Source organism: Microcaecilia unicolor, chromosome 4 (assembly GCF_901765095.1).
Source record: "Microcaecilia unicolor chromosome 4, aMicUni1.1, whole genome shotgun sequence".
In the NCBI taxonomy this organism is placed as follows: Eukaryota; Metazoa; Chordata; class Amphibia; order Gymnophiona; family Siphonopidae; genus Microcaecilia; species Microcaecilia unicolor.
In genome coordinates this window covers 160,418,142-160,540,037 of record NC_044034.1, presented here as the reverse complement: position 1 = coordinate 160,540,037, position 121,896 = coordinate 160,418,142, and the positions used below count along the sequence as shown (strand labels likewise).

The following is a 121,896-nucleotide window of genomic DNA, read 5'->3' as shown; positions in this document are numbered from 1 at the left end:
ACACCATGGAGCGATACAAAGGCATTATAATGTCCTCATTTTTTGTTTTCCATTCCTTTCCTAATAATACCTAACATTCTGTTTGCTTTCTTAGCTGCCGAAGCACACTGAGCAGAAGGTTTCAACGTAACAACACCACCTAGATCCACTACTCACCTTTCCCTCATCCGAGCGAATTCCATTAACCACCACCTTTTGGTGTCTGTCCGTCAACCAGTGCCTAATCCAGTTCACCACTTTGGGTCCTATCTTCAGCCCATCCAGTTTATTTAAGAGCCTCCTGTGGGGAACCGTGTCAAAAGCTTTACTGAAATCTAAGTAGATTACGTCTATAGCTTGTCCCTGATTCAATTCTCCAGTCACCCAATCAAAGAACTCAGAGATTCGTTTGGCACGATTTCCCTTTGGTAAAACCATGTTGTCTTGGATCTTGCAACTTATTTGCTTCCAGGAAATTCACTATCCTTTACTTCAGCATCGCTTCCATTACTTTTCCAATAACCGATGTGAGGCTTACCAGCCTGTAGTTTCCAGCTTCTTCCCTATCACCACTTTTGTGAAGAGGGACCACATCCGCCATTCTCCAGTCCCTCAGAACCTCTCCCGTCTGCAAGGATTTATTACATCTTTAAGAGGACCCGCCAGAACCTCTCTGAGCTCCCTCAGTATCCTGGGGTGGATCCCGTCCGGTCCCATGGCTTTGTCCACCTTTAGATTTTCAAGTTGTTTATACACACTCTCTTCCGTGAATGGTGCTATATCCACTCCATTCTCATTTGTACATTTGCCAGTCAATCGCGGTCCTTCTCCAGGATTTTCTTCTGTGAAAACAGAACAAAAGTATCTATTTAGGAGTGGCCTAGTGGTTAGGGTGGTGGACTTTGGTGCTGGGGAACTGAGTTCGATTCCCACTTCAGGCACAGACAGCTCCTTGTGACTCTGGGCAAGTCATTTAACCCTCCATTGCCCCAGGTACAAATAAGTACCTGTATACAATATGTAAGCCGCATTGAGCCTGCCATGAGTGGGAAAGCGCGGGGTACAAATGTAATAAAAATAAAATTATCTACATAGTGGTTCGCAGTATCTCATAATTCCCTTTTTAGTCATTCTCCTTTCACTAATATACCTGAAAAAAGTTTTGGCACCCCTCCTTACATTTCTAGCCATTTGTTCTTGCGCTTTCGCCAGACGTACCTCTCTCTTGGCTTCTTTCCGTTTTATTCGGTATTCCTCCCCGTGTTCCTGTTCTTGAGTTTTTCTGTATTTCTGGAACGCCAACTCTTTAGCCTTTATTTTCTCAGCCATTTGGAGAACCATATCGGTTTCCTTTTTCTCTTGGTTTTACTTACTTTCCTTACATAAAGGTTTGTGGCCCTATTTATAGCTTCTTTCAGCCTGGACCAGTGCCCTTCCACTTCTTGTAAGTCCTCCCAGCCCATCAGCTCCTTCCTTAGGTATTTCCCCACTTTACTAAAGTCAGCATGCTTGAAATCCAGGACTTTGATTTTTGAGTGGCCGCCCTCCACTTCAGCCGTCATATCAAACCAAACCGTTTGATGGTCACTGCTGCCCAGGTGGGCACCCACTTGGACATTTGACACGCTATCCCCATTTGTGAGCACCAGATCCAGCGTCACTCCCTCCCTCGTGGGTTCCATCACCATTTGTCTGAGCAGAGCACTTTGGAAAGCATCCACGATCTCTCTACTTCTTTCTGATTCCGCAGATGGAACCTTCCAATCTACATCTGGCAGATTGAAATCTCCCAGCAACAGCACCTCTCTCTTGTTTCCCAACTTTTGAATATCTGCGATCAGGTCTTTATCTAATTCTTCCAATTGTGTTGGAGGTCTGTAGACAACACCCACATGGACAGAGGTTCTATCATCTCTTTTTAAGGTGATCCATATCACTTCTTCCTTTCCCCAGGTCCCTGTCATTTCGGTTGCTGTGATATCATTTCTCACATATAGAGCTACTCCTCTACCTTTACGACCCTCTCTATCCTTCCTAAATAGATTATAGCCTGGTATGTTTGCATCCCATTCATGGGAACCATTGAGCCACGTCTCCAAGATTGCAACAACGTCTAAGTCTGCTTCCAACATCAGGGCTTGAAGGTCATGAACTTTATTTAGACTGTGAGCATTTGTGGCCATCGCTTTCCATCTACATTTCCTGGTATGTGCTTCAACATTTGTGATTTGGAGGTGTCTTTTCTCTTTGGGTACCTTATCCTTTTGTTCCAACTTCATTGCTTTCTCGTCTGCCTCAATTCTATTTTCAGGATCATCACAGTGCTGTAATGGAGCAAAAGAATTCTGTAGGTAATTTATAAATATGTTAAAAAGCAGCAGTCCCAGCACAGACCCCTGGGGAACCCCACTAACTACCCTTCTCCATTGAGAATACTGACCATTTAACCCTACTCTCTGTTTTCTTTTAACCAGTTTTTAATCCACAATAGGACACTACCTCCTATCCCATGCCTCTCCAGTTTCCTCTGAAGTCTTTCATGTGGTAATTTGTCAAACGCCTTCTGAAAATCCTGATACACAATATCAACCGGCTCACCTTTATCCACATTTGTTCACCCCTTCAAAGAAATGTAATAGTTTGGTGAGGCAAGATTTCCCTTCACTTAATCCATGTTGACTTTGTCTCATTAATCCATGCTTTTGAATATGCTCTGTAATTTTGTTCTTTACAATAGTCTCTACCATTTTGCCTGGCACTGACGTAAGACTCACCGGTCTATAATTTTCCAGATCTCTTCTAGGACCTTAAAAAAAAAAAATCAGTGTTACATTGGCCACCCTCCAATCTTCCAGTACCATGCTCGATTTTAAGGATAAATTAGGTATTACTAACAATAGTTCCGCAAGTTCATGTTTCAGTTCTATCAATACTCTGGGATGAATACCATCTGGTCCAGGAGATTTGCTACTCTTCAATTTGCCAAATTGCCCCATTACATCCTCTGGGTCTATAGAGATTTCATTCAGTTTCTCCGACTCGTCAGCTTTGAATACCATTTTTGGCACTGGTATCTCTCCCAAATCTTCCTCGGTGAAGACTGAAGCAAAGAATTCATTTAATCTCTCTGCTACAGCTTTGTCTTCCCCGATCGCCCCTTTTACCCCTTGGTCATCTAGCGGTCCAACCGCTTCCTACTTTCAATATACCTAAAAAAAGTTTTACTATATGTTTTTGTCTCCAATGCAATCTTTTTTTTTCAAAGGCAGAAAGAAAAGCAAGGAGAGCCCCATAACCCACTCCCAAGTCCTGACATAGCTTTCTGCATTGGCCTAGCAGCACCCCTCTCCCCCTTTGTATGTTTGCGCCAGCCTCTGCATCATTTTAGCAAATGGTGGTGCCTGACCCCCAGGGAATTTCGACCCGCTTTTTTTTTCATAAGGCCTTTGAGTTCATGGTTAAGACTTTTTTTTTTAATTTACAATTCCTGTAGGTAGGCAGAACAGCTGAATGCTTTTTTTTCTTCTCCCTCTCCTTTCAAAATGTTATAATCCATTTCATCCTCATGAGCTCCTGCTATTTATTGTGAATTGCCTAGATGGCTCATCTATAGGGCGGTATAATCAAACATGAATTTAACTGATTTGGCTGTAACCTGTGTCTTTCTGCATTGAGCCCTCAGTGCTGAGTTGAAAGTTCTCCCTCAGACCCAACCAAGCCAGGAGTTGGATTTTGTACCGCAATCAAAATATGAACGCGCTGCACCCCTAAGAGAAAAAAAACATTGGCTCCCACTTAGGGAACCTATTACGTTCAAGGTTTGCACCCTGATTCATAAAATTATTTATGGAGATGCCCCGGTCTACATATCAGACCTTATTGACTTACCACCTAGGAACACTAAACGATCTTCACCCACATTCCTAAATCTTCACTTCCCCAGCTGCAAAGGACTAAAATATAAATTAACACATGCATCCAGTTTTTCCTACATGGAACGAAGCTTTGGAATGCATTACCACTTGATGTGAAAAAATGAGCGACCTTTATCAATTTTCGGAAATCACTGAAGACCTATCTCTTCAACAGAACATACCACAACGATCCATTATTTAAACTTTAGTACATTACTGCGTTAACTGTCATTTCATTTATGATCTCAATATACCTAATGCTTTATCCCAATATGTTATTCATGTTCTTAGGTAATTATTAACTGTATCTTTACTCTGCTATGGCAATGCCAGGGTGGAATATTGCAGCCACATTGAGCCTGCAAATAGGTGGGAAAATGTGGGATACAAATGCAACAAATAAATCAGTTTATTCAGCATCTGTCAACCATGTTCTGGAGGTAAACCTAATTTGTTTTCAGGGATGTATGTAATGAATATGCAAGAGACAGATTTGCATAAAGTGACTTGAATAGTCACCAGTTAGGTGTGCCTTCAGAACAAGGTTAGAAACACTAACTCCCCCCCCCCCCCCCCCCATTTACAGGGGTGGGGAGTTAATTTTCCTAACTGCTGCTGATGAGAGACATTTACTGTTGTATTCTCAGTACTATATTCTCAAAACAGTCCAAAGTGTCACTGTGGTGATGACATTTTTACTTCCTAGATTTCTACTAAAATAAAACAATCACATCGGCCACAGAACAGTATGGTCTCTGGTAGGCAGTGAAAATCTGAAAGTAAGTATAGTTTCACTTTCAAAACATATTTACATTTTTATTTAAAGGCACATGGGTGAGTAATAAGATTCATGGTTGGAGGGGGAAAAGAATGTGAATGAAACCAATCCCCCAACTTGAGACTATGAAAAAAAATATATATATAGTCTCAAGTTGGGGGATTGGTTTCCTTCTTTTTCCCCCTCCAACCATGAATCTTATTACTCATCCATGTGCCTTTAAATAAAATTGTAAATATGTAAGTGGCCGATGTGATTGTTTTATTTTAGTGGAAACCTAGGAAGTAGTACCCGCAGCCTAACCAACTTTCACTGAACTTCGTTGTATAATAACAGCACACATGAATGCTCTATACATCACAATTCCCCCTAATTAAAAGTAGTAGTGTGCATAGACATAAACAGAAAATTTTCTACGTGTTTTTTAAAACTAATATGTATACCACCCTAAAACTTGAAGACTGACATAGTCGCTTATAATCAACTGTTATGCATTGTGTTATAAAAAGCAACTGCTAAAGGTCATACACAGCATCAAAATCAGCAGGATGAACCACTTTATCTTTTTTTTCTAATGGTAAGTAGTTTATTTTTTTAGTTGCTACATACTGATCTTTTGTATGTTTTTTTTTTTTTAATCTTTTGTTACCCAGCCTTGAATGCTTTTGAGAAGATTTGGTGGGATATATGACTTGTAACAGTATTTTACCTCTCCCTTGTGGGTTTTTTTCTTGTTTGAACTGGAGGAGGGCAAGGTATTAGCACTTCACTATGGATCAGTAATTTGCTATATAACCCAACATGAACTAGGAGAAAATTCACAAACCCAGACCACTGCATAATGCACACCTTTCATAAGGATACAGTGATCTTAATGATCTCTACAAGCAGAGTACTGCCCCAGTACTGGGCTGTTTCTTTGACACGTCTCCCTCGTCCTGCTTGCCTTTTATGAACCCTGTATTCTCATATGCAGTGTAAATAGAAGCCACAAAGTAGTTGCAGAAATAAATAAAACCAATGATGACCAAAATACAATTAAAAAAAATAAATGTTGTGTGGATAAACAAAATAATCTCATGAAGCTGTCAATGATGCAATAAAAAAACAGACATTCAAATAAAAATTACAAAATGAATTTATTCCAAAAAAATCCAAAAAAGCACATGAGAACATTTACAAGTCAACAAGAAAGTAAAAAATGTGTTCTGTACTGCATTAGAAAGGTTCTTTTAAGCTGGTCATATATTTTTTTCTTTCATAGCAGTCACTGCTCTACCTTATTTGAAAAAAAGGAGACAGTGCCTAGAGACAATACAGGTCATGCTACTATGTGTGCCCTGCACCTAAACACAAGGGATCAATAACACCAAAGAATATGCTGGCTCCAAAGGCTTGGTAGGGTAGGTCAGTAATTTCACTAAAATGGTCCTAATTTTCTAATGATCAGGACAATAAAAATCACATGCACAGACCTCCTTTACAGAGAGCCCTTTCATATCATTCCTTGGTATCCTATTCCATACTATTTCTGTAAGTGCAGTGACAATGCAGGTTCTGAATGGGAGGCAGCAAGTACATAGACACTGTCGCTGCACAGTAAAGGTTTTTTGTGCAGTAACAGTAGGGGAAGATGCAATAACGCTCCCAAGTTACTGCACAAGCTTTGCAGTTATTGCACGTTAACTGCAAAACATTACTGCACTTTTGTAAAAGGGCCCCCGAGGTAGTAAGTGCATCTGTACTATCTACATTGGTGGCAGCATGCAGTAAATGGAAAGCATGGTCCATGCTTATTCTCCACCGTATTCCAGTAGTTAGCGCATGAATTAACATGTGCTGTCACTCCACGACAGTACCTGCTTACCGCACTTAGGGGCTCTTTTACAGAGCAGCAGTAAGCCCAACGCGGGCTTACCGCTCACTATTCCAGGATAACCGCCGGAAATGGTTAGCACGGTGGTAACTGGGTAGTGCACCCTTACCGCAACTTCAGTAGTGGCAGTAAGGGCTCCCCGCCACATGGTCACACAGTTAGTTTTCTTACCACATGGCCATTTTGTTTTTGGAGCTTTTTACCCGGGCCCTTTTCCCCGCAGCTTGGTAAAAGGGCCTCCTAGTGTTCAACGAGGTAAAACAATGTCACATCCCCACAGAAACTATTAAACAGGGAAGGAACATCAAGCAACTTGTGCTGCAGTATAATGAGCCTGGAAAACAGTGATCTGAACATTTCTTGCCAAACCCTAATGCTACAGCCTCCTAAGTAAGCCCATGCCCTTATTGCTCTAGTGCTACTCCTGTGCTCAGCGGGTACTGTTCTTCAGCAGAGGTCAAATTTAAACAGTGGCACCCAGAAAAACATTAGCCAGAACGCTGGGAGGATCCAAGGAACACCTCATGACAACAGTAGAAAAGAAACACACTATGAAAACAAAAAAACTGAGGAGGAACTGGGGATGGCCATTTCTAGGTATGCTAGGACAGGACCACAGGAAATCCAGGTGAGACACATTCAATGACTGCCAGCATGAACGGGAACTAGCAAGATAGCATGAAGGTTTATACCTTTTTTCTGTCTGAACCATTAAACTAAGGGAAAAATAAAATTATAACTTACATTCTACAGAGGGGTCTCGAGGAGGTAGTGCAGTGGTAATAAAAACTGACAGGCACTACTAGTAGCAAGATGATTCCATAATTTAAACAAATATGTATTGCTATGAAAAAAATAGTCATAGTAGCAGATATAATTTATTCGTCAGATTGTAAGATAATCTGCAAGGGGAAAGATGCAGAGCAGTCTGTATTTACTTTCAGTAACCCCACACCTGTGCTGCTACTCATACAGCCATGTATGTGCTCTTAAAAAACAATCTGTGTTGATTCCTGTATCAATTCTATTTCATCTGCATTGGACAGTTTTGCTTTGTCTGTAAAACGTTAAAATATCTAACATGGGCCACAGGAGATGGGGTTGCTTCTACAGCTTTAACAGCCCTTGGAAGCCAGTAATTCATTTAACTGTCCTATTTCTTTTAAAACATCTCACCTTTTCTATATATGCTGTCACTACAGCTACACACACATGAAACATTATTTTGAAAATTCTTATTAAACATATGTTTCTAAAGACTGCTGTTTGAAAGGCACAAGCTATGCCTTATAATTACTGATTTTAACAAACATGGGACAGCATCCATGTTGGCTACAATTACATCTCTCTTCTGAGAGACCATGTCGAATAGTCTTCGAGAAGATCCCATGCCAGCCTTTGGTATGTGACGAATCCATTGTCACACCAAAGTAGCCTGCCTGGGATCCAGAGTTATTAAATGGGAAAGTCCTGTTGGCATGTAAACAAATCTCTGAATTTCTCTTGCAGGAAAACCCACACCATCTTTAAAATATGGCATCTTAATAGCTTTCACGGGTTGGGGGCAGACCTCTCAGTCCGACTGCTTTACAATGTGAACTGCAATCCATCGAGGAAGAAAAAAAAAGGGGGGGGGGGGTCAAATTGTAGCAAAATCTTCCTAAAACATTTATTAAAATTAAACCTTTCCTGCCACGGTTCCTTTTATCAATAGGACATAAAACACATGACACTGTAAGTTTTTCATAAACCTTTACAAAATGCTAAGTTCTTTACAGAATGACCTGAGAAGAAAACAATGCAAAATAAATTTGTGGCGAAAAAGAAAATAATTAAAATAAACCTATCACAGTATTCATATAGCAGTGGCGCTGGGTACAAACCAAATGTGCAACCAGGATTTAAACTTGTGGGTTCAAACAGGTATAGAAAAAAAAAGTGAAATCTACAATAATCTGAATTTGAGGAAACACTACTGAACCTCAGCAAAGTCACGAGCACAAAAAGAGAGACTTCATGCTGAATGGAGGAACATGTCATCCAATAATCTGAGTCAGATTCCAGATACTGTAGAAGCAATCACCTGAAGCATACTTGACCTTTCCTGCTGATTTCCTTGACTGACAAATCCATTCAGGATTGCCTGATCTTGTGGTGACTGAAGAATGACAATCAACCGTACCCGTTTCTTGTTGTAGAATTCCCACAGCAAATCCAGTCACTCTTCATGCTTAGATTTTTTTTCCCACAAAATATCATGTGTGTAGCAGCAGAATAGACAAACTGCACAAAAAAACGAGCTGAAAGCTTGTGCCCTGCATTACAAATCAGTGATTCTGTCTCCTATTCTGAACTTTAAAGTTGTAAATTTTCTGAATTCATTTGCTTGGAAACCTACAACTCTTACTGCCCTGACCAGCAATCTCCATAAACTAATTAAACATTATTGGCAAATAAAAAAAAAGGTGTAACCTTTCTCTGTGTATTTTAGCAGCCTTGGGAAGGATATAGAGATTGTTAAGCTGTTAATCAGTTTCCCCCTGCACAAATCTGTAGCTTGCTCATTAGGTACTTTTCATACCCAGAATAGAAAGGAATGGTGTAACTGCAACTGGAACACTTGAAAGTGTGGCATAAGTAATTCTCTGGAACAGTATCAGTCTGCTTCATCTGAAAACATATGCTTCATCTGAAAACATATCCTGCCAGATCCAATTCAGCCACAAGTGCCAAATAAGCACAATGCATTTTGAACGCTATACAGAACTCCAGCTGTACAGCCTTCCGCAAAAGCAGCAGCTTCTCTCGTTCACAGATCAAGTTTGGAGTACCCAGCAACCAATCAGAAAGCAGTGGCAGCTTGTGTTCACCAATCATATAGATGCATACATAGCTGCTGCTTTTTATTTGGTTGTTACTTAGCTCCTAAATTTAGCTTCAATTTTGCATAAAAGAGTGCAGAACTATAGAAAGCATTCTACACACTTCCTCAGTGTTTTTCTTCGGATTTAAACATATGGACAGCTAACACAGACTTTTTAACTCCAGTATTTAAATTACTGTCACATCTTCTAAGAAAATACAACACAGAGATCTGTCACCACCAGGCTATAGGCTCCTCAGGTCACAGTAGGCAGCTGATCATTTAAAGAGACTGTCCATAGTACAGGCGAGTTGCAGAACAATATGGAGCATATACTGAAAGGCCTATGAAGTTCAATACCTGCTTCTAAACAAGTGATGTTATACACTGAAATCTGTTTATCTGAGGAGAAATCCTATGCCACTGCCAAAACTTATCCCCATAATCCTTATTGACAACTGCGAGCATTCAAAAATACGTATAGTTGGGCATGGACAGGCTTCTAGTCCAATAGAAAAAAGTGGATCATACATACGAAGGTACAAAGAACATATTTTGTTGCTGCAAGTCTTTAGCCAAAGGCAGTCCTTGGAAGGTGTACGCCAGGTATATCTCAAAGAAATGATTTTTTCCACACATTCTGCAGCCTAAAACAGCACTGGAGGGCCGATTCTGCTTCTTCAATAGGTCCGTCCCCGACTTCGGTTTCCTCGATTTCCCCAGCCTCTGCTACGACCCCCCCGGAAGCCACCTCTCTGCTCTAAGAAAATGCATAACACAAAAAGGATTTAGCTGGAACATTTATGAAGAAGTCCTCTCACTTTTCTCATTGGTTCCTAAGGTAATTCCCTTCTTGTAGCAATTATATTTTTCAGCTAGTACAGACTAGCTGGTAAAGGGCTACTAAAACAGACATGTTATGAGAATCAGGTGCTCAACATTCAGACTTTCTATCTATTTACTTATTTATGGCATATATATCCCACATTAAACATGAATTAAGTTGAAACCGAGCATTTAAAATCTTATTTTTTTTCCTGTGCCTATATCAAAAGAAAAAAAAGATGGCATGTGGGAACTTGCTCCTTTTGTTTTGTGCATTGCAGTGATATAGTATAAAATGCCCAGTTGGGTATATATGCTAATCTCAACTTTGTTAAATGTTTCAGACATATCAATCTAATTGCTCCCATGATATAACTGAATTCTATTGTTCTGTCTCACTGTATTTTCAAATGTAAGCTACACTGAATCAGAATTTGCTTGGGATAATGCATGATATAAACGTTAAAAAAGTCCCTTATTTCTAATAATCTTTTTGCTATTGTTTTCAATAGAGTTTGCTATTGTTTTGGGTGAACCAGTGTGGCATCAATTTCCGTCTACTGGCTTCAGCTCATATAACAGGCTAGATAGGGTCACCCTGTCTCCTGTTTTATCTAACCACCTTGGTAAAAAGGGTGGAAGGTGGGTGGGTGCAGGGAAAAATGATTGGTAAGGGGGACATACATGGAGGAGTGGGGAAGGGAAAAGTGGAAATAAAGCACATGGGATACAAGGGGACGGAGAGGAGGGGACACATGCTGCTCATGGATATGTGTATCTTAATTTTGTATTTAAAGCACGGAAGAAAATGTATTTACATTACTTTTACTGCTTATAGAATCTGGTTTTCTTGGGAGGGGGTCAAGGTGACTGTGGCACAGAAAGGGCAAGGCAGGCCGTGGGCTGGGATGGAGGAAATTACTTGAGGTGGGGATGGGTTTGATTTCTGTCCCCGTGCAACTCTCTAGCTCGAACCCAGAAAGAGACAGAGAGCTGACCAGAATTTTTTGTTAGGTGCCATTAAATTCTTTGGGGATGGGTGGGAACAGGATAAATTCTTGCAGGAATGGGTAAGAGTCCAGCAGGGTGACAGGTTAGATTACTGTCCCTGTGCAATTCTCTAGTACACACCAGCTTCAATTTAACAGAAAACATGTGATAAAAAAAAAAATAACATACATCCAGTACAAGAGAGTTTAACTTTCTATCAAGGCAGTACTACAAAAGTCAATTCAGAAGTCATTTTGTCATTCCATCTCTAAAAAGATATAGTGGAACAGGTTAGGGCTCTTCAGGTTGAAGAAGAAACGACCAAGATGAGATGTGATACATCATATAAAAATCGTTAATGGGGTGGAACAAATAAATAGGGAAAGTACAGTTATGCCTTATCCAATAAGTCATTCAAGTCACTGTCAAACCAGTGAGAATATACCCTCCCTCCATCAGGGGGAGACAGCAAATTTATGCTCCATCCACTGTATTTCCTGTTAGTATTTGCTCTGTCAGTTGCAGGGAAAGTGGCTGGTACAGCAGGTTAAAAAAAAAAAAAAAAAGAGAGCTGAAGGCTCAGATAGCCTAAGGCTTCACTGATGAGCAGGCCCGAGTGCCTTAGGAGGCTGTTTGCCTGTGCTCCCGTTGCATGGAATTAGCACCTTCCCTCAGTCTCAGGGTCTAGAATTTCTTCCAAGGACTTTGTAACTGGAGTAGTTTGGCAGTAAAAAGTAATTAAAAATAAACCCCACCATTAAGATCCCATTCCTTACTGGTCTGGCACAGAAAAAGAGGAATAGCTCCTTACAATTTTAAACAGTACTGAAATTAGGGGGCACTCCATAAAACTAATAGGTAACATTTAAAACAAATCAAAGAAAGTATTTTTTCCCTCAACATTCAAATAAGCAGTGGAATGTGTTGTTCAAAGATGTGGACAAGGCAATTTAAAAAGGGGGTTAAGACAAGTTCCTGGAGATGATGTTTACAAATCATTATTAGTCACTAGCCACTGTTTACCGTCTGACTGCGAACAACAAAACATGGATTTGCTCTGTTGAATTCTGCTGGGTACTTATGACCTGGATTGGCCACTTTCAGACACAAGATACTGGGATTGATCTTTGGTCTGACCCCATATGGTGCATCTTACCATAAGAAAAGTTACTTAGATTGCTGCTGTATTTGCCGCTAGGAGGGTTGTAAATTTGCCTGGCATCCCTCTTTGGTCCTGGAATTGGTTTCTTCGGTGGTGAACTAGAAGTTGTGTCTTCACTTGTTCTCTTTTGCCTGTCATGAAACAAAATATTATTCTTCATTTAAATAGCTTCACACCCTGAAGGATAAGATGAATACAAGTAGGACATATGATGCGCATTACATATTCAAAGTATACAAGCGAAAAAGTAATAAAATACACAAGGCCGGCATCATCGCTAAGTGGACTAGGGCAGCAGGCATGGGGGAGGGGGGAGTGGCAGCAAAGTGCCAGCACAGCTAACACAAGATGACAACAAAGCAGTACTTTTGCAATAGTGGTCCTTTGAGTACACTTCTGCATCCCCCACTGCCCCTCGAAATGGGAAGAATGCATTGGAGGTGGCGGGACCTGGAATGCCCTAAGCACACACTGTTTAAAGACTTGCAACTGTGCTGTTTATAAGGTACAGATGTGGCCGAGTTGGTTTGGGTCACTTGCCAGAGAATGTAGTAAAAGCAGTTAGCGGGGTTTAAAAAACGTTTGGGCAGCTTCCTAAAAGTCCATACGCCATTATTAAAATGGACTTGGGGAAAATCCACTGCTTATTTCTAGGATAAGCAGCACAAAATGCATTGTACTGTTTTGAGATCGTGCCAGGTACTTGTGACCTGGATTGGCCGCTGTTGGAAATAGGATGCTGGGCTTGATGGACTTCAGTCTGTCTCAGTATGGCGATACTTATGTACTTATGGCAGCAGCAGTGGGGGAAGGGAAGTGCGGGGGACATACTGGGTGGAGAGCTGCTAGACTACCAGGCAGGAGGTGGCTGGATCTTGTGGCACCTGGTGGGGGGGGGGGGGGGGCACAGCTGAAGGTTCATCTAGGGCACAAAATACCCATGTATTGGCACGGAAGGTACTACTGATTAACTTAAATACATGCATACATACAGCAGAGTTCCATAGGCCATCTTACCCTGCCTCAGCCTTCTGCACAGGTTTCCAGGACAGCGTTACTGTGCTCTTGTATGAGGGAGGGATATGAAATAGATCCTATGATGGAAAGTGAATGAAATGAATATAAACAGGTGGATACTAGCATTGCAACTTGCCACCTACCTTCTAGGCACCTGTTCTCAAACTCGTACTAAGGGACCACCAACCAGCTGGATTTTCAGGATATCAACAACAATATTCATATGAGGGATTTTTATGCATACTACCTCCATTATATACAAATGTCTCACATGTACATTCGTTAGGGATATTCTGAAAACCTGACTGGCTAGTAGTCCCTCAGGATAGGTTTGAGTACCACTGCTCTAGAGCCTTTCAATAAAAGCTTCTGGATATACCAATATGTGTACAGTAGCAGTATGTTTTCCCATGCACTGTACTACAGTTTATAAGAAAAGAAAAGCATTTTACTCCCTGAAGATTTATGGTACTAAGCAGATTCTGTCTCACTTGCCCTATTCCTGGCTAACCTATGACCCAAGACACAGTGAACTGCTGCTTGATCAGCCCCATGTTTGAAATGTCTGTATGCAAATGCCAGAAGCCATGAAACCATGTGACAGTCTGCTTTTCGCTTTGCTGCACCACAACTCTGTAGCGCACTCATAATTATTTACGTGCAGAATCATCTCATGCCAAAAAAGGACTAATAGCATTTTATTTCACCACAGTGATTGGAGATACATTGGAAGCAGTGACCTAATCTGTTCACGATCCTCTTCTTCTCCTGCTAACCTTCTGCAGCATATTATTCTTTTGTGAGTCTTTTCTCCTTTGTGGTGAAAGGTTGTTTGTTTTTTTCTTCCTAATTTCATACATCCCTGCTTGTGTCCTTCTCCTTCGTGACTATTTTGTTGTGGGCAATTAATGTTGGAAATTAGTGCTCCTGAATGACTTTTCTGATGTGTAAGTACCTTTTTCCACATGATACCTGATTTATATGCTGTGCAATAATGGCACAACCTTATAAACTGGCTTTCTTGCTCTACCTTTAAAAATAAACCCCCCCAAAACCCTTATTACAGCTTACATTCCCGCTACATGCGGGGCGGTATTTTCTCTTCAGCCCCAAACTGGAATCATAATAAATGTTACTGAAAGTGCCCGAAACAGAAATCAACTTTCTGAGCGATGATACACAGGTTCCAGTCAGTGTCTGAGAACTGGGAAACTCACTGCAGTAATAAAGTCACTGGCTGATCAATCAGTCTTCCCTTTGCCCTCTGGGAGCACAAAGAAAAGAATCAGATGAACCAGGCAGACAGGGTTCGTTAAGGTTTCTCATACCTGCTCTGATCAAATATTTTTCTACCTTGGATAGAACAAATAAGATTATGATACTGATGCCATAACAACAACAAAAAGATAATTACTGTACCTTGATTAAGACATTGATGTTATTGGTTATTTTCAAGGCAACAACTTTAATTTTGTTCTGCAAAAATAACAAAACAAGTTCACATGTTTCTCTTCTTTGTTATCATTATAGTCTACAAGTGGTACATCAATCCTTCCTTACTGCCTGAGCCCTCTCAGCAGTCTTCATTACACAGGACTTCCCTAATTTCAGGTTCCAAATTTTCCCAGGTCACCCTGCCTTGCTACTGTAGGGTTATTCTCTTCAATTTGTTTTGCTTCAACCATCAGCTCCACTACAGCTAGCCCAAGTCCACCTCTGGGTCCTCTCTCACACAGGCCCCCAACTTGGGGGAAACAAATCTGAGACTGGAACATTTTTTTCTACATCTTTTCAGAGGTCAGGTCTCTTTCCCCTCACAGTCTTCTCCCTAGCTCTCCAACCATCTACAGACTGTAGGTGCTTATGCACTGCAATGTAACCTTCAGAGCAAAGACAGATTTTTTCAGGCACGGAAGGACCCTTTTACAAAGCGGCGGTAAGTCTACTGTGGACACCAATCTGGAGCTACTGCGGGCCCAACGTGAGTGCCAGCTGCAGTTCCACCCTCAGTGCACGGCATTTCCGGTGCTAGCAGAAATATTCGAAAAATATTTCCGTAGGCGTTAACCTGGCAGTAATCGGGCAGCGCCACGCACTACCTGATTTCCATTGGGTTAGCACGGGAGCCCTTACTGCCATCTCAATGGGTGGAGGTAAGTGCTTCCTCCCCGCAGTAAGTGAAATCTTACTGCATGTCCATTTCTTTTTTTTGGCCTTTTTTACCCGCTGTGTTAAAAAGGGCCTCAGCGCGCTGCAAAAACAGCCCCTGCTACTAGAACAGGGCCCCTTTTACCACAGCTTGGTAAAAGGACCCCTCAATCTGCTCTTGGTTGATTATCGTGATGTGCCTTCTATCTCAGTTATTTTATTTATTTATTTTTATTAAAACAGGATATCCTGCCCCTTCACAAACAGCAACTGATGGCTTACAATAATAATCAATTACCAATAAATTAGTGTGCACAATAAAATAACACAATTGTTTAAAAAATAAAAAAGAAGATCAAAGTTCATGCCTGATGCCTCTTCTCCAAAATGGAAATGCACAGCAGTGGATAAAAAGTGCCTCATTGCACACATTCCTGTAAAATATTACTGAACTTGCTGAATTACTGACTAGAGACTTAAGGGTCCTTTTACTAAAGCTTAGCACGCGCTAAATGCTAAAAAAATCCATACGCATAGAATAGGCTTCTTAGCACTTAGGGGCAGATTCTATATATGGTGCATTAAAAAAAAAATCGGCACTGATTTAAGCACATTCTATAAGCGGTGCCTAGATTTAGGCGTGGTATATAGAATACACTTAGTTGATATCGCAGCACCTAAAACTATGCACATCCATTTACACCAACGAAAACATGGCTTAAATCCCAGTGCATAGATTTACGCACACTAGACCATATTCTATAACTACGCATGTAAATTTCACGCCCATGAAATTCCCATTTCACCACCCAAAACCATGTGCCTTTGTGCCTGCGAATGTTAGAAGTTCGGCGCACTTTGTTACAGAATACACTTAGTGAGTTGTGCACATAAATTCTAATTAGTGGCAATTAGTGCTCATTAGCGCCAGTTTACATGTGTAATTTGATTGATTTACCTCCTAGAAATTCATTGGCGTCATCTCGAACTTATCTAAATCTGCACTATCCTTCCTGCAAGAATCTAAAATACAAGACAATCTACGCTTCTTCCTTTTCGTTCATCAGCCCGCGAACCTGGAATGCTTTGCCAAGATTCCTGAAAGAGACACCGGATCATCAAACATTTAAAACATTACTAAAAACTTATTTGTTTAGTAAAGCCTACCCCGAAGTCCACAATGCTCTTTAACCCCTTTTTTTCCGTTTTGTTTGTTTACCCGCTTTTTACCTTCTGTCAACTTCCCTTTTGTTGCTCCTGTATTCCCATCCGTATTCTCTTTTTAGCTACTTCTGTATTTAAATTTGTCAATTTTTTTTACTGGAATACTTTTATCCTGTTGTATTATGTAATTTTCTAGTAACTTTTTTAGCCACATTGAGCCCGCATAAGCTGGGAAAATGTGGGATACAAGTGAACCAAATAAATTATTGCTTGTTAAGTGCTGTTAGCACTCATTAGCTTAAGTTATGTGTGTTGTTATAGAATCTGCATGGATTTTGGCGTGGATCTCTAGGCACGCTATATAGAATCTAGGGGTTAGTGTGTATTAAGCTTTAGTAAAAGGGCTCAATAGAAAATTATTCATCTTTTCCCATTACAAAAAGCATCTCTGGTACAAATTCTAACTGCACCCATCGATAGGTGAGTCTGCAAGTTATTTACAATCCCTGGGCTCAAACTCGCACAGTAAACTCTCTGGGGTATATATTTGGACGATAAATACTTGATTCACATTCAAGTGCATATTAAATACACAATGGGGTTCATTTTCAAAACGGAAAAATGTCCAAAAACGGCACAAAGCGACAGATGGATTTTTTCATCTTGAAAAAATGTCCAAATCGCTATTTTGAAAATGTTCTTCTGTGCAGTTCATCAGTCTCAAGGAGATCTGTTTTTGGACAGGACTAGGGTGGACTTACAATTTGGACATTTGTAACAATGTCCAAGGCAAAAAATATGACTTTTTGGCTAAATCTGTTTCAATAACAACTCAGTGCCAAAAAGGTTCCCAAACTGACCAGATGACTACTGGAGGGATAAAGGCATTACACCACCCCCCCCCCTTTAATCCCCCAGTGGTTACTGACTGACTCTCTCTCACTCCCCTAGGAGGTGAAAGGGACAGTACATACCAGGCTCTATGACAGCTGCAAATATAATGGCCATTCCTCTTAGAGCAGCAAGTGGCCTGAAGTAGCCTAGTGGTTGGTGCAATGGACTGTACAGAAAGGGACCCAGGCCCATATCCCACTCTAAATGGTACACTTGTGTCAGTGCCCCAAAAACACAAAAAAAACCTATTGAACCCATATATAGGTGACACCTGCAGCCATAAGGGCCATCGTAGTGGTGTATAGTTGGGTACAGTACAATTCTTTGGTATTTCTGGAGGGCTCACTATACAATGTAAGAAGGTTATGATGTGATGTGTACCTGGGACCTTACGTGAAGTTCACTGCAGTGCCCCCTAGGCTGCCCCACTGGGATGTTTGTGTGGCCAATCTAGTAAGACTGCTGGCCCCCAGACATTCCACTGACTTTTTTTTTGTGCAGTTTTCACTTGACCTTTTTTTATTTGAAAATGGCCCTTAACGAAAGGAGCACTCAGCACAAAAAAACATTTAAAATAGATGTTTTTCTAGTTCGAAATGACCATATCTGGCACTGGATTTTTGATCATATCAAAAATGCCTCTCAGTGTGTTTGAAGCAGATGGAAAATCTCAGGAAGTGGACTATATGGGCCTAGTCTGAATTTTTAGCTACCCAAAAGACACTATGAGGCATATTTTCAAAGCACTTAGCCTCCCAAAGTTCCATAGAAACCTATGGAACTTAGCCTCCCAAAGTGCTTTGAAAATATGCCTCTATATCTACTATAATAAAACGCACCTCCAATGTTCTGAAGCTGACTCCGTGGCTTCATTGAAGGGTTCGTAACGGTGTCACATCTCTCTCTGCCCCGCCCTCGCGTCAAAACGTCATGGCGTCGAGGGCGGGGAATCTGAAGGCAGGACTGGTGAGGGAACGAAATCGAAGGCTGCAGACGGACAGGCTACAGAAGTCATACGTTATGATGTCGAGGGCGGGTAAGCAGAAAGCAGAAGGACTGAGGGAATGAAATCGAAGGATGGAGACAGCCAGGGCTTAACCCCACCACTTCGACGGACCTAATCAGGGGACACATGACAATCGCAGGGTGGCTGTAGGGGGGGGGACAGAGGACAATCGCTGGATGGCTCGAGGGGGGGACAGCGGAGAGAGGAGAATCGCTGGGTGGCTGGAGGGGGGGCAGGGGAGACAGGAGAATCACTGGATGGCTGAAGGGGGACAGGGGAGAGAGCATAATCGCTGGGTGGCTGAAGGGGGGGGCAGGGGACAGAGGAGAATCGCTGGATGGCTCGAGGGGGCAGCGGAGAGAGGAGAATCGCTGGGTGGCTGCAGGGGACAGAGGAGAATCACACACTCTCTCTCACACACTCGCACCCAATCTCACTCTCTCTCTCACATACACACTCGCATGGTGCTGCCAACCACGCAGAGGGGGGGAGGGGCAGGGGTTCCTGAGACCAGAGGGGAGGGGAACGCAGAGGGGGGGAGGGGCAGGGGGTCCTGAGACCAGAGGGGAGGGGAACGCAGGGGGGGGGGGGGAGGGGGTCCTGAGACCTGACAGGGGGAGAGGGGATCCTGAGACCACAGGGGAGGGGGTCCCCACACCACAGATGGAGGGGGGGAGGTAGCTCTGTCACACACACACACTCTATCTCACAGTCAGTATCTTTCTCTCTCTCACTCTCACAGAGTCTCTCACACTATATCACATCCACTCTCTCTGTGTCACAGAGTCACTCTCACATACTCTCTCGGTCTCACAGAGAGTCTGTGTATCGCATACATACTCTCTCACACTCTGTCTCACACACACTCTCTCTCACACACAGTGTATCTGTGTGAAACACACTCTCTCTCTCACACTCACTGTCTCACATATGCACTCGCACACTCTCTCATTCTGACACACACACTCTCTCACAGACACACTCGCACCCAGACTCACTCTCTCTGTCACACACACAAGACACTCGCATATTCACTCTCTCTCTCACACACACTCTCTGAAACATACACACTCTGAGGAAAACCTTGCTAGCGCCCGTTTCATTTGTGTCAGAAACGGGCCTTTTTTACTAGTAAATGTATATTTGAATCTGAATCGGGTTCCACGTCATTAATTCTACACATTATTTGGTGCAGTTAATGTGCCCTACAACTGATCTGCAGTTGAATAAAAACAGGGCTTACCAGAGATCTGCATCTGAAACCCATTTAGGTCACAAGTACCTGGCAGAAATCCAAATAGTAGAAACATTCCATTCTACCAATCCCAGGGCAAGCTATGGCTTTCCCATATCTGTCTAAATACAAGACTATAGACTTTTCTTCCAGGAACTTGCCCAAACCTATTTTAAACCCACATACGCTAACTGTTCAAGTACAATTTGCATATCCTTCCACATATTTGATACCATGGGAAAAATGGATGTGATTGTATAGTTTATTTTTTCTATGAATTGTTGTCCGAGTATGTTATAATTATGTATGTATCTTTTACTATTATGTATGTTCCTTTGTTCCTCGCCCTGGATAAGGGCAGGTTATAAATAATAAATCTTAATCTAAAAACACTCCTAATAAACAATGTGCGGAGTGGTCACAGGGACACTAACCGAGCTGACAAAATGGAATTTTAAACTCTTTGAATCAAAGCCCTTATTATCTCCGTGGCTCTCAGGAAGCCACATATTTCCTTCAGGTTGTTCTATAACAACGGATAGTCCTGTTGCTTTATACTATAGCTTTCCTGCTCCACCACAAACCTAAACTTAATGTCGACAACTTTTAAATTCCCATTTTAGTTATGCTTGAACTGTCACCACACAGTCAAACTGGGGAGGTCCTAGAAACCATTTAGTCCACCTCTTGCCTCCAGACAGGAGTTACTGAAGCTAAAACCTGACTATGCAGATGAACCGTCTGAAGAACTTTAAAAAGACAAACAAACAAAAAAAAAAAAAAAAAACTTTTTAGCTGGAAGTATCTGTGTTTCATGCACTGATGCATACAAACAAATGCACACAATTTCTATATCAATGTAAACGAAAGAGTCGCACTTACCTCTTCTGTCTTCAAGGCTTCACCAGTTTTGCCTTGGAGAGCCAGTCGAAGCTGTCGGATATAAACCTGTAACCCTCGTGCAAAATACTGTAACCTAAAAACCCAAATACGGACAAGTTACTGATAGCAGACTGTTCGAGAGACACTAAGAAACATTATACAACTCTATGCAAGACAATCAACCAGCGAGAACATCTTAAATGGTTGCTGTTAGTCCACGTGGATATGCAGAAATAAGAGCTTTCACATGGTGTATGTAGGCAGCCTAATATTTAAACAACCCTGTACTATTTAATCCCAGCATAACTGTGCAGTTTCTTCACAGATATGATGGGGAGGAACGCTAATTACAGATATACTAACTTAGTCCAAAGAAACATATATGAGGCAATTCTACAAACTGGCGCCTAGAGGTATACACCACTTACGTGCATCATAGGCATTTGGGAATTCAAATGGCAGATGAAATTTATTTATTACATTTGTATCCCACATTTTCCCACCTATTTGCGGGCTCAGTGTGGCTTGTGGCAATGTGGACAAATGCAAAGTGATGCACATTGGGAAGAATCATCAAATCAAAGTCACTTAATGCTAAGATCCACCTTAGGAGTCAGGCGTCAACGTGGACAATATGCTGAAATCTTCTGACCAGTATGTGGTGGCAGCCAAAAAAGCAACAGAATGCTAGGAATTATTAGAAGACTAGTAAAAAAGGCCCATTTCTGAGAGAAATGAAACAGGCACTAGCAAGGTTTTCCTTGGAGTGTGTATGTTTGACAGAGTGTGTTTGACAGTGACTGTGTGTGAGAGAGAGTGAATGTGGGAGAGTGTGTGTGTGTGTGTGACAGAGAGTAAGACTGTCTCCTCTGTCCCCTGCCCCCCCTGTAGCCACCCAGCGATTCTCCTCTCTCCCCTGCAGCCACCCAGAGATTCTCCTCTCTCCCCTGCCCCACTCTCCAGCCACCCACCGATTCTCCTCTCTCCCCTGCCCCCTCTCCAGCCACCCAGCGATTCTCTCTCCCTTGCCCCCTTCTCCAGCCACCCAGCGATTCTCTCTCCCCTGCCCCCCTCTCCAGCCACCCAGCGATTCTCCTCTCTCCCCTGCCCCCCCTCCAGCCACCCAGTGATTCTCCTCTCTCCGCTGCCCCCTCCAGCCACCCACCGAGTCTCCTCTCTCCCTGCCCCCTCTCCAGCCACCCACCGATTCTCCTCTCTCCCCTGCCCCCCCCTCCAGCCACCCACCGATTCTCCTCTCTCCCCTGCCCCCCTCCAGCCACCCAGCGATTCCCCTCTCCCCTGCCCCCCTCTCCAGCCACCCAGCGATTCTCCTCTCTCCTGCCCCCCCTCTCCAGCCACCCAGCGATTCTCCTCTCTCCCCTGCCCCCCTCCAGCCACCCACCGATTCTCCTCTACCCTACCCCCCTCCAGCCACCCACCGATTCTCCTCTCCCCTGCCCCCCCCTCTCCAGCCACCCGATTCTCCTCTCTCCACTGCCCCCCCTCTCCAGCCACCCAGCGAGTCTCCTCTCTCTCCTGCCCCCCTCCAGCCACTTTGCGATTCTCCTCTCTCCCCTGTCCCCCTCCAGCCACCCAGTGATTCTCCTCTCTCCCCTGGCCCCCCCCTCCAGCCACCCAGCGATTGTCCTCTGTCCCCTGCCCCCCCTCCAGGCACCCAGCGATTGTCCTCTGTCCCCTGCCCCCCCTGTAGCCACCCAGCGATTCTCCTCTCTCCCCTGCCCCCCTCCAGCCACCCAGTGATTCTCCTCTCTCCCCTGGCCCCCCCCCCTCCAGCCACCCAGCGATTGTCCTCTGTCCCCTGCCCCCCCCCTCCAGGCACCCAGCGATTGTCCTCTGTCCCCTGCCCCCCCTGTAGCCACCCAGCGATTCACCTCTCTCCCCCCTCCAGTCACCCACCGATTCTCTGTCGCTCATTTGAAAGCCCTGCCCATCTGTAGCCTTCCCTTGCGATTACTAAATCCCAAAAAATAAATACGTGTGACTGTCTGTCTGTCCGTCCCTCGCTCCCTCCCCTGCCATGCTTCCTATGTCTGTTTATCTCTCACCTGCCATGTTGTGCTCTGGTGCAGTGTCGGTCTCTTTGCCCTTCTTTATCCTTTCGTGCGAGTTCCGAGGGTATTTAAAGGAAGAGGCAGGGTTTCGCGTCTGGAGCTCGGCTGCCCCTGAAACCACGCCCTTTGTGGGAGGAGTTTGCTCGGTACAGAGGAGCGCGTTTCCCAGACCCTGCAGTTAAGTTCCAGGAAGGTGTCAGATCAGATTGATTGACAACCTCCTTTTGGGCTCGAGCGCCCGTGTCCTTCTTTATCCTTCTGTGCGAGGTCCGAGGGTATTTAACTGACGAGGCGGGGTTTCGCGCCTGGAGCTCGGCTGCCCCTGAAACCCCGCCCTTTGGGGGAGGAGTTTGCTCGGTACAGAGGAGCGCGTTCCCCAGACCCCACAGTGAAGTTCGAGGAAGGTGTCAGGTCAGATTGATTGACAATCTCCTTTTGGGCTTGAGCACCCGACGCAGAAATGAAAATTCCTCGGTGCAAGTTGATTGGCCTGGAGTTTACATCCTGTGGCAGCAATGACGGTCCGGGCAGGCAGGTTGGGCATTGATTGGTTCCTCGTTCTGTGACGTTATGGGATAGTGAGAGCCAATGAAACGCTGAACTACAGACTTACGAACCCTACAGTGCCACAGTGCCACGAAGTCAGCTTCAGAACGTTGGAGGTGCTTTTTATTATAGTAGATATAGCAGAATTAGAAAAGGTTCAAAGAAGGGCGACCAAAATGGTTAAGGAGATGGAACTCCTCTCATATGAGGAAAGGCTAAAGAGATTAGGGCTCTACAGCTTGAAAAAGAGACCGTTGCAGGGAGATATGATAGAGGTTTACAAAATCCTGAGTGGTGCAGAACAGGGAAACATAAATCGATTTTTTACTCTTTAAAAAGTACAAAGACTAGAGGACACTCAAGGAAGTTTCACTCAGGGGTCCTTTTAGCATGTGCTAAACGTTAGAGATGCCCATATAGTTCTATAGGCGTCTCTAGCATTTAGCTCATGCTAATCATTAGCATGCGCTAAAACTGCTAGTGTGCCTTTGACCCACTCAACTAGTAAGTTCTAGAACTCATTGCCAAAGGATGTGGTATCAGTGTATCTGGGTTTAAAAATAGGTTTGGACAAATTTCTGGAGGAAAAGTCCATAGTCTGCTTTGAGATAGACATGGGGAAAGCCACTGCTTGTCCCTGGGGTCAGAATCTTGCTACCATTTGGGATTCTGTCAGGTACTTGGACCTCAATTGGCCACTGCTGGAAGCAGGATACTGGGTCAGATGGACCACTGGTCGAACCCAGTACGGCTATTCTTATGTTCATTAATTGACAGTTTGGCATCTATGTGCGCTGGACGCTATTTTACAAAGGTAGCACTAAGTGCCACAGTACTTAGATGCAAGGGAGACGGGCCATGGGTGTCTAACCTCAGCCCTCGCCCAGTTGGATATTCAGGATTTCCCCAATGAATATGTATAAACCACACTGTCAGTTATACTTTACTTGAAAACTCTTCAATAATATCTCATGGCTGCAGGATGGTGGAAATTCACCTTCCACCACAACCCCCCCTGCAGCCATGAGATATGTTTAATCACTAATTGTAGGACCCGACTCCTGATGATGCTGTTATAGCGAAACGCAGACTGTGTAGAGTCTGGGGCCTATCAAAGGATTGGAAGCGGAGTTAGCACAAGAGCTGAGGACTCAAAGGATTGATTTGGTTTCTGTTTCGAATATCCAGGACCGAGGAGGAGCAGCAGTTGCTGCAGCATGGACATTTGAAAGAAGCAGCTTGCAGGGCAAAACTTTGACTGACTAAAGGGTGAAGTGCAGCAATTGCTACTGCATGGACTTTTAAAACAAGCAGCTTGCTGGCGGCATGGACTTTTAAAAGAAGCAGCTTGCTGAGTTCATGGATATTTTGAGCAGTCAGTTGGAATGTGTATTAGTGAGTCTGCTCTATTAGTGCTGTAAATCAAGTATGGGTATGAGTGTGTATGAGGATGCAGGGAGTAATAATATACTGATTTAGCATGGTTTGTAAGCAATAAATAAATTATTGAAGAGTTTTCAAGTATAACTGACAGTGTGGTTTATACTATTAGTACATTTAGACAGTTATTTAACAAATATAGCCCATTGCATTGTTAACAATGAATATGTATAAGATCTATTTGCATACAATGGAGGCACTACCTGCAAATAGATCTCATGCATAGTCATTGGGGAAATCCTGAAAATTCGACTGGGTTGTGGCTCTCGAGGACAGAGGTTGGACACCCCTGCTATAAGTTATGTGCCTCACTTGGTGCATCAATTTATGTCTGCTATTGACATGGTGTAAGATGGTGCGTCGTAGAATGGATGTGAAAATGCTGACTTACTAGTATTCAATAATAAAATCTCGGTGCCAAAATGCCGTTATAGAATTGGTGCCAAGCACATGGCGTTGAGAGGCCAATTTATAGAACTACCCTAGTAGCCTGTAACTTGTTTGATGACCCATATTTCAATACATATCACAGAACATTTTTTTTTTAAGGAAACACAAAAAACATACATTCTTATATCATAGGCTTCCAGAAAATCGATCTTACTGAACAACTGTGGCGTAGCTATGGGGCGGGGGGGGGGGGGGGGGGGGGGGGCTATGGGGGCCTAGCCCCCCCCCCCCCCAAAATGGCTCTAGGGGTCCCAACCCCCACCAACTAAAGAGTTTGTCCCACACTAGTCTCACATTGCCTGGCGCCCTGTCCTGTTTTCAGTCGTTGTGCACGCTTGTTATCATGAAACTGAGCAGAGGAGGTGAGCCAAAATGTGCCTCCCCTACCTTGGGCTCTGGCCCCCCCTCCCGTTGTTGCCCTGCTGAACAGTTAGTTACAATCTTAATTCCTACTAAAGTACCAGTGCTCAAAATTGCATTTTCTGTCTGTTAAAATCCACGTTTCACTCATAATCTCAGTGTATGCCTCCCGTGAAGGCAGCTCCCGACAGGAACAACAGCTGAAACAATGCCAGAGAAGTGATTTTCCCATGAACTGTTTCTGAAACTGACAGTGCTGAAGACTTTGTATCATGAGTGTGTATGACTCTCCCTTTCAAGCACGCACCTGATTTTGAAGTCTTTTAATTTCTCCGCATTTAGTCTATCTGTCAGGAAGTCGGGAAGTTTCCGACCCAGCTGGTGGAAGCTGAAAAGCAGACACTCCACGTAACTGAACTGCAGCTTGGGCTCTTCGTTACCTGCATTTTCCCCATTTTCTGCTTCTTCTGGAGGAAGTGGCATGTACTCCTGCAGACCACAAATGAGAAAATGTTTGCAAGGACTACTCAGGGTGAAAAAAAGTAATCATTCAAGTAACAAAATTTATAAGTGCTAAGGTTAGAAATCTGTTTTTACACAAAACAGCAAATCCTAAATCCTTACCAGTAACTTGTCAAACAGTTTCTTTAAGTTAGACTCAAGTTTCTCCATGTCACCACAATAGGAGCTCATCTCTGCAAGCAATTTCAACACCTGTACAAGAAAAGTTGGCTCAGAAGTTATGAAAAGCAATCAGATCTATCAATTTAATCTATGACACAGTGCTAAATACCACCTCACAAGAATAAAGAGAGTTGGAATATTTAAAAAAATAATCCAAACAAAAACTTTACAAAAATTGTAAACGTTCACGGTGGTTAGCTTAGTGGGGTTTAAAAAAGGTTTAGACGGCTTCCTAAAGGAAAAGTACATAGATCATTATTAAAATGGACTTGGGGAAAATCCACTGCTTATCTCTGGGATAAGCAGCATAAAATGTTTTGTACTTTTTTGGGATCTTGCCAGGTATTTGTGACCTGGATTGGCCACTGTTGGAAACAGGATGCTAGGCTCGATGGACCTTTGGTCTGTCCCAGTATGGCAATACTTATGTAGTTATGCAATACTTATGAAGTTATGTACTATAAGATAAATCACTGTATATTTTATTTAAAGAGAGTGCTAACAAAGTACAAACACTGTAAAAGTAATACTAAGGTTATATACAGAAAGCACTACCTATAACAAATAGCAGCTGGTATTCAGTCCACCTCAGACATGGAGCTGTCACATAAGTTAACAGGAGTCGAGGACTGTTCCAGAATTTGAAAAAGCATGGGAAAAGCATGTGGTATCACTTAGGAAAAGGAAGAGTTAGGGGTTACAGAGGATGGGCCCTTATCTGCCGTCATGTTTCCATGTGAATAAACACTACTTTTCAGTTTATAATGCAGATACTCTACATGGTTCTCCACTCTAACCAAACAGAGTATCTGCATTTTAAACTGAAGAGTTTATTCAAATGGTGGGGGGATTTTTGTAGGGATGCATGTCTGGATGGTTGGGGAAGGGATATCCTGTTGTTCAGCAATGATGTTATTCTGTTTCATGTACAGAACATGAAAATGTATCCATGTAAGACAAGGAACATCCAACAGCTATAACTGGTAAAAGACATGGGAGTAATATTGCTTTGTACGTTCACTGCTTCTTAAAACCAAACCAATAAAATAAAAGTGCAGATACTCTATGCACCTTGAAATATCTGGTTGAGGTAAAGAGAGATCCAAAATGTAACATCAGATTTTTCAAAAGGCAAATGAGGTGAGCCTCCAACTTTAGAGCAGCAACTTCTCTTACCTCTAACTGAATATCGATGCTTTCTGCTGGGCTGGTCAGGGAACTCAGGTTGGGAAGCACATGCTCGCAAAAGTAAGTCACAAACTTTGTGGAGTGAACGTTTTTCTGTACAACCCAGAAAGAACATAAAATGCAAACTTGTGGGAAATAAAGGTTAGAAAGATGTTCACATTAGAGAGAAGGGAAAGACTGATGAACAACTCTTTCCAAACTTAATCAACTGCTCAAAAGGTGACACAGTCCTTAACAGATCATAAGGTTACTCAAAATGTATTAAGTTACATTTCTGCACAAAAATCTTTGCCTTGCAGTGAACATTTTATGCATAGCAAACTTCACATGCAATAATTATTTCTTTACATTTTAAACCACCCCAACCTTTTTTCTTTCAGACTCAGAGCTTTCTAAGTGGTGTCCTAATCTGGCTTACTCAGAAAGCAGACATGATTCAAATACCCCAGTGGGTGAACAATGCAACGGTCTCCCTTAAAAAGGGAAAACATTTCAATCTGAAAATGATTTTTATGTATAATTTGGGGCTTTGAGCTCCCTTGACCTGTTCCAACTCCCTAGAGAACATATTATAGAACAAAATGCTCCCACAAGAGTTCCAGTGAGTTCACAGAACCCAAATGAAAATCTTGTAATCTATTGAGAATATAACATAGGAAATATTGCTACCCTTTAGCATTACACTTTCTGGGAAGGCATATTAACCATGGAGTCACCGATTATTGTAAAACAGTTATTGTGTTTAGAGTAATTGTATATGTGCCCTGGTGAACATGAAACCTAACTAGGGTCATGGACTAGAGCTACCTTGATCTGTAATAGTACACAGTCCATATATGCAATGAATTTAAAAATGAATGCAATCGGTCTGTGGTAATTATGCTTGGCAGTTACAGTGAAATACCTACAGAGAAGAATGGCACTGCCTGTCGCATGCATTGCAAGAGCCTATCCACCGAATCTGGATCTGATGGGTTGAACATCTGCTGAAGGCCAGCTTGATCCGACACCAGTTCCACCAGCTGCTGTCTCCCACTCACTGTCTGCAAGCTCTTCAGTGCAGACAAAATCTTCATGAACAGAACAAACTCCTCACCTGTCACGTCATAAAGGACCTATAAACAAAGATGAAACCTCATAGATGCAACTGAAAATCAGTTTAGTTTATTTACGCTCAAGAGAAAAGGAGTTGACTGTATACAAAACTAGGATAACTCATCTAGAAGATAAAATTATCAATATTACCAGCAGGTAAAGTTAAGTGCCTATATTTATTGACTCATAAGACTCATTTTCTTCCTCAGAGTTTTGAGGCCCAACCCATCCACCATTGTGTGCCAAAGGTTCATATGCCAAGTATCCTGCCACTGACAACTCCAGTTTATGCCAATTATGACCTAAAGAATGTTGATACACCAGGAAAAATTAATTCTTACCTGATAATTTTCTTTCCATTAGTCCCAACAGATCAATCTAGAGATTTGTGGTTGTGTCCCTTTACCAGCAGGTGGAGATAGAGAGAACCTCCGAGGTTTGCTATATGTGGACCTGTGCAGCCAAGTAAACCTCAGTATGAATGATACCAAAGCAGTGGAATGGAAACAATAGAAAACTGTCCTGACATTGTCAGACCAAATGCCCAAAATACTTCAACCACTTCCAAATTTATTTGCTTTTATTATTTAATCAATGAAGGAACATTCAGAACGAAACCCAAAACAACTAACCAACCGAAACAAAACCGCATACAGTAAATCCAGGGGGGGCTTCTGGATTGATCTGTTGGGACTAATGGAAAGAAAATTATCAGGTAAGAATTAATTTTTCCTTCCATAGCGTCCCACAGATCAATCCAGAGACTTGTGGGATATACCCAAGTAGGGCGGCACACCCCCAACCCGACAGAAATCACCGACGAGCCAAACACTGCATCCTGCCGAGCTGCCACATCCACCCGATAATGACAAGTGAAAGTATGGACCGGTCCATGTAGCGGCTCTGCAGTTATCTTCCAGAGAAACCAAATGGGACTCTGCATAGGAGGAAGACTGATCTCGAGTAGAATGAGCACGAATTTGCGCAGGGGCTTGCTTGCCCAATGCCAAGTAGGCCGAAGTGATGGCCTCCCGCACCCAACGGGCTATGGTGGCCTTGGAAGCCATATGACCCTTCTTATTGCCTCCAAAAAGGACGAAGGGATGGTTAGAAAGACGAAATTCATTCGTCATCTCCAAATACCTGAGAAGAGCCCGTCTCACGTTGAGGCTGCGAAGAGCCCGGAATTGCTTGGGGTAATCTTCCCGGCGAAAAGTCAGAAAATGCAGAGACTGCCCCAAATGGAAACAAGAAACCACCTTGGGCAAAAACGAAGGAACTGTCCTAATCAATACCCCCACCCCCATAAAACGCAGGAAGGGGTCTCTGCAAGAAAGAGCCAGCAATTCTGAAATTCTCCGAGCCGAAGTAATGGCTACTAGGAAAATCGCCTTCAAGATAAAATCCTTAACCGTAATCCCTGATAAGGGTTCGAAAGGAGGACGCTGAAGCGCTTTGAGAACTAGACTAAGGTTCCAGGGTGGCAGAACTGGCACGTGCGGAGGACGCAACCGATTTATGCCCCTCAAAAAACGAACCACATCCAGGTGGGAGGCGATCGACGCCCCTGAAGTGGGCTCTAAAGCATGCCAGAGCTGCCACCTGCACCATAGGAGAACTCGAGAGTGATTTCTGTACACATCCTGAAGAATCACGAGGATAACCAATACCGAAGCTGCTGACAATCCCGAACTCGCACACCACAAATCGAAGGTACGCCACACCCTAGCATAAGCTACCTAGGTGGATCTTTCCTGAGCGTGAAGCATCGTAGCGATAACCGCGTCCGGATACCCTTTCAAGGGCCAGGCCTTAAGGAGGAGGGATCCTCCATCATGACTGGTCCCTGCAGCAAGAGATCGTCCTGCTCCTGGAGCCGGAGAAGATAATCAAACTGGAGCCTGACCATATTCGCGTACCAGGGACATCTGGGCCAATCCGGGGCCACCAGGATCACTCACTGGCAATGCAAGTCAGTAACCTGCCCACCATAGGCCAGGGGGGAAGGGCATAGAGCAGGCCCCCTGGGCCAAGGTTGTAGAAGAGCATTGATGCCTTCAGAGCCCAGCTCTCTTCCCCTGCTGAAGAAACAGGGAAACTTCGCATTGAATGCAGTGGCCATTACGTCCATTACCTTCCCCCAACGGGCAGCTATCTGATCGAAGGCCAGAGGGGAGAGTGTCCACTCCCCCGGCTCCAACTGGTGGCAACTGAGAAAGTCCGCTTGCACATTCTGTGACCCCACTATATGAGCCGCCGTCAAGAGAGAGAGATCAGTCTCTGCCCAACGGCAGATCAGGGCCACCTCGCGCGCTAGTGGTGCACTCCTTGTGCCCCCCCCCCCCCCGACGGTTCACGTAGGCGACCGCCGTCGCATTGTCCGAGAGAACTCGAACTGGGCAACCACGGAGAAGACTACTACTACTACTACTATTTAGCATTTCTATAGCGCTACAAGGCATACGCAGCGCTGCACAAACATAGAAGAAAGACAGTCCCTGCTCAAAGAGCTTACAATCTAATAGACAAAAAAATAAATAAAGTAAGCAAATCAAATCAATTAATGTGAACGGGAAGGAAGAGAGGAGGGTAGGTGGAGGCGAGTGGTTACAAGTGGTTACGAGTCAAAAGCAATGTTAAAGAGGTGGGCTTTCAGTCTAGATTTAAAGGTGGCCAAGGATGGGGCAAGACGTAGGGGCTCAGGAAGTTTATTCCAGGCGTAGGGTGCAGCGAGACAGAAGGCGCGAAGTCTGGAGTTGGCAGTAGTGGAGAAGGGAACAGATAAGAAGGATTTATCCATGGAGCGGAGTGCACGGGAAGGGGTGTAGGGAAGGACGAGTGTGGAGAGATACTGGGGAGCAGCACAGTGAGTACATTTATAGGTTAGTAGAAGAAGTTTGAACAGGATGCGAAAACGGATAGGGAGCCAGTGAAGGGTCTTGAGGAGAGGGGTAGTATGAGTAAAGCGACCCTGGCGGAAGATGAGACGGGCAGCAGAGTTTTGAACCGACTGGAGAGGGGAGAGGTGACTAAGTGGGAGGCCAGCAAAAAGCAGATTGCAGTAGTCCAAACGAGAGGTGACAAGGGTGTGGATGAGGGTTTTGGTAGAGTGCTCGGAAAGAAAGGGGCGGATTTTACGGATGTTGTAAAGAAAGAAACGACAGGTCTTGGCAATCTTGGCAAGAAGAGACACAAACTCCCAAAGGGCCAGATGAATCACCCGCAACTCCAAGTGGTTGATGGACCAAGACGCCTCCGTCGAGGTCCAAATGCCCTGGGCCGTCTGTTGGAGGCAATGAGCCCCCCAACCAGACAGCAACGCATCCGTGGTCACGACCTTCCGTTCCTGGGTTTGCAGAGGAATGCCCGACACCAGATTCTTTTGAATGAACCACCAGTGCATGATTGTGTGCAGACGGGTCGAACATGGCACCCGAACCTCGTAATCCTCCGAGAGAGGAGACCAACAGTTCAGAGGGTGCCACTGCAGGGGGCGAATATGAGCTCTGGCTCACTTTATGACGTCCAAGGTGGAAGCCATGGAACCCAGAACTTGTACATAGTCCCAAGCCTGCGGGTTCGGAGTTTGGAACAGAGCTCGCAACTGACCCTGCAACCGCTGTGCTCGAGCTGAAGAGAAACTATCCCTGTTCGGGTATTGAAGCACACTCCCAAGTATTCCAGCGTCTGGGAGGGCGTAAGGCTGCACTTTGGGAAGTTGATCACCCAACCATGCGATTGAAGGAACCCGACCACTCTGTCGGCTGCCCGTCGACTCTCCTTGAAAGAAGACACCCGCACAAGCCAGTCGTCTAGATAAGGATGGATTTGAATCCCTTCCTTTCTAAGATAGGCCGCCACTACGACAAGGACCTTGGAAAAAGTCCGAGGTGCTGTGGCTAGGCCGAAGGGCATTGCTTTGAATTGAAAATGACGGTCGAACACTGCAAAACGAAGAAAACGCCTGTGGGGAGGCCAAATTGGAATGTGTAAATAGGCCTCTTTGAGATCGAGAGACGTCAAAAACTCCCCTGGCTGTACCGCTGCGATCACCGAGCGGAGGGTTTCAATGCGGAAATGCTGAACCTGTAAGGACCTGTTGACACACTTGAGATCTAGGATGGGTCACCAAGAACCGCCCTTTTTTGGCACCACAAAATAAATGGAGTATCGGCCGCACCCTCTTTCTGCTGGGGGTACAGGCTGAATGGCTCCCAGTTGTTGTAAGTTGAGGAGGGTGTGACGAACTGCCCGCACCTTGGTGGGAAATTTGCAAGGAGATTCCAGAAATGAGTCTACTATCGGACAAGCCAATTCCAACTTGTAGCCGTCTCTGATAACCTCCAAGACCCATCCGTCGGATGTTACCCTGGTCCACTCCACCAGGAATAGGGAAAGCCTGCCCCCAATAACCGGCTGCAGATGGACCAGGGCCCCATCATTGGGTGGACCTGGCTGCGGGCTGGTTTCTGTTACCAGAAAGGAAGGCCCGCCTGTCACCTCGAAAGGGCTGAGGTCACTGAGAAGACCTTGCTCTCTGAAAAGAGGCCCCGTGACCTAGACGGTAACGACATGTATCCCTAAACGTAGGTCTAGGTCCCGCCGTCCGCACAAATTTGGACCTGTCCTCCGGGAGGCGCTAGCCCTTAGAGTCTTCAAAGTCCTTCACAATCTGTTCTAGGTCTGTCCCAAACAAAAGCTTTCCCCAAAAAGGAAGCCTTGCAAGCCGTGACTTAGAGGTCACGTCTGCAGCCCGATGTTGCAAACACAGCCAGTGACGTGCAGTGACCGCTATGGAAACCTCCCTCGCTGAAGCCCTCAAAAAATCATAAAGAAGATCCACAAGGAAGGCTAAACCGGACTCTAAGGTCGGCAAAACAGCCACGAGGTCCTCCGGAGAGGAGGCTTTCTGTACCCACGATAAGCATGCCTGCACCGCATAGGAGCTACAAACTGAAGCTTGAAGGGAAAGGGCCGCTACTTCAAAGGACAGCTTAAGCAAGACTCCAACTGAGGGTCCTTGAGCGCCGTGCCACCCTCCACAGGGAGAGTGGTTTTCTTAGTGACCGCTGTGATTAATGAATCCACCGTATGAACTTTCAGTAAGTCTAAGTCAGCAGCAGGCAGCACGTAAAGACACGGCATAGCTCTAGCAACCTTAAGCCCACTGCGCCGAAATAAGGATTTTCATGGCCTCATGCACATGAAAGGAACAAGGTGGGCATTTGGTGCCAGACATAATAGAGGGCACTGGACCTGTTCCCCCTGACGATTCAGGGGGTGAAATGGCCAAAACCTCAAAAGGCCTAATAATCAGGGAGGGAAGCTCTTCCCTGCAAAAAAGGCGGGCAGCTGTCGGGTCATCCCCCTCCTCAGAAGGCAGGGTGACTTCATCTGCCAAATCCAATGATTCTGAGGGAGAGCCTGGAGACAATGCCGGGCCACCTGTGTCAGATAGCTCCTCAGGATCCAAAATCTCCACCCAGGGACGTTTTGGCAGGAAAGACTGAGAGGCTGCAGCAACCGAAGTTTGCTGAGGAAGAGACGGGGCTGCCTGAAGAGAAGTTCCTGACTTCTTCAGAAGAAAGGCATCATGCATTAATAAAACAAAATCTGGGGAAAAAGGAACTGAAAGGGACTCCCCTGCTCCCTCTTGTGCCACAGAAGCGCGCTGTGCCTCCTGTCTGTCAACCACCACCACGTGCGGAGCTGGTCGTGCCTCAGAGGAAAAAATGGCGCCCGCTGCACTAACTGCCCCGAAAAACTGCCAAAACTATCCCCTGCGCTTCCGACTCACCGGACACCTAAGGGGAACCCCCCCCCAGTCACGCTGAACACCCGCTGTGGGCTGACGGTGGCACGACTCACACTCCCCCGACGCTGCTCTCCGGCCCCCAGACAGGGAGCAGCGCTTAGCCGCCTCAGAAGGCACTGACATGCTCCACAAATGTCTGCCCCTCAAACAGACTCAGCAGCCCCTCTAGGTCCTCTGTATGATTAAAAAAAAACAAAGTCTCTTAAAGAGACGCTTACCTTTTTTTTTTTTTACTCAGGAGAGAAAGGCAACACCTGATTAGGTCCACAGCCCCAGGCGATGGAGGAAAGGTAGGGGGAGACTGGGAGGGACCTGGTACCACCAAGTGTACACCAGAAGCTACAAACAGCCACTCAACCCCTGACTGTGCTAAACTAGGCCCAAAGGACACCAGTAGCCAGATCAAACCAGAGCTGCACAGAGATGTTCCTCCACCTGCTAGACAGAGAATACTGAGGTTTACTTGGCTGCATAGGTCCACATATAGCAAACCTCGGAGGTTCTCTCTATCTCCACTTGCTGGTAGAGGGACACAACCACAAGTCTTTGGATTGATCTGTGGGACACTATGGAATTATACTTTACATCATCTACTTGATCAAACACATACACCTTTGCCTGGCTTGGCAAATTCACACCCTTGACAACTACAGGCCTGGGTACTCAAAGAACTTTGCAGTTCATCTCCATCTGCATCTAGAAAAGCCTCAGACCTTCCAATTCCAGACCCATCATACAAACAGCTTACTACATCTTACCCTGGGAAACATCCATATCTAGCATTGGAAGTGAAAAGACTGCAGGTCAACTGGATAAGAAATGCACAAATCTCACCTTCTTTGACTCGCTGAGTATGAAGTCCTCCACTTCTTTTGTGAGCACATCCTCTGGCAAGGTTCGGAGTTTTGTAGACAGGAATTTAATGGCTCGTTCTCTGACAATATCCTCTCCTTGCAGAATCTGACTAAACAAGCCTCCCAATGTTCCTAAATATTTAGATAGATTCCATTAGACTGGCAACCCATACGACAGTGTTTGACAGTGAGCAATTCATTTGGTATGAATAATTCAATCCACATTCCATATGAAGAGTATTTATGGTATGTGTTTTATCACAAGACACATAGCACCATAAATAAGTGTGTAAACACTTGCTGCAGAGAAACCCAACTACACTGTCCTGCTCATGGCATGGAAACGCATGTAAAGTTGCATTTAGCTGCAGAATATAAAAGTCCAAAAATATAATACTTAAAATTGCTCAGAATACAGGAAGTGATGCCATGGATGGTCAAGGCGAGTGCTACAGCCCAACCAAGACAGCAATTTATTCCTCAAGATTTCAGACTGGTTGTCCCTTTGCATAAGTATAAAACAGATAATTGCAGTTATCCTGGTAGTTTTTTTGTTTAAAAGGCTTCTGTCTTCAGGCAAAATGACGGTTTACCAAGACTCTCTTCAAAAACCATGGTCTAATCTGATCTCAAAGGTAAAATATAGCAACTAGTTTTAAGATTATATTTTTGAATATATGATAAGCTATAATTAAAGAGAAACAATCTTTACCTTTAGCATCCATCTTGAATATACTCAGTAGAGCATTGTTCACCAAGTTAAATTCCGCAGAATCGTCTGCAAGGAACATAACACATGGTTAGTAACCATCAGAGTAAAAGCAAAGCTACAGAATTAGAATCCATATTTCCTAACAAAATGCTTGGAATAAAGATTTGGTTGATTATATCTCTTGTCCTTCTGTTATTCTGTGGAAGAGCCCTGCTACCTACACTACTCCTTTTGCTGGCTAACAAAATAGTTAAATTGTATTGAAAGAAAAAAAATCACTGCCTTTACAGTAAAACAAGAGTAGCTTCATTTAGAAACATGAGTGCAGCAATGCAATATATGGCAAAAAAAAAAGACACATTAGGCCGAATCCATTATTTGGCTGCAATATAATACAAGACAGTCTAAGGGGCTCATTTTCATAGCACTTAGGGGGTCTTTTACTAAGCTGCAGTAGTGTTTTTAGTTCGCAGTAGACATCAGCAGGCGGTAAATGCTACTGTGGCATAGTCAAAGACCACCTTAGACTTATAAAGTTCCACTGGTTACTATGTAACTTTGTAAGTCTAGGTGCTTTGAAAATATGGCTCCACGTGACTTATCCTATCAGTCTTGGGTATATGGTGCAGGAAATACTTTTCAGCTCCACAGAGTGGAGGAAGCTGCTGCAAGAGTAATGCCAAGTGTATAATCTTAGATGAAACATCTCTCCAACCTCATCAGCCAGGGAATATCGCTTTTGGCAGTGCTATAACTAAGCACCAATGTTATAAGGGGGGTTGGGGAAAAAAGCCACAGCAGGAACCAGCAGCAATCCCAATACTGCAGAGAATTAAAAAGAGCTGGATTTATGATTTTGGAATGGGTATTTGGTACCTTCACAGTATGGCACCCTAGGCACATGCCTATGTTGTCAATACCTAAAACTTGGCCCTGCAAGTAAAGGAGGCACCTGAAAATACTTTTTTTTTTAAAAAGCAGTGAGAATAGTTGAGATGACTTTCAACAATTAAATCCATTTGAAAAAAAAAAACCCCAACCCATGTAGGTTAGCCAAGTTTTACATTATACAGCTAATAAGACTGCTGCCTAGAGTAAAGAAAAGTAAGCAAGATGATGAATCAACAACCAGTCTTTTCTTGTGTATCTTCCCCTACATAAGGATATGCACTAGTTGTATGAGCCCTCAAACGATATACACACAGACCATGTTTTGCACACTGATGCAAAACTGCCAATACATTAAGAATCTCAGATTTTAAAATTCTCTACTTAAAATCCAAACAATAAGTCGGAGGACTGTGGAGGACGGTTTAAAGATTTCATACTTGAAGCATTCCGTGAGTTAAGGTACTATGTGCTGTCACAGTATTCTTGTGGTGATACGGAGGGGTGAACATGCAGGTTTGCCAGTTGGGAGGAGGGATTTCAACCATGTATTTTAGTTCCAATAGAAATAACTAATACTGTTAGTTCATTTCAATCTCATAAGTGGACTTTAATTCTACTGAATGTTTGCTCTGTTAGGAATAAAATTGTTCTTATTACAGACAAGATATGCTCACTTTGCACCACTAAATCTTGGTTACTGGATAACATAGTAAGTGATGGCAGATAAAGACCTGAGTGGTCCATCTCAGTGGCGTACCGAGGGTGGGGCGGTGGGGGTGGACTGCCCCGGGTGCAGCTCGTGAGGGGGTGCTGCCATGGATGTCCCTCCCCCCCCCCCCCCCGACTGGTGCGGTGCTGCATCGGTGTCCTTCCCCCCGTCCCCGACTAGTGCGGTATCACTCTTCCCCTTCTCACTCCACATTCGCCCCACTCTGCAAGTCTTTAAACTTCAAGGCTTCTGTCAGCAGCATCAGCAATGTAAGCGCAGCCTTCGGCCAGCCCCGGAAGCCTTCTCTGGACAGCATCCCGCCTACGCGGGAAGCTATATAGAGGGTGCTTCCGGGGCAGGCAGAAGGCAGCGCTTACATTACTGATGCTGCTGACAGAAGCCTCGAAGTTTAAAGACGTGCAGGAGCAGAGCGGGCATGGAGTGAGGAGGGGAGAGCGATACCGGACTAGTCCGTGGGGAGGGGGGAAGCGATGTCAGCCAGCCAGATCAAAGGGAAAGGGGGGGGGGGTGAGAGGAGGATGTGATGCCACATCTAAGGGGAAGAGGGGGTGGAGACTGCGATGCCAGACCTAAGGGGAAAGGGTGGTGGAGAAAGGAAGGAAAGCAATGGCAGGGGAATGGGAAAAGGGGGATGAAGAAAGGAGTGAGAGTGATGCTAGTCTAGATCTAAGGGAAGCAAGAAGGGGAGGGAAGAGAAAGGTGGGATGCACGAGGGTAAGGACACTGTGAAAAAGCTGGATCAGGGGAGGGGGAGAACAAGATGCAGTACTATGAAGCAGGGGAGAGAGATACTGGCCCTGAGTTTGGAGTGCAGGAGAGAGGGAGAAAGAAGGGTGAAGAACATGGGAAGGGATGGGGACACAGAGCAAATGCTGAACATGGGGGAATAGGGACAGAGACACAAGAGGGGAGGTTATGGATAGGAGAGAGAGGGAGTAAGAGGGAATGACAGTGAACATGGAGAGAAAAACAGACAGGAAATAAGCAGAAGATGGATATGGATGGGGAACAGAGAGTGGAGAGAGAAAGATGGCGAGAAAGGGAGATGCTGGAATGCATCATATAAAAAGGAGAGAGGGAGGCAAATGCTGGATAGAAGGGAAAGAAAAGGCAGGCAGTGGATGGAAAGAACAGAGAAAGCTGGCAGACACCATATGGAAAGGGGGAGAGGGCAGACAGTGGATGGAAGGGGCAGAGAAAGCAGACACTGGATGAAAGGGAGAGAGAAAGAGAGCAGATGCTGGATGGAAGGGAGAGAGTGAAGAGAAGACGAGGAAAGCAGAAACCTGAGACGACAAAGGTAGAAAAAAAGATTGATTTATTTGCTTTAGAATAAAGTAGTACTGTGGTTATTATTATTATTTATTGCATTTGTATCCCACATTTTCCCACCTTTTTGTGGTGATACATAGAAAATAAAAATAAGGTGATCTTTGGTTAGACTAATTTTAATACATTTTTGACTAACTTTCAGAGACCAAAACCTCCATCCTTAGGTCAGGACAGGACCGTACCAGCAGTATACTGTATTGACCTGAGGCAGGAGGTTTTGGCCTCTGAAAGCTAATTGAAAAATGTATTAGTCCAATAAAATGGTATTATCTTATTTTCTATTTTTTGTTTTATTTCTATTTGTTAATTTGTAAAGTGGTGATTGGTATTTGTCAGTTTTTCAAATTTATGTCTTCTATCTTTATATTTTGCACAGTACTAGGGGACATGCATCACTGTTTCTATGGTGTTGCACTGTATGCGGGATCTGGCCTCTTGGGGGTTCAGTTTAATTTTAGTTTGTGGTTACTTATTCTATACTTGGTGAGGATGTATGAGGATGTATGAGGTGTTCTGCATTTGTGAAAAAGACATGGTTTTCTATTGGCAGGATCATTTTTACTAATGTCTTGGTTAGTTTTACAATGGGTGTATTGATGTTCTAGTGCTCAGTGCAGTGTTTAAGATGCTGCCTTTCCTAGGTACACCCTTGTTGTGTGACTCATAGATTATTACTAAAAATAATATTTTCATATAGAAGAGGAGGTATTAAAAAATGATCGGCCCCGGGTGTCAAATACGCTAGGTACGCCACCGATTCATCTAGTCTGCCCAACATCGCATTCATTATCAATTCAAGATTTAAATCAACAATGAATGTGACATAATTTACTTGATCGTGGTCTTTTTTTTGGTGTTTCTGGGACATAGACCATAGATGTCCGCCCAGCTCTGTCCTTATGTTCCAACTACTGGAGCTGGCATCAAAGCCCACTCCAGTCTATCAAAATCCGTCTTGTCACTTGCGGGACAAAGACCGTAAAAGTCTAACTGGCACTTCCCTCACGTTCCAAACCACTGGGGTTTCCGTCGAAGCTCTCTCCAGCCCACCCTAAACCAGATTGCCATATGTGGGACTCAAGACCATACAAGCCAGCCCAGCACCAGACTTAGTTGGAGCAGTCAGTCGACATCTAAGCACCACTTGACATGCAAACACATATGCAACCCATAAAGTTTTGTTTTTTATATCATTCATTTTCTAATTAGAGATCCTGTGTTCATCCCATGCCTTTCTGAATTCTGCAAGGTTTTTTTCCCCACCACCTCCCTCAGGAGGTCATTCCAAGCATCCACCAACCTCTCCGTGAAAAAGAATTTTCATTACTCTTAAGTCTACCACACCACAACCTCAATTCATGTCCTCTAGTTTTACTACTTTCCCTTCTCTGGAAAATACTTGTTTTTATATTAATACCTTTCAAGTATTTAAACATCTGTATCATACCTACCCTGTTTCTCCTCTCCTCTAGGGTATACATATTCAGGTTTTCCAGTCTCTTCTCACATATCTTTCAGTCTCTTCTCATATGTCTTTTAGCGCAAGCCCCATATCATTCTTGTCACCTTCCTCTGGTCTGCTTCAAATCGTCTTACATCTTCAGCAAGATACAGCCTCCAAAACTGAACACAATACTGGGGCCTCATCGACGACTTGTACAGAGGCATTAACACATCCTTTCTTCTGCTGGTTACACCTCTCTCTATATAGCCTAGCATCCTTCTGGCTACAGCCACCACTTTGTCACACTGTTTTATCGCCTTCAGATCCTCATTTACTATCACCACAAGATCCCCTTCCCCGTCCGTACATATCAGACTCTCACCACCTAACACATACGTCTCCTATGGATTTCTACTCCCTAAGTGCATCACTTTGCACTTCTTAGCATTGAATTTTAATTGCCAAACATTAGACCATTCTTCTAACTTCTGCAGATCCTTTTTTCATTTTTTCCACTCCCTCCGGATGGCCACTCTGTTACAAATCCTGGTATTGTCTGCAAAAAGGCAGACCATTTATCTTCTAAACCTTTGGCAATGTCACTCATAAATATATTGAACAGAACTGACCCCAGCACCGATCCTTCAGGCACTCCACTACTTACCTTTCCTTCCTCCAAGTGAATTCCATTAACTACCACCCTCTGGTGTCTGTCTGTCAACTAGTTCACCACTTTGGGTCCTAACTTCAGCCTGTCAAGTTTATTCAAGAGCTCCCTATGAGGAACCATGTCAAAGGCTTTGCTGAAATTTAAGTAGATTACATCTACGGTTATTTTGAATTAGCTTCATTTGCTAGGATATGTGGCCTTTTGTCATCCTAGACTGACTACAGAGGGGTGGTGGACTATTAATTTTAGGGAAGAAATCTTTAGGCTTTTCTGAACTAGTTAGTGTTATTTCAAATGATATGTGAGTCTTTACTGGTGATCCTCATTAAATTTAAATATTCTCTTGATGTACAGCATCCCAGGTATTCCTTATGAAAACTCCTCACCTTTGTTTTGAGTTCTTATTATCATCAAATCTATCTTCTAAACATACAATTCTTTTGGGAGATTTCAACGTTTATGTAGATTGGGCTACTGAAGATTTTAGAATTGCCTCTCTAGACATCTTTGAGTCATTAGATTGGAAACAATTGTTTACTAATCCTACTCATAAAGCATGACATGCTTTGGATTTATTGTTCTTAAATAATAAGTTTGTTCTGGAGAATAAGGTAGAATTAAGGACTGAACCAGTACTGTGGATGGATTATCATATTATATAATGTCAATTTCCTGTAAAGTTAATTCAGAGAAAACGGTCACGCCTCAGAAATTTCTTAAAAAGAGCTCTTAACGTAAAAGCTAATTGGATTCCTTCACTGAATATTAACTTGGATTTTTCATCCTTAGAATCAATAGTGGATAACTGACTCTTGTTTAAATGAAACTGCACCTCATGCACACATTCAATTAAAAGTACAACTTTCATCTTGTAACAAACAGAAATCACATTGGCGTTTCAATCCTATCCTCATAAATGAAGATGGTTTCAAAGATCAATTAAAAATACTATACAAGACTACTGTCTTCATAATAAAATTGAAGATGCTTTCCCCTCTATTTGGTGGGATGCATTCAAGGCAACAATTTGTGGCTCTATTATCAGCTTTTACATAAGATGGCATAGAAAACAAATTACTACCTTATCTTAGAAATTAAAGATCTGGAATCTCAATATGTTCTTAAAAGTAATGCCACCACTTTTCTCAAATTATGTGAGCTTCGAAAAGAATATAACTCGATTTGTGTAAAACAAGCTGGACAAATTAATGCCTCTATTGGTGCATATTATGCAGAACAAAATAAAGGCGGTCATCTCCCGGCCTCTTATCTTAAAGGTAAACGCACCAAAACATGCCCAATAAATAAAGCAACAGGACCCAACGGTCTCTCAGTCAAATTTTACAAAGTCTTTTCTTCAGACCTTTATCCCCTTTTACATTCCTTTTATATTATTACTGATAAAAAAGTCTCTGGCTCTTTTAAAGAAGCCAAAATTGTTGTTTTCTCTAAACCAGGAAAATATCCTGCTTATGTAGCGAATTATAGACCTATATCACTTAAAAATCTTGACAGTAAAATATACGCCAAACTGCTAGCTATAAGGCTGTCCTCCATCCTCCTGTCATTAATAATGCGGCTTAGTAAACAGGGCCCCCTAGCATCCTTCCCATTTAAAATCCAAACAGATTTCATTAAATACCTAGATATTTTTTCAATAAATCTATTGAAGCTACAGTTAATAAAACTATTAACACTTTTATATCCTTTCTGAAAAATATAACTTCCCATTGGTCCCCTCTATTCCTTAGTTAGTGGGGCAGACTAGAATCAAAAATAAACTATATATTAAACATGTTATCTCTTTGCTTGCCAAAATCATATCTATAAATCAATAGATAATTTAATTAGCTTGTTATGGAAGAAAAAACCTCTCTGTATTGCTTTAAAAAATTTACCCCTTCCAAAAAAAAAAAAAAGGAAGAGTCAATTTTCCAAACTTCACACAGTATCACCAATCATACATTTTAAATCAAGCCTCAAAGTGGTTTCTGTTTATGGATGGTAATTTAAATTTGAAATCCTTTATTCCCTCCTTGGCTTATTTTTGAAAGGTATTTAGCACATCCTATACCGCTACATCTCCTCTCTGAGATGAATACTTTTAAAAAGATCACACCTTTACTAGTTATTTCCACCACTATTGAGGTTATTAAAAGATTCAAATTTTACTTGTCAAACAAATCGAAAGCTCTATATGATTTGCCAATTTGGAATAATCCCCTAATAAAGATTGATAACAAGCCATTTGATTGGCCCCTTTGGCATAAGGAAAATAATTGATGGCTTCTTTCTCAATTAATATCTAATGGAAATTTTAAATCATTTGCATAATTGCAACAAGAATTTTCCCTCCCTGATTCTCAATTTTTCAACTGGCACAGATTACAAAAGAATATATTTCACACTAACTTGAATCTTAAAGTTTTACTTCCTTCTCTCCCTTTTCAATCTCTCCTTGTCTCTCACCACTCTAATAAATACTCTGCCTCAATATTTTATAAGACTATTAAAACCCACTCTAAACAATTATGCTCTTCTTCACGGAAAGCTTGGGAAACTGATTCTAGTGAGCAATAGTAGACAAACAATGGTCTCGTTTCTGGCTCTATATTCCCAGACCTGCTCTCTCTTCCTCCATCACTCAATCTCTTTTCTTCCTTCAACATAGAGCCTTATGGACCCCTATTAAATTGTTTAACAGCAAATTTTCCTCTTCCGATTAATGTTGGTCCTGTTCCAAACAAAAAGGATCACTTAAACATATATTATTTGATTGCAACAATGTCAACACCTTTTGGCTTGATATTTGATCCAAAATGTAGGAAAATTATAGAGTTTACAGAACCCTTGGCTTTTAAACACATTATGTGGAAATCACTTGTAATGTCTTATTCACTATCAGATGAAGAAGCCTCTTTGTTTGACTTTCTTATCTCCATAGCTTTAAAAATGGTTATTCATCACTGGAAAGATAATTCTAACGCCCATTTTTTAATGGTGGAATACTGTACTGTTTAAGAAATATGAAGACATTTCTTTGAAGTTCATTCCCCCAACTTGTAAGCGTAAATGGATTTATTAATCTAAACACTCAGCAATCTTCAGTGTACCGTAAAAATGTTTCCTCTCATCTGCTCATCTCGTATCTTGTTACATATGCTTCATGTTTGAAGTGTTTTGTTCCTTATTATATGCATACATAACATGTTAATAATGATTATAAATTGGTTCTATATGATTTTATATTATCGTAATGTTAAATAATCTTAATAAAGACAATTTTCAAAAAAGAAATTGCACCTCTTGAGTCAGACCTTTAGAAAAAAGAATGTTGCCCTATGATTTATGAAGGCTTTGATTAAACAAAAACAGGAATTGCATAGGAAAGAATGGGAATAGAGAAAATATCCAGATGACTTTACATTATCGAACTACAAGGATTATTCAGAGGTATACAAGAAATCAACACTGAATGCCAAATAAGCTTACTATGATCAAATTATACAGAAAGCAGGCTCCTCTTCAAAAGAACTTTTTTCTATTGTTAGAAACTTAACAGCTAATAAGAAAAGAGAAGATTTGATGGATAGTAATATCACAAGTCAAGCTTTTGCAGAAAAGCTTTAGGAAAAGACAAAATATTTTTAAATCTTTCGAGGACAGAGATCTTCCAAATGGTAGTTTCCTTGTAGCAAGTGTTAATAAATGTGGAAAACTCTCTCCAGTGACATTTAAACAAACAGAACAAGCAATCAGTTGTCTAAATAGCTCTGCAAATTCACTCAATGTATGCTTACCCAGCCTTATTAAAACACTGAAATCTAATGTTTCAAACTATTTGGCCACATTAGTTAATAAACCTTTTTCACACGGTGGCTGCTTTACATTGTTCCGAAAGGCTGTAGTGCGACCACTCAAAAAATTAACAGCTTGATAAATCTGAGATATGTGGTAATTCTCTCTCACTTCCTTTCTGTTTGTGGTTAAGATTCTGGAAAAACTAGTGTTATTGCAGTTACAAGTTTTGGAACAGAACTAGATTTTGGACGATTTCCAATTTGGATTTCATCTCAAATATTCTAAAGAGTCATTGATGATATACGTAATGTACGCAATAGCATAAGAGCACAATTTGATGGGGAGAATCTTTCCTTATGGTTACATATATGTCAGCAGCATTTGACACAGTACATCATGGTTTATTATTATAATATTTAGAGACACTGGGTTCTGAAGGAAAAGTATTATGATGTTTCATCCTGTATGAATGTAGATTCAAGAGTCCTGCAGGGATCATTAATCTCACCAGTCCTTTTCAATTAAATGCTTTCCTTATGCAAGCTTTTATCTGGTTTAGGCATCTCTTACAAGTTGTATGCTGATGACATACAATTTCTTTTTCTAATTGGTGGATCGACTGATAAACATAGATTCAAAAAATCTAAAGAGTTATCAACCATAAATTGTAGGATGTTAGCAAATAGATTAAAACTAAATGTATCCAAAACTCAAGTATTAATCCTTTCTGATCATCTAAATGGAAAAATTATCCTTCAGAATTTCAGATGGGAGATGATGTTATTCCTATTTTGTGAAAAGTGGAATATTTAGGTTATATTAGACTCCTCTTTGTCCTTTGGGTCTCATATTACATTTTTGGTAAAGAAGATTTTCTTCACAATGAAAATATTACTCAGAATGAAAGGCCTTCCATCTGAAGAAAATTTTAGAACTATACCACATGTATTGGTACTGCCACTTTTTGATTACTGCAACTCTTTGTTGTTAGGTATGCCTTTGAATCTGTTACATTCTTTGCAAATGGCATAAAATGCCACAGCCCATATTGTTACAAGTGCCATAAAATTTGATCATATCTCTCCTGAACTTCCAAAAATGGTGAGCACAATTTAAAGTTCTGACTTTGATATTCAAACCTCTAACTGTCCACGAATCAACCTCTTTGGGCACTACATTACAACTATATTGTCTACCATGCTCCTTGAGGTCTGCTCACAAATTAATATTGAATATGCCACCATGCAGGCAGATTAGATGATTGTAGATCAAAAAATTTTTATGTAGACATGTCTGTGGAATGCCCTCCCAGCACTGTAAAAAATTATTTGCAATTCAGAAAATTACTTAAAGCACAATTGTTTCAACAAGCTTTTTAGATGACAGTTTTAAAATGTACTGATTTTATTGTTTTGGTTTTAAGTGTTTTATTTTGTTTTATTGTGTGTGTAAACTTGTAAAGTGCCTAGCACCATGGACAGTGTAGTATAAAAACTGTGAAATTAATTAAGTCGAGCAGTAGGAAAACAAATTATATGAAGAACACATATCCAATCACCATACCTGACTGTAACAGCTGGGCAAGTATATCTGCAACTCTGGGAAGGTTCTCTCCTGTGGCAAACTGAGGCAGTTCTTTGATTGCTTGGCGTCGGATCTGATAAAAGTTAAAGGATCATAACAAACCACAACTTAGAATAAATTAACAAAATATGTGAACACAAATTCATGTGTACGCATTCTCATCACACATTAAAAAATATACAAAAGGTACTATGTATCACCATCATCCTTGATTATAAAAGATCTCTTCAAAACAAACAATTCTACTATGGATTTTTTTTTCTAACGTCACATTACTTAATAGCATAATATCACCCTCATCATTTCTAGATCACATTCTTACAGAAACATCTTCATCCTCACAGAGATCCAGCTGGGCATTGATTGCAGCATCCGCTAGCTCTGGAAAATGCTTGAAAAATTTTGGAATAAACTGGGCTGCTAATCTTTTTTCTTTCGGCCCTCCTTTTACGCCATCCAGAATCACTTGGTAAGCATCTCGGTGCTGCCAAAAGGGATTGAAAATACAAAGTTACATGCCAGGAGTTTCCTGAAATGCAAAGATCATCCTGCACTGACTTTCTCCTCTCCAATATCAAATGATCTGGGATACAAGTTAATTTATAAGGATCAGCATTTAAATAAATGCTTTGGCACAAGAAATTATTTGCCATTAAACTGCTAGATATTAACTGCAGAGAAACTTATTAACTTTTCCGAAAGGGAAGGGATTAGGTCACACCTTTTCCACTATAGATCAAAGTGAGTTACATTCAGGTGCGTGCAGGAAATATTTCCCTGTATCCAGAGAGCTTACAATTTATCTGAGGCAATAGAGAGTTAAAGTGAGTTGCCCAAAATCACAGGGACATTAACAGTAGCGTGTCACTCCTCTCCTGTCAGCTCCCCCATGACAAGATTGTGGAAGAACTGCCTTCTCCTTCAGGTTCAGTTAGCACAATCCTCCCCTCCCCCATTCCCGCCAAGCCTCCCCCTGACCTCCTCCACTTGTTCCTTGGCGTCGGCCAAAATCCCATAGTTTCGGTAAAGCTCTTCCACGGTGGGCATGGCGGGGGAGGGAAGGGGCGTCAGACGCGAATTCTACGGTGCTCCGGATCCCTGGCCCGGGACTGCGCTCCAGAGAACAGGGACTTGGTGCTCGGGAACAGAATGCTGCGTGATTCCGGCGCCCTGCGTTCACCCGCTCGCGCGTCACTACCAGGCGCGGTCTGCGTCTGGCCGCCCTGCGGCTACAGCGCCGCGGGATGCAAGAGCGACTCATGCTGCTGTCTCGCTACCCCACAGCGCCATCTGTCGCCTGTCCCCAAGCACTCAGGCCCAGCTGCCATGGACAACTGCGTTGGCGCAAGTGTGAGCGGAGGCTCCTATCCCGGGGCGAATCCTTGCCTACGTCATGTTGGATCCGAGAATCACTCTTGCTGACTTTTCAGTAATGCAGCATCATGAACCTTCTGCACCTCATCAGCCGCTGTCAGCGGAGGGTTTATTTCCTAAAGGAAGAGATAACATTCCGAAAGGATAGTAGGTTTTGGCTTCAGCATGTGACAGAGACTGGGTCATGGAGAAACTAATTGCTAATTTAAAGGACATGTATAAGCGTTTAGCGTTATATTACTCTTAGTAGGATTCTGCTCAAAAAGAAAACAAAATTCTGCACATTTTATTTGTAAATTTCTTGTGCAGAATTCCCCATTATAAAAGCTTTCTTCTTTCAACAGGCACGATCCCCACCCCCACCTCACCATAATAGCAATTTCCCTGCTCAGGTTCCACCCTTCTCCATTTCTCTCTTAGCATGTATCCCAACCCCTGTTAAGTTCAGTCTCCTGCTTTCTCTACCCCTTCACCAGGGTGAATGCCTCCAATTTTTCTCCCTCCTACTCTACCCGCTTTCTCTTCATCTGTTCTCTACCCTCTAGCAGTACTCTGCCTTTTAGATTTCTCTCCCCTATCCCTCAGTCTCCCTATGTTCTCCCCCCAACTTCCAGCAAGACTTGCTATTCTGGCCACCCCCAAGTTTTCTTCCACTGCCAGGCAAACTGTCTTACAACATTTTCTGTGCCCCAGTCCCCACAGCACACACACTCCATCCACCTTTTGCCAGCCCTCCCCCCCCCCCACCTTTTGCCAGCCCTCCCCCCTTCCATGGCGCACACATCCCCCATTTTCTAGCCTTCCACCCTATGACACTGGCACACACATACTATCCACCTGCCTCCAGCCTCCCCACACATACCTTCTACTTTTCTCCAACTCCTGCCCTCCACCCATGGCCCAGACTACCCCATTCACCTTGCTGTAACCTTCCTATGGCACACATTACCCCATCCACCATGCTTCAGACCCCCCCCCTAATGGCATACACAACCTAATGCTCCTTCCTGCAGCCCTCCACCTTCTTCCCATGGCACACAAACACCTCGCATTCACCTTTTATTACTCCTCCACACTCCATCCACCTTTTCCCAGTCCCCCAAACACTCCATGCACCTTTTTTCCAGGCACTCACCACTCTAACGTGGCAAGAGGAGGAGCTGCACATCTGCAGTAGCGCAGAATTCCCCTAGGAATATTATATGTACTCTCTGGTATGTAAAGAAATGTACTAAAGCAAATAGCTAGAGGCAGAGAGATCAAACCACAAACAAAAGAGTTAATCTGACTTCAATGGGGACAGACTAAACTGTAGGAAACACATGACAACATACCGCCAAGCCTTAGCAGCAGTCAAATAATATTTCAATGCATCAAATAGGCTGCCAGTTCAACCAAGCACTTGTTCGGCACAGTAAATAGCCTACAGCAACCTTGACAACAGATCTAGCCTGCCCAGTCAAAACTGAATTGCAGTGATTTTTTCTGCATACTTTGCCAACAAAATTATAAGTCTCTACCAGGATTTACAGGTAGTCTCAGACAGTTTCCTTTCAGTTAACCGGGGCCGTGCAAACTTGCCCCCTTGTATGGGACTCTTCTAATGCAACAACAGAGGAGGACCTTGACAAAATCCTAAGAGGTCTTCAAACAGCTACCTGCTTCCTTGACCCCTGCTCATCAAAGATAATGCAGCAGGAAATCAGAGGCCTTATAGAAGGGACCACAAAAATTGTGAAGTCTCTTTTCTAACGGGCAACTACCAACAGCATTAAAAAAAGGCAGTGGTGCGTCCTTTGCTGTAAAAGAACAACCTTGAGCAGGACAAGCTTGAAAGTAACTGGCCAGTATCCAACATCCCATTTCTAGGACAACTTATAGAATAAACACAGTCGATTCAACTCAGTGATTGGCTAGAAGAGAGAAACTGACTAGATCCATGTCAATCTGGTTTCAGACCCAGTTATTGAACAGAAATAATTTTTATATCCCTAGTAGATGATTTTCACAGAAACCGAGACACAGGATTTGCCTCGGTGTTAGTACTGCTGAATTTCTCAGCAGTGTTTGACACTGAGAACCACAATATCATGCTATCACGACTGGCTCAGTACTTGCTTGGTTCAGATCTTATGTTTCATATAGGCAACAATTCATACTGTTCGTCAGCATCTCATCGTCTCCATGGGCACTGAGCTGTGGGGTACCACAAGGATTGATATTGTTGCCTATTCTGGTCAATATCTACCTCATGCTGATTCTACATCTGCATGGTTGATGTGCAAGTACTCATAATCATTGAATCAAACCTACCTACAACCCTGAATAAACTGACCACCTGCAAATCAAGAATGGGCTAAAAACAAATTTTGCCTGAACCCAAGTAAAACTAAGATCCTGTGGGTCTCCAACATTAGGAAACTCCAAACCTCAAAGTCACTGGAACAAGAGAGTTTCTGATCCAGAAAGGGGGCTTACACAGATGGAAGTCTCATTCTCTAACACCCAGTCACCCCAAGATCTGAACAGCTACCAAAACCAAGAAGACTGATGTGGGAACTAGACTGAGTTGATTCACTCTTTCGGATGAGAATGACTTTTAGTAACTGCAGGCATCCAGACCAGATAAACACTACATTGAGATGATCACTCTTTTAGATGAGAATGACTTTTAGTGACTACAGACATGGGGACCAGACCAGGTGGGAACTAGACTGAAATGATCCTCTCTTTCAGATGAAAATGACTTCAGTGACTGAATGTATGGACCAGACTAGGTGGAAACTAGAAAAGAGACGGCTGAGAGGAGATATGATTGAGGTCTACAAAATCCTGAGTGGTGTAGAATGGGTAAAAGTGAGTTGATTTTTTACTCTTTCAAAAAGTGTAAAGACTAGGGGACACTCAATGAAGCTACATGAAAACACTTTTAAAATAAATAGGAGGGAAAAAATTTCACTCAACAAATAGTTAAGCTCTGGAACTCGTTTCCAGAGGATGTGGTAACAGCAGTTAGCATATCTGGGTTTAAAAAATGTTTGGACAAGTTCCTGGAGGAAGTGTCCATATTTGGTTGTTGAGATAGACATGGGGGAAGGCACTGCTTGTCCCTGGGATTGGTAGCATGGAATGTTGCTACTATTTGGGTTTCTGCCAGATACTTGTGACCTGATTGGCCACTATTGGAAACAGGATAGTGGCCTAGATGGACCATTGGTCTGACCCAGTATGGCTATTCTTATGATCCACCCATATATGGTGTGAAGCCCCGCCCAGTGCATCCCAGGATGCACTGAGCAGGGCTGGGTGCCGCCATTTTCAAGGTGGCGCCGATGGAAGAGGAAGGAGGCCACCTCACTCCTCCAATGAAGGTAGGGGGGGTGGGGAAGGGCCGCTATATCATCAAGTCGGAGGGAGGGGTTGACTCACAGCCCACTGGGCCACCAGAGCTCTATTTGAGGGGATGGTAGTGTCTATAATTTTTAGCTATAAAGTTCTACTTCAGGTATGCTGCACTATTTCCCATCCCCCATCTTTCTTTACTATAAGCCACATGCAGGAATTTCTGGCTGGTCACATGCTCTGATGGTGCCTCATGTTGCTAGGGCAACTCAGCTACCTGGTATAACTTGTTACAAATGTAATTTACTGAGAAGAGGTGTGGCAAGGATACCAATTGCAAGCCTCCAGCACATATGAAAGATCCAATTACAAGTCTCTAGCACATATGCAGCACCTATGATTGGTCCAGGGTAGAGGAGAGGTGGATGCTCACCACAGCCTATAAAACCACGCTGCAGACAAAGAAACTCTGAAAAACTAGGCATGCTTGGAAAGAGAGTTTCAGATTTGTCCAATGGCCTATTTTTTCCTGAAGGGGGTGTTCTCCCCCCTTCATAGAAACTAATTCTCTATATCTAAGAATCTTTCTTTCATTCATTCATTCTTTCTTCCTTTCTTTCTCTCTGTTCTGTGACCTTTGTATGAGGAATAAGCTTTCCTTCCTCCTTTTTCTCTTTCTATAATTAGTCTGATTACTTATAATTACCAGAGGTACTGATGTTAGATTTTGTAAGTTTGTTACAACTATCTGATGCTGTGCTGGTGGGTGAGTAATAAAGGACTTTTGATTCTCTGATTCCTGTCCGATTGTTCTATAATATTTTGTAATATTTCGTAACATGTTTAGAGAATAGCAAACCAAATGTGCAGCCTAGTACACTAGGGAGGGTTAGGGGGGCTGGAGACCCACCAGATGTCCAGTCCCTCTGAACTTGTGTTGGGGGAGTTGGGGGGGGGCCCATTTTGCTTGGCTCAGGGTGAGGATACTAGGCCACCAGGGCCATGATGTTTGGAGTCTGGTGGTCTCATGGACCTCCAGCCCCTCTGTTTGACAGGTCTGGGCTTTTGACAGCCCAGACCTGTCAAACAAGTGCGGGAATGCGCTCAGCACAATCCTCCCTCCCTCAACCCTATGATCAGAGATAATAGTTTGCTTAAATTTGCATTCTATTATCTCTGATCCTAGGGGCGGTAAAGTGCTGTTTCAGCACTATTTTTAGAGTGCTGTTTGGAACTGCGTGGGGCTTTCAATCATCTGCCCATTAGTGACTGCAGGTGTGGACCCAACCACTAGTAGCTAGGTTTTTTTTTTAAATATTAAAGGCTTGAACACAGAAAAGGGATGGAATGCTTTAAAAATAAAAATTGAGACTAAAGCCTTAAAATAAATGGGAAAGGGAATGGGACTTGATATACAGCCTTTCTGTGGTTATAATCAAAGAAGTTTACATGTTATATACAGGTATTTACTGGTCAAATTTCAAGAGGAGACTTACTCTGCTAGTAAGCAAATACAAAAGAAAAACAATGACAGAATTTTGATGTTTATTTATTTATTTGTTACATTTGTATCCCACATTTTCCCACCTCTTTGCAGGCTCAATGTGGCTCAAGATCTTCATATTATAGGTTACGTTGCATGATTTAATTTTACTACATCAAATAATAAATCAATAAGGAATGTCCAAGTCTGAGCGTTGAGGTCATTGTAGACCGGTTGAAGAGATGGTCAGGCCATGACCCTAGTTGCTATGATCCTTCTAAAGTTTGCATTAGGTTGGCACTTCTTCATCTGAAGAAAGTACCCTACGTATAACATTTCCCTGCACATCTTGGTGATATTTGGAGAACATGTATTTTTTGGAGGATTTCTGCTTGAAAAAGGATTCACATTCAGCCACTTAAGTTTGGGAAGTATTGTTTTGAAAAATTGGATTGTAAGCTCAAAATGTAGAGCTATTTCTCTCTGAAGCTTCACTTTCTATCACTTTGATTTTATTGCACTTGTATGGTTTTAAAAGCACTAAAAGATATTTATGGTTATAAGCCCGGGGTTTGATCTTTTATCTTCTTCTTGATCTATAGGACAATGTCAATATATTGTCCTCACTGTTGTTTTAGGTATTGTGCTGAGGTGCAATTACTTCTAGGATCTTGCTTGTTTAGAAGCTCTGTCTGTTGTCTAGCAATTTTCATTTTGTCTTCAGAACTTGAATAACATTGGAACAGATGCAAATTAGCACAAGTGATCGTACCCCTTCCTAGAGTCATTTTCCCAGAAATTCTATAAATGGTGCGTAAAATTGTGCACGCAAATTTAGGCACACACCCAATTTGCACACGCAATTGTAATGATTAACGAGCCAAATAACGATGATAATTGGGTGCTGATAATCAATTATCGATACTAATTAGCAATAATTGAAATTTCCTCATCAACCCTCCAGACCGGTCAAGACGCTTGGGTTATGCTCGCCTACCAGCAGAGGGAGACTGAGAACACAAACTTGAAACTATGTACTTATAACCTGTGCCTAGCCATCTATAGCCAGTATTTTCTCAGTCTCAGCAGAGGGTAGACAGGCAGCCTGTGCAGCTTGCCCGATCTGGATAGGTTTTTGAGTTAATTTTCAGAGTTTTCCTTTGTTTCTGTGCTATTTCTGGTGGATCCCCTGTGCCTGGAAGACTTTGGTGTGCTAGGGGTTGCGGGTCCGCTGGGGCCCGTCATTGTCCCCTTTGGGGTGTCACACCCGGGTGGCCGGGTCCCTCCCCCGGTCTGGCTCTCCGTTTGGGCAGCTTTGTGCCTCGGCTGCAGTTTGTATACTGCAGCCTTGAGTGCCGAATTGTGTTAGCAGCAGCAAGGCTCAAATGAAAGGCTGCAGTAAAGTTTAAAAAAAAAAAAAAAAAAAAAAGTCAGACCCAAACGGGTGAGAGCGATTGGAGCTGCACTCCGGAGCCTCGGAGCTGTTCAGCAGTGAGTAAGGCGCTGCTTTCCTGCTCGGGTGAGTTTCTTGACTTTTACAATCGGGGCTCTTGTTTGGCGGTCAGCTGGGCTTGCGCTAATGTCAGGGAAACCGCTGAGGTGCCGGTCATGTGCGCGTCGGGGCGTCGACGCGGTGGGGAGCGTTTGCCGGTTTTGTGGGGAACCTAAGCCTCAATCCTCCGTTCCGCCGGTGTTGGCGGCGGAGGTTCCCGCGGCTAGCGTCTCGGAGGTTACGGCGCCTTTGATTAGCGGCCCTGCGGCGGTTCCGATTTTGGCGGGAACCGCCGCCATTTTGGATTCGGCGATACTCGGGCCTGGGAGAGTCGGAGGACTGCTGGGCAGCCAATTTCCAGCGCCTTCGGGGGGTGATGCCTCAGGTAGGAGTGGTTTTCCCCCGGATTTCATTTGGAGTTTATATCAGGCTTGGCAGGCAGGGCCGTCCCGAGCGGAGCCCCTTAGCCTTGGAACGGGGGGGGGGGGGGCTGGCGCGAAGAGACCACGTGTAGAGTGGTCTGAGGATTTTGAAGGTTTTTCCCCCCCGGATTCGGAGGGCGACTTTAGCCTCCTAGAAGAGGAGGAGGGGTCGTTGGCTGGATATGATAAGGAGCTGGCGCTGCCTGGGGAGGATCCCTCGGTGGTGCGCATTTTTCAGCGAGATGAATTGTCGGATCTTATTGATCAGGTGGCTGCGACCCTCAAATTTGATCCGGCGGCAGCTCCGTTAGAGGCCGGAAAGCAGGATCCGTTGGTTAAGGGGATCAGACGGGTGTCTTGTTCTTTCCCTATGAATGCGGATCTGAGGGAAATGATTACTCAGGAGTGGCAGGCGCCGGAGGCGCCGTGTAAAGTGGCTCGGGCCATGGCTAAGCTTTATCCCCTGCCGCAGGAAGATAGAGATTCGCTCAAGCCCCCGACCGTGGATGCCGTGGTTACGGCAGTGACTAAGGCCACTGCGATTCCGGTGGACGGAGGGGCTGCGTTGCGAGACCCTCAGGACAGGAAATTGGAAACTTTCCTGAAGCGCAGTTTTGATTTGTCGGCCCTGGCGTTACAGGCGTCGGTCTGTGGAGGGCTAGTGGCGCGGGCTTGTTTCCGCTGGGCGGAACGGCTCTTAGATAGCCCGCCAGGGGACAGAGGCTCTTTGACTCAAGATCTGGCTAAGTTGGAGTTGGGTTCCTCCTTTTTGGCGGATGCACTGTATGATTTGTTGCGGGCCTCGGCGAAGAACATGTCTCTAGCGGTGGCAGCCCGTCGGGCCCTGTGGTTGCGAGGCTGGATGGCGGATGCTGCGTCCAAGGCCAAGCTGTGTTCGCTCCCGTTTAAAGGCTCTTTGCTGTTTGGTGAAGAGTTGGATAAGTTGGTAAGAGGTCTTACTGATGCCAAGGTCCCTCGGCTTCCAGAACTTCGCCCTAAGGCTTCTAGAGGTTCCGCGGGTCGCGGTCGTTTTCAGGAAGCAAAGCAGTATCGGCCGGGTAGGTATTCTGGTGGGACTAGGGGTCGTTTCTTTCAGAGAACTCAGTCCTTTCGCGGTGGCCGTCGTGGAGGGCGAGGTTCCTCTTTGGGAGCGTCCGGTGCGTCCCGTCCTTCTCAATGATGGTTTGGGGGCCCAGTCTCTGGTTCGCGTGGGGGCTCGCTTACGCTTGTTTTACCAGAGGTGGGTCCAGATCACGTCAGACCAGTGGGTGCTGCAGATAATCCGAGACGGGTACGCGCTGGAATTCGACAGGCCTCTGTCCGACTTCTTCCTAGTGTCTCCCTGTCATTCAAGGCGCAAGGCGAGAGCGGTCCGCGATACTCTGTCACGTCTGATAGCTTTAGGGGCTGTAGTCCCTGTTCCTCCAGCAGAGAGAGGAAAGGGATGTTATTCCATATACTTCGTGGTACCCAAAAAAGAGGACGCTTTTCGTCCCATTTTGGATCTCAAGAAGGTCAATGCAGCCCTAAAGGTTCCTTCCTTTCGGATGGAGACGTTACGCTCAGTCATAGTAGCGGTTCAGGAAGGGGAATTTCTGACTTCTCTAGATCTGACGGAAGCTTACTTGCACATTCCCATCCTGGAGGCGCATCAGCGTTTTCTTCGCTTTGTGGTGCTAGGGAGACATTTTCAGTTTTGCGCGCTTCCCTTTGGACTGGCCACCGCTCCTCGCACCTTCTCCAAGGTGATGGTCGTGGTGGCAGCAGCTCTTCGCTTGCAGGGCATTTTGGTGCACCCGTACCTAGACGACTGGTTGATTCGGGCCAAATCAAAGGCGGAGAGCGAGGAGGTCACCGGTCGGGTGGTGTCCTTTTTGCAATCTCTGGGCTGGGTTGTCAATCTGGCCAAGAGTCACCTAGTGCCGTCGCAGTCTCTCGAGTATCTGGGAGTCCGGTTCGACACGAAGAGAGGTCGGGTGTTCTTGACTCCCTCTCGCATGTCCAAGCTGCAGGCTCAGATCCGTCTTTTCCGAGTCCAGAGGGCGCCGTCGGCGCGGGAGTATCTTCAAGTTTTGGGTCTGATGGCCGCATCGATAGAGGTAGTTCCTTGGGCCAGAGCGCATATGAGGCAGCTGCAGGGTGCTTTGTTGTCTCGTTGGTCCCCTCAGCTTCAGGATCTGGAGGAGAGGCTCGCTCTGTCGGAGGTTGTGCGTCGCAGTCTCAGCTGGTGGCTCCATTCTCCGAACCTAGTGAAGGGCATGCCGTTGGCCGCTCCTCAGTGGGTGGTGATGACCACGGATGCGAGTCTGTCAGGCTGGGGAGCGCATTGTCTGGGACAGTTGGCCCAGGGACGTTGGACAGTGGAGGAGGCGTGTTGGTCCATCAATCGTCTGGAGACACGTGCAATTCGGTTGGCTCTTCGGTCCTTTCACTGTCTGTTAGTCGGCAAGGCTGTCAGGGTTCTGTCCGACAATGCCACAGCCGTGGCATATGTGAATCGACAGGGAGGAACGAAGAGTCCCGGGTTAGCACTAGAGGCGGCAGAGTTGCTGGTGTGGGCAGAGGCACATCTGCAGAGTCTCTCGGCGGGACACGTGGCAGGGGTGGACAACGTGAGCGCGGATTATCTAAGCAGGCACACGTTGGATCCCGGAGAGTGGGCTCTCCACCCCTCCGTGTTCGAGCGGATAGTGGTGCAGTGGGGTCGGCCGGTGTTGGATCTCATGGCGTCGTCCGCCAATGCGCAGGTCCCTCGGTTTTTCAGTCGTCGAAGAGATTCTCGAGCCGAGGGCATCGACGCGTTGGTCCTTCCGTGGCCGACTCAGCAGTTGCTCTACGTGTTCCCGCCGTGGCCGCTGGTAGGCCGAGTGGTTCAGCGGATCGGTCGTCACGCGGGATTAGTAGTCCTGATAGCGCCCAATTGGCCCCGGCGTCCGTGGTACGGAGATCTGATGCGGTTGCTGGTGCAGGATCCGATTCCCCTGGGGCCTCGGGTGAGATTGGTGCAGGGGCCGATCGAGATGGCCGACCCCTCTCCATTCTTGCTTACGGCCTGGCTCTTGAAAGGCACCGTTTAAGACATAAGGGTTTCTCGGCCAGGGTGATTGCTACGATGTTGCAGTCCCGTAAGAGGTCTACTTCCTTGGCATATGTGCGGGTGTGGCGCATTTTCGAGAATTGGTGTCAAGAGCGGGGCTATGCCCCATTGCGCGTGTCAGCGGTTGAGGTGTTGGATTTTCTTCAGGATGGTTTGGACAGAGGGCTTTCGCTTTCCTCTCTGAAGGTGCAGGTTGCAGCCTTGTCTTGTTTTAGAGGTAAGGTTCGGGGAGTATCCTTGGCGGCTTCTCCGGACGTGGGGCGGTTCTTGAAGGCAGTGAAGTTGCTTCGGCCGCCTTGCCGTCCGGTGGTTCCGCCTTGGGATTTAAATCTGGTCTTGGAGGCTCTGGTGGCGCCTCCGTTTGAACCTTTGCCTTCCATTACGTGTAAGGATCTTACTTTAAAGACAGTCTTTTTGGTGGCTGTTTCTTCGGCATGTAGGATTTCGGAACTTCAGGCTTTATCTTGCAGAGAGCCTTTTCTGTCCTTTGCCAAAGAGAAAGTGACTTTACGCACGGTTCCTTCTTTTGTTCCTAAGGTGGTGTCTTCCTTTCATGTCAATCAGGTGATTTCGTTGCCAGTGTTGGGTGATCGTGCCGGGGATTCCACGCAGCGTCGTTTAGCTAAGTTGGATGTGCGGCGCGTGTTGCGGTCCTATTTGAGCAGAACACAAGATTTTCGATCCTCGGACAGGTTGTTTGTTTTGTTTGGAGGTCCCAAGAGAGGAGAAGCTGCTTCCAAGGCCACTCTGGCTAGATGGTTGAAGGAGACTATTGCTTCGGCTTATTTGTTGAAGCGTCGGCCGGTGCCCTCTTTACTTAAGGCACATTCTACGCGGGGAGTAGCTGCTTCATGGGCGGAGAGTAGTTTTATTCCGCCGCAAGAGATTTGCAGGGCTGCGGCGTGGTCCTCTATCCATTCCTTCGTGAAGCATTACAGACTTGATGTTCAGGCGAAAGAAGATGCTCGGTTTGGAGCGGCGGTGTTGTCTTCTGCTTTACGAGGGTCCCGCCCTTAGTTGGGATACTGCTTTGGTACGTCCCAAGCGTCTTGACCGGTCTGGAGGGTTGATGAGGAAGGTGAAATTAGGCCTTACCTGCTAATTTTCTTTCCTCTAGACCCTCCAGACCGGTCAAGAGCCCGCCCGTTCTTTTCGCAGAAGTATTCAGCCGTCCGTTCTTTTCGCAGAAGTATTCCTCAGCCGGGTCTTTGCATAGCAGTATTTTGAGCCGTATATATGGATAGCAGTATTTTGAGCCGTGTTCTGCTAGGACTATTCCTTAAGGTTTGTGTGGTCAGAGAGAATTCTTTGACTCTAAGACATTACAGAGCGGGACGCTGTGACGTCTCGTCTGTTTTCAGCACACTGTTGGTACTTGTCCTTGGGTTTTCCAGGTACAGGGGTTTCTAGTTTCAGAGTTGTGTTTTTATTCTCTGCTTTGCTATGTGTATACTGGCTATAGATGGCTAGGCACAGGTTATAAGTACATAGTTTCAAGTTTGTGTTCTCAGTCTCCCTCTGCTGGTAGGCGAGCATAACCCAAGCGTCTTGACCGGTCTGGAGGGTCTAGAGGAAAGAAAATTAGCAGGTAAGGCCTAATTTCACCTTACGCACACAGTTTTAGTTGCGGGGATCCACACATAAATTTTGCACGCGGCTCCAAAAGGGGGTGCAGCTATGGGAGGGTCATGGGCGGATCAGAGGCATTTCTACAAATTATGCATGCTGTTATCAAATAAGGGTTTCCACGCCTAATTTAGACATGGGGATTTACGCCAGGGTTTAGTTAGAATAAGTCTTTGCATCTAATGTTAGGTACCGATCCCAGCACTAACTTCCGGATACTGTATATTGCGCCTAGTGTTCCATGCTGAAATCCAAGCATATTCTGTAACTACAAACGTAATTGGCTTAACAAGCCAATCAGTGTTTTTAACAGCCTTAAGCAATAATGAGCACTAAGTGGCAATAATTAGAATTTATGCACATAACTCACTAAGCGTATCCTGTAACGCACAGTGCCTACATTCTAATGCATGGAGCCAAAAAGGGGTATGGCTATGGGCAGAGAAATGGGTGTTTTGTGGGCGTTCCAAAATTTATACTCACTGTTATAAAATTTGCCCCCGTGCCTAAATCTACTCAATGGCATTTACGCCATGTTTCCCTTGGTGTAAATGGATGGTTCCAGTTCTAGGCGCTGGGATATCAACTAAGAGTATTCTATATACCATGCCTAAAAATGCAGATTTTTCAGGCACCATATATAAAATCTAGTCCTAAGTGTATTCTATAAATGGAACCTAACTTTCAGTGTTGATTATAGAATAGCGCTTAGTGCGTGTTTTTTTGGCACCGTTTATGGAATTTGGTCCTTTGTACCTGTTTCACTGTTGTTCATGGTTGTCAACAGTCTGTTAACATGTGAATCAAAAAATGCACAAGTGGAAACGAGAAGCCAAAGAACCACAAGGATTAATAAAGTATAGTCGTAATGCCCCCACTTTTGAAGGCTCCTTGTGCTTCTTTGGCTACTAATATGTGAAAGGAAAAAATAATCAAAATTGGTTTCAAGCATAGGTAGTGGAATGGGATGCGCCTCTGGGGTCATGGCCTGACCAATATTGTGCCCAACCCAACATCAGCAACTAAAGAGCTTGGGGATGCAGCTGAAGTCTTGACGATTTGTTTTGTCTCTCCAACCAAAAAGATGTTCCGTCACGTCTGCCTTCTGGGGCTTTTTTTAACTTGGCAGCTGTCTTGGGTTGGTCCTTGGATACCCCCTCACTTTTGGCAGATTAGAAAAAGAAGATTCAGATGTCTTGTGAAGTTCTCCATCTGTTCCAATTTCCTATGCAATATTCTTTTTTTTCCCCATATTTTTATTAAAGGTTTTTCAGAACATAAGACAGAAAAGTAAACACAAAAGCAAACAAAAACAACACTCCATGGTAAATAAGGGTAAATAAAGATCAGAACATTATCGTTCCATGACAACACCTTTAGACAAACATCCTAGATACATAAAGTCAAGTAGTGCTATGCGGTTCCTGACAAAAGAGGTCTAATCGAGCCCAAGTCCTTAAGACAGACTTAACTCTATGAAGTCTATGGGCCAGAATTGTTTCATATTTTCTTATCACACAAACGTAACTCCACCACTCATTATAATTTAGATGCACATTATTTTTCCAATTTGATACAATTAAGTGCAAAGCAACTGCTAACAGGATATTAAACAACTTCTTATCTGACTCTAGAAGAGAGATATTAGGACAAGAGGCTCGCAGAATCACAACCTTATACAAGATCGTTGTAGACACAGGCAAGTGAAAAATGAGACACATTTTTGCCCAAATAAGGCTCCAGTACGCTCTAACATTTTTGCAGAAGAAGACCATGAGGCTCATTTTCAAAGCACTTAGCCTCCCAAAGTTCCATAGAAACCTATGGAACTTAGCCTCCCAAAGTGCTTTGAAAATATGCCTCCATATGCACTAAGGATCCATCTCTTTCCTGACAAGACCAGCATTTGATGTGGAGAGTCTTAGTGATTCTTGCTACTCGAGCAGGGGTTCATTAGGCTCTGTGGAAGATAAAGTATGAGGATTGGGATATCGCTGCTGACTTAGTGGGACGCATAGAGTCAACCCAGAAGGTGTGCCAATCAAAGTCAGATGCATCGAAGCTTAAATCCTGTTCCCAAGACAGCTTCAATGGAGCAACAGTGTCAACATATCAATCCTAAAGCTTTTTATATAGGAGAGATGCCTTCTTACCACCTGATGTAATGGTGTGGCAAAAGGAAATAAAGTCTGAAGGAGTTGTTATAAACCACTATTTTCACATTTTGCGAAGAAGAACTTATATCCAAAGAGAAACCTCAGGTATCACTACTACTGTCCATATGGCATCCAGAGTTACCACCAGAAGCTTGACAAGAGGGGGATTAAGCATACTGATCACTAGGGATGTACAGCCTACACATTTTTGTTTTGTGTCATTTACAGGAACATTTGTTCATTTTTTTTGTTCATTTTCTTGTTCAACTTTTTTTTCATTATGGGAGAAATATTGTTGGTAGTGTTCCCAATGCTGATGAGTTAGAGAAACTGAATCAAATCTCTGTAAACTTGGAAGATGTAATGGCGCAATTTGACAAATTAAAGAGTAGCAAATCACCAGGACCAGATGGTATACATGGTATTGATAGAATTGAAAAATGAACTTGCAGAACTATTGTTAGTAAATGTAATTTATCTTTAAAATCAGGCATGGTACCGGAAGATTGGAGGGTGGCCAATGTAACGCCAATTTTTAAAAAGGATTCCAGTGGTGATGCAGGAAGTTACAGACCGGTATGCCTGACGTTGGTGCCAGGCAAAATGGTAAAGACTATTATAAAGAACAAAATTACAGAGCATATTCAAAAAGGAATTGGACTTGATATACTGCCTTTCTGTGGTTTTGCAACTACATTCAAAGTGGTTTACATATTATATACAGATACTTATTTGTACCTGGGGCAATAGACGATTAAGTGATTTGCCTAGAGTCACAAGGAGCTGCAGGGGGATTCAAACCCAGTTCTCCAGGATCAAATTTCACTGCACTAACCACCAGGCTACTTCTCTAGCTTGGAGAGAAAATGTCTGATAGAGGTATATCAAATGAGTGGAGAGGCATGAGTAGATGTGAATCGCTTGTTTACTCTTTCCAAAAATTCTAGGACTAGGGGGCATGCAATGAAGCTACAAAGTAGTAAATTTAAAACAAATCGGAGAAAATATTTCTTCACTCAACATTTAATTAAACTCTGGAATTCGTTGCCAGAGAATATGGTAAAAGCAGTTTGATTAGCGGGGTTCAAAAAAGGTTTGGATAACTTCTTAAAAGAAAAGTCCATAAGCCATTATTAAGATGGACTTGGGGAAAATCCACTTCTTTTTTCTAGGATAAGCAGCATAAAATGTATTGTACTGTTTTGGGATCTTGCCAGGTACTTGTAATCTGGATTGGCCACTGCTGGAAACAGGATACTGGGCTTGATGAACCTTTGGTCTGCCTCAGTATGGCAACACTTATGTGTTTATGTACTCTTTCAGAAAGAGGTGTAGTGTTCGTGAATAGTGTATACTCTTTTCAAAAAGTGCACCGTCTTGTGAAAGAGCTGGGGTCACATTCTCCAGTTGGGAAGCCAGAGGTTTTATTTACATTCTGCCCAATATTCAGCTGGCAGCGGGCATTCAACCTGTTTCCGGTGACTGATATCCGGACTTTTGAACGCTGGCTAGCGTATGATCGGTTAAGTCAATATTCAGACTTAACCGGTCATGGCTTAGTGGGGAAAGATTTGCCTGCTTTTAATGTGGCCTTATTTGTCCACCAAGCCTAGCCAATTAAGTTATGAATATCAAGACTTAACCAGTCATCCCTCCGGAACATCCTCAATCTCATCGACTTTATGTTCAGCACTAACCATAGCCGGGCATTTTCAGTGGCGATAACCGGTTAAATGTTGCTGAAAATGACCAGTTATCTGCCGAGATGCAAGTTAACAGTCAGTGACTGTTCCCAGCCAGTTAACTCTCCCTGAATATCAGCCCAATTACCCTTAAGAAGATTGAAAGGGGTTACTACAGATTTTTTAAAAATACCACTTTAAATGAACCTTTATCATTTATCAAAGGAGGCTGCTATTTTGCACACACTGTTTTGTTTTTCAACTACCTGAAAAGACCCCTCACAAAATGATGGGTGGACAAAGCCTCACTCAGGCATATTGCCCCTACACTTGTGCCACACTGTGGCCTCTCCCAGGCCACCTCCCCATGCCATAACTGCCAAGTCTTGGGTTTTTAAGCATGCCTCCTCTGAATATCCTCACTGCTGGCTCCTGCACTGTTGTGTGTCTCAGCGTTGGCCTGCACTTAGCTCTGTGGAGGCTGCAACAAATAATATCCATATGAACAACTGCTTATACTACAGAGTGGGATGGGGTATAGTGTTGTGGTAATGAGAACCTGCTTTCTAAATACCACATTGATCTGCCTGTATAAAGGAATGAGAAAAGCCCTTCAAAATATGTAGTGCCTCAGCTGATCATCATCATTGGGGGCAGTAATACAGGGGAAAGAAAGCGGCAAAGCTCACTCTGACCATTCATTTTCAGGTCTACAATAAATCTCTGGAGACTTAGAGGAGAAGGAGGAGTCTCCTGAATAAAGGAGAAGAAACTTCACATCAGGCACATGTCTGGACAATATAAGGGCAATTCTATAACTGGGTGCCTGCATTTGAGTGCCAGTTTTGTGCATGGATGTACAGATAAGTGCACACTTCCAAGCAAAAGTGGCTGCAAAACACCTAAGTGTTATTCTATAAACGTGCATGTAAGTGGCTTAGCATGTCTTTTCTGCATTAGATGTTTGCAGGTATCTGGCTGGGGTAACCACAGGTGCCTAAATTGTAGGAACTCTGTGTCATGAAATGCCTAGCCACCCACCAGGGGTTACCCAGAGGACACTTGGGCATAATCGAAAGGGACGCCCAGGTTTTGCTGAGGACGTCCTTGCAAAACGTCCCGATGGAGGGGTGGGGAAACCCGTATTATCAAAACAAGATGGACGTCCATCTTTTGTTTTGATAATATGGTTGGGGACGCCCAAATCTTGACATTTAGGTCATCCTTAGAGATGGTCGTCCCTAGACTTGGTAGTTTCTGATTTTCGGCGATAATGGAAACTGAGGACGCCCATCTCAGAAATGATCAAACGCAAGCCCTTTGGTCGTGGGAGGAGCCAGCATTCGTAATGCACTGGTCCCCCTGACATGCCAGGACACCAACCGGGCACCCTAGGGGGCACTGCAGTGGACTTCATAAATTGCTCCCAGGTACATAGCTCCCTTACCTTGTTTGCTGAGCCCCCCACCCCACCCAAAACCTACTACCCACAACTGTACACCACTACCATAGCCCTTACGGGTGAAGGGGGGCACCTAGATGTGGATACAGTGGGTTTGTGGTGGGTTTTGGAGGGCTCACATTTACCACCACAAGTGTAACAGGTAGGGGGGAGATGGGCCTGGGTCTGCCTGCCTGAAGTGCACCGCACTCACTAAAACTGCTCCAGGGACCTGCATACTGCTGTGATGGACTTGAGTATGACATTTGAGGCTGGCACAAAATATTTTTAAAGATTTTTTTTGAGGGTGGGAGGGGGTTAGTGACCACTGGGGGAGTAAGGGGAAGTCATCCCCGATTCTCTCCGGTGGTTATCTGGTCAGTTCAGGCACCTTTTTGTGCCTTGGTCATAAGAAAAACAGGACCAGGTAAAGTCGTCCAAGTGCTCGTCAGGGACGCCCTTTTTTTTTTCCATTATGGGTCGAGGACGTCCATGTGTTAGGCATGCCCAAGTCCCGCCTTCGCTATGCCTCTGACATGGCCCTGTGAACTTTGGCCGTCCCTGCAACGGAAAGCAGTTGGGGATGTCCAAAATCAGCTTTCGATTATACCGATTTGGACGACCCTGTGAGAAGGACGCCCATCTTCCAATTTGTGTCGAAAGATAGGCGTCCTTCTGTTTCCAAAATAAGCCTGTTAGTGGGTCTATCCCCAGCACAGCTCAGGTCCGCCTGCACCTGCCGCTTGTGCTCTAGCACCCTCTTCCCACCGACTGGGTCACAACCGCCTCTGGGCGAGTCTCCCACTCTCAAATTATCCCCAGTGATTTCTAGATTACTGGGGCCACACTCCCAGTGGTCCCATAGTTCCCAGAAAGCACATAAGCACCGCCATACTGGGAAAAGACCAAGGGTCCATCAAGCCCAGCATCCTATCTGTGACAGCGGCCAATCCAGGCTTCAAGAACCCAGCAACCCCCCCCCCCCCCCCCCCCAAACAAAAAAAATTTTTTTTTTTAATAATGTTCAATGGACTTTTCCTTCAGGAATCTGTCCAAACCCCCTTAAACTCTGTAAGGCCAGCTGCTGCCACTACATTCTCCGGCAACAAGTTCCAGAGTCCAACTACATGCCGAGTAAAGAAAACCTTACTCCTATTTGTTTTAAATCTACCATAGTCTAGCTTCATCTTGTGTCTCCTGGTTCTATTATTGTTTGAAATTGTAAACAAACGCTTCACATCTGTCCGCTCTACTCCGCTCATTATCTTGTAGACTTCTATCATATCACCCCTCATCTGCCTTTTCTCCAAGCTGAAGAGCCCTAACCTTCTTAGCCTTTTCTCATAGGGAAGTCATTCCATCCCTTTTATCATTTTCGTCGCCCTTCTCTACACCTTCTCCAATTCCTTTATATCTTTTTTGAGATGCGGCGACCAGAATTGGACACAATATTCAAGATGCGGTCGCACCATGGAGCGATACAACAGCATTATTACATCCTCGTGCTTGTTTTCCATCCCTTTCCTAATAATACTCAACATTCTGTGTGCTTTCTTAGCCGCCGCAGTACACTAAGCAGAAGTTTTCAACGTCTTATCAACGATGACTCCCAGATCCCTTTCTAGGTCTGTGACTCCTAACGCGGAACCTTGCATGACATAGCTGTAATTCGGGTTCCTCTTACCCACATGATTCACTTTGCACTTGTCAACATTGAACTTCATTTGCCACTTAGACACCCAATCCCCCAGTCTTGCAAGGTCCTCCTGTAATCTTTCATACTCCTCCTGCGACGTGACGACCCTGAATAGCTTTGTGTCATCTGCGAATTTAATTACCTCACTAGTTACTCCCATCTCTAGGTCATTTATAAATATGTTAAAAAGCAGTGGTCCCAGCACAGACCCCTGAGGGACTCCACTAACTACCCTTCTCCATTGAGAATACTGACCATTCAATCCTACTCTCTGCTTACTATCTTTCAACCAGCTCTTAATCCATAGTAATACCTTACCTCTGATCCCATGACTCTCCAGTTTCCTCTGGAGTCTTTCATGAGGCACTTTGTCAAACACCTTCTGAAAATCCAGATACACAATATCCACCAGCTCCCCATTGTCCATATGTTTGTTCACCCCCTCAAAAAAAAAATGCAGTAGATTGGTGAGGCAAGACTTCCCTAAATCTGTGCTGACTTTGTCTCATCAGCCTATGTTTTTGTATATGCTCTGTAATTTTATTCTTAATAATAGCCTCTACCATTTTACCCGGTACCGATGTCAGACTCACCGATCTATAATTTCCCGGATCTTCTCTGGAACATTTTTTAAAAATCAGCGTAACATTGGCTACCCTCCAGTCTTCCGGTACCACACCTGATTTTAGGGATAGATTGCATATTACTAACAGTAGCTCTACAAGTTCATTTTTCAGTTCTGTTAATATTCTGGGATGAATACCATCTGGTCCTGGTGATTTACTACTCTTCAGTTTGCAGAACTGACCCATTACATCCTCCAAGTTTACAGAGAATTCGTTTATTTTCTCTGATTCGCCTGCTTCAAATACCCTTTCCGGCACCGGTGTCCCTCCCAAATCCTCCTCGGTGAAGACCAAAGCAAAGAATTCATTTAATTTCTCTGCTATGGCTTTGTCTTCCCTGATTGCCCGTTTCCCACCACTTTCGTCCTGCGGCCCAACCGATTGTTTAGCCGGCTTCCTGCTTTTAATGTAGCTAAAAAAATTTTTACTATGTATTTTCGCTTCTAACGCTAACTTTTTTTCAAAGTCCTTTTTTGCCCTCCTTCTCTCCGCTTTGCATTTGGCTTGGCATTTCTTATGTTTTATCTTATTATTTTCAGTTGGTTCTCTTCTCCATTTTCTGAAGGATTGTTTAATGGCTGACATTTGGTCTTTTTTCCTCTTTTTCTAATATGCGGAATATATTTGTCCTGTACCTCTAGAATGGTGTTTTTGAAAAGCATCCATGCCTGATGCAAGTTTTTTACCCTGCGAGCAGGGTAAATCCACCAGGATTCTTTATTAGTCCAGACAGAGAGGCAATAAAAACTGCTAGGTAATTTCAAACTCCAGGCCAATCGGAGCCCAGTCAACAAGTTTTAAAAGTATACTGCTCACAGTACTGTAGATTCACTTCTTCACTGAGTGAAACAAAGAGGGCATCCACTTTTCTATAACAGCTTTAACATAAACATGCACCACCTGCTGGCCAAACTAGAGAAATAGAGAAATGCATTTCAGAATTAATAAAGGCAATTTTACATTCTTAAACAGACTGCTTTGTCACACTCTGATCAGGGCCGGTCTTAAGGCGAGGCGACCGAATAGGGCTCCGCGCTCAGGGGGGCCCCGCGCGGCGCACCTAAGGTCGCCCCGCCCCGACCGCCCGAGTTCCAGTCCTCCCTCCCTCCCTCGGATGGCGTGCGACGGCGGAGTGGTGGGGGCGGTCCGCCCCGGATGTCAGCGGGTGGGGGGTGCCCTGCACCCGCTGCTTCCACCCTGTCCTACCTTTAAAAAAAGAATTTGGTAGCGCTGGAGTGACAGGTAGCGCCTCCCGTCTGCCCTGCTACTAAAAATGTCTTCGACGTCGTCGTTGGGCCTTCTCACATTGAGTCCCACCCTTCTCTGAGGTAACTTCCAATTACCGCGAGGGTGGGCGGGACTCAATATGAGAAGGCCCAATGACGACGTTGAAGACATTTTTAGTAGCAGGGAGGGCAGACACGAGGCGCTGCCTGTCCCTCTGGCGCTTCCAAATTCTTTTTTTAAAGCCAGTGAGGGTGGTGGGCGGCAGGAGAACAAAGCTAGTAGGTAGGTTGGGGGGGGGACTACTACTTAACATTTCTAAAGCTGAGATGGGGAGGGGGGTCACGGATGGGAGAAGGGGGTGGGGAGGGGACTGAGGAGGGAGTTCTCGGATGTGAGAAGGGGATGGGTGGGGAGGGGACTGGGGTTCTTGGATGGGAGAAGGGGACCGAGGTGGGGAGGGGGTTCACGGATGGGAGAAGGGGGTGGGGAGGGGGAGGGGGTTCTTGGATGGTTAAAGGGGTTGGGTGGGGAGGGGACTGGGGTTCTTGGATGGGAGAAGGGGACTGAGGAGGGAGTTCTCGGATGTGAGAAGGGGACGGGTGGGGAGGGGACTGGGGTTCTTGGATGGGAGAAGGGGACTGAGGAGGGAGTTCTCAGATGTGAGAAGGGGACGGGTGGGGAGGGGACTGGGGTTCTTGGATGGGAGAAGGGGACTGAGGTGGGGAGGGGGTTCTTGGATGGTTAAAGGGGACGGGTGGGGAGGGGACTGGTGTTCTTGGATGGGAGAAGGGGACTGGGGAGGGGGTTCTCGGATGGGAGAAGGGGGCAGGCAATGGGGTCTGAGAAGGGGCCATATGGGAAAATGGGGGCCATGCGTGGGTCAGGTGGGAGAATGGTTCTGAAAAGGGGGCCCTAATACAAGGCATGTGGATGAAGGGGGCTGGAACTGGGGGCTGAAAAGGAGGGTAGGTGGGATAAGGGGGCTAGTATTGGGACTGGAGACTGAAAATGGGATAGGGAGAAGTGGCTGGGGGGCTGAAGCTCAGGACTGGTGGGAGAAAAGGGCTGGGGCTGAAATGGGGGACTGGTGGGATAGTGGGGCTGGAACTGGGGACTGAAAAAGGGCGGAGAGAGGGGCAGATCCTGGATGGGGTAGGGAGAGGGAGGGCAAACCCTGGATGGATGGGAGAGGGAGGTCAATTTGTGGATTGAAGGGGCAAAGAGAAAGGGCAGACAGTGGATGGCAGGGATAGAAAGGGCAGACAGTGAATGGATGGGGGAGAGAGAGAGGGCAGACAGGGGCAGATGGTGGATGGATCATGGAAGGAGCAGAGATAGAGGGCAGATGTGGATGGAAGGAGCAGGGAGAGAGGGCAGACATTGGATGGAGGGAACAGCAGAGAGGGCAGACACTGGATGACAGATGCTGGATGGAAGGAAGACAGTAAAAAGAAGATGAGGAAAGCAGAAACCAGAGACAACAAACTGTAAAAATATATATTTTTATTTTTTTGCTTTAGGATATAGTATTGTAGCTGTGTTAATAAATGTTTATAAATAGAACATGTAAATAAGGTAATCTTTTTATTGGACTAATTTTAATACATTTTGACTTATCTTTCAGAGAAGAAAACCCCCTTCCTCAGGTCAGGATAGGATACTGTAACAGTACTATACTGTATTGACCTGAGGAAGGAGATTTTGGCCTCTGGAAGCCAAATGTATTAGTCCAATAAAATGGTATTATTTTATTTTCAGTATTTGTTTTATTTCTATTTGTTAATTTGTAAAGTGGTGATTGGTATTTGTTAGTTTTTTCAAATTTACATCTGCTGTCTTTATATTTTGCACAGTACTAGGGGTCATTTTCTGTTTCTGTGGTGTTGAATTGTATGCAGAGTCTGGCATCTTGGGGGTTCAGTTTAATTTTTATCTAAATAGAAAGTTTAAATATTACTACTTATTCTATAGTGGATTAGGGTGTATCTGTGTTTGTGAAAAAGACATGGCTTTCAGTTGGCATTGACTGTGCAGGATCGACGATCTGTACTATTCTGTCTGGTTTTATTTTACAATAGGTGAATTGATGTTCTAGTGCTCACTGTAGTGTTTAAGATGCTTTCCTTTTCCTTGTGTGACTAGTAGAAATGACTGCTTATGGTATGGTAGAATTGCTCAATAGGTCCTGAGTGTTTTGTATTCTCGGCATACCTAGTACTGGATTTTGGAGGGGGTGTTAAAAAATGACCGGGAGGGAGGGGGGCCTTGGAGCTGGGGGCCTTGGAGCTCAGAGGGAGCAGCCCGGGAGCTCGGAGGGAGGGGTAGCCGGGGGTGGAGCTAGGTGGGGGCGGAGTTAGGTGGGGGCAGGGCTAGGGTGGGGCCCCATCAAATTGGTCTGCATAGGGCCCCGCACTTGCTAAGACCGGCCCTGACTCTGATACTGGTTTCTATAAGGGAGTCTGGGCAGTCAGATAAAGGCTGTCACCTTGTGGTATCAGGGCATCTAAAAGGAGGTGCCAGCTTATAGAATTACCCCCTACGTTATAACCCATTTCATAGAGTACTGTATCCTCGTCTCTCTTAGAGAAAGGTAAAATCCCTTTCATTTCAGGTACGTCACAGGATATCATGCAGAGCATTGTGTGAAACTGTCCATAATCACAATTACCATCCATGACAACACACTTGACCAAACTGCCACTAATCAACAGCTCCAATAGATGGTGCCAGCTTCCTACCTACCATCCGGAAAACCCAGGCTGCCTGGCTGACATTGTCCTTTGGTTGTCTTACATTTTGTAAACATGCTGTGGGATGCGACACGGCTGGGGAAGGAAGCAGTTTAATTATTTTGCTGCAAAGGACTTATACTCTGTGCAGGAAGCACTGCGATTAACAGGACACTGCCACGCAGGTCAGCAAACAGCAGGTCAGGGCTTGATTCACCAAAGTCTCTGTTCCCCCTGGGGATTGAGCCTGGATGAACTGTTCCTCAGAAGAGTAGCCCAGATCTTTAACAAATTGAAACCGTCATGCCACAGAATGGGAAAAAAGCTAAGTGAATCAGATGCAGTCTAATATTATCACTTTGGGCTAAATTTAGTGAATGGTGTCTAAATTTGGGCACTGAAAAAAAATGAGCCCCAAGTGCTATTTTATCAGCACTCAGTTATGCACTGTTTATAGAATAGTCTTGACATCCAGAGGTGGCTGGCTCAAATCCCACTGCTGGCCCTTGTGATCTTGGGCAAGTCACTTAACCCTCCATTTATTTATTTAGATTTTGCTCACACCTTTTCAGTAGTAGCTCAAGGTGAGTTACATTCAGGCAGGGCCAGTCTTAGGGCGAGGCGACCGAGGCGACTGCATAGGGCCTCGCGCTCAAGGGGGCCCCGCGCAGCGCGCCTGAAGTCACCCCGCCCCGACTGCCCAAGCTCCAGTCCCCCTGCCCTCTTAATTTTAAGCTACCTTGTCGTTGACGTTCATTATCTCCTCAGACCCTTGCTGAATTCTTTCACGACAAGGTTCAAAAGATAAATCTTGCATTCTCTACCTCGCCACCTCTCCCTCCACTAGTCCGTTCTCCTCTCTCTCCTTCCCCTCATTCCCTTTCCTCCTTTCCTGAAGTTACAATTGAGGAAACTACACTTCTCCTTTCTTCCTCAAAATGTACCATTTGTTCCTCTGATCCCATTCCCACCCACCTTCTTAATGCCATCTCTCCTGCTCTTATTCCTTTTATCTGTCACATTCTCAACCTCTCACTTTCCACTGCGACTGTCCCTGCTGCCTTTAAACATGCTGTGGTCACACCTCTCCTTAAGAAGCCTTCACTCGACCCTACTTGTCCCTCTAATTACCGACCCATCTCCCTCCTTCCTTTTCTCTCCAAATTACTTGAGCATGCTGTTCACCGCCGCTGCCTTGATTTTCTCTCCTCACATGCTGTTCTTGACCCACTACAATCTGGTTTTCGTCCTCTCCACTCAACCGAAACTGCGCTTACTAAAGTCTCCAATGACCTATTACTGGCTAAATCCAGAGGTCAATATTCCATCCTCATTCTTCTTGATCTTTACGCTGCTTTTGACACTGTTGATCACAGCATACTTCTCGATACCCTGTCCTCACTTGGATTCCAGGGCTCTGTCCTTTCCTGGTTCTCTTCCTACCTCTCCCTCCGCACCTTTAGTGTTCACTCTGGTGGATCCTCATCTACTTCTATCCCTCTGCCTGTCGGCGTACCTCAGGGTTCTGTTCTTGGTCCCCTTCTCTTTTCTATCTACACTTCTTCCCTTGGTTCATTAATCTCATCCCATGGCTTTTCCTACCATCTCTATGCTGATGACTCCCAAATCTACCTTTCTACCCCTGATATCTCACCTTGCATCCAAACCAAAGTTTCAGCGTGCTTGTCTGACATTGCTGTCTGGATGTCTCAACACCACCTGAAATTAAATATGACCAAAACCGAGCTTCTCATGTTCCCCCCCAAACCCACCTCCCCGCTCCCCCATTTTCTATTTCTGTTGATGGCTCTCTCATTCTCCCTGTCTCCTCAGCTCGAAACCTTGGGGTCATCTTTGACTCTTCTCTCTCCTTCTCTGCTCATATCCAGCAGATTGCCAAGACCTGTCGTTTCTTTCTTTACAACATCCGTAAAATCCGCCCCTTTCTTTCCGAGCACTCTACCAAAACCCTCATCCATACCCTTGTCACCTCTCATTTAGACTACTGCAATCTGCTTCTTGCTGGCCTCCCACTTAGTTACCTCTCCCCTCTCCAGTCGGTTCAAAACTCTGCTGCCCGTCTCATCTTCCGCCAGGGTCGCTTTACTCATACTACCCCTCTCCTCAAGTCGCTTCACTGGCTCCCTATCCGTTTTCGCATCCTGTTCAAACTTCTTCTACTAACCTATAAATGTACTCACTCTGCTGCTCCCCAGTATCTCTCCACACTCGTCCTTCCCTACACCCCTTCCCGTGCACTCCGCTCCATGGATAAATCCTTTTTATCTGTTCCCTTCTCCACTACTGCCAACTCCAGACTTCGCGCCTTCTGTCTCGCTGCACCCTATGCCTGGAATAAACTTCCTGAGCCCCTACGTCTTGCCCCATCCTTGGCCACCTTTAAATCTAGACTGAAAGCCCACCTCTTTAACATTGCTTTTGACTCGTAACCACTTGTAACCACTCGCCTCCACCTACCCTCCTCTCTTCCTTCCCGTACACATTAATTGATTTGATTACTTTATTTTTCGTCTATTAGATTGTAAGCTCTTTGAGCAGGGACTGTCTTTCTTCTATGTTTGTGCAGCGCTGCGTACGCCTTGGAGCGCTATAGAAATGCTAAATAGTAGTAGTAGAGCGGCCGGCAGGTAGCAGCAGCCGTGAAAAGCGTGCGAGCTGCTGGGCGGCGCTTCGGGAGCCTTCCTTTCCCTTCTCTCGTTCAGCTCTGGTGCCGCCCTTGTTTGGGAGGGAGGGAGGGAGGGAGGGGGGCCTTGGAGCTGGTGGGTGGGAGGGAGAGAGAGACTGGCCAGCCGGCCTTGGAGCTGGGAGGGAGGGAGCGGGGCCTTGGAGCTGGGGAGCCCAGGGGATGGCCCTGGAGCTCGGAGGGAGGGGTGGCTGCCCTGGAGCTTGGAGGGAGCGGTGGCCGGCCCTGGAGCTAGCGTGGGGGCGGGGCTAGGATGGGGCCCCATCAGATTGGTCTGCATATGGCCCTGCACTTGCTAAGACCGGCCCTGCATTCAGGTACTCTGGATATTTCTCTGTCCCAGGAGGACTCACAATCTAAGTTTGTACCTGAGGCAATGGAGGGTTAAGTGACTTGCCCAAGATCACAAAGAGCAGCAGTGGGGTTTGAACTGGCCACCTCTGGAATGCAAGACCAGTGTTCTAACCACTAGGCCACTCCTCTGCCTCAGGTACAAACTTAGATTGTGAACCCTCCTGGGATAGGGAAATACCCAGTGTACCTGAATATAACTCACTGTGAGCTACTAATGGAAAAGGTGGGAGCAAAATCCAAATAAATGAATAGTGCTTAGCGCTAGGATTGGGAGCAAAGATTTACACCAACTGAAACCTGGTGTAAATCCTCACTCCAAAATTAGGTGCAGATCTGCTGTATTCAATAACTCTGCATGCAAATTCTAGGAATGCCCCTGATCCACCCATGCTCCCCATGGCCACACCTCCTTTTGGATCTGCGTTTCAAAATTTACGCGCACGTTGTTATAGAATGCTGACTAGGAAGATGCACCTGCAAATTCAAATTGCTGCCAATTAGCACCAATAATTGTTTGCAAGCACTCAATTATTCATGCTAATTGGCTCATTATTCATTTGTGTGTGCAAATTGGGCACACACAAAGTTTTGAGCACCATTTAGAAAATTTTGGGATATGTACACACCAGGTGTACATGGCACTGTACAGAGGCATATCATGACTGCTTCAGGGCTCATCTATTTCAGTGACAATACTTGCTATTACCACGCTGACTGCAAACCACTCATACCATGGCCAGTACATGTGGGCATCTCAATGTTAGGTACATATATACCCGGTTACAATAGTACTCTATAAAGCAGGGGTTCTCATTCCAGTCCTTAAGACACACCTAGCCAGTCAAGTATTCAGGACACCCACAATGAATATGCATAAGGTAGATTTGCAAACAATGGAGGTAGTGCATGTAAATTTATCTCATGAATATTCACTGTGGATATCCTAAAAACCTGACTGGCTGGGTGTCTCCCAAAGAATGGGCTAAGAACCACTTACTACTACTACTACTATTTAGCATTTCTATAGCGCTACAAGGCGTACGCAGCGCTGCACAAACATAGAAGAAAGACAGTCCCTGCTCAAAGAGCTTACAATCTAATAGACAAAAAAATAAATAAAGTAAGCAAATCAAATCAATTAATGTGAACGGGAAGGAAGAGAGGAGGGTAGGTGGAGGCGAGTGGTTACAAGTGGTTACGAGTCAAAAGCAATGTTAAAGAGGTGGGCTTTCAGTCTAGATTTAAAGGTAGCCAAGGATGGGGCAAGACGTAGGGGCTCAGGAAGTTTATTCCAGGCGTAGGGTGCAGCGAGACAGAAGGCGCGAAGTCTGGAGTTGGCAATAGTGGAGAAGGGAACAGATAAGAAGGATTTATCCATGGAGCGGAGTGCACGGGAAGGGGTGTAGGGAAGGACGAGTGTGGAGAGATACTGGGGAGCAGCAGGGAGTACATTTATAGGTTAGTAGAAGAAGTTTGAACAGGATGCGAAAACGGATAGGGAGCCAGTGAAGGGTCTTGAGGAGAGGGGTAGTATGAGTAAAGCGACCCTGGCGGAAGATGAGACGGGCAGCAGAGTTTTGAACCGACTGGAGAGGGGAGAGGTGACTAAGTGGGAGGCCAGCAAAGTATGGAAAGTATTTGTCTCTCTTCTGTCATGCTAGCGGGAAGAGACGATAGGGTTTCTGAGCTAATGGAGTCCTAGGTTATTTTCCTCCTCCCCCCCCCCCCCCCCTAAAGAGAGAAGAGTTGTACTGTTGAGGTGTATGACTAGTGTGAGGTGCACTGGAGAAGAGGACTGACAGCTTGGGAGTTGGCTGATGGGCCCTGCGACCAGAAGAAGGGAGTACTGGAAGAGAGGAGGGCCAGCAAGAGTGATGCTGTTATTCTATGGGCCAAATGATTTTAACAGGAGAAAAGTCACCGGAGTGGAGAAAGGAACAAACCACTATGATAGCCAGAACGGGAGTAGAAAAGAATAGGGTTGTTAATGGGTCTTCCAGCAAAAGCACTCGTAGGTGAACGAAGTCACAAAAAGCGTTTATTGAAACAACAGAGGACCCGACACGGGACTGTGTTTTGGTGTAATCGCCTGCCTCAGGGGTCTGCTGATGTATAAAAACAATTATTCTCTATTATAAAAGATGTCAAAAACGACACTATGGTATGCGTGGTTCAATGAGCAACTCTGCTTGTCGCTATTGCATAGGACAATCACTCATTCCATGCACAAGAATAATGAGCAGTCGTTCCACACTATAACTATGAGCAGAGTTTTTTATCGAATTACTGTTCATGCACAAGAGTAATGAGTGGTTGTCCCATGTAAGTGAGAAGCAGAGTTTTTTTTCGAACCATTCATACCATAGTGCCATCTTTTATTAGAGAATTGTTTTTGTACATCAGCAGACCCCTGAGGCAGGTGATTGAAACATGGTTGTTTCAATAAACACTTTTTGTGACTTCTTTCACCTACGAGTGCTTTTGTTGGAAGACCCATTTATAACTTTACTCTTTTCTACTCTCAAATCATTTTAAGCCTTTAGTATGAGAGGTGTTGTTTAAGAACATAAGAATAGTCATACTGGGTCAGACGAGTGGTCCATCTAGTCCAGTATCCTGATTCCAACAGTGGCTAATCCAGGTCACAAGTACCTGGCAGAAACCCAGTTAGTAGCAACATTAGTGTGCTTCAACTCTGCAACACAACATAACCTTAGATCGTATTGGACATTATATATTCCTTATTATCGTTGACCCTTATTGTACCTTATACCCTAACCTTATCGGACCCCAATTTCAATCTATATTTGTTTACCCTACTGGACTTGGTGTTCGCCTATACGGTATTTTGTAAGCCACATTGAGCCTGCTAATGGGTGGGAAAATGTGGGATACAAATGTTACAAATAAATAAATAAATAAATAAATTTCATGCTACCAATCCCGGGCAAGCAGTGGCTTCTCCCATGTCCATCTCAATAACAGACTATGGACTTTTCCTCCAGGAACTTGTCCATCCCTTTTTTAAACCCACGATTCAATAAAAGCAACTTACAAAGGGGCAGGAGAAGAGGAATTTGTGCAAGTTGATATGAATGGGAGTAGAAGAATCCCAAACCAGAGGAGGAGAGGAAACCCTAGGAGGATAAATTCAGCACAAATAACCTAGTGTCTACTTTTCTTATGTTTTGAAGTCTGTAAAGCTGCACAGATGAACTCAGTTTGATTTTGATTCACCTGGTAAAGAACATTTTTAGATATAGACTTCTGGAGTGGACATTAGCTTTCTTTAGAGTATTCACAATTGCCTGCCAGTGAGGGTAAGAGACACTGTAACAGTGGAAAAAGCATCCATCTAGTAAAATCTCTCCCTCAAATTACATTTCAGGACCCAAAGGGAGCATAAGGAGAGATCTACTAGGGCAGAGGTTCTCAACCCAGTCCTTGGGATACACACCAAGCCAGTTTGATTTTCAAGATATTCACAATGAATATGCATGAGATAAATTTGTATTCATTGCCTCCATTGTATGCAAATCTGTATCATGCATATTCACTGTGGTTATCTTGAAAACCAGACTGTGTGCCTTGAGGACTGGGTTGAGAATCCCTGTGCTAGGGGCAGGAGGGAATGTGGGTCGCTCCTGCCCATTGGCGTTCCTAGGGGGGCGGACACCCGGGGCGGCGCCCCCCCCGGGTGCAGCACTCCCCCGATGCAGCGCGGACCCCCCCGGGTGCAGCACCCCCCTGATGCAGCGCGGACCCCCCCCCGGGTGCACGCCGCTGGGGGGGGTGCCGCAGTGCGCGCCTGCTCAGAGTTCCCTGACTTCGCGCATTCACTGCAGCTCCCTCTGACCCGGAACAGGAAGTAATCTGTTCCAGGGCAGAGGGAGCTGCAGCGAGCGCGCGAAGAAGTCAGTGAACTCAGAGCAGCGCGCGCCGTAGCACCCCCCAGTGGCGTGTACCCGGGGTGGACCGCCCCCACCGCCCCCCCTTGGTACGCCACTGCTCCTGCCTGAGATTCCCCCATTGAACCACCATGGATGTAGGTAGACTTGGGGGGGGGGGGCTAATTTCAGAGGAGGGTTTGGAAGTTTGGTCTGAATTGAAAAGGGGTATCTGAATCGATAGGGGGGATGGGGAGGAGAGAAACTGACAGAGGCACATGTGCATTCCAGCTGATATTCAGCTGGGACCTGTATAAGTGCGAGGGCCAGCAGACTGGCCAGACTTGGATATTCAATGCCAGTGACCAGACAGAGCCCAACCTTGAATATCCAGGTCTAACTTAGCTGGTGATGGTCAGTGTTTGAAAGCACGCTGGCTGCTGCTGCTGCTGAATGGTGACCAGTTACAGTCTAAACACACCTGAGACAGTGAAGGGTGATGTGACAAGGAACATTACTGAGATTTGAAACTTAGCTCTCAACCCACTGCTCTGACAACACAGCTGTTCCTTCTATAGATTATAAGTCACCAACTCTTTTTCAGATATAGAAATTTGTCCTGAAAACAGAACGTGGAACAAAGCCAATCATGTTTTTTTCAGATACTGAGAGTTTTTTGGATGAAAGAAGTTCAGATGCATGATGCTGTGTCCTATCTACAAATTCTGAATCACTTGGCCCCGGTTATAGAGCTTAGCTAAAATGAAAATCACAAACTGTGTTAAGTAGGAGAGTTTCCTAGTGGCACAGAATGCTGCTTTAAATCAAAGAATTGTGAAAGGGCAGAAGAAGGATTTGATCTTTATGATTTATTTTTCTGCAATTCATTTTGTTCTGTAAAGGTAGGAGAGGTGCCCAAGGTGATGGTTTTTCTAGTTATTCCCATTAACTCCAGCAGATGGCACTAGTTGTACATTGATTTCAATCATGCACAATAAATACATTTCACAGTTCACATTTACTGATACACTGCAAATCAAAGAATAACATCTATGCGGTTTACAATTATTATAAAGTGGAGGAGTAAAAAGGAGGAGCTACATAAGGAGGCTTAGGTTACAATCATAGATATAATAGTAGCTTAACATAACAAGGGTAATTATCTAATTATCAATAAAAGAATAACACAATGACTATTAAGACATGGAAGTGGGTGGGAGGATAGTGAAAAATCAGACAGGACAGTGACCAGGAGAGGGAATGTCACCCAGGAACACCCAAGAGTGCAACCAAAGGCCAAAGGGGAGTATGATTGCAAAAAGACTCATCTGGTCTTTATTAAATAGAGAGATTTATTTTCTATATTCATACAATAGAGAGAAAGCCATTTAAAAAAAATACAAAAGATGCAGTGACATAAATGATGCAGGTTGATTCACACATTAGTCTCCAGTGGAAGACAACATTGCTGCCCCCTGAGTGAGTGAAAATCTCTGCCTTTCACAGAAAATAGTATGGAGTCAAGCACTCCCAATGAGGGAGTGAAATAACTAGACAATGTAAGGGGCAGAAAAGAATTCCCCCTCCCCCCTTCAAAACATGAGAGGAGGCATTCCCAGGCAAGGGATTAAAAAAAAAAAAAAAAAGATTTTTAGCTCCTCATGTTCATTGGTAGCTTAAGGTGAGTTAAGTTCAGATACATTAGGTATTTCCTGTCCACAGAGGACTTACTGTGGGGTTAAATCAGAAAACCATGTGGTAGTGCCACAGCTGGCTACCTTATCCAAGGAGATTTTATGACAACAGAAGGCATGAGCCTATCTAGCCTATTCTGTGGGCTGAAGCAAGTGGGTGGAACTTGCCGCCATATTGTGTGATCCCCAAACATTTGCAGATATGAGAACCATAGCAAACTTGTGAGGTTTATGACTCCCTATGTGTTTTAAAAAAAAATTGACATTTTTATTTATTTGAAAGCTTCCCATACATAACCCAAGGTTTTTTTTTAACCTCTATGGGGTCCGGGGGCATGAGCTGCGGTCCGCGGGTACAGGCACTCCAGAGCCATGGGAGCAGTGGTGTGCTGGAGCAGACTCTCACAGGCTCGCAAGAGCCGGTTGTTAAGTTTTTAAGAATTTTGGGAGCCGGTTGTTAAAGTAGGGCCCTCCATGTCTACAACTGGCTCCCAAAATTTGGGCTTGGGCCCCTGCTGAATTATCTTTTACTTTGCTGGTGGGGATGCTGAACCCCGCCAGCCAAGTAAATAGACTACTGCTGCTCCCCGCTCCTTGTTTCCAGCTCTGGGCAGCAGGCTGGGACTTCTCGAGCATGTGAGAGAAGTTCCAGCATGCTGCTCAAAGCATGACGTTGGGAGTGGTGGCAGTCCATTTATTGGCTGCCAGCAAAGGTATGCCTAGCGTGCCCACACGAAGGGAGGGAGGAGAGAGAGAGGCAAGTGTTGCTCCCCCCCCCCCCGGCCACTCCTGGCCCTTCCGACTGCAGAGCTGGCTACGTCCGGAGAAAGAGTCTGTTAAAAATTTACCAGCACACCCCTGCACGGGAGGTACGATTGTTGTAGAGGGCAGCTTTTTGAAAGGCCCCAGCTTTGCCTGAGCCTCAGAGCTGAGTTGGTGGGGACCCCCCAGGAACTCCTCAGAGGTAAAAAGAAACAAACAAACCCTGGGTTACATATGGGAAGCTTTCAAATAAAAGAGCTGTCAAATAAAAAAAACCACACACACACATAGGCAGCCATAAACCTCACAAGTATGCTATTGTTTCAATAGCATCTGCGAATGTTTGGGGTCACACAATATGGCGGCTTCTTAAAACCTGGTCCAGAGTACCCTGTGTTGCCTTATGCCCCCCCCAGAGGATGATCATGAGCTAATCTCATTATCAGGCTACGAAACCCCTTTGGTATCACCAACTGTTTCTGACACCCCTTCCCTGCTGTCGAGTTAACTCTAAATAGCAGCCCCCTCTCTACCACAAAGTGCGGGAAAGAGCCCCCCTCACCTTCCCGGGCCCTACTCCAGGCATATTGCAAGGTACCATCAGACTCCTGCTCCCTTGGGAAAGATGGAAACTGCTCCAAGAGCTCCCCTGGGTCCCTTGGAAAATCTCCTTCCCCCTCGACCTCTGTCATAGCCTGCCTTCTTCTACATTGAGCTCCTTTTTTTTGTCGGTCCCCTTTCCTACTTTTCCCCGGAGTACCTAAAATCTCCGGATGAAAGGGGAAAACCTGATCCAAAGGGAGAACCTCCCCACCCTCCTGCTGAGCTTTTCTCCCCTTTACATATTGGGAAAACGGAGCCCAGTCCCTCCCCAGTATCAGGTCCTGAGGCAGCCGAGGAAGCACCGCTACTAATATCCGGTGTGCCCCCATAGGCCCTTTTATGGTCACCCAATGTAAAGGGTATCTTGTACTAGCCGCATGAACACATTGAATAGCTACCTCACCAGGACTAGACCCTCCCTGTTCGTTCTTTCCCTTACTTATACGGGACCATAACCTCCTCGAAAGCATAGATTGATCAGCTCCCGAGTCTAATAGGGCCTCCACCTTCAACCCCCTCACCTCCACGACCTGAGAAAAGGGATGTGTAACCTGCTTGTAAGAGTGAGAAGTAAAGCCCTCTTTGGCCCTACAATCTTTCCTTAAGTGTCCTTTACGCCCACACCTGTAGCAAATCCGATCCCCGGCATACCCCGAGACCTCCACTCCCCTTTCTCCCTTACTAGCCGGTACACTCCTTGCCTGCAGAGGCCTAGACCCTGTTATAGAGCTTTCTTTCCCTGCCCGCACCCCTCTCCCACCCGCATGCTGTGCCTCTAGAAAGCATTCCATACTTTTTTTTTAAATTCTTTATTTATATCATTTTACATTTATTTACACAGTATAAATGTAAAGGGAATACAGAAAATACGAATAAAAAAAAATCAAGATTATAAGGCAATAAAGTTCTCTATAAACTTTGTCCACTATTCATTAATCCAAGTACCAGGAAAATAAAAAGTAATAATTAACTAGTCTTAATCAAAGAAACTTGAAGAGCAGATAATCCTGCTAGCCCACTTATAGCATTTTTCACAGGGTTACCCATTCAGGGCTTAGCAGCGCTTTCATGTGATTCAATAAACTGTTGCAGTTTTATGGGGGTCAAAGAATACATAATTATTGGCATTTAGGGATATCAAACATCTGCAGGGAAATTTTAGTTGAAAAATAGCTCCTAAGTTGAGAGCTCTTGTTTTATAAGACAAGAACTCTCTCCTTCTCTTTTGAGTACCCCTCGCTAGATCAGGGAAAATTTGTATCCTTGAACCCATAAAGCTTGCATTTACATGACGAAAATAAGTCTTAAAGATGTTATTACGATCTATCTCCAAAGCAAAGGTAACAATTAAAGTAGTTCTTTCGGTCACAATTTCCAGGGATGACTCCAAAAATCCAGACAAATCAAAGTCTGGTTGAGCTTGAGATTGTCCACCAGACACTTTTTTTAAATCCTGTAATGTACTGGGCTCTAGCAATAGGGGAAAACCCCTCTGCCGGTATTCCCAGGACTTCTCCAAAGTATTTCTGCAACATGTCAACAGCAGGAATTAGTGGGGATTTGGGAAAGTTTTTGAATCTCAAGTTATTCCTGCGACTTTGATTTTCAAGAAATTCCATTTTACGATATTGAACTTCTCTGTCCCTGATCAATGTGGCCGAAACATTTTGTAATTTATTGACCTCCATTTCCAAAGTTGTTACCTTATTTGTATTATCTTGGACTTTTCCAACTATTTCTTGATGATTTTGTTTCAAATCAGTTACTTCTCCCGTCAGGGAGTTTAAATTCGTTTGTAAAGCAGTGCTAATACCTTGAATGGCGTCCCAGAGCGTCTCCAATGTAATCACAGCAGGTCTTCCTACACCTTGAGTTTCCACAGGAACAGGAGCTCGATCCATAGAAGAGGTATTATCCTCCGTTGTTAATTTGGTCGGCGTCGAAGCGCTAACGGGCCCTCCTGGTTCAGACGACAGGGGTTGTATTCCACCAATCACTCCGTCGTTCCGAGCCTCCGTCAGCGTCATGCCTGTTCCTGGCCTCGGGGGGGCTGTGCTCGAGGGCGGGCTAAGTGATATGCCCTCAATGCTATGATCCGCTTCAATTGAAGCCGATCCCGTGGTCGCAGGTAGCTGCTCTCCGAGTGCCCGAACTCCAAAAGCCTCCAGCACGGTTTGGCGCACAGCGGGGTTCATAGCTTGACTCGAGGAGGTAAGAGTCTTCGCTTTCCCCTTTCTCTTACCCATGTTGTTTATTCAGGTCTTCTGGCGTCTTCCCCTGCTAGGAGCTCAGGGGGTCCGACACTCACACCGTTTCAGGCGCCATCTTGGATCTCGCATTCCATACTTTTAACTGCTTCATCCAAGGTCCCACATCCCCGCCTAATCAAATCCCTTTTTAATTCTTCCGGTAAGGCCTCCAGAAACTGCTCCAACACCAGCTCTAACATTACTTGTGTCACTGAGCTTTTTTCTGGTTCTAACCACTTGGTGGCCAAATCCATTAATTTCTGGGCCAAAGCCCTGGGCGTCTCCCCCTCTGCCCACCTCCATTCTCTCAGTCTCCGCCGGTATGACTGCTTACTTAGTCCATACCTGTCCAAAATAGCCCATTTCAGTTTAGCATAATCCGCAATCTCTACAGCAGGGAGACTGCGAAAAGCCGCCAAGGCCTCCCCAGACAACGCCGGAGCCAGCCTCATAGTCCATTGCTCCCCTGGCCAGGCTGCAGCCACCGCTACCCGTTCAAATGCCCCCAGGTAATCCTCAATGTCGTCCTTATCAGACAGCTTACCCCAGGGTAACCAGTTCATTCCCATCATGCCTCCTGGCAAAGGTCCTCCTCCAGTTGCAGCTCCCTCTGGCACTGTCGGCCCAGCCTGTACCCGTGCTCCTCCTTTCAACAACTCTTGACAAAGTTCCAGAAGCGGCTGTTGCTGAGCCCTCGAGGCAGCCAAGGAGTCCTCCATCAGCTTGTGTGCCAGTTCCTGTTGTTTTTGGAATTGATGGGCCATGAAGGAAAACATCTCCTTTGGATCCATTGTGGCAGGCCTTCTTCTCACCTAGACAAACCCAAAGAAAAACAACATCCAAGTGCAGCTGCTTTCATAGGTTTGCCCCCCTGCGGCACCACACATGCATAAGCAAAATCCCTCCCGGCCCTGCTATATGCTCACCGGATAGCCAAGGATTTTGCACCTTTGTCAGCGTTGGCCCCCTCGACGGGCTTCTGGAACCTCCAGGACACCACCACCTCGTTCTGGCAACTCGACTGGCCTGTTTGTGGAACTCCCTCCGCTTCCTTGAGGCCTCTCCTCACCCACGTGGAAGTTCATTGTAGATCCCACCGCTGCCACCAAATGTCAGCAAGCACCTCTCCGTGCTGTCCGCTCTCGACCCGCACCTCTCCATGCTGTCTGTCTTCACCCACACAATTGGGGCTAATCCCCCTCCTAAGAGGAACTGCTTCTGCTCACTTGCAAAAAGTAATTATTCACAGTACCAAATTTATCCTGCAGAGTACTTTATTACACCGTGGTACCAGTGGGAAAAACAGTATGTTCACTGTACCACAGCTGTTGGTCTCCGTGCACTTTGCTTCACTTTTCCAACACACCAAACAAACAACAGTTCAGTCTTAGAATTAGCTAAAGACTTGGGAAAACCTGTGGTTCAGTCTATTCCTCCGCTCCTCTCTGCTACTGCCTAGGAGTTAGAGGCATTTTCACCACCCTCATTTGCCAGACACCAACACTCTGACAACCTCCCACAAATGTTCAGACTGACCTCCTTCAGGTAATTAATTCCCACAGTTCCATGAAGCCAGACCGCATCTAGGCAATGTCACTTAGCGGCCCCAAAGCTCTGGCTTCTCTCTCTCTCTGCAGTCTCTTCCTTTTCCACCGCCCTTTGTCCTGAGCAAAAGAACTCCATTTGCTCCTCACCAACCTCTTTCCTTTCGCTTTCCTCCCCTAGTTCAATCTCCTCCCACTCCATGGAGTCTTCCCCCACCCTCTCTCCCAGGTGCTGCTCCTTCCCCTGATTATCCTCCATCTCCCAATCACCCCCTGACTCTACTACCTGCTGGGAGTTGTGGTACTGTTTCTCTTGTTCCCGCCTCCCTTGCAAGTGTTGCTGGGCTCTGTAGTTCTCTTCCCTTTTCATCAGACTCCTCCTCCCTTTTCCCCTTTGAGGGTTTTTCTCCTTTCCCCGCTTACTGTCACTATCAACTCTTCTCTGCCTTCCTTCTACCTCCTCCTTACAGTGCTTACTCATTAATTTTTTTTCAGGTAACATGCCAATGCAAACGTTAGCGCACAACTTGAAAAAAATGATTGAAAATGCCCTATATTCTGGGCATGGTAAAAATTGCAGAAAAAGTCCTGCATTAGCACAGGCTAAGCCCATGTCCTAGCGTCCTTTAGTAAGGGAAAGAGAATGGGATTTCTTTCTGGGATCCACTTCCACATAGACTCCTCCAAAGACACACAGTCTTGTATACAATATCTTCTTGTAGTCCAGCTCCTCAGTGGGAGTAGGAGGAGTAGCCTAATGGTTAATGCAGTGGCTTTGATCCTGGCAACCTGGGTTTGATTCCCACTGCAGCTCCTTGTGACCTTGGGCAAGTCACTTAACCCTCCATTGCCCCAGGTGCAAAAAATTTAGATTGTGAGCCCTCAATCGACAGAGAAAGTACCTGCACATAATGTGTATAGCACTGACTACGTCTAGCAGCACTATAGAAATGATTAGTAATAATAATGGCCTCTCTCTCCTTGGTCCTGTTGGATTCAGGGTCATCAAAAAAAAAAAAATAACCAGCAGGTGGTGGGTAAAATCTCTGTCCTGTCACATTTGTTTCACATTGGACATAGCTAAAAAAAAGGGGGAAAGGGTCATGGATTTGATATACCACCTCTCTGTGGTTATAATCAAAGTGGTTTACATATTATAGATGGGTACTTATTTTGTACCTGGGGCAATGGAGGGTTAAGTGACTTTTCCCAGTAGACATACCCCAAAGATTCATGTGTATATGAAACTGGTGTCATAATACTGACAGGAGAAATTAAACTGTAAACATGGTATAGATTTTTTGGCTTTATTATACATGCTGATGCAGGTGCCCATATTAGGAACTACCATTAATCTCAATGTGGTTTTGAGGCAGATTGCAGAGCTAGAAAAAACTCCAAAAGTGTGCTCAGAATACCATTGTAGCACTGAAAGCAATACTGTCAAGATGGCAAAACTTCTGGAACTGAATAAAAGTCTAATTAGATCTAATAATGAAATCATTAGCAAACCCTACCAGAGTGGAACTAAAGCATAATTAGTTTTCTAATACATAAATATAATTTCAAAATGCAATTTGTACTTTGTCTGCGTTGCTGATCCTCTTTATAGAATTTATTACACTAAAGTATTAATCTGAGTTGTTTAGTGACTGTAAGACAATACAAAAAATAGGTCTGGGAAGTTCCCGCTCTTAGATCTGTTGCTATACATCCAACATTTATTACCAGTTGTCACAGTGCTTGCATTGATAATAATGCTATACATGTTGTGTTTTAATGGGAGGTTTAATCCTCCTCATAAGGCCAAAAGTCAAACAATTTCAAGTCCATAGTGGGGTTGGGTAGAATGTTGTTAACATTCTTTGCCCCCCCCCCAAATATTATAAAAGTTCTCAAGAAGACCCATCTCTTTAACAAGGTGTACCACAAAGAGTAACAAATATGAACATATATAACTCCTCCATATATATTCAGAACTGTCCTACTATATCTGCTTGTTATACTATCATCTCTTATTATAATGTTACCCAAGATCCTTATGTACCAGTAATTGTATATTTTATAACTGTATTTCCACTTATTACGATGTATTGTAAGCCACATTGAGCCTGCAAAGAGGTGGGAAAATGTGGGATACAAACACAATAAATAAATAAATAAATAAATCTCAGGCACGAATGGGAGTCTTTCATTAAAAAAAACAATGACACCAAGTAATCTCAACTGACCCAAGGTAAACCTTTAGCTATGTGTACTCTCCTCAAGGACAGCTCAGGACCCAAACCATCTCCAATTCTGTATCTGCCCTTCCCTTCCCTATTCCCCTACAAGTGTCCAGAATTTCCTCTTCCATTGTCTTCTCTATGTACCCCTCCCCCCTTATCCAACATCTTTCCTTCCCTACAAAATGTTTAACGGAGACAGGATAGTAACTATGGGCTACTGCAAGACTAATAAAACCTTCAAGACAGTTTAGCACATTTTTCTTTTTATGGAGAATCGATAAATAAGGCAAATATTTACTCTCTTGCTGTTAAAGTTACATTATCAGCTCTTGACTCTTACATTCAAGGCTTTTCAGACAGGATTATCACAGCATCTCGCCACCCTCACTATCCCATACACCCTACCATGATTACTCCATTCACTAAACGATTATTGTCTGGTCCTTCCAAAACCTAAACAAGCCACTTTAGAAGTCACCCAACAGCGTGCTTTTTATTTTACAGCTCCATTCTACTGGAATTATCTCCCCGAGATTTGAGGGTGGAGCTATCATTTAAGAAATTTAAAGCAGCACTAAAGGCTTGGCTTTTTGGCCAAGTCTATAATCTCTGTTAGGGCAAGACGGTGCAGCCTTTCACTGGATTACCCTCTTTTTTCCTTGTCTCCCTCCTGTATCTCCCCCCCCCCCCTTGGTTGTTGTGTGCAAGAATGAATGATGGTCTTTCTTTCCTATCACACTTTGTAGTTCCTTCTCTTACTTTCTGAAAATGTTTAATTGTTAGTATTGTAAACAGCCTAGATCTATTCATTAGCTAAGGTGGTATAGTCAATTCTTTCTAAGAAAATAAATAAATTATTTACTGAACCCCCCCCCCCCCCATATGTTTTGCACACCCAGATCAACACATACATGAACAGAGGTATATGTACATCTAGATGCATGCCTTCAGACCTGTACCTAGACACAAGTCCTCTAATTCTAGAAAGTTGTGTGTCCAAATTTCTGACTATTGCACAAATTTGTGTGCACAATTTATATAATAAGGTCAGTTGTGTGCATAACTTTATTAATGAACTGGTAATTGGTGTTAATAAGCAGTAAGAGCCTATAGATGGCCTTAATTGGTGGTAATTGGCACTAATTAGCAGTTTTGCATGTAACTTCCCTTAGTCACTATTCTATAAGTTGCGTGCTTAAGTTCTAGAGTGCACAACTTCAAGGGGGGTGTGGACCTGTGAGGGGCAATGGCAGGTTAAGGGCATGTCAAGGGTTATAGAATATTAGCATTTACACACTTAACTGCCTACAGTTAGGCATGAGTGTTTATACCAGCTGTTAAGGTAGTGCCTAAAGTTAGGCATGTAAATGCGGACTACACTAGTATTCTATAACGACAGTTGTGTGCACAACTGTCTTTATAAAATTTGAGTCTAGTGCACATCATCTCGACACCTACTATGTTTAAAACTGTTTGTTTTACTAGTCACTGAAACTGGCCATTTTAGTGTGCCTGGTGAACCTTGAAAGAAAAGAATCATAAGATGGAGTCCAAAGTGACCCACACTGAGGGTGAAGAAGGATACAAGAAGCAAGGTCTCTAGGGTATTGTGCAACATGACGGGGAGGAGTAGAGCAGAAACGACAAGCACAGCATTTTCAAGGACATTGCAAGGATACAAAATTGAAATAAAGAATTAAAATAAAGAGGTGGCGAATTATGGGATGTGAGAGGTGGACATAAGTACGTAGGCACATTTGGGGCCAAATAGGGGAAAAGAACAATTTGACAATGAAAGGAAGTTTTTGTTGGGGAATGTATGATCATGTGATAGAGGGAAAGTAAAAGAAAATAAAAAAAAACAGAGTGAGATAAGCAAACTTAGGAATTTGTGGGCACACTGATTTGCGTCTTGCCATCATCTGCTTGCAACTTTCTCTTACAGGAAAAAAAGAGACCTGTATTTCTGCTTTAAACATTTTGTTTGGAGAAACTTGATGGCAGTGAAGGGTTAAAAAGTGCTTTTGAAATTCTGTGGTGTATTTGAATACATTAGCATATATTTTACGCTCAATACACACAAGAGAAAGTCAGGAAACTGCATTTTGCTTGCTGTATGTGCATCTATGAAAATGATCATTCTGATTATTTAATTTTAATATTGAAAATATCTCAGGTATAGGCAAGACATTACTAGTAAATAAAACTGCATTCGGCCTTGGATTTTTATGGTACTTTAGGACAGGGTATATTATTGCCTTTATCTGCTCAAATATAAGAATAGGTCAGAGTGCTACTGGGTGGTCAGAGTAATGAATTACAGTCTGATCCCTATCATTTATCACGGGGTAATCAAGAGATGCCAAGTTACCCAGTTCCAGGTCTAGATTTTGGGACAGTCCTGGATTTCTGACCACCCCGTCCTGTTGCATTATGGGACTTGTAACACTGATTTCAGTGGGCAGGATCAGGCACTACAAATCCCACACTGCTTTGGGATATAAGTGCAAAACCAGGACTGGCCAAAAAGCCTCCAGCCTGGAACTGGGTAGCCTGGCAACTCTGTTAGCTCTGACATAGCACATTTCAAAGACGAGCCACATGTGTTCTGTTTTGCAAATGTATAAAAAATAAATTGAATGCAAGAATTCACTCCAGTCCTATGTTAAAATAATGTAAGCAAAGTGAAGGAACATTTGGATCAGGGCCTATCAAACAATAAGGCCAGCTGTATGGTATACAGATCTGCATATGGCATATAAATACAGTGTATACATCCAGGGCTTTTTTTGAGGGGGTACTTGGGGGTACTGAGTACCGTCACCTTTTCCATTGTCTGCTAAAATTGACCCATGGTCCCCAAGTTTTAATGAAAGTTCTCAGGCTCTACACAAATTCTGCCTTGTCTTAGATTCTGTGACTGGTTGCAGGGGGACTGGCTATTGAGGAATGGGTGGGTCTCTCAGTGATCACCCCACCCCTGAAAGGTGGCCTGGCATTTAAGTACCGGTACCTTTTTCGCTAGAAAAAATTCACTGTATACATCTATATAGAAGGAGAAAGAGATAGCTAAAGACATATTAAATTGTTGATTTTCCACTACTGTCTATCTAAAATTCACCAGTGAGACTTATTGGCTTTTAGCATTTTTAGGACCAAGTTACCCTTTTTGTCACATCACTATGTTGAACCGAATGTAGAAGCAGATAGGGAGCTACGTTGCTGCTTCACACTTACAACAAATGCATTCAGCCTGTAGTTCCAAGCTACCTTTTCTCTCTCCCTCCTCCTGACCTCTGTTTGCCAGTCAAGCTCCTCTCTATGCCCTTCTCCTGTTTGGTGGTACTGCATGCCTGGATTGACCTTCCTGGGGTGATTACTCCATCCTCTGACTGTGTTTAGGTCCTACTTTACGCACTGGCATAGCTGATTTAGGTTGGGCCTGAGCCCAAAGTGTGTGGGCCCAAAGTTTCATCTTTGCAACCCACCCTCCTCACCCCCCCCGGCACCCCTCAAAACTAAAAACAGAAATATCTGAGCTGGCGGGAATCCCCAAACCCCACCAGCTGAAGACCTCCTCCGTATACAGTAAAACTGTGTATCATGACCAGGTCGAGTCTAGGGGAACATTGGGGCCTTAGGAAGTGCACAGCATGCAGCCAACACCTAGACTCACAGTCATACCCTCTTTCATTTACCCCTTCATTCTATAACTTGGTGCCTAAATTAAATTAAGTTTCATCTTTGCAACCCACCCTCCTCACCCCCCCCGGCACCCCTCAAAACTAAAAACAGAAATATCTGAGCTGGCGGGAATCCCCAAACCCCACCAGCTGAAGACCTCCTCCGTATACAGTAAAACTGTGTATCATGACCAGGTCGAGTCTAGGGGAACATTGGGGCCTTAGGAAGTGCACAGCATGCAGCCAACACCTAGACTCACAGTCATACCCTCTTTCATTTACCCCTTCATTCTATAACTTGGTGCCTAAATTAAATGCCATTTGCATGTTTACATTTATAGAAAACTTGCATTTACAGGGGTAAGTGCACAGTTGTTCATGTAAGTGCTAGGTGAGCACTCAGCACTATTCTGTAAATAATGTGTAAAAGCAAGAGGGGTGTTCACGGAGTGGGACCAACATTAAGGGGGAATTCTATATATAGGGCTAGATTTTATATATGGTGCTGTGCGGGGGTATACAGAACACTGCCCCTCACCCTTAAGAAGGATCCCTCAGGTATTGTGAGCCACCTTAAAATCCTTAGCCCTGCCAAGGGAGGAATTGAGACAGGAGGGGTGGAGCCAAAACCAGGAACTATAAAAGACAAGGCCAGAGTGGGGTTAAGGGGGCCCAGAGGGAAGTAGTGAAGACCTACTGTATACGCCCCATCAGGTACCTGTGAAAAGGAACAATAACAGTCAGGTAGGCCAAGTTAAACTTGTGGCTTTCAATGTTGGATCCGGCCTGAGGCAGTCTGGTTGGTGAAGTACTTACTGATAACTCTGGGAATCAGGCCAGAGTCAAGAGAAAGAACATAGTAACATAGTAAATGACGGCAGAAAAAGACCTGCACGGTCCATCCAGTCTGCCCAACAAGATAAACTCATATGTGCTACTTTTTGTGTATACCCTACTTTGATTTGTACCTGTTCAGGGCACAGACCGTATAAGTCTGCCCAGCACTATCCCCGCCTTCCAACCACCAGCCCCGCCTCCCACCACCGGCTCTGGCACAGACCGTATAAGTCTGCCCAGCACTATCCCCGCCTCCCGCCACCGGCTCTGCCACCCAATCTCGGCTAAGCTCCTTAGGATCCATGAGGCACTGTGAAAAGTTGAGTGCTCTCTATCTCCCCATGCTGGTTGATGGACACAACCCATACGTAATGGCTTCATCTGCTTGATGACAAGGAACAATCAATCACTGCAGCTATAATGAATCAAATTCCAATTTCTTTTTTTGGGGGGTTGGGGTGGGAGGGGAGAACAGCAGAAAAAGAAACCCAAGAGTCCCAGCAGCCTTAGTCTTCTGAGGGAGGGTCCTAGGATGGTACAGCCTAACTAAAGAAAAGGAAATAACAGGCATGACCAAATTTCACTTTCTTTAGCGTCTGGGCTGTACCATCCTGAGCAAATGGGATGTAGCAAAGCAGAATCACTGGGCAGGTGAAGACAATGACCCACTGAATGATGGCTCTTTCAAAGCCTGAATGGGCTATGGCCAGCACATCCAGTCTGTAATGATTACAAAAGGAATGGACCAACAACCATATTGCTACCAGACAGATATCTTCCAGAGAGGCTGCTCAGGCCTTTGCCCAGGATGTCGTCTGAGCCCAAATCGAGTGAGCTCTCAACCTGGGAGGGAAATGGGACTTGATATACCGCCTTTCTGTGGTTTTTGCAACTACATTCAAAGCGGTTTACATAGAGGCATATTTTCAAAGCACTTAGCCTTCCAAAGTTCCATAGAAACCTATGGAACTTAGCCTCCCAAAGTGCTTTGAAAATATGCCTGATAGTATATTCAGGTGCTTATTTGTACCAGGGGCAATGGAGGGTTAAGAGACTTGCCCAGAGTCACAAGGAGCTGCAGTGGGAATCGAACTCAGTTTCCGAGGATCAAAGTCCACTGCACTAACCACTAGGCTACTCCTCCGCTCCATTCTGTTATTCCTAAAGATGTAAGCGGCTTCAATGTCTGCCCTAATCCAATGCAGAATGAAGGCCTTAGATGCCACATGATCCTTCTAAGGGACACAGAAAACAAAAAGATGACCCAGAGGAGAAACTCATTTGTCTCTCATAAGTACTTGAGTAGAACCTTGTGAAAGACCAGCTTGTGAAGCCTCTGATCAGAAATGTCTGATCGCTCATCCACAAAGAAGGGCAGACAGACCACCTGGTTCACATGGAAGGTAAAATTATGTCTTACCTGATTAACACAGCAGATGGATCCAGGAACTAGTGGATTAAGTCCGCCTACCAGCAGGTGGAGACAGAGATAAATAAACTAAAGGCAGTGAGAGACTGTAGTGCATACAGTGGTCGTGCAGGAGCAGGCCACAGACATGTCCTGCAGGAGTAGGCCACAGAGTACCGTCTTCTGTTCAAAGACTGGTTTTGCATTTGTTTTTTCCTTTCCCTGTGAACTGAAACAGGACTCCTTTTCCCAACACCTTTAATAAACATTAATTTCGCTCCCTCTAACCTGCTTCATTGCGCCACTTTATCCGGGTCCTGAAGCCATCTTCATTCATGGTACCACAGGTGCCTAAAAAATTGGTGCCGAAAAAAACTCTGTTGTATAAACCCTGCTTAAAGTTAGTGTGGTTTATAGAATAGTGCTTACGCCTGGGAATTGCACCTAATTTTAGGAGTGGCCATTTGCACCAACTGAAATGTGGTACAAATCCTTGTGCTTAAATTAGGCATGGATCCCCCATGCCTAATTCAACCCAGTCCTCGGGACACACCTAGCCAGTCAGGTTTTCAGGATATCCACAATGAATATGCATGAGATAGATTTGCATGCACAACTCCAATTCTATGCAGATCTATCGCATCCATATTCATTGTGGATATCCTGAAAATCTGACTGACTAGGTGTGTCCCAAGGATGGGGTTGAGAACCCCTGTTCTATAATTATGTATGTAAATTCTAGGAACGCCCCTCATTCCACCTATGACCCTCTCATTTCTGCACTCCCTTGTTGGAGTTGTGCATAAAATTTAGACGCGACTCTGGCATCTAAATTTATGCACGTACATTCGTTATTCAATTCAATTGCACACGCAAATTGGGTGTGTCCAATTTTTAGCTCTTTTTATAGAATTCGGGGGATAGCACTGAAAGTTAGGTACCAAAATGATCTGCACTGAGTTTCTATTCTAGAAAAGGCACCTGATAGAAACAGGTGTAAGTCCAGCACCCAAAGTTAGGTGCAGATCAGTACTATTCTATAACTTGGAGCCTAACTTTTGGGAACACCCAAGACCCACCCATGCCCCTCCTTTTGGGTTGTGCGTGAGAAAAATTAGGTACCAAGTTATAGAATAGTGCGTAGGGGAGATCCGCTCGCAACGTCATCTAGCACCAATTAAATGGCCAATCGGTGCTCATTTCCTCATTAAGTTGCATGTGGATCTCAGATATGCATGCAATTTCCAGCGCCTAACTTTGAGCGCAATATATAGAATCCGGAGGTATACACCTAATTTACAGAATATTGTAAGCTATGCACTGAAGTGTCACACTTAGGTGTGTGCATTTATGCCTGCTATTGATATGGTGTAAGTACATTGCTCCTAAATATGGGCATATAAATGCCAACTTATACTAATATTCTAGAATGGAATCTTGGCACATAGTAGATGACAGCAGATAAAGACTTACCCAACAAGAGAAACTCATTGCATAAGGTATGATGTGATACTACTTATGTACACATGATCGTGGTTTGCCCTTGCCATTTTCAGGGCACAGACCGTAGAAGTTTGCCCGACATTATTCTCCCATTTCTGAAGTTGTTATTGAAGCCCCACTCCAGCCCATCCAAATATGTCCAACCATGATCAGGGCACAGACCATAGAAGTCTGCCTGGCACTGGCCTTGCTCTCCAAATTCTGAAGTTGTCTCAAAGCCCCACTCCAGCCCATTCAAATCTGTCCAGCCATGATCAGGGCACAGACTGTAGAAGTCTGCCTAGCACTGGCCTATCTGTCCAGCTACTGTGCCTTTTATAGAATTGGCATTCAGCATGTTGATATCTAGACCTCTAAATTGTGGCACCCAGTTATAGAACTGCCCCCCAAATGGGACATGTTTCCCTATGTGAAGAATTCAAGTATTCTTTCTTGCTGCTTTCTGCTCGGGACTGGGCCAGCGGTGACGGCTGTCACTGAGCTGAATTGTGCTGAATAAGTACTTATCTGACCTTGAGGGAACAGTTCTCATCCCTCAGACTTCACTTCCCTGATGCAATTTGGCAAGTTGACAGTCAGGTTGTTTTCCTGAAGGAATTAGTGTCACAATTCTCTTAGCAAGCCAAGCAGAAGTGGCCGCTTCCTCCTGGGAAGCTCAGCTGCTGGACACACTGACCTCTTCTGAGCCTGCACATATTGGAAGCCAGAGAGAGTTGCCAAATGGTTGCTGTTTGTGCTTTGTAGGCTTGTCTGGTTTTGCTGAAGGGAGGCCAGTGGTCAGCATGACCTTAAAACTGACTGGCCATCGGTAACCTGTCAGCCTTTCTCATGGGCCGATGCTCAGAACTCCTGTGCTATAGGGAACAATGGTGCTTGACCCATGCCGCGGGAACAGCACCAAAACTTAGCTCCTTTGCCAGTTCAGCTCGTGCTGCAAATGGTATACATGCTATGAGACTGAAAGTAAGGGGAAAGAACGTGCCTAGCACATGTGCAGAAGAGTTTTCAAGTAAGCACACCTCTTGTGCACAGGCCCAGGCAAACCAGGAAGCGAAGCACACATTGGTGCTGTTCTGTGCTTTTAAATGAAAGCTTTTAAAAAAAAAAAAAAAGTTTTCACTTGAAAGGCATATATTAAGTGCAGAAAACAGGGGCCAATGTGTGCTTTCACTTTCTAGTTTGCTTGGACCTGCACACATTTGTTTTTCACTCCAGCACTTAGAGTCTTGCACGGGCTTCCTTCTCCTTCTGAAATAAATCAAAACTGTCAGATTTTTTAAGCTGAAAAAAGTTAGAAATCTTCTCTTCAAACACCCGAATGCCAGTTCTCTGAGTTGGCGTTAAGTTTCCAATGGTAAGGGCTGTTCTCGGAGCTTTGGGAGGAAATAGCAAATGACCTTGTTTACATCTGTTTGACTACATTTAAATACAATTTGCACTAATCTGTAGTGTGGTCATGTTTCTTGCACTGCAGTCCTCTGAACATTCTGCGCAGATTAATGTTGGCGCTAGTCCAGCACTAATCAGCTCTAGTGCCGGCAATAGGTTCTGAGCAGGGCTGCTGAGAGACTGGGTCGGGCCCGGGGCCCCGCTCCCGTCACCGCCACCCCCTCGAGGTTGCCGCTGCTCCCCCCTCCACCTGCCCCCTTCCGTCCGCCACCGGGCCAGGCCCCCTGCATTGAAATCACAGCGCCTCTCACCTCTGTGTGACTGCGTTGCAGGCAGCAGATCGCCTCACTTCGGGCCTCCTTCCCTCCCTGTGTCCCGCCCTCGTCTGACGTAACTTCCGTGAGGGCGGGACACAGGGAAGGAAGGAAGGAGGCCCAAAGGGAAGTGATCTGCTGCCTGCAGCATTTTCACATGGAGGTGAGAGACGCTATGATTTCAATGCAGGGGGCCCAGCCTGGTGGCAGATGGTTGACGACGGAGGGCGGGTGGGACTGCGGTGCCGGGCCCCCCTTGGAGGCCCAGTCCGGGGAATTTTATCTCCCCTGGCCCCCCCCTCTCAGCGGCCCTGGGTCTGAGCATCAGCCCATCAAGGCAGTATTCCCAAGCTGCAGACAGTGCCTTGCCTCTGATTCCACTTTATCTTCAAAACTAATCCCTACTAGATTAGCTTCCCTTAGTAGTAGGGGAAGGCAGTAGAAGTGAGCCTACAGTTTCTCAGTTCAGCAATGCTCAGAGTCCTGCCTCTGTCAGGGCATCCAAGAGACAAAGCCGGGCCCAGGGCAAACAAGAGACCCGCCTCTGCCCCACTGCCTCCCATGCCCTCATTTTTGTAAAAATTGAGTTCCTCCAACCCCCCCCCCCCCCGGACCTTTTAAAACAGCAGTTCTTTGCTGGCAGCGAGCACAAGCAACTGATACACACTGCTCCATGGCACCATGGCACCATGGCCTTCTCTCTGTCATGTTCCCGCCTTTGTGAAAGCAGGACATTGTGTTATACAAGGAAGGCTGTATGGCTGGTGCGAGCAGTGTGTATCAGTCACTGACTGCTTATGTTTGCTGCCGTTAAAGAACTGTTTTAAAAGGTACAGGGGGCCTCGAGTTTTACAAAAATAAATTTGCCAGCACAAGCGCTGGGCCCTCCTTGGAGGCCGGGCCTAGGGAATCTTCCCCCCTCTGCCTCCCACCCCCCAGCAGCCTTGGCCTCTGCTCTTATGCTGGTTTTCTATTTGAGTTCAGGAGCCTGGGCTTGTGCATATATTGGACACGTGGAGTTGATTCTGTAAATAGCTGCCTCTTGTTAGAAGCCCCGATGCTATGCATTGACAGCCTATTCTATCTGGGTGCCTGGATTCAGTTATATAATAGTGGCGCAATCTGGTATTGGGGCACCTAAAATTTAGGTGCCCCCAGTTACACCACCATAGCCCTGATGTAACTGCAGTCATCTAAATGTAGCAAGGACATGTGTAACTTACGGCATTCTATAAGTTGAGGGCTTAAGTGGCAGCACCGCCAATTCCCATCCCATGCATGACCCCCCCCTTTCATTTATGCACTATGGGGCTCTTTCATGAAGCTGCGGTAAGCACTAACACATGCTACCACAGTTAAAAAGTGGTGTACCGTGGGACGCAATGAGGTGTCCTATACTACTTGTGACATGTGCATGGTACAAAATAAAATCTATTTTTTCCCGCAGGGGGTGTATCTTAGGGGTGGAGTGTATGTGTGTTTGTGCTAATCAGTTAGCACAGTCACTGCTGCGTGCTGATTAGCATGTGCTTAATACGTGAGCCCTTACCACCTAAATGGGTGGCAGTAAGGGTCCACGTGGTAATAGCCACATTCTAATGGCAACATGGCCGCCACAGCTGGAAAATGGCTGATTTTCTGTTTTCTGCATGAATGGCCACGTTCTAATAGCATGTGGCCATTAATGCAGAAAATAGAAAATCGGCGATTTTCCAGCCATGGCAGCCTTAGCGCATGGGAAAGACCCACATAAGGATGTGCTACGGTCACTTTTTACTGCAGCTTTGTAAAAAGGCCCCTATGCCACTTACACGCACCCTGACTGAATAATGCTTAGCTGTTTTGCTGCCATTTATTTATTTATTTATGACATTTATATCCCACATTATCCCCAAAACAAGCTCGAGTTCAATGTGGGTTACAGTTAATTTAATTTAATTTATTTATTTCTGCATATGTATCCCACATTTTCCCAGCGATTGGTAGGTTCAATGTGGCTTACAAGAGTCTTGAGTTGATTGGTTACAGTTTGTATAGAACAAGGTTACAATTATATAGGACAGTGAGATTAACAGATGTCTTGACTATGCCAGGCTCTATGTGTTTATATTTGTCTCAGGCTAGCATGTTAGGTGTTTAGGATAATTGGGTCAGGTAGGCATTTTAGGTGTTTGGGATGAATTTGGTGACGGAAGCTTAGTTCATTTTCTGTTCATTGTCATGTTCATTTATTGTTATTTAGTAGTCTGGTGGTTAGGTTGGTTCAGTGGGAAGGAACTTTCTGAAAAACTAGGCTTTCAGATATTTTCGGAAGATAAGGTAATTGTCCTTGAATTTTAAGTCTTTCAGTAGTGTGTTCCAGAGCTTGGTGCAAACATATGAGAAGCTGGACGCATATGTTGATTTGTATTTAATGCCTTTACATCTAGGGAAGTGGAGGGTAGGTAAGATTTCGCTGATTTATTTCTATTCCGGATTGGTAGGTCTAGTAGATTGGTCATGTAGCCCGGTGATAGGCCGAAGATTATTCTGTAGGCCAGAGAACAGATTAAAAATACAGAGTTTGAATTTCAACAATAGTGACATAGTATGATGAAGTGGCTGAGAGTAGCAGATTAGCAAATAAACTACAAATAGTGTACATTGATTCGCAGTACAGAAAACAGACAAGATTATCAACTGGTTATTGGTATATTAACTAATGTGTTTCACAGTTACCTGTAAAAATGCAGGGATTCTGCATATTCACCCATGCATCTGGCACTAAATGTGAGCGCCTGGTTCTAGAATTGCCCCTATGGAAGCCAACACAAAAGGAATTGAATCAGCACACGTCTGAAATTGGTGAGCAGTAAGGTAAAGGAATTATGAATACACATGAAAAATGCATGTAAATGGCCAATGGCCAATGTTGAAGCCTTGAGAATTGGCACTTTTACTCACAGGTTTCAAACTTGTACTACGTTTTATGTGTCTGTTTTTTTGTCAGGGAAAGTGGTGTGAAGGGACAAAACCACTATGAGGCCACATCAATGCTCACTTACATCCCTCCCCTGTGTTGCTGTTCTCTCCAAACTAATGACATTAGGGAGAGTCCAGATCAGCTGATGGATGATGGGGGAGGAGATTCAGAGACAGAGCTGGCAACCTTAAATCCAGATATAGCTGAACATTTCCCATTTAAGCCAATCTCTTGTCAGAAACCAGCTCCCACTTTCTCCATCCTGACAGCTCAAAAGTAACTCTGCTGTAAAGCTTAAGAGTATGGCTCTGTATGATCAGGTGTACCTGGTTAAATATATTTCTGTGAGTCTGCTGGCCCTTGTAACTTGTTTTAATTTTTTCAGGCCAGTGCTGAAGAGGACTGAATCCGCTCATGGTTTGACAAAGCAGCCTGACCAGGCATGGAGCAAGAGTTTCTGATGCTCCCTGGCAACTTTTAAATAAGCGCCTCTTCTCCTATGTCCAGCATCTCATCATTCCTCCCATTCTCAGTCCTGTACACTTCTACTCTCCCCCTTGCCCATGTCCAGCATCTTATCTCTTTCCCCCCCACCGGTCTTGCATACCTCTTCTCTCCCCATCCTCCCACATCCAGCATCTCATCACTCTTCCCCTCCCCCCCACTGGGCCTGCATGCCTCTCCTCTCCCCATTCCTCCTATGTCCAACATTTCATCCCTCTTTCCCCCTTCCCCCCTCCACTGAGCGTGCTGCCATTGCCCCTATCTCCTTTGAAACCAAGAAGAAACCAACACAGCATGAAGCCCCCACCACAAACCCATGCTCCAGCACTCCATTGCTGCCCCATTCTACACCTTCTGACAACTTCCTGTTGGAGGCGGTGGGACACAGTAAGGAAGAAGCAGGCCAGTCCAGCCTTGGCGCCACCACAGTAAGCAAAATAAGCCTGGTAGTGGTGGTGGGTTCCTCTCCTGCCTGACACCCCCCAAATATTAGCACTTCTCACTGACCCTTGGCCTGGACTCTTTTCCCCAGAAAAAGAAATACATAAAACATCCTGAAGGAGTGAATATAGCCCTTGTAAATGTTTGTTTGTGGATTTCTTCTGTTGCACTGTTTCTTTAGGTACCCGGTATAAGAGGTTTGAGGAAAGAGGCTGGGCCTTTCTAAAATTCAGGCTGACAGATAGGAGCTGGGGTTGGATCATGCAGTCCAGATAGCTTAGTCTGAGAGCAGGGTGAAAATGTTTAACAATAGAACCACCAGTATTTTTATAAAAAGGCTTTTCTAGAACTAGTCAATTATACTGCAAATCTATAGATCTGCAAAAAAAGTTCAGTGGACGTTGTTAAAAAGTTCAATTTAAAGTTCCATTTAAAGGAACATCAGCCAGGGTCCAATCGCTTTCAACATACTGTACCAAAATGCCATCATTTGGTCTAAGTCCTTTTTAATCTTATGTTTAATGCTGCAAATAAAATCCTTAAAGTAGAAAAAAGTCACTTATCTTTCATCCAGCAGACAGATCACTCAATATCTCACAGGGACTTTACTTCAGAGGATGCTGACACTGGCAAATGCATCCCTCACAGGAATTAACAAAGCCTGGTACCTGATATGATCTGTGTTTTGAGACTCAACTCTGTTTCGGGTTGTTTGAAAACCTACTTCAGAGGTGTCTGGTGTGCAGACCTGATTCATATGTATTGAAAGCGCCTTGATGAACTTAAATTGTCTCTGGTGTTTTTAAAGGAATAGAATTTCAAGGGGGGGGGGTACTTGTAATATTTATGCCCCAAATTGAGGCTGGAGGTGTTAAGGTGCTGCTCTATCATCAGCGGCACACTTAAAAAAAAAATATATATGACATGCATTGGAGCTGGAGAGTATTACATGGCTTGCTGGACAACTAAGGGTTGGAAGCTGGACAAGGGTCTTATAATTTAGGCAGATATTACTGCAGAAAGAAACAGTACATACCAGCCTCTATGACAGCGGCAGATATAATGGCCATTCCTCTTAGAGCAGCAAGTGGGCCCCTGGAATAGCCTAGTTGTTGGTGCAGTGCACTGTAGAGAAGGGAACCCAGGCCCACATCCCACTGTAATTGGTACATTTCTGGTGGAAAGTGTGAGCCCTCCAAACCCACCAGAAACCTACTGTACCCACGTATAGGTGACACTTGCAGGTATAAGGGCTCTTGTAGTGGTGTATAGTTGGGTACAGTAGGTTTTTGATGGGTTTTGAAGGGCTCACCACACAGTATAAGGGGGTAATGGTGAGATGTGTACCTGGGACCATTTATGTGAAGTCCAATGCAGTGACCCTTGGGTGCCCCATTGCTCTGCTGGGATGATTGTGTGGCCAGTCTACTAAGAATGCCATACATCCCAATGGCTTGGTTTTGTGCATTTTTCCCATGGCCGTTTTTCTTTTTTTTTTTTTTTTTCCAAAAATGATGCCCTGAGCACAAAACATAAACAAGAGTCTGCATTCCGCAAAATGCAAACACACAAGGAGAAACAGTGGACTGGACAAGAAAAGCAGGAAATCTTTAATGAACAGTTCTTCAATCTGTCTCAACACGGACCGTGTCTTGGTGACAAGGTATGCTTCAGGCGTCTGTAACAATGCTCACGGTCTAGGTGCAAACTAATCTATACCACATAAATAAGCAACTTGTTGAAAGTATTCAATTGCTCATATGAACAGCTGCAAATCCAGCTTCACATAACAAATTGTATCTAGTGATTCACTGGCCAAACAGAATATGTGACTCTGGGGCAGCCGCTGGGAGTTCCTGGTTATCACCGACATTTAGAAGTGATACTCAGATATCTACTCGGTTAACTTTTGCTGTCATAAGCTAACAGGGTAGCTATTTTGCTGCTGCTGCTGCTGCTGAATATCAGCGGTGCCTCGATAGCTTCTGGCTCTCCTCAAATTCTTTAAACAGTGTGTTTTCATATCTTTTTAAACTGAAGGAAAAGCCTCACGTGTCGTGATGTAACTCCGAACTTCACAGTTTACACTGTCATACACTTACGGAGTACTCACATCATTGGCATAAAAACCTCCAGTAATTCATAATTTATTCCCTCTATATTAAGTCTAAATCACTCTTAATCAAAATTCTATGAAGTGTTCAGACTCTTGGAACTTCTTTGCAGTCATACAGTCTAACTGTGGCCAGAGTTTCGGGTCCTGCTTCGGGGTCCGTGGTCACTGCGACTGTTTCTTTTCTGCAATCTCTTCTGCTTCTTAGTCCAGTTCTAGTATATGATTAGCTTGTACAGTATAAATATCTTTCATTGTGCTCTAGTTTTAGATATACGTCTCCTCAAATTCTCCCAGAGAGTTCCACAGTGATCAGAGCAGATATTCAACTCCCAGCCTAGTCAGCATCATTTAACTGGGTAGGAGCGTTTTCTGCTCAGTTAAATCACACTATTTACCCTATAGTGTAGGTTTTCTGTATTTTAGCTTATGCTTTTTAATTCAATACATTGCATAATTACATTTATATTCCACATTATCTGTATTATTTAAGCGAGTTACAGTAAAATATCCATAAATTAAAAATTACACAAAAAAACGTAACAACTAAAGCAAATATATTTAATTTTCATTTAAAGTCCACTGTGATAATTATGGCAAAACATACCACTTAAATTTCCTTTTTATGCCTTATTGGTCCTATATAATAGTTTGTTTTTCAAATAGGTGTGTTATAAAATAACTGGCTGGATCGTTTCTGAAAGAAGTGAACAGGCTGCTGCTTTCAAAGTTTGACCAGTGATGTAAGTTCTTGGGAGGGAACCTCACCAGTCTGCCCCCTGCTGTTGGAGGAATCAGAATGATGAATGTATTGCATTACTCTTTGATCACAGACTGTCATTAGAAAGCCTTAGAACCTCCTAAGAAAACCATCTTCTGTCTTCAAAAGGGCATATGAATGACTAAGCAGGCCAAAAGTCATTATCCTCCGCAGACCTTCTCTATGATCCCCGAGTGCCTACTAATAATTGCCACTGGAATGCATCTCTTACAGATTCATATTTATTCAAACAGATTTAATGAGGAGGCAGCATGCTGATCGGTGGAAATTAGACTCAGTAAGGGGTTTTGACATGCAGTGCTTTAAAGAAATTTGCTTGGATCATTAACAAGGCTTCTCCTTACTGCTTTGACTGCTGTTTTGCTTGCGATGAATTGCAAAAAAATGAAAGTGGCATTTAAGTATGAGAAAGTGTCTTTCCTTGCAGTTTCTCTGGTGCTTTCCTCCACGAGTAGAATAATGAAGGCACAAGGGATTTTGTAGTCTCCATAGCAGTGATGTCCCATACTTAGGGTTACCATATTTGCGGAGGGAAAAATAAAAAAATGGTTTTTAACTGTGATAAAGAAATATTTAATTGTAGCTGTGACTATCTTACAGTACAGCGGTAGACAGTAATCTACTTTTCAAAAACTTCTGGATTTGAGTTTGACCGAGTCTGAGCCCAAGCGTACTTACTGTATCAGAACAGTGGATATCCCTCAACAACTTTGGCTGGCTTCTGAGATACTTGTGAAAGGCTTTGCATGACATATGCTTAAAATTGTGCTGCACGAACAAAACTCTTTTGACAGATTCAACCAGCAGGGAAAAAGAGAGATCAGCGATGCTTTTCTCTCTCTTTAAAAATGATATTTTCTTGGACCAATCAGAGGCAGTTGTCACCCAAGTAACTTTCTTTAGAGGATCAGTGCATGCTATAACTTCATAGATCTAATTTTTATGTTATTCTATTCAATGAACTTCTACAATGTTTGAGAAATAAACCATGTGAAAAACGAAACTTATTTATATTGCTCAGGAAGACTGGTTGCTGACATAGCTATATTTCGTTGCCTGCTTCAGGACAATGGCCTCTTGAAAAATAAATTCACAATTAAATTATCACTAATAACAAAATGTCATTCAATAGTAATCAACAAAACTTACTACAAAAAATACAAACAGCTACTGTTAGAGCAGCCTTTACAATTCTTCTGAGCACAGCCTAGAGAAAAATGGTGGCTGCTTTTTTTTAGAGTTATCAGTGCCTCAACCAAAATTCTCCAATCGCAGTGGCGTATTCATATGATGGACATCCACTACAGTTCCTCATTTAATCCACGAGGGTTCACAGTATTTAGAACAAAAATCCATCACTGTTCTTTATAATTTAATAAATTCTTCAAATAAAAATAAAGCCTATAAAGAGTTATGGCATGCACTGATCCCCTAAAGAAAGTTACTTGGGTGACAACTGCCTCTGATTGGTTCCAAGAAAACATATTTTTTCTACAAAGTTATATGTAATAGACTGCTCATGATTATATAAACACTTGATAAATGGTGTTGGGAAGTTTTATATTTTTGGCTTTTAGTACACTCCCTGCCAAAAGTTTAGTTGGATCTTGATAATTAGAAACATTAGTGTATGTTTTCTCTCTCTTTAGCATCCCCTTGTGTCCAGACTAATAGGCCACAGATGGTTTTCCTCATTTGTTGGTCATAGGCACATAAAAGAAAAAGATGATATTTTCCTAAAAATTAAAAAACCTGGAGGACACATCTGAAGAAGTCCAAAAGCAAGACATATTTTCTTAAAAGATAGCATGTGGTAACCCTACCCATACTGAATCTTGGGGTCTGAGTCTACAGTAGAGCAAAGATAAGATGGTGATGGCAGGTTGCAGGACTGTATTGAGCCCAAATTGGTTTTAAAACTGTCTCCTCACCGAATACTGGAATTAACAATTCAGCCTCTTTTAGAGCAGGGCTTCTCAACCCTCTCCTGGAGGCACACCTAGCCAGTTGGTTTTCAGGATCTACACAAGGTAAAAAATGCACAAAGATCAGATTCACTGATTCAAATGATGTAAAAACCACAAAAATAACATGAATCAAAGTAATGGCACACCCAGGGGCCCTTTTACTAAGCCGCATAAGCGCCTACGAGCGCCCAATGTATGCCATTTTGGAGTTAACAGCTGGCTACTGTGTGGTTCTTGCAGTAATTTAATTTTTGGTGCACGTCCGCTACGTGCATCTGAAAAATAATTTTTTTATTTTCTGGCACGTGTTAGCTACGTGTGTCAAGTGGCATTTGACATGCGTAGGTCATTACCGCCCGGTTAACATGTGAGACCTTACCACTAAGTCAATGGCTGGTGGTAAGGTCTCAGACCCAAAATGGACGCGTGCCAGTTTTTATTTTGCCGCATGTCCATTTTCGGCAAAAATAAAAAAAGGCCTTTTTTACAGGCGCTGAAAATTGGATCTGCACACGCCCAAAACCCATGCCTACACTACTGCAGGCCATTTTTCAGCGCACCTTAGTAAAAGGACCCCCCATTTATTAAACAAGGAGGAAAAAGACCTCATCTAACTGTGGCAAGCAGCGGTATGTAAAATCGGGCCACAAAATCAACTGATCAAAGTGCACACAGATGAAAAAAATAGTCATTGGTCAAAAAACCTCCTGAAAAATTCAGCTTCAAAACAAAAGACTATTTAATAACAACAACAGTCTTCAACACAGCTAAGTCATGCAAAATAAAATCGCCAAAAGCACTTATCTTGAATTATGCAATGTATCAGTTTTCAGTCGCTCAGTCTTGCCAGGATAAATGAATGACAGTGAGGTCCTGACGGACCCATTTTGCTCCAGCTTCCTCTGGAGACCTTCACTGTGCTCCAATTCTGCAAACAAACAAAAACTTCCCCTGCGGTATGCTATGCTTGAGTTTTCTCTTCATGAGCATGCTTGTTTTCTTTTCTGTAGATTTTTTTAATGCTCTTTCAAGCCAACCTTTTTTTATTTGCAGAATTGGGACACAGTGAAGGTCTCCAGAGGAAGCTGGAGCAAAATGGGTAATCCTGAAGATCCACCTTGCTACAAGTGCCTCCAGGAGAAGGTTAAAAAAGCACTGTATCAGGGCAACCAGAATGCAAATCCATGCATGGGGGTGGGGGTGGGGAATATGGACTAGGACTAAATCAGTCTGTTGGCTGATCTGGGGTGAGAAAACTAAAAATGACTTCATCTGCCTTTGTAGAATTGAATAAATGAAAAGAAAACCATACAAGAACCTTATAGACATGAATCCAGTCTCTACCTAATCCCTTTTGCAACTTAATTGAATTTAAAAATAGAACTTGTAACCCGCCTTTCCTAGTTATTCATTGCAGCACGACAGGGTACAAAGTAGGACACGTTTATTTACTGGCTGCTCATAACCATGTTTTCTGCAGCTCCATACTCTTGTTAACACAGTGATTTACATCCCTGGGTAGGAGCCACTCCTTTCAATAGAAGGGAAATTTTACACAATGGTTTAAATCTCATTATTGCTACTTGCTTTCACATCCTTAGGTACATTAGCGCAATTAGGCGTTTTCTCAAAGAATCGGTGTTGTTTACCTTGATTTTATTAGCCATCTGGACTATTGCACTGCTTAGTATAATGGTATTTCCCAGGTACTGATGCACTGGTTACAGTTACTTCAAAATACGACTGTTAAGGGGCCCTTTTATTAGGCCACGGTAAAACGTGGCCCCTGCTAGTTTTGGCACATGGAATTGGTGTGTGCTGGGCCACGTTTTACCATGGCAGGAAAAAGGCCTTTTTTGAAAATGGGACAGTAAATGGTCATGCACTAATACTAAAATTACCATGTGGCTATTTACTGCCTGGGCCCTTACTGCCACCTATTTAGTAGGTGGTAAGGGCTCATGCGCTAACCCCATGGTAATCGGGCAGCATGCGGCAATGTGACCAGTTACCATCAGGAAGTCCCCCTGCAGAAAACAGAACATTATTTTCTACCGCGGTAAACTGCGCACACCAACTTCAGAACTGCTGGGCTCCCACATTACCTTGGTGGTAGGGCCGATTTGGCACCTGCTACCCACATGGTAGCCCTACTGCACCTTTGTGAAAGGGCCCCTAGGTTAGTTGTAGGTTCACGGAAATCATCATTGGTTACAGGCTTCATATCAAGTTGCAATGAATAACTAGGAAAGACAGGTTACAAGTTGCTCATTTAGTAGTGACATCTCTCTAATATTTTGGTACCCTCTCTGGAACTGAGTTCACAATCTCACAACAAGTTTTCAGTTCCCCCTCCCACTACAGCACAGCTGAATTTTACTTGTGATGCTGCATTTTTTTTATCATGCTCCTGCTTTATGGAATTTTTTTTAACCCTTTACCTCTGACAGGAACCCAACCTTAAGAGATTCAAAGGTGAGGTTGAAGATGTATTTTTATTCACCAGCATGTATAGAAATGGAGGGCTTAGAAATGGAGAGATTTCTAGTTGGATGTTGTAACTCCAGGCTGCGGAACATGAGTAATAGCAAATTTACTTTTATGTCTTTTATTTTCAATTGCCCTTCAAAGAAGGGAAAAAGGACCCAAATGAAGAAAACAAGAAGCAACATAAGCACCGGCAAAGCATTAATAAAGAAGGCTAAAAGAGAATATGAAGAGGAATTTGCTGCAGAGGCTAAAACTCACAGTAACATCTTTTTCAGGTACATCAGAAGCAGAAAGCCGACCGTTAGATCATGAAGGAGCAAAAGGGACTCTCAGGGAGGACAAGGCCATAATGGAGAAACTGAATGAATTCTTTGCTTTGTCTTTACGGAAGAAGATATAAGAGATCTGCCTGTACCAGAAATGGTTTTCAAAGATGATGATGGAGGGGAACTGAAAGAAATCTTGGTGAACTTGGAAGATGTACTGTGCCAAATTGACAAATTGCATTGACTCCCACTGAAGGATCGTATTACATTCAAGATATGTACCTTGGTGCATAAGATCATTTATGGAGATGCCCCATCCTACATGTCAGACCTAATTGACTTACCAGAGAGAAATAACAAAAGTTCATCACGCACTTGCTTAAACCTTCACTATCCCAACTGCAGAGGACTTAAATACAAATCTATACATACATCTAACTTCTCATACACCTGCACACACCTATGGAATGAGTTACCGATCGCCATAAAAACAGCACACGACCTGACAACCTTCTGAAAATTTTTGAAGTCCCACTTATTCATAAAGACGTACAAAAAAGATTCCCCATAACGATCTGACTCCCAAATTACTCCAATTACAACTATTATGGAACCCTCCTAATTTCTTCATTTCAATTACATCCTCATGACTAAATATTACATCTTGTCCTGATGTCATCGTGCTATTTTTCTCTATTAATCCACTTCCAATCCTACATGATTTACTTATGCACTCTTATTTGTAACAATTGTAAAATTATTATTCCGTTAATATGATTGCTATGATATTCTTATGCACCTATCTGTATCTATGTTCTGAAATTCTTATTCTTTAATATGTATATGTTGTAACATTTTGTAAGCCTGCAAATAGGTGGGAAAATGTGGGATACAAGTGCAGCAAATAAATAAATAAATAGTAGTAAATCACCTGGACTGGATGGCATACATCTAAGGGTACTCAAAGAACTCGAGCATGAAATTGATGATCTGCTAGTAATATATAACCTGTTGTTAAAATTGTCCGTAGTACCTGAAGATTGGAGGGTGACCAATGTGGTGCTGATTTATAAAAAGGGTTCCAGGGGTGATCCAGGAAATTGCAGACCAGTAAGCCAGGCAAAATAGTGGAAACTATTATAAAGAATAAAATTAAGGAACACATAGACAAACATGGTTTAATGGGATAGAGTCAGCATGGGTTCAGCCAAGGGAAGTCTTGCATCACCAATTTGCTTCATTTCTTTGAAGGCATGAACAAACGTGGATAAAGGTGAGCCGGTTGATATTGTGTATCTAGATTTTCAGAAATCTTTTGATAAAGTTCCTCATGAGAGACTTCTGAGAAAATTAAAGAATCATGAGATAGGAGGCAAGGTTCTGGTGTGGATTAGGAATTGGTTATTGGACAGAAAACAGAGAGCAGGGTTAAATAGTCATTTCTCTCAATGGAGGAGGGTGAACAGTGGAGTGCCGCAGGGATCTGTATTAGGACCAGTGATATTTAACATATTTATAAATGATATGGAAATTGGAATGACAAGTGAGGTGATTAAATTTGCAGATGACTCAAAACTATTCAAGGTTGTTAAAACACGTGTGGGCTGTGAAATATTGCAGGAAGACCTTAGGAAATTGGAAGACTGGGCATCCAAATGGCAGATGAAATTTAATGTGGACAAATGCAAGGTGATGCACATTGGGAAGAATAATCCAAATCATAGTTTCCTGAGAGTGTCTACCGTGGGGGTCAGCACTCAAGAAAAAGATCTAGATGTCGTTGTAGATAATACGCTGAAAACTTCTGCTCAGTGTGCGTTGGTGGCCAAAAAAGCAAACAGGATGCCAGGAATTATTAGGAAAGGGATGGTGAATAAGACTGAACATACTATAATGCCTTTGTATCGCTCCATGGTGCGACCTCACCTTGAGTATTGCATTCAGTTCTGGTTGTCGTATCTCAAAAAAGATATAGCAGAATTAGAAAAGGTTCAAAGAAGAGCGACCAAAATGATAAAAGGGATGGAACTCCTCTTGTATGAGGAAAGGCTAAAGAGGTTAGGGCTCTTCAACTTGGAAAAGAGATGGATGAGAGGAGATATGATTGAGGTCTACAAAATCCTGAGTGGTGTAGAACGAGTAGAAGTACATCGATTTTAACAGGGATATACTTTTAAAACAAATAGTCGGAAATATGTTTTCAGTCAGTGAATAGTTAAGCTCTGCAGCTCTTTGCCGGAGGATGTAGTAACAGCAGTTAGTGTATCTGGTTTTAAAAAAGGTTTGGACAAATTCCTGGAGGGAATGTTCATAGTCTGCTATTAAGACAGACATGGGGAAGCAACTTCTTGCCCCAGGATTGGTAGCATGGAATGTTGGTGCTCTTTGGGATTCTGGAATCTTGTTACTCTTTGGGATTCCAGAATGTTGCTACTAATTAGGTTTCTGCCAGGTACTTGTGAATCCAGCAGTTTCAAAAGGATACATTTCCCCTGGTCCTTTAAATGTAATAAATAATCCATCAAAGCCACAAGCAAGATTTCAATGCCAGGTCTGGCCCTAAAACTAGGCTGGCATCCATCTAATACCTTAGGTTCTGAATATACCCATTCAATCATGTCAACACTGTCTGTGCAGTGATTTTCACTGGAAAAAGTGCATTAGAAACCACAGTGGCACATTATGGATCTCCAATGCCCAGAGGCCAATGCTTACATTTGCGCTCTCCCCAATATATACCACATCACAAAGGCTGTGACCTCTCTCCTCCGTCGGTACACCATTGGAAACCAGGTAGAAATTACTCAGCTCCTCAGGATTCAAGTGTGATTTTTTTTTGGAAATATATCTATTGAAGATCAGTTGCAACAAATATGAACAGTACAAGAAAACAACAAGAGAAACAGAGCGACTTGGCCACTGATTGGAAAACAGGATACTGGGCTAGATGGACCAATGGTCTGACCCAGTGTGGGTACTCTTATGTTCTTATGTTTTATTGTTTTTATTTTTCCTTTTTTGTAGACTTCTTTGGTTTTGAATACAGCAGAATAGCAAATGTCCCTAATAAACATAAACTGATTACTATTATTATACTTTTGCAATACTAGACATATTCAGCATCAGCACTGCACACTAAGAGACAGTCTCTTTACTTGCCAGGCACATGATTGTTACACAGCACAGTCTCTGATGAGCCAGTCCATTCCAATCTCTAATTACTGGTGCTTTTACCATTTGAAAACTGCCTAGCGCAAAGTGAAAAGTGGTAGATGTGAGGGGTATGCACAGGTACTATGGAGTACATAATGCTTCTCTGAATGTACTCATAACCAATGTATAGTATCTCACCACCCACACTGCTCAACAACAAAAGACATGTAAATGGAATGCCGAATATAGTTATATTTATTTAACACCAATGCTATGTTCTTCCTTGGTTCTTCCTTCTGCCCCCACAGCTGTCTGTGCATGTTTACATTTACTCCTGGTTTCTATATATGGTGCCCAGATTTGGGCGTGCTCCCTAAATGTGTGCTCAACTTAATTGGCTAATGAGCTGTTAATCATAATAATAGCCATACTGGGTCAGACAAATGATCCATCTAGCCCAGTATCCTGCTTCCGACAGTGGCCAATCCAGGTCACAGGTACCTGGCAGAAACCCAATTAGTAGCAACATTCTGGAATCCCAAAGAGTAACAAGATTCCAGAACCCCAAAGAGTAGCAGCATTCCATGCCACCAATCCCAGAGCAAGCAGTGGACTCCCCCATGTCCATCTCAATAACAGATTATGGACTTTTCCTCCAGGAACTTGTCCAAATCTTTTTAAAATCCAGATATGCTAACCACTGGTACTACATCCTCCAGCAAAGAGTTCCAGAGCTTTACTATTCTTTGAGTAAAGAAATATTTCCTTCTATTTGTTTAAAATGTATTTCCATGTAATTTCGATTCACTTCTACCCGTTCTACACCACTCAGGATTTTGTAGACCTCAATCATGTCTCTTTTCCAAGCTGAAGAGCCCTAATCTCTTTAGCCTTTCCTCATATGAGAGGAGGTCCATCCTCTTAATCATTTTGGTTGCTTTTCTTTGAAGCTAACAACCAATTATTGACATTAATTTGCACGCACACCTGGCTGTGCATTATTCTGTAACACTAGGTACCTAAATCCCATAGCGTGCAACTCAAAGGGGGTGTGGCCATGGAAGGGGATTGGGCGGGTCAGGGGAGTTCCAAAAAATTTATATAACATGCCCAACTTGGATGCCAGGATTTACATCAGGTTTCAGCAGGTGAAAGTCTGGCACCCAGAGAATCGGCACTAAGCCCTATTCTATAAAGTGTGCTTAGTGCCAATCTTTTCTACTGTCCATTTTTTAGCACCATTTATAGAATCCCCCCTCCCCACCTTATTGTATTTGTATTATATAATTCAAGTTAGCAGTAACTTCATGGTAGGATCTGTAATCTCTGTTTCCATAGGTCAACTTCTGCATGTGACCTATATCTTCCAATCACAGAGAAATCTGTTTTCATTCTCCTAAGGCTATTATTAAGAATAAAATTGCAGAGCATATACAAAAACATGGACTGATGAGACAAAGTCAGCACGGATTTAGTGAAGGGAAGTCTTGCCTCACCAATCTAATGCATTTTTTTGAGGGGGTAAGCAAACATGTGGACAATGGGGAGCCGGTTGATATTGTATATCTGGATTTTCAGAAGGCGTTTGACAAAGTGCCGCACGAAAGACTCCTGAAGAAATTGCAGAGTCATGGAATCGGAGGTAGGGTATTATTATGGATTAAGAACTGGTTGAAAGATAGGAAGCAGAGAGTAGGATTGCGTGGCCAGTATTCTCAGTGGAGGAGGGTAGTTAGTGGGGTCCCGCAGGGGTCTGTGCTGGGTCCGTTGCTTTTTAATGTATTTATAAATGACCTAGAGATGGGAATAACTAGTGAGGTAATTAAATTCGCCGATGACACAAAATTATTCAGGGTCGTCAAGTCGCAGGAGGAATGTGAACGATTACAGGAGGACCTTGCGAGACTGGGAGAATGGGCGTGCAAGTGGCAGATGAAGTTCAATGTTGACAAGTGCAAAGTGATGCATGTGGGTAAGAGGAACCCGAATTATAGCTACGTCTTGCAAGGTTCCGCGTTAGGAGTTACGGATCAAGAAAGGGATCTGGGTGTCGTCGTCGATGATACGCTGAAACCTTCTGCTCAGTGTGCTGCTGCGGCTAGGAAAGCGAATAGAATGTTGGGTGTTATTAGGAAGGGTATGGAGTCCAGGTGTGCGGATGTTATAATGCCGTTGTATCGCTCCATGGTGCGACCGCACCTGGAGTATTGTGTTCAGTACTGGTCTCCGTATCTCAAAAAAGATATAGTAGAATTGGAAAAGGTACAGCGAAGGGCGACGAAAATGATAGTGGGGATGGGACGACTTTCCTATGAAGAGAGGCTGAGAAGGCTAGGGCTTTTCAGCTTGGAGAAGAGACAGCTGAGGGGAGATATGATAGAAGTGTATAAAATAATGAGTGGAATGGATCGGGTGGATGTGAAGCGACTGTTCACGCTATCCAAAAATACTAGGACTAGAGGGCATGAGTTGAAGCTACAGTGTGGTAAATTTAAAACGAATCGGAGAAAATTTTTCTTCACCCAATGAGTAATTAGACTCTGGAATTCGTTGCCGGAGAACGTGGTACGGGCGGTTAGCTTGACGGAGTTTAAAAAGGGGTTAGATAGATTCCTAAAGGACAAGTCCATAGACCGCTATTAAATGGACTTGGAAAAATTCCGCATTTTTAGGTATAACTTGTCTGGAATGTTTTTACGTTTGGGGAGCGTGCCAGGTGCCCTTGACCTGGATTGGCCACTGTCGGTGACAGGATGCTTGGCTAGATGGACCTTTGGTCTTTCCCAGTATGGCACTACTTATGTACTTATGTACTTAAGCACATACTCTGATCTTATTGGTCATTTTTTCAGCTCACTAGTCTTATCGACATTTTTGACAACCCTCCCTGTAAAGCATAACCCTTCATCTTAGGCTGAAGAGCAAGTAGTCTCAGTCCCTCTATCTCCCCTGAGAAAGCATCCTCTGCAAGAAAGTCAATATCCTTTTACAAGATCCAATATCCTTCCTGAACTGAAATCTGTTTTTATCCAGTTAGACAGATATCCATTTTCCACTAAAGTTTAACTTCCACCTCTGCCATAATTCAGAATCCATCTCTCCAAGTCACTCCACATCCACTCCTTCAGTTTTGCAGTCTGTCATCCAATTGATCAGTATCTAGCTTCAAGGACTCATCCTGCCTTCCCAGAATGCTTGTTTTTTCGACTACTTGCTTGCAGTAAGATATTTGCTTTCACTTATTTACAGTGATCAGTTGAAGATTAAAAAAGCGAGTCTTCCTTTGGATGTTAGCTTTTTTGCTGACTGTTTAAATAATGCATGGACATGCATTGTGAGAACAGCACACTCGGAGTTACGTGTACCTCCTTTCTAGCACTCATTTTAAGGAGACTTTCTGTAATTTTTTTTTCATTTGTTGCACTAATAGACATTTAGCCTTTTTATTGTATATTCTTTTTTGATCCAAATAGCTGCCTTTCTGGGTGTAATGTTAGCTATGGGTGTGATACACTGCAATTTCTCAGGAGCTGGAGGCATCTGATATGTCCTTGGAATTACACAACACCACTTCTCTCAGGCCCTCAAGTTCCTACAGAGTTAACAAATATCACCGGCTCCAGTGAGTGTTCAGCATCCTCACAGGATGCAGCAGAAAAAGTTCATTTGCATGACTGGATGTGCACTAGCCAACAGCAGAAAAGCAGTTCTGACAATGATATCCCAATAGGTTGTCCATGAAAATGGCATTTTATGTAGTCTGTGTGAAATTTGAAAGTACATTACATCAGATTGAGGGCAACAGACAGCATTACGGGGTGACCAATGTTCCCTTTAATTTAGTGTCCAATGTTCCCATCAATCTGTTCCCATATGGCTTATTATGGGAACATTGGACACTAAAGGGTTAAGATTTGGGGAGTCTTCCACCTACATTCCTGCCAGTGGAGAGTGCTGTTTCAGTATCACATTTTTAATAGAAAGGGACAGGTAGGTTCTGCAGGACTCCAGGATCCTGCCTGTCCCTACAAATTAAAAGCATGAGTTGAAGCACCACCCCCTACTGGCAAGAATGCAGTTGGAGGACTCCCACACAGCTTAGAAGGAATACTGGGGGATGACACAGTTGAAAAGTGGTAATGATCAGGAAATATTAACAAAACAAATAGGAAAGTACTACTACTACTTACTACTTAACATTTCTAAAGTGCTACTAGGGTTACGCAGCGCTGTACAATTTAACAAAGAGGGACGGTCCCTGCTTAAAGAGCTTACAATCTAAGAGACAAGTGAACGGTCAGTCCGATAGGGGCGGTCAAATTGGGGCAGTCTGGATTTACTGAAAGGTAAGAGTTAGGTGCCGAACACAGCATTGAAGAGGTGGGTTTTAAGCAAAGACTTGAAGATGGGCAGGGAGGGGGCTTGGCGTAAGGGCTCAGGAAAGGGCTCAGGAAAGCTGAGAAGAAAGGGAATTGGTGTACTCTAGTTGCATACTTCTGTCTGAATGATGGTGATTTTTATGCCAGGACAAGTCATGGTACCAATGCAGATCTTTTTGGCACCCCCTGAGATTTCAAGGCCCTTCTCTGACACATAAGTACACAATCTCTCCTATAGATATTTTGAACTCATCTCATACTACCTTTGAAAATCAAACAACCCTACTTAAACTAGTGCATTTGTTCCAAATTGGGGGAAACACGATCTCATGGGCCACAACCAATCATTAAATGAGGAACCACATTTTGGACCAATTGTAAACACCTTGGCAATCCCACATACAAGGTGTTGAAATACAGTAGTTCAGTCATGAGGAGGCCAGAATGTAGATGATTGTAGCCAGTTACTCCCAGTCAAAGAAGAACTTCAATTTCTTAACCAGTCTAAGCTGACAAAATGTGTTCTAGCTAGTTTGGTAATGTGGGAATGAAGGTTCAATGAGGAATTCAGGTACTACTACTACTATTATTTATCATTTCTATAGCACTACTACACATACACATACACAGCACTGTGCACCAAACACATGAAAACCAGTCCCTGCTCAACAGAGCTTACAGTCTATCTGAGACAAACAGGACAAATAAGAAATTAGGGAATGTCATTTATTATGGGAATGATTAAAACAATATGAGTATAGAACAGATGAATAAGGGGGTTAAGATTTTAAAAGAACATTAAAAGGGTGAGCTTTTAGCCTGGATTTGAATAGGGCCACAGAAAGAGCATGATGTACTGACTCAGGAAGTCTATTCCAGGCAGCAAGATGGAAGAAAGGAGTGCAGAATTGGTGGTGGAGGAGAAGGGTACAGATAAGAGCAATTTACCCAGTAAAATGAGTTCCCTAGGAGGGGTATAGAGAGAGATAAGAGAGGACAGAGACTCAGGAGCTGCCAAATGCATTTGTAAGTAAGATAAGATAGAACTGTGTGTAGAAATGGATAGGAAGCCAATGAAGTGACTTGAAGAGAAGGGTTATGCAAGTGTAGTCACACTGGCAGAAGATAAGATGTGCAGCGGAAATTTGAATGGATTGAAGTGAAGAGAGATGGTTTAGTGGGAGACCTGTGAGGAGCAGGTTGCAATACTCTAAGTGGGAGATGATAGGAATGTGGACAAGGGTTTTGGCAGTGTGCTCAGAAAGGAAGGAACACATTTTGGTAAGATTATTAGAGAAATAAATGACAGGTTTTAGCAATCTGTTAGATAAGTGCAGAATAACAGAGAAGAGAAAGGTGACCCCAAGGTTATGAGCTGAGGAGACAGGGAAGATGACAGAAATAGAGAATGGGGGAAGGGGGTTTGGGGGAAGTATAAGAAGCTCAGTCTTGGCCATGTTCATTTTCAGACAGTGGTGGGACATACAGACAGCAATGTCAGATAATCGAGCTGAGATTTCAGCCTGGATTCCTGGTGAAATTCCAAGTGTAGAAAGGTAGATGTAGGAGTGATCAGCATAAAGATTTTATTGCAAACCGTGATCCTGAAAACCTTCCGATTGCTCAGCTACTTGTTAACCATAAAAGGTGGATTATTTATGCATACTTGAGATGCCTTCTGCTAGGAGGATCTTGGATTTTCCAAGGTTCATTCATAAATCATTTCCTATTTTTCACTGTCACACTGTCAACAGTCATTAATTCTTCCCAAAAGCTCCAACCCATTAGTATCCTATGAAATATAAATCTGGAGGTTGTTAAATATGAAAATTTAACCTGAACTTCCTGATAATGTCTGGGAGAGGACATAGAGAAAGAGACCTCATAGTTGAGGGAAGGAGGCAGACATTGAGGATGGAACTATAACTTGCTGACATCTGTCCTTCAAAAATGAAGTAAACCACTGATGCACTATTTCAGAAATTCCTTTAGCTGCTAATCTCCCCAGCAAGATGTCATGTTCAGTCAAATTGAACACTGCTGAGAAATCCAGCAGTTTCAAAAGGATACATTTCCCCTGGTCCTTTAAATGTAATAAATAATCCATCAAAGCCACAAGCAAGATTTCAATGCCAGGTCTGGCCCTAAAACTAGGCTGGCATCCATCTAATACCTCAGGTTGTGAATATACCCGTTCAATCATGTCAACACTGCCTGTGCAGTGATTTTCACTGGAAAAAGCGCATTAGAAACCACAGTGGCACATTATGGATCTCCAATGCCCAGAGGCCAATGCTTACATTTGCGCTCTCCCCAATATATACCACATCACCAAGGCTGTGACCTCTCTCCTCCGTCGGTACACCATTGGAAACCAGGTAGAAATTACTCAGCTCCTCAGGATTCAAGTGTGATTTTTTTTTGGAAATATATCTATTGAAGATCAGTTGCAACAAACATGAACAGTACAAGAAAACAACAAGAGAAACAGAGCGAAAAACTAAAGCAATCAGCTTACATATAGCTCAGTGCTTGCTTCAGACATGATAGTACCCAGAGATTGGACAAACTAGACTCTTGCCTACAGTGGTGTAGATTTAGGGGGAGGGAGCCCAAAATATGGTAGGATTTGCAAACACTGGAAAAACAATACTAATCTCACAAAAAGACCAGTGAATAAGTCATGTCACAATAAAGTCCAATCTCAGTTGTTCATGCAATCTAAATCACCAGTCTAATATTATGGTCATAATAATCTCTCTATATAATAATTTGCTCATCTGCATCCCTGGCTGGTTGACTGGGTTCGTAACCATATGCAAATGAGCTGACGTCAGCTCACCTCCAGCGTTCCCTTCCCTCTCAGTGACCCGCCCTCGTGGAAAGACAAAATGACGTCAGAGGAGGGTGGGACACTGAGATGGAAGGCAAGGGAAGGCTGGAGGCGACGTGAGCTGAGCTGAGCCTGCCGCTGCTGCAACCTGAGGTATGGATGGGAAGGGAGGGGAGAGGAGAATCACTGGACATGGATGAGATGGGATGGGAGGGCAGAGAAGGGGAGAGGAGAATCGCTGGACATGGGATAGGATGGGAGGGGAAAATCGCTGGACATGGAGGGGAGGGCAGGGGAGAGAGACGAAAAAACGCTTAGAAGACAGCCTTTCTAGGGCCCATTTCATTTGTTCCGAAACGGGCGTTTTTGCTTGTGTTGCAATAAAAGGTGCCCTCAGATCACACTTTCACCCACTGTACGACATTTGCTTTTACAGCACTTTTTCGGGTGATAGAATTTTCCCATTCATTGGGCTACCCTTAAGTGCACATAACAGAAATAATCTTTTGTGTTCAATAAAGTGATGCAAATGATATTGTCCCTTCAAAATGTGCCTTTACAGTGTTAGTCTCAAATGTAATCTAATAAAGCCACAAAAGGAGAATACAAATTATTATTACAGACGCCACCGCAATGTCCATATGCTGCTATTGTAAGGCTCTGAGTGTGCATTTTTTCCAGAGTTTTCAATAATTGTTCTGGTTGGCATCACTGCAGTGTGTGTAAATATTCTATGCATATGATTTTTACTTTTAAAGACAGGTTTTTGAGTAACTAATATTATATGCATGCTATTCTATTATACAAAAATAAGGTATAAAATTTTAATTTGTTATTATTAATGCAGAATTGATGTTACACATTCCAAACCCTATTAAGCTGAGAAATCATTTTCTCTTCAGGTTTTGCATATCAGGCTCTGACTATTTGGAATTCACTTCCTATTTATATTGGAGAAATGCGGGATTATTTGATTTTTAGGAAGTTATTAAATACTTTTAAAGAAATTTTTGTATGTTTAAATAAACTTTGATGTCATTTTTAGATAGTTTTATTGTTAGCTCCCAGGATGTGTGGGGTTCTTTTTGATTTTGTGATCCACATAGAACTCTAATGGGTGTTTGTGGAATATAAGAATTTGTATAATGTAATCTTTATCCTCCCTGTTTACAAAGCTGTGCTAGTGGCTGCTGGAGCACTAATGCCAACACAGTCCATTCCAGAGGCGTAGCCAGACAACAGATTTTGGGTGGGCCTAGGCAAGAATTGGGTGGGCACCAAGTGTTCTCCCCCCCCCCCCCCAAAAAAAACCAAATTAGCTCAGCTGGTGGGAAAACGCTTCTTGCCATCTTGGCAGCAGGCATACACTGAAAACTGAGCATGCGCAGGTGCCGGTTTCGTGGAGATTAGCGTTTTCGTTACCATCAGGGGAAAGCTTCAGCTGGTGGAGTTTGGAATTCCCACGTTACCACTAAACATGTGCTACTGTTGGGTGGACCTGAGCCATAAATGGGTGGGCCCTGGCTCACCTAAGCCCACCTGTGGCTACGCCACTGGTCCATTCACTTTGAAAGGGCTGTGTCGGCATTGCTCCATGGTAGCCGCTAGCCCATCTTTGTAAACAGGAGGGTATGTATGCTAATGATAAATAATTTTCAAAAGTTTACTATGCATACATGTGGGCAGTGCATGACTTATGGCTCATCGGATGGCACCCAGTACTCTTGTGCAAGGGGAATGTCTTGGTCTTGGGTGGTTCATCACTGGAATTGCATTTTAGGAACCCCAAAGAAGACTTATTTCTTCCTGGTCCTATTCCCACTTCATTCTCAGCATGCACACTCTTCTCCAAGGAGTAGGTTCTCTCCTTGGAGAAGGGATTTTCCTTCAAGGCCCTGACATTAGGGCAGTGGCTCCCAAACCTAGTCCTGGAGGCACCCCAGCCAATCAGATTTTCAGGATATCCACAATGAATATTCATGAGAGAGAGTTGCATGCACTGCCTCCACATCATGCGACTCTCTCTTATGAATATTCATTGTGGATATCCTGTAATCCTGACTGGCTGGGGTGCCTCCAGGACCAGGTTTGGGGACCACTGCTTTAGGGCTAATGGAACATTTATTTGGTTGGAAGGGACAAATATACCAATCTCCAGCCTCTCTCCCAGGTTCTGTAGTTGCTGATGCTTTACTGAGCAAAATATTGGTGGGGCCATGGCTGCCTCTGCCTGATGGAGAAGTCCCTCCAAAAGATAACTCAGAGATGTATATGGGGTGCTCCAACTCTTTGTAATGAACTTAAGTGCAAAACAAGTATTGCTTTGAGGTAGTCCTTCTGTCTTGAGGGCCTGATATTCAAAATGATTTAATGGCAGGAAAGGCTCCTGGCCACTTAAATTAGATATCTGGGGCTAACGGGTCATTTTCAGTGGCACTTAACCAGATAATGTTACTGAAAATGCCTGGTTAGTACTCAAGCCAAAACCAGCTACTTTGGGGGTATTCCAGGGGCAGAGTTGTCACTTAACCGGTTAAGTACATAAATACATAAATGTTGCCATACTGGGACAGACCAAAGGCCCATCAAGCCCAGAATCCTGTTTCCAGCAATGGCCAATTCAGGTCACAAGTACCTGGCAAGATCCCAAAACAGTACATTTTATGCTGCTTATCCTAGAAATAAGCAGTGGATTTTCCCCAAGTCCATCTTAATAATTGCTTATGGACTTTTCTTTTAGGAAGCTATCCAAACCTTTTTTAAACCCCACTAATCTAACTGCTTTTACCACATTCTTTGGCAATGAATTTCAGAGTTTAATTACATGTTGAGTGAAGCAATATTTCTCCGATTTGTTTTAAATTTACTACTTTGTAGCTTCATTGTGTGCCCCCTAGTCCTAGTATTTTTGAAAAGAGTAAACAAGCGATTCACGTCTACCCATTCCACTCCGCTCATTATAGACCTATATTATATCTCTCCTCAGCCATCTTTTCTGCAAGCTGAAGAGCCCTAGCTGCTTTAGCCTTTCCTCATAGGGAAGCTGTTCCATCCTCTTTATCATTTTTGTTGCCCTTCTCTGTACCATTTCTAATTCCACTATATCTTTTTTGAGATGCGATGACCAGAATTGCACATAGTATTCGAGGTGTGGTCACGCCATGGGGTGATAAAAAGGCATTATAACATCCTCATTTTTGTTTTCCATTTATTTCCTAATAATTCCTAATATTCTATTTGCTTTTTCAGCCGCCGTCACACGCTGAGCAGAGGGTTTCAACGTATCATCAATGATGACATCTAGATCCCTTTCCTGGTCGGTGACTCCTAATGTGGAACCTTGCATCACGTAACTAAAGTTTGGGTTCCTCTTTCCAACATGCATCACTTTGCAGTTGCTCACATTAAACATAATCTGTCATTTGGATGGCCAGTATCCCTGTCTCATAAGGTCCTCTTGTAATTTTTTACAATCCTCTTGCGATGTAACAACCTTGAATAACTTTGTGTCATCAGCAAATTTAATTACCTCACTAGTTACTCCCATCTCTAGATCATTTATAAATATGTTAAAAAGCAACAGTCCCAGCACAGACCCCTGGTGAACCCCACTATCAACCCTTCTCCACTGAGATATTTGACACTTATCCAGTTAAAGTTAATTGCATAAAACGCAGTCCTGTCTTTAAACGGTTCTTTATAGCCAGTTAAGTACCAAATATCACATTTAACTGGCCGGCTCTGTATACCTGGATATTTAGTGCCAGAACCTGACCATGGCCCAGCATTGAATTTCTGGGTATATTTCCAGCAAGGGTTAGCACAACGCTGATTGCTGCTGGCTGAATATTGAGTCTCAAGTTGTTTGATTAAATGCTGTAAAGCTCCACATTCTTCCTTTGTCTGTGTGTGTGATTCCTCTTGAGTGATATTCAGTCTTTTGGGGGCTAAAAACGTCCTGGGTTCTGGGGTATCCTAACCTGAGTCACAGTCTCTCCTTCCTGGGATCCACTTCAACACAGACTCTTCCAATGACAAAGACCCACAATCTTGTA

The 121,896-nt window shown here is 44.0% G+C and overlaps 1 protein-coding gene and 1 long non-coding RNA gene across 2 annotated transcripts; one reads left to right on the top strand and one right to left on the bottom strand.

Annotated features, from left to right (window-relative positions):
• Window positions 1-5,785: 5,785 nt before the first annotated feature.
• On the bottom strand, window positions 5,786-47,628 carry API5 (apoptosis inhibitor 5). Its single transcript, XM_030200803.1, has 14 exons — window positions 47,379-47,628; window positions 46,723-46,884; window positions 46,380-46,473; window positions 35,949-36,014; window positions 35,217-35,368; window positions 28,381-28,587; window positions 27,461-27,565; window positions 26,225-26,314; window positions 25,908-26,089; window positions 20,733-20,826; window positions 14,824-14,880; window positions 13,405-13,481; window positions 12,382-12,518; window positions 5,786-10,170 (listed from the first exon to the last, which is right to left on the bottom strand). Exons 1-14 carry the CDS (start codon window positions 47,445-47,447, stop codon window positions 10,091-10,093), a joined length of 1,572 nt encoding a protein of 523 aa, XP_030056663.1. The 5' UTR covers window positions 47,448-47,628; the 3' UTR covers window positions 5,786-10,090.
• Window positions 47,629-59,376: 11,748 nt separating this feature from the next.
• LOC115469752 lies at window positions 59,377-79,629 on the top strand. The gene is made up of 3 exons (XR_003942036.1): window positions 59,377-59,390; window positions 64,304-64,308; window positions 79,548-79,629. It is a non-coding gene; the product is annotated as an uncharacterized LOC115469752 (long non-coding RNA).
• The last annotated feature ends 42,267 nt before the right edge of the window (window positions 79,630-121,896 follow it).

What these genes read in the sequence shown, in the direction of transcription:
- API5 (XM_030200803.1), bottom strand. Translation starts at nt 47,447, where the DNA reads ATGCCCACCGTGGAAGAGCTTTACCGAAACTATGGGATTTTGGCCGAC. An exon ending in AGGCAGTGCCATTCTTCTCT is followed by an intron (nt 27,566 to 28,380) that starts GTAGGTATTTCA and finishes TGGGTTGTACAG; the next exon opens with AAAAACGTTCACTCCACAAA. An exon ending in ACATCAATGTCTTAATCAAG is followed by an intron (nt 13,482 to 14,823) that starts GTACAGTAATTA and finishes TTTCCATCATAG; the next exon opens with GATCTATTTCATATCCCTCC.